This window comes from Gobius niger, assembly GCF_951799975.1.
Source record: "Gobius niger genome assembly, chromosome: 1".
NCBI classification, from domain to species: Eukaryota; Metazoa; Chordata; class Actinopteri; order Gobiiformes; family Gobiidae; genus Gobius; species Gobius niger.
The window spans coordinates 39,248,426-39,392,604 of NC_136852.1; the positions used below are offsets into that span (position 1 = coordinate 39,248,426).

The 144,179-nt window shown below is 44.3% G+C and overlaps 6 protein-coding genes and 1 pseudogene across 8 annotated transcripts in view; 2 read left to right on the forward strand and 5 right to left on the reverse strand.

Annotated features, from left to right (window-relative positions):
• Window positions 1-2,975, reverse strand: part of LOC306971638 (tetratricopeptide repeat protein 16-like) — a 76,097-nt gene extending 73,122 nt beyond the window's left edge. For both annotated transcript variants that reach the window (XM_079567976.1, XM_079567975.1), the window contains exons 1-3: window positions 2,782-2,975; window positions 1,691-1,875; window positions 1,439-1,529 (exon numbers count right to left, since the gene is read on the reverse strand). In XM_079567976.1, the coding sequence (XP_079424102.1) occupies window positions 1,439-1,529; window positions 1,691-1,875; window positions 2,782-2,814 (309 nt within the window). In that variant the 5' untranslated portion in view covers window positions 2,815-2,975. The remainder of the gene's footprint in view (window positions 1-1,438; window positions 1,530-1,690; window positions 1,876-2,781) is intronic.
• A 442-nt stretch (window positions 2,976-3,417) lies between these two features.
• On the forward strand, window positions 3,418-11,372 carry ptrh1 (peptidyl-tRNA hydrolase 1 homolog). Its single transcript, XM_079568856.1, has 5 exons — window positions 3,418-3,794; window positions 4,741-4,960; window positions 7,024-7,123; window positions 7,230-7,275; window positions 10,937-11,372. Exons 1-5 carry the CDS (start codon window positions 3,612-3,614, stop codon window positions 11,168-11,170), a joined length of 783 nt encoding a protein of 260 aa, XP_079424982.1. The 5' UTR covers window positions 3,418-3,611; the 3' UTR covers window positions 11,171-11,372.
• A 7,710-nt stretch (window positions 11,373-19,082) lies between these two features.
• tor2a (torsin family 2, member A) lies at window positions 19,083-25,988 on the reverse strand. The gene is made up of 5 exons (XM_079568640.1): window positions 25,792-25,988; window positions 24,286-24,551; window positions 22,177-22,352; window positions 20,515-20,645; window positions 19,083-19,355 (listed from the first exon to the last, which is right to left on the reverse strand). Exons 1-5 carry the CDS (start codon window positions 25,910-25,912, stop codon window positions 19,111-19,113), a joined length of 939 nt encoding a protein of 312 aa, XP_079424766.1. The 5' UTR covers window positions 25,913-25,988; the 3' UTR covers window positions 19,083-19,110.
• Window positions 25,989-43,200: 17,212 nt separating this feature from the next.
• On the forward strand, window positions 43,201-74,080 carry LOC306969950 (uncharacterized protein; the record flags this gene model as incomplete). Its single annotated transcript, XM_079565745.1, has 8 exons — window positions 43,201-43,278; window positions 51,346-51,541; window positions 54,734-55,000; window positions 67,822-67,855; window positions 69,765-69,866; window positions 72,001-72,038; window positions 73,935-73,991; window positions 74,056-74,080. Exons 1-8 carry the CDS (start codon window positions 43,260-43,262, stop codon window positions 74,078-74,080), a joined length of 738 nt encoding a protein of 245 aa, XP_079421871.1. The 5' UTR covers window positions 43,201-43,259.
• A 21,598-nt stretch (window positions 74,081-95,678) lies between these two features.
• LOC306970038 (UDP-glucuronosyltransferase 2A3-like) lies at window positions 95,679-97,244 on the reverse strand (the record flags this gene model as incomplete). Its single annotated transcript, XM_079565861.1, has 1 exon — window positions 95,679-97,244. One exon carries the CDS (start codon window positions 97,242-97,244, stop codon window positions 95,679-95,681), a length of 1,566 nt encoding a protein of 521 aa, XP_079421987.1.
• Window positions 97,245-111,591: 14,347 nt separating this feature from the next.
• LOC306970123 lies at window positions 111,592-127,688 on the reverse strand (annotated as a pseudogene). The gene is made up of 3 exons: window positions 126,178-127,688; window positions 126,031-126,067; window positions 111,592-113,164 (listed from the first exon to the last, which is right to left on the reverse strand). The product of its transcript is annotated as an uncharacterized misc_RNA (transcript).
• A 14,322-nt stretch (window positions 127,689-142,010) lies between these two features.
• LOC306970220 (UDP-glucuronosyltransferase 2B31-like) lies at window positions 142,011-143,576 on the reverse strand (the record flags this gene model as incomplete). Its single annotated transcript, XM_079566099.1, has 1 exon — window positions 142,011-143,576. The coding sequence occupies one exon, from the start codon at window positions 143,574-143,576 to the stop codon at window positions 142,011-142,013; it is 1,566 nt and encodes a 521-aa protein (XP_079422225.1).
• Between the last annotated feature and the right edge of the window lie 603 nt (window positions 143,577-144,179).

Consider the following 144,179-nt stretch of genomic DNA (forward strand, 5'->3'; position numbering starts at 1 on the left):
GAAGGAAGGAAGGAAGGAAGGAAGGAAGGAAGGATGGAAGGAAGTATGGAAGGAAGGAAGGAAGGAAGGATGGATGGAAGGAAGTATGGAAGGACGTATGGAAGGAAGGAAGGAAGGAAGGAAGGATGGAAGGATGGATGGAAGGAAGTATGGAAGGAAGGAAGGAAGGAAGGAAGGAAGGATGGATGGAAGGAAGTATGGAAGGAAGGAAGGAAGGAAGGAAGGAAGGAAGGAAGGAAGAATCTAAGGAAGGAAGGAAGGAAGGAAGGATGGAAGAATGTATGGAAGGATGGAAGGAAGGAAGGACGGATGTATGGAAGGATGGAAGGAAGGAAGGAAGGAAGGAAGGAAGAATCTAAGGAAGGAAGGAAGGAAGGAAGGATGGAAGAATGTTTGGAAGGATGGAAGGAAGGAAGGACGGATGTATGGAAGGATGGAAGGAAGGAAGGAAGGAAGGAAGGATGTATGGAAGGATGGAAGGAAGGAAGGAAGGAAGGAAGGATGGAAGGACGGATGGATGGAAGGATGTATGGAAGGAAGTATGGAAGGAAGGAAGGAAGGAAGGAAGGAAGGAAGGATGGAAGGATGTATGGAAGGAAGGAAGGAAGGAAGGATGGAAGAATGTATGGAAGGAAGGAAGGAAGGAAGGAAGGATGGAAGGAAGGAAGGATGGATGGAAGAAAGAAAGAAAGAAAGAAAGAAAGAAAGAAAGAAAGAAAGAAACAATGAAAGGATGGGTGGATGGACTCCTAAATGTTTTTCACTGTGGATATTGGTGTGTCCCGTGCAGACGTGGGTCGAGTAGCCAAAATATTTACCATACTCCAGTAACCGTGACCTTACTTTGAAATCATTTCGAGCACAAGTAAAAGGCAATGATCCAAACAAATACTTGAGTCAAAGTAAAGAAAAAGTACTTGGAGGAAATGTTCCTTGAGTACTGTGAGTAACTGTTTGAGCGAAAAAGTCTGAAGTGGCACAAGTAACTTTAATAGTCTTTTTGAGACAGGCCTAAAGATATATAAAAAGATTTAATATTTCTATTAAAAACAATTTACTATATTCCAAAATATAGTTGAGTGTGAGCCTTTGTCTGCACATGCGTCTTTAGCCGCTGCTGTCTCCCACAAAGGAAATGACCATATTTGGGTTACAGCGTCATCTCGGTCACAGCCTTTCGTGCTACACGTGGATACCAAACTGTCAGTATTTGTGAATGAATAAGTGTGGGGGGGGGGGGGGGGGCAATTTTGTGGTGACTTCCTGGAAATCTCTGGTTCACAAGCGACAAAACATGATAAAATAAGCATCGTAAAGGGTTTGGTATCGTCGTTTTTTACAACTGTGACATTAAAACTAAGATGTTAAGGGAGGAAAACGTGAAAACTTGTTTCTCCGGACTGCGAAAAAACTCCCTGGTGAGCGCTGGAGGCTGTACCTGATCTGGCTGCAGGTGAATGGCTTTGGAGAAACAGGTCACGGCGCGCTCATACCCACACTTCTCCATCGCCTCTTTGCCCTCCCTGCAGCTGAAAGGCGAACAAACACAACACACTGTTCATTGAGGATACTTCTCATTTATCCCTCGCTGTTTCACTCTGACATGACGTGTTTCATCCCTGGAGAAGGAAACGGCTGGAGAAGTTAACTCGCTCAACCCCCCCCGTGTGACTCTCGTTCACGTCCTTACTGCTCGTGTGCCTTGCTCTGGATGATGGCTGCAGCCTGTAGCTCTGGTCGAGGCTCTGAGCTCTTCTCTCCAAACGTCAGGAACACTTTACTGGAACCGAACAGGCGCTTCAGGGTCAGCTGCCTGCGGGCCTCCTCCTGCTCCTCCTCCTCCTGCTGCTCCTCTGGGACCTCCTCTGGCTCCTCCTGCCCGGCAACACACCCACATTTACGAACATTAATGACCCGCAGACTATTAGGCTTAAGGAATCACTAACTCTTCTTTTTTTCATTCTTTCCTCATTTAATCTGAACCGAGTGCGGCTTTAACCAAAGAGGTAACGGTTTCTTGAAATAGGTTGAATAGAGTTCGGGAAATTCCACAGTTACCATGGAGATTGGCCATCTTTGCAGCTGTTAGCATACATTTCCATTGACGAACATTAGCTAAAAACGGTATGAAACGTGGAGAAAAAGCCGTGGAACAACTCCGTTAGCTGCTGAGTTACTGCTGGTAAATACATCTAGATCACCATGGTGTCCAAGTGTTGTAATGTGAACAATAACTCCAGTATTTTAACTTTTAAAATCTCCATTAGTTTACAATTGCTGCTAATCCCATAATGCTTAGCGATATGACATTCCCGAACTTTATGGGTACCCCTTACATTTTGCTGAATGGCCACTATGTCTAGTCTTTTTCAATTGGCCACAATCTCATTAAAATAAAAGCCTACCTTAAGTAATATCTATGTATAGATAGATATAATAATAATAACATGATAGAGTGTGGGAATGTGATGTCATATCGCTAAGCATTATGGGATTAGCAGCAATTGTAAACTAATGGAGATTTTAAAAGTTAAAATACTGGAGTTATTGTTCACATTAAAACACTTATATGTATTTACCAGCAGTAACTCAGCAGCTCACGGAGTTGTTCCACTGCTATTTTCCCCACTATTTATACTGTTCTTAGCTAATGTTAGTCAATGGAAATGTATGCTAACAGCTGCAAATATGGCGGATCTCCATGGTAACTGTGGAATTGAGTCGAATGTCAGAGATTTGTCGTCGTGTTTGCCCAAGTTTTCAAAGTTGTACTAAACTTACCGTTTGTTCATGTCGTTCCCCTGTTTCTTCCATGTCTGCTAAACTTTCTCTAATAACTGTAGGTTGACATTTCCTGCTCCAAAAAGCGTGATTCTGAGGAAAAAGAAGAAAGTTTGTGCGTCTGCTTCTGTCTCCTCCGACCTGTTGCTATGGAGACGGTCTCCAGAGCGCGAAAAAGGTTCAGGGGAGCTCAGCGCGTGCGCAGACTGCAGGCCAAATGAAGTTTATCAAGGTTTTTATTTTTAAAATACACCATACACGATATCCCTGGATTATCTGGAATTTCTTCGGTCACAAATAAAGGCTTTAGTCCTGTTTAGGGTTTTCCACAGTTACTTTTCATTCTTCCAAACACTAGATGGCGGTGTAGGTTGGTGTCGGTGTTTCTGACCCAACATGGCGACGACAACATGACATTTACAGCTGCGGACGCGAACTTTAGAGGATAAAACCTATTTAAAAGCGTGTATTTGTAGAATAATGTGGATTTTTAAACAAACGCTAACCTGGCAGGACTGCGCTGAAGCTTTCGGTAGCATTTGTGTCAGGAATGGCATTTATCATCAACCAATGGTCAATCTTTAAAATTATTTGACATATGAGAATTATACCATTCTCATCTAAAACATTTAAAACCACAGTATATTTAATTGATTCGGTTGTATTACTAAAGATTATACAGGCATGTTGTGCAATTTGAAGCAACTCGCGATGACTAACCTATTGCATTACAATAGATTGCATCAGTAAATTGTGGCACTAAAGTCTTAATCTTATCCTAACGAAGTTGACAAAAAGTTATTTTCCTAAGCCGAAAAACTAATTAATACATGTTAAGTCGTGTCTGCCGCCGTTTATCGCAGTGGTTGAAGAATCTCGTGAAATCTGCGGTGACTTTCGGGAAAATGCGCCGAGTTTTGAGCAGGGTTCTGAGCAGATTTCTGCTGAGTCCGCCATTCACCACAGCGATGGAAACAGAAGCACAAGTCCACACGGAGACACGGAGGAAGATTGTGAGTATGATTTACTGTTGGGAAAAACCTACATACAGTTGTATTAAAGAATGACTTGATTTCTGATTAGACTTGGAAAATTTACTTATGCCTAAATTTTATTATTATTCATATTTATTTATTTTTAGCAAAACTGTATGATCTAATTCTTGGGATACGTGTTATTCAAAATGTGTAATTTTCTTCCATTATTGGAAACATTTGGAGATTTTTTTGTTTAAAAACAAGATTAGAATATAAAAATATTTAAAATGTGTTGTGAGTAGTGTTAAATCTATTTTCGATACCGTGACTTTACCTTGTTTTCGATAATACCTTTTTGTTTATATCGCTACACTAACATGTTCCACATAGAACCATAAAACAGAATAAAAATGTTAATTTATTCCTTTACCTTCCATTTAATTTCTTTACAATTGTATCATTTATTTGAGGTGAAACAATCAAGAAACTTCCTTTACTACAACAGGGCACTTTCCACATTTTTCCCCATATTGAACAGGTTTTTCTCCAAATTTTCCACTTTTACACCAAATCTTTTTAAATTTTTTATGACCAACAGGATCAAAACTTGATTTTTTTGTCCATTCCTGCTTTCAATACTTTTTTTCTTTTTTTCGATACCAGTAGAACCTAAACTTATATTTCCAATATCGAACAGGTATTATTGCCCAGTTATATAGCCGTGGTTCTCATGTTGTATGGCTTCGGGACCCAACATTACCCTAGCATGACAAGCTGCGAGTCCTGCGACCCCAATAAAAAATGTGCACAGATTTTTATTGTAGATACGCCTTTAAGATTAAGTTATTAAGTAACATTAATTTGAACAGACTCCGGTAGTGTCTCCATGCCGTCTCAGATGGGAAATAATGATGAAATGAAACACTCTTCACCCAAGCCATGACTAAACCAGTCCATGAAGCGTAACGTCCTGTGATTTCAGGTGGTGGGTCTGGGGAACGCGGGGATGGACGGGACGAGACACAACGTGGGCCGTGCGGTGCTGGACGCTCTGGCGGTGCGTTTGGGGGCCTCCGGGCGTTGGAAAGGAGACCGTCAGCTGTGCTCGGAGCTGGCGGTGTGCGAGCTGGAGGGAGAGAGGCTGATCCTGCTCAAACCCAAACTCCTGATGAACGTGAACGGAGTGGCCGTGGCTAAAGCAGGTCAGAGGAATCGACAAGGAGGTTTACGAAGATGAACAAGTGTTTTACAACAGCCAACACGGCCCTTCTTTTATCTTTATGTTGTTTTGACAGGTCCACATTATTGGCCACTGTTAATTCATTGACTGCCAATAACGTCTATAGATGTCAATTAGGTTTTTCAATGGGAACAGCTGCAGCAAAGCCTTGAGCATGTCTGGTGTTAAAATCATGCCTGATGCTGCCACCTAGTGACTCAATAAAAGAACTACAAGTTATTGTATTGAGTCACTAGGTGGCAGCATTGTTCTTTTGTTTTCTCAGCTTTCTCAGCAGGTTGGTCAGAAAACAGCATTTTGGGTGATTTCACCTATTTTCTAGGGACGATTACTAATGAATGGAAAGAGGTACAAACAAACTTTTTCTTAGATGAAGGAAGGAAGAGAGTCTAATCTTTCTTTTGGTGGGTCTCGTGTTGACATAGACCTAGACCTAAATTTTCTGTGGGTCTGGAAAAAACTGTCAAAATCCTGAAAACCCTCTGGCAGTGGGGAGCTCTCTGATTTGAAAATGCTTGGCAGTCAATGAGTTAGCAACACCATAACTCACTATCAGTGTTGGGAAACGTTACTTTTAAAAGTAACTGGTTAAGTTTAGCTTGTTTCTCCTCTGGAAAAGTAGCTTGTTACGTTGTTGCGTTACTTTATTATGAAGGTAATGCATTAGAGACTCATACGTTACTAATAATACACATCTATTACAGCCTTCATTTGTCCATCCTTTTGTCCGAAGCGAAATGCTCCATTTCACAAACTGAAATAAAGAAGCTAACTCGCGCAAACAGCCCGATACCAGTGAATGTATTCAATAATCACACATTAAAATTGCTTCTGAGCTTCATTTTGTATGTGACAAATGACAGCACTAGGCAACAATAATGAGCATGAACTACAGGCCAATAGTCGACTTATAAAAGCTTAGCCTCGGTCTCTTTATGTAAACAGCTTGGACCCGTCAGAAACTGTTAATCGTCATCCTTGATTAAAAATTGGACATCGGCTACTTGAGTTTGCAATGCTGTTTTTTGATTTATGATGATTTTCCTCAACATCTACACCTCTGAGACTACTTCTGGTGTGCGTTGCTTCTATTTTCTCACTCTCTGTCAGAAACTACGCCCGTTTTTCAACAAAAAGAACGTCTGTAAAGGAGCTCTGTTTTTCCATACTGAAATATGTTCTTGCTTGAGCTTAGACGAGTTGATGCGTAACTGTCTGGTCTTTGCGTGTGCCCTCAGTCGCGCAAAAAGACCTCTCCCAGTGTATTCCTATAGCTCCAAACAGGGGTGAAGTTAGAAGCCACCATGCTCTTCTACACGCACAAAGACCAGACAGGTACGCATCAACTCGTCTAAGCTCAGGTCAGAACATATCTCAGTGTGGATAAACGGGGGCCTGTTCCTTTAATGTGAAGTTTTGGAGGACACAGTCTGCACACGCACACGAGCACCGTCAGTCTGAGTCTGAGCAGAAGAAGAACGAGACGAGGGAGATCAGGAACAAGCTAACCACGTTACTGATTTGAAAAAGAAACTAGTGCTAGATTACCTGCAAATGCAAAACGGACTGGTCCTTCACCCCTTAACTCCCACCTCCAGCTTTACCCCAATCAAAAAGCTTCCGGAAAAAAGGTGTGAAAATAGCAACAAAACCGAGACGAAAACAATGATGAAAATGTGAAAAAATTGACGAAAAATTGACGAAAAAAAAGACAAAAAAATGACAAAAAATGCCAAAAAATTGGACAAAAAAGTGAGAAAAATTTGACGAAAAAATTGACAAAAAAGTGACAAAATATGGACAAAAAAGTGACAAAAAAGTGACCAAAAAAAATCTGATGATGTGAGGAAAAAGATCAATTTGGTTTTGTAGGTCTTAGCTTTCAAATGAGGTCTCACATTGGCCTACAGGATTTGGGTAAAGCTGAACTGGAGAAACTGCTCTCGGTTCAGGCGGGAGTTAACACTGCTTATATTTGATCTCTATAAACACAAGCCTGACGTGTGTGTTTGTGATGTTTTTCAGCGACTAAGTTTGGCGTGAGGCCCGAGGACGTCCTGCTGGTTCACGACGAGCTGGACAAACCCCTGGGGAAGATCGCGGTCAAACTCGGAGGAAGCGCCAGGTGCAAGAAAAAACACAACTTTATAATTTAAAAAAACTCAGTCATGAATCCCGTACCCTCTGAATGAACAACTTAGTGTGTGTGTGTGTTTGTGTGTCGTTCACAGAGGCCACAACGGAGTGCGCTCCTGTGCGGACTGCCTCAACACCCACGTAAGACCATATTCACCTCTTAATTTAAAGGGATACTTCAGGATTTTTGACATAGGGCCTCATTTCCTAGTTATCCAGAGTGTTGCTGATTTCTGGAGATATTTTTTTGGTAATTCATGCAGTTCTTATATTTGAAGAGTTTCGTGGCGCTAGGCTAACGCAAGGCTAGCACATTTCTACGGTATCAGCTAGGGATGGGCAATACCACATTTTTTGGAATTGATACGATACCGATACTTTTGGGGTCTTTTTTGTCGATACCGATACCGATGCTGGTCATTTCATATGGGTGAATGTATTTCAATCAATATACATTTCTAAAACTGGTTATTTTATATAATTAATTGGTCCATTAAAATTATATCACTTTAACTGGTTAATTAAACAATGTTAATGTGAAATTAAATACATAAACAACATTTAAAATTGATAATAAATGACAAACAGAACCTAAACCAAAATGATATGACTGAATCCTTTGCTGTTGTGACTGTTTTGGCTCAGAACAAAGAAATAAATCATACTTTTGTGTTGATAATTGCTGCCCCGCCTTCCTCTTACATATGCAAATTAGTATCGATACTTTTTGCCCAATATTGATACTTAAAAAGTAGCCGTTTGGTATCGATATATCGATACTTTGGTATCGATCCGCCCATCCCTAGTATCAGCTAGCCTGCATTAAAAACAGTGTGACCCGCTCCACAGAGCACCTGAGGCAAATCACTTATAACACCAGACTAACCATATAAATGTCTGTGTCCATAGAATAATTTGAACCATTTTGCATTTAAAGCAGTACTAAGTAACTCTTCCCCCTAGAGGCCATATGCGCAACTGCAGGTGTAGTAGCAAGTTACGATTTTTTAACGTATTAATTGTCTTGGAGAGTAAATACTACGCTGACAGGAAAGGCGAAGGGAGAGAGGGATATTGTACATCCAATTATACAACGGAAATATTTTTTTTCACTCAAACTTGGCTGTAAATACTGTTTAAAGTGACGCTAGCCCGCAGTTAGCTTTGCCCGTTAGCATGTTAGCTTCTTCTTCGTGATTCCATTGGTGTGTATTGCTTTCTCCGGACCGGTGGCAGCCAAGTTGCAAACATGGTTTTCTGTCCAGAGACACCAGGGGGAGATGAAAGACCCTCCAATCATCCCATAAACACTTGTATTACCCCCACAGGGACTACGGAAAGGATTAAATTAAGGTAAACACGTTACTTAGTACTGCCTTAAATAACTTAACTTATATTTGAGCAGCATCAGCTTCGTGGTTGTATAAGCTACGCGGCGGCGGAGTGATCTGCTAGAAAATAGTCCCTCAAAATGCGATCATTCATGTCATGCAGGACAGTTATATTCCAAAAAATACTCTATGGACACAGACATTTCTATGGTTAGTCTGGCGTTATAAGTGATTTGCCTCAGGTGCTCTGTGGAGCGGGTCACACTGTTTTTAATGCAGGCTAGCTGATACCATAGAAAAACACTAGCCTTGCATTAGCCTAGCGCCACGAAACTCTTCAAATACAAGAACTGCATGAAAAACAAACAAAAAAATCTAACTAGGAAATGAGGCCCTATGTCAAAAATCTTGAAATATCCCTTTAACCTGAGCGCATGTTCTGCAGTTTTTGTGTGGTTGTTTTTTGTCACTTTCTTGTTGCAGTTTTATCACGTTTTTGTCACAGGTTTGTTGCTTTTTTTGTAGTTCTTTTGTCATTTTGGCTGTTTATAGTCACTTTTTTGTTGTACTTTTATAGCTTTTTAGTCACTTTTTTTGTCGCTGTTTTTAATATTTCTTAAAGCTTTGAGAGCTCTGAATCCTCTGATAGCTGCTAAAGGATTCATTTTCACAGTCAAAGCGCAGGTTGACGTGAGCGCTTTACGATACTGAGCTGCCGCCTCAGCAGGTTAACTCTGGTTTTATCTTATCTGTGAGTGACTGAACATACAGTCCAGATCTGTGGAGTCTTTCCTGCCTGGTTGATTGATGAGTGTAATCTCTTACCCCCCACCCTCACAGAGCGCATTTTCTCCAGTTCCGCTTTACCCGAATTCAAACCTCATTTGAAAGCTACAAAATGGATCTAAAGTTTACATCGCAGCTGTTGCGGACCCTTTTTTCTGGAGGTCCTGCCTTCAGGCCTCACTGTGAGGTCAGTACCACCGCAGGCTCCACTCTCAAGCCTCCTCCAGAGTCAGGACGGGAAATGCACGGGACCATCGACTCCATGATTAGTCAGATTCATCCTAACGCCTGAAAGACACCTTTTGTAAACTCCACTATCCTTAAGGTTAAGGTTATGGCAAGAGAAGGATTGGTTTGTCAAACTCCACTATCCTTAAAGGGGCTCGATGCAAGTTAGCCGTTTTATACTCACTACTGCCACCTCAGGTCTTACGCGTAACTGCAGCTTCTATATAAAGCTCGTGCATGACGGCACTTTGGACCCGAAGTAACACCTTTCTGAGTGACAGCGCAGGATTTTAGAGGCAGTTGTGGTGAACAGGTCTGAGCTCATTCTACACATTAGGACATGGACGAACATGTAGTGGAAGGAAGATACTTATTTTTTTACATTGTTAAACTCCTAGTCCCTTTAAGGTTAGGATTAGGGTCAGGTATACGGTCTTTTACTCATATTTTTATTGTTTATATGGATGTACTTTTTTCTTTTTCGAATGCAAGCTTATTAAGGCATGCATACGATGTCTGTTTGTGTTAATAAATGCTTCTACTAGAAATAAAATAAAAAAACTCTCTAATTACCTCTTAACACCCAAAGAGGGGGTATTCTGCTTTTTTCAATCCCATAGCTCCAGTCTATATCACACTACAATGATGACAAACCTTCTGTTGGTCTGTAAATGCAGGAAATTAGAATAACTGCCTTGTATAAAATGTCTCTCTCAAAATGGCTGTAGTGAATGTCTTGAAATAGGCCTCTGTCTCTTTAAGAACCTCTGACTCTTTCCGACACGCCCCCTCCACACGCTGTCTGTGGCATCAGTGGGGAGGGGGTTATGCTGAGGAGCAGTGGTTGGTTACTCGGCTGGTGACGGAAGCTCGGAGGCGTCTCCAGGAGGTGGGGGCGTTCCTAGGAGGACTCAGGCAAACCTACCCCTAAAATGGCCGCCATCAGAGTTTTTACAGATTACTCAAAAATACGTGAATGTGCCAAGGCAACACTTCAGGCATGTTTTTAATGAGGGAATGACATAAGAACATGATGTAAAGCTTGAAAAGGTCGATTTTGCATAATACCCCCCCTTTAACACCCACCTGATTAGTTTAAACTAGTGTTGTTTTGTTGTGGTGACGTCATGGTTGGAGCCCACCCAAAAAAAGTCTGCACTTCCCGTCCTGACAGGGGAGCCTGCAGGCAGGAGCTTCTCACTTTTTTGTCTTTTTTCATCATCATTGTGTTTTCCTCACATTCTTCTCTCTCTTTTGTCACTTTTTTATCGCTTTTTTGTCTAACTTTTGTCTTGTTTTGATGCTTTTAGATTTGAGTAAATACGAAAAAACGTGCTCGGTCAAGGCGGGGGTTGAGAGTTTAATTTTAGCTGGATAATCAAACTAAAACGACGATGAAACACACGGTGAAACACGTCATTGTGGATCAGTCATGGAAGTGCGCTGCTGTGTTGAAGGTGATGCGGCGGCTGCGCGTGGGCATCGGCCGCCCCCCCGGAAACACCGCCGTGGAGCGACACGTCCTGGGCCGCTTCAGCCCGGACGAGAGGAAAGTCCTGGACACGGTTCTGCTCCAGAGCGTGGACCTGCTGCTGAGCCTGCTGCGTCCACCGGGGGGCGCCGCCGCCGACGGGACACGAGCCCGACAAACGCAGGAGGAGAAACCAGACGCCGCGGCGCCGGATACGTGACAAAACCTGGAACAAGTTTGGCTATTTATGTTGACATTTTAAGATTCTCTACACCAAAGGACTGTGCAAATACAGACTGAGCGCAAACAAAGCGGTTTAGTTTGTGAGAATGAGTTGCACTTCTGTTTGTACAAGTAAGAAATATGTGAGAAAATAAAGCACCAAATAATAGTTCTCTGAAATATGTTTGCCACGTGAAAATATCTTTTTGAGGCGACATGCAGCAGGTGAATAAAGAAGAAGAAGAAGAAGAAGAAATATAAAGAAGAAGAAGAAGAAACATAAATGTGAAACTTTTATTATAGATAACATTGTTAAAATTCATTAATATGAGCAAAAATGTGCTGCAAATGTTCTGTCATTTTATGTTGATGCAAGAATTGAGGCAGAATCTGAAATCAGACATCCATTTTTCTGTGTCAGCTCAGGTTTTTGTGTTAAGTGGGTTTAAAAAATACATTTATTTTCTACAAATGTTTCTTTGCTTTTTTCTCTGAACCAGGAAAGTGAGATTAGAAGTCCTGGAGAGGAACGTAAGAGTGTTGTTTGTCCTACCTTAAAAATTCTGCCAATATTTTCACAACGCGGTCAACTGAACTCAGATTATCCAGAATTTAGAAGAGTATTGTTTTCAAAATGAAGCTAAAATAGGTGTGTTCCCTAATTTGAAGATCTGACTGAAAACATCACTTTCCCTTTAAGTTTATTTAGAATTTTTCCTCCGTTTCACCTTTTCTGTAACCTCTTAACTCCCGCCTGAACCGAGAGGGTCTTTTTCCTCACGTCATCAGATTTTTTTCCATCATTTTTTTGTTGGGTATTCAACTCATTTTTGTAACTTTTGTAGCTTTTTTGTCATTTTTTCGTCATTATTTTGTCACATTTTTGTCATGTTTTCGTCAATTTTTTGTCAATTTCTTGTGACATTTTTGTGACATTTTTGCCACTTTTTCATCCATTTTTCGTCACTTTTTTGTCAATGTTTTCTCACTTTTTTGTCACATTTCCATCATTGTTTTCGTCAGTTTTGTTGCCATTTTCACAGCTTTTTTCCAGAAGCTTTTGGACTGGGGTAAAGCCAAACTGGAGAAAATGTGCTCGGTTCAGGTGGGAGTTAAGGGGTTAACCAGTAATACCATACCTCTGGTTGGGAAATACTGGGCTAAATGTACAGGCGCCATCTGGTGGTAAAAAAAACATTAGACCAGTGAGTATGAAAAAAGTGAACTCAACACTGACTGAGTCCAGAAATATGAACCAAATCGTCAGGATTGAGCAGTTTAACAGCTAAGGGGTTCATTTAAAAAGAGGGAAACTGCTCTGAATGATGAAGAGAAATTAATGAGAAGTATCAGTGCTTGGGACAACAATAGAACTCTGGGCCCATTTTGTTTTTTGTTCACCAGTGCCCCATGTACAATAGGCCAGGATGAATAATGTGTGTGTGAATAAATGATGGTCAGAGGGACCGCAGATGCACTTCTGTCAGTCTGCCCCAGGGGAACCTGTGGCTACATACGGAGCTTACCACCACCATGTGTGGAGTCAATGGTAAAGGAACAGGCCGCCGTTTTTCCATACTGAGATATGTTCTTATGTTAGCATCTGGCCTCTCCCGACATATTCCTATGGCTCCAAACGGGGGTGAAGTTGGAAGTTCCCACGTTCTTCCACAGGGCGCGCACAAAGACCAGACAGGTGCGCATCAACTCGTCTAAGCTCAGGTAAGAACATGTCTCAGTGTGGAAAAACGGTGGCCTGTTCCTTTTAACCCCTTAACTCCCACCTGAACCGAGCACATTTTCTCCAGTTTGGCTTTACCCCAATCCAAAAGCTTCTGGGAAAAAAGCTGTGAAAATAGCAACAAAACTGAGACGAAAACAATGATGGAAATGTGACCAAAAAGTGATGAAAAAGTGGCAAATATGTCACAAGAAATTGACAAAAATTTACGAAAGAAAATGACAAAAATGTGACAAAAAAATGACAAAAATGTGAAAAAAAATTACGAAAAAATGACAAAAATGTGACGAAATAAATGACAGAAATGTGACAAGAAATGTGATAAAAATTTGACCAAAAAATAACAAATTTGACAAAAATGTGAAAAAAAAATGTGATAAAAATTTGACAAAAAAGTGACAAAAATGTAACACAAATTTGACAAAATGTGACAAAAAATAACAAAAATGTGATAAAAAAAATTGACAAAAATGTGACAAAATGTGACAAAAAACGACAAAAATGTGACAAAAATGTGACAAAAAACGACCAAAATGTGATAAAAAAAATTGACCAAAATGTGACAAAAAACGACAAAAATGTGATAAAAAAAATTGACAAAAATGTGACAAAAAATTACAATAACATGACAAAAAAGTTAAAAAATAATTAAATGAGTTGAATACCCAACAACAAAATGATGGAAAAAAAATCTGATGATGTGGGGAAAAAGATCCTCTCGGTTCAGGTGGGAGTTAAGAGGTTAAAAAGTGGAATGAAAACGGCCCTTAATTTTAGTCACTTTGTCTACACATGCTGTCGTGTTGTCGAGGGGATTAATCTTTTTTTTTAATATGAGGATGTCCTGAACTGAGGCTCTGAGGAGACTCACCAAAATAAAACGCACATTGCAGGTTTAGTGATTCTTTTGATGCTTTTATTGTGAAAAAAGTTGCACATTTCACAACGCAGCGGACTGAGGCTTCCAGGCAGCATAAACACTTTAAAACAATACAAATAAATAAATCACGGTTCGCTGCAGCAGTTTGAAGCGTCCCTTCTGCGTCCTGCCTCTCAGATAAAGTGCATTCATCAGAAAATTGTTAAAATAAAAACAATTATAATTTAAAACGCAGGGAATCGAGTCTGCTCTGACCCCTGCTGGACAAACGAGGAAATGGTTTAGTGACAGAGAATGAAATGAATTTTTAAAAATAAAACCGTGAAATCAATGAAAAGGGTGGGTACTGTTAAAAAAGGCACCACGGCGACACCAATGGAAGTCAGGGCACAACTACATAAAGATGAAAAGTATAGGAACACTGTTACTAGGTTGTTGTTGTTTTTTCGCCTTAGGGCAGGATCTCCAACCAGAAGCTCAGGAGCTCCCGGAAGCTCGCCGGCCCTGTTCCAAGTAGCTCCCCAAAGGCTTTCTACTTGTAAGTCCAACTTTAGATGCATTTTCTCTTTGTTTTTGACATGTAGAACACATTCTCCAAACATTCAGGTCATTACTAGCCTGGTCTTACTATACCCTCGTACTCATCTCATACAAAGGGTCTGGATCATCACGATTGAGCTCGGTCTTCAGGTGGGAGGGATTTTAAAGTTTGAAACGATTGGATCTGATTTTACTCAATCACTAGCGTTTGGTCGTGAAGCGAGCTACAAAACGCCTTGACGTCACCTACAAGCCCCGCCTCCCGCGCTCGCTGAATGGTAGCGCGGCCACTGAGATCAGACCCAGACGTGCATTTACGGATTTACGGATGGCTAAGGCTAGGCTAGGTGAGATATGTCCGCCACCTAGAAGTCAGAAATAGGCTAAAAGAAGAAAATAAAATTCAAGCCGACACTGCTCCAATCAGAAGTTGGTGCTGCTGTGAGAGGGCGGGCCTTGAGCACTCTGGGCTAAAAACATTTACCTTCGAAGCTAAAACGTGCGCACCGCGATGTCAGGATGGACTCACTGTTTGTTTAAAAGCTCATAGCAACAGGTGCCCCGTTTGCCCCGCCCACTGCCTCAGCTGAGTGGGGACACAGCCCTATTTCTATTAGCTTTAAAGCAGTACTAAGTAACTCTTCCCCCTAGAGGCCATAAGCTCAACTGCAGGTGTAGTTGCAAGTTCCGATTTTTTAACTTATTAATTGTCTTGGAGAGTAAATACTACTAAGGCAAAGGGAGAGAGGGATATTGTGCATCCAATTATACAATGAAAAGTACTTTGTTCACTCAAACTTGGCTCTAAATACTGTCTAAAGTGACGTTAGCCCACAGCTAGCTTTGCCCGTTAGCCTGTTAGCTTCTTCTTCGTGATTACATTAGTGTGTATTGGTGGCTCCGGTCCGGTGGCAGCCAAGTTGCAAACATGGTTTTCTGTCCAGAGACACCAGGGGGAGATGAAAGACCCTCCAATCATCCCATAAACACTTGTATCACCCCCACAGGGACTACGGAAAGGATTTATTAAGGTAAACACGTTACTTAGTACTGCTTTAAGCGACTATTTTATTCCCCATAACCCCTTTTTTCCAAACTGCAGTAAAAACAAAGAAAAGCGGAGTGAACAGATTTGACAACGTGGCTCGTAGACTTGCGTTATTTCATGTAAACAAACAACTCCCCGTGCGTCTCCAGTCGGCCGCGGCTTGGTTTGTTTGTGCAAGTGTGAGCGCGGGTCAGACCTTTTCCCTCGAACGAGCTGGAGAACGGCACGGATGTCAAGAGTGAGTGCGCCTTTAGTTGCGAAACTAAACGCGTGGCTTGAAATAGCTGTTATTTCAAATAGCGTAGCATATTTTAAAGCAGTACTAAGCAACGTGTTTACCTTAATAAATCCTCTCCGTAGTCCCTGTGGGGGTGATACAAGTGTTTATGGGATGATTGGAGGGTCTTTCATCTCCCCCTGGTGTCTCTGGACAGAAAATCATGTTTGCAACCTGACCGCCACCGGTCCGGAGAAAGCAATACACACTAATAGAATCACGAAGAAGAAGCTAACGGGCTAACTGTGGGCTAGCGTGACTTTAAACAGTATTTACAGCCAAGTTTGAGTGAAAAAAAATATTTCCATTGTATAATTGGATGCACAGTAACCCTCTCCCCCTTCGCCTTTCCTGTCAGCGTAGTATTTACTCTCCAAGACAATTAATAAGTTAAAAAATCGTAACTTGCTACGACACCTGCAGTTGTATGTATGGCCTCTAGGGGGAAGAGTTACTTAGTACTGCTTTAAACTATGCGGTTAACCGGTGGTCGGGTCAAGAACATTTTTAGTTTTCGCCATCCGTCTTAAGTTCTGTTGCCACAGGAGGAGCAAATTAGAGAAACAGTGGCTGCATCGATGTAATGAATATCAGCAGCGATATTAGTTGACAGAAAATGTCAGATGGAAATGTTTTGCTTTACCCCCTGCTATAGTAAAATAAACAGAAGAAAACAACTTCAATCATGCATTTCTTGGCAGCTGATGTAACAAAAAAGGCTCATCTCATCTTGAATCATCAGAAAGCCGGATGTACACTGCGCCATTTTGGCCATTCGCGCTGAACAATCACTCGTCAGGAGAAACATCTTTGGTCGTAGCTGAAGGTCGCAGGTGAGACAGGGATCTTTTGGAACCTCCTCTCGCTGTTAAGTGTCTCTCGCCAATAAAACACAACATCCGCACCACCGGAGTGAAAAATAACACAGGCGAGACGTGAACGTGTCCGACTCCCCATTCATCTGTGGGAATAAACGGCGCTCGCATGCGGCGCTCGCCTCCGTTAAACACACACTGTCTGGAGCCTGAAAGTCGCTACGATCCACTTTGGTCGTGGCTTTGATTCTCTATCGCACAGTGGAGACGAGAGTAGGGATGGGACGATAATGAAATTTAGGGTCACGATTGTCTTGGCCATAATAATTGCGATAAACGATATTAACACGATACTTGCCTGTGGTTTAAAACAATAACTAAAACTGCAGAAATGATGGGGTAATGAAATATCCCTCTTCATTGTCTGCTATAAATGTCACATTGAGTGAGACCTAATTATAAGTATATTTAATTAAAACAAATTCATCAAATTTGCGATAGATTATAAGTATAGAACAAAAAGAAGCTGATCTTTTCAGAGCCACATTGGAGAGAAAGTCATTGTTGCTGTTTTTTATAAGGCCGCCCTTTATGAAGCAGAAGAACCACAGAACATTAAAACATCAAGGTTGAGGTCCTGTCAGCAGCACCTTTATATTATTTCAGAAAAGCAACACAGCAGAGCCATGTGGTGCTACTGTAACATCTTAGTAATCGACTTTATAGCCTGGTAAAGATGACACACTGTGAAAAAGCTTCTGACTGAAGCCTGTTACGTTACATAAGTTTGTCTGTCTGTACCACCCAAGTAAGTTTGTAGCGTTAGCTCTCAGGGCAGACTCTTTTCTTCCACATGTTCCTCATGTCGGAGTTTACTCTTAGTTTTCTTTTACTTCAATCCCAAAAAAATCCCACAGCTCAGACTTTGGGGTAAAGTGTGGACTTATTCAGATCCACCTGGTCACCTGTTGCCATGACAGCGGGGGCAGCGTTTCTCGCTCATTCTGCCAAAAGCTTACAATGTTTAGGGGAGCGAGGCCCCCTTGTGGCGTAACAGCAGAAGTCACAGAGGTACATTACAGGGTTTTCTGCTTTATTTAATGATTATCTTCTAGAACAGGGGCGGCCAACGAGTCAGAGACCATGAGCCGAACTTTTCAACCTTGATCCTGTGAAGAGCCGCCGACCATTCGCAAGATCCAGGGGCGGTTTATTGTGATTAAATATAATGTGACCGTTTTATTTAATCACAATAAACTGTAACTTTATGCCGGGCCTTTTGCTTTTCTTTTCAATAATTGTGTTAGATTTAATCATTTTACTCCTCACCAAGACTGAAATAAATTTATATTAACAAACTGACATTTTGTGACTGAGTCGGAATTAGATTTTTTTTTTTTTTTTTAATGCTGGAGTGTGTTTGTGTGGGGGGCCCTGCCCACTGAGCCCCCTCCTCTGAGTCGCCCCTGGCCGGAGGACGCCTGAGATTCTGTTTTACATTGCATTTGTTACAGTCACGTGTGGAAGAAAAGTCAATGACTGCGTTACAATGTCGCGCTTCGCATCATGTTCTTCATTAGAGCTCCGCTGTGTATATGAGGCCAACTTTCATCAAATAAAGAGCAGCTGATCAGAAACCTGAAAAGCACAGAAGCTGATCCCAGTCACGATCTGCCTTCCTGTTGTTTAACCTACATCCCGCTGTGAGTGAGGCTGCACGGGCACCTTTTACACGCCGCCTCGAAAATGAGGGAGACGCAGACTCTCATTCATGCGTGGAGAGTTGGAAACAGGGTCTGTCGGACTGTGGTTGGAGTTTTGGTCAAGATTCTTAAAGACTGTTACATATTATGGTAAATATGAACCAATTCTATGAACCACATTGTATTAAACATATCCAATCATGCAAAGAGCCGCACTGATTGGCCAAGAGCCGCATGTTCGCCACCCCTGTTCTAGCGTGATGAGCACGATTATTAAAAAAAGGGGCGACCAATTAATTGCTGCATTTTTTTTCTCAGTTAACGATATTATTGTTTATCGTCTCATTCCTAGACAAGAGCAGGCTCCCGATTTTACAATCTCCACGTCTGGCAATGTGACGTCTAAAAATCTTACAAGATAAAACAAAATGGCACAGTGTACACCAGGCGTAAAACTAATAGTTACCCGGTTTTCTTTTGAAGAACTGCTCTCTGTCATTGTTGTCGCATAAAATGAGTTCCTCGGCTACAACGGTTGGAGACCCCATCCCTGGGATGGACGGCTCCCAGTCGACGCCACAGCAGCTGAGAACCACAGCAGCTGAGAACCACAGCAGCTGAGAACCACAGCAGCTGAGAACCACAGCAGCTGAGAACCACAGCTAAAACCCTTGAGTCACAACAGAAAGTATCACTAAAACAATCTGAGGCCACTTTGTCTCTGAGATCAACACTTTTGTATTTCCTCCCGTCACTCTCTGCCATCGACAGCCACTGAAAATCTTTGAGAGAGAGTTTGTAAAAATATCACTCCATCCTTTGTAAAAGTCTGAGACGGTCAAATGTGCAATAACACTACAACGCCGTGGAATTATCAGTTTCTTCAAATCAAACTTTCCGCCAGGCCGTTGCCGTGGCAGCGGGTGGGCGGGGGTCATAGGAACAGGACGATCTTGGCGGGCACGGCCTTGCAGCCCGTGGTGGAGAAGTAGTGTCCGGCGGCCGGGGCGTAGCTCATGGCGTCCCCCACGGCCCGCACCACGTCGCCGCGCTCCCCGAGGCCGCGCTGCCGGAGCTGGGCGTGCACGCAGCGCTCCACGTGCGCGCGCGTCAGGGGCAGGAAGGGCACGAAGCGGGTCACCAGCTTCTGGGACGCCACGCGGGACTGAGAGAAGCCGCCTGTGGAAACAACACACAGGACGCCCTTCAGATGGATTTACGTTTGGAGACGCACGGATACTTTTACTTAGGTACGAGTATCTCGCAGTATCCGATACGACTGATGCCACGAGACTAGTTGTTACATATCAATACATGTTCTATTAATAAACTGTAAAGGAAGATCATTAAACAAGGATCACTTTTCTTCACTACATATCCTCGGCTACAGGACACATACATTAGGGCTGAAAGATATATCGTTATCGTATCGATATCAAGATACGAACATTCGAGATATTAATATCGAACAAGCAATGACATATCATTATCGTATTGGTGTCGAGATATGAAAAATGCAAGATATAAACGATAAAGATTTTCATCAATAAAACTGTACTCTTTAATATTATGTTTTTATTTTTCTGAAAAACCCATAGTTCTATCGTATCGAGATATCTGGCATGAATATCGAGATATGAAATCCATCCATCCATCCATCTATCCATTATGTGTGTGGAAACTGGGATCATTTCTCGTTTTTGGGATAAAATACACCAAGTCAGTGATCAGAACCACAGTCCATTCCTTTCGATGGACTGGTGGTCTGATCTTTACAACCTGTGCATTACAAATATATTAAAACAGTGACTCTCTACTGGTGGGTCGGGACCAAAAAGTGGGTGGAGGAACCCTTTTTAGTGGGTTGAAAACTTTTCATTCAATATTTATCACTGAAAGAGCCATTTAAGAGACATTAAACATTAGACATAAAATGACTATTATTTGATTTATGATTCCAGCTTTGTGGGCTTATTACCAGCTTGTTCAGCAATAGTTTATAAGGAAAATACAGTATTTTAAATCATGTCTAACAAAATCAATCTGTTGTGGGTGGCCCGTCATGGTGATGGCGGGTCCTGACACCATACCAGTTGAAAACCACTCCATTGAAAGCCTCGCGAGCAATGTGATAGTAGTAGTAGTAGTAGTAGTAGTAGTAGTAGTAGTAGTAGTAGTAGTAGTAGTAATAGTAGTAGTAGTAGTAGTAGTAATAGTAGTAGTAGTAGTAGTAGTAGTAATAGTAGTAGTAGTAGTAGTAGTAGTAGTAATAGTAGTAGTAGTAGTAGTAGTAGTAGTAGTAGTAGTAGTAGTAGTAGTAGTAGTAGTAGTGACCCACTGTGGTTGGCGTTGAAAGCCTCCAGAGCGATGGCGTCCTCCAGGTCAGAGCTTAACTTGATCTCATCTCGGTCCCGTCCCGAGCTGCGAGCGTCCAGCGCCGCGCCACGGATCACCTCCTCCCCCACAGTACTGCAGTACAAATACAAATACTATGGCAGCGTAGAGTCTTATGGAGCTACTAAAGTGGAGATGTTGTTAAAGAGTGGAATGAAAACGGCCCTTTGATTCAATCATAGGCTGTATCCGAATGTCCACACTAGTCCCTAACCCCTCATTCACTACATAGGCCCGCACTATATAGTCACTATATAGTCACTGATTCTGTTGGCGATTCAGACACAAGACACTACTTTCTCCGCACTGCGTGACGTCACGCGCGCTGCGGCTGCAGATAGGTTTTTTTTTGTTTTGTTTTTTTTAATCTGAATATTTATTGTTACAAACGTTTATTTTATGAAACAGAACGACTGTTTTGGCACTTTTACAGGCGTTTTATTTGTCATTTAAATTTAAATTAAAACTATCATCACAAAAGAAAAAAAAAAAGCGTTAGCTCAAAGACGTGCCCGAGTCAGAGCCCGGTGTCCGAAGCGCCAGCAGATTGAGTGACTACACCAGCTAAAATTTCGCTAAACTCCGGGAATAAAGTATTTCTGTGATAAAGACCAACCAGACTCAGAGACAGTGGAATATTTATGGATTAATACGAGTCAGATACGTTATATTTCACATGGATTTTACATGAATGGCTTGGATTATTCGAGAGGAAGCTGTCGGTCATTTAACAGCTCAAGCTAAAGGTAAGCAGCTAACGTTAGCATCTTTTCACCGTACCGGTTATATTTTGGCCGTTTATTCATGACAAATACAAACACACGACTGAAACAGCTGATTTACTTCAGTCGTGTTGTTTAGTTCAAAGACCTGTCGCTGTCAGGCTCTTCTCCGACTCTCGCAATGCATTGTGGTCTATATTGGCCCATTTAGTGACCATCGATGCTCACTACTTTTCCAGATGCATTGTGGGAAATTTCGAGTGCACTACTTTTTTCTCTCTGGACATTCGGACACCCCTACAAAATGGCGGGACCACTATATAGTCACTATATAGGGAATAGTGTGGACATTCGGATACAGCCATAGTTTCTGTCCCAGCTTTGGTTATGCTGTTAGCATTAGCATAATGTTGCTAGTCGCGGCATTTTACGCAGTGATCAGAAATACAATTGTGGAGGATAAAACCAACTCAGCGATTGAATTCTCCAGGTTATGTGCTTCAAAATGACGTGCAACATGTCCATATTCACTGAGGTTTAGTGAAACTTCATCGCAATGTTTCCTCTGTTCCCCTGAGGCCTAGGAAGTTGTGTATTTTTTGTTGTTTAGGTGTGGAGTTGTGGAGAACTCGTTTTAAAGCCCTGACTTCACTCTGTAGTACAAAAAAACAGATGTCTCTGTCATTTTTACTTCTGGCGATATCGGCTTTTCTCGACGCTGAAGCACTTTTCCAGACAGTTGACGCTTGAGTCATGTGACCAGCTGTTACTGAAACAGGCTAAGACGCAGTGCTTCGAAGCAGAACTGGGAAAGCCTTTAGACGCCAGTAGGACATCATGAGAAGAAGTGAGTGTTTCTGCAGCGGCTGTGAAGATGATGTTACCTGATGAAGACGTAGATGGCTTTGCGGTAGTTGGTGCTGTAAACCACGTGGAAAGGCCCGAGGAACGGCTCCAGGACGTCCAGGAGTCCCGGCGGCATCTTCTCCATCTCGTCAAATATGAAGACGGAGCGAGCGCAGGCCGTGAGGTTCCCCTGCACCCAGTCCTTCAGCGCCCTCTGCAGGACACACGCGGGATCAGTACATGGTGTTCAAGACTAAACAGAAAAATGCTCTCAACTCAGTCACTTGAAAAAAACACACTCGCAAAATAAGTCAGCGTTTGACTTGGGACTCTCGTTTCACACACGTATCTTTTCACAAATACTGATACCGATGTTGTTGTATTGTTGACTAAAATTAAAAGTAAATCAAAAGTTGTTTATAAGACTAAAACTATGACTAAATGAGAGCTAAATGACGGTAAATGACCAAAAACACAGTTTGGTGATTCATAATCCTATTAGAATATTAACTCTTAACCACTAATATTAATTGGGCTCGTGCTTCACAGCTAGAAGGTCCCGGGTTCGATTCCCACCTGGACGGGGCCTTTCCGTGTGGGGTTTGCATGCTCTCCCCGTGTCTACGTAGGTTTCCTCCAGGCACTCCAGTTTCCCCTACCACTAAAAACATGTACAATAGGCCAGGATGAACGAGCGTGCGTTTGAGATTGTGAGTGTGGGACAATGGCTGCAATCCGGCGTGGTGAGTTCATTAACATGCACTGTCCCCACCAAATAAATCAATAAATAAATAAGTAACACCGCTGTTTGCCCTTCGCTGTTTGGTTTGCTCTGATTTGCTTGCGTATGTTCCGCTGTGGGACTGTAGTTCAGGGTTCGTACAGTTATGGGAATCCTGGAAAAATCATGCTAGTCCTCTTTCTACGCTCTTGCATGCAAGTGTTTAAATTAGATAACATTAGATAATGAGGAAATTGAAGAAATAAATTATATAGTATACCGTAAATTCTCTAATACTGGCCTGTATTCCATTAGCGGCCGGGTCTCTAACAGAGGCCGGGTCTCCGACAGAGGCCGGGTTCGCGGCTGGCGGAGGCAAATTAAAGCCGGTCTCTAAAACAGGCCGGGGCTTTTATTAGAAACTATAGCGGTAGAAATATTCCCCATGTTAGGAATTTGTCTCATACTGGTGTAAATGAAAACTCATGTGCAGGAAGTAACAAACGGGAACCCGGGCCGAGGGGGACGCTGCGGAGCTGATCCAAGCGTAACTTTGACACAGATTTAGCCACTTTTCAAACCTCCTGTGACTATATTTGGAAACAGGGGGAGAGTTGTGTGACCCTCCAGGGTTTTAATAAAGTCTCCATCGCGTCTTCAAAGCACGTCCAGCTGCTCCGTGTGCAGGTCAGTCCCACGCCTCAAAATAACTCCTCCCATCAGCGCGAGCGTCTCGTCTTCTCTCGGGTCAGTCTCATGATCGATCACAAACACAAACGCTCCGTCTAAACTCGCCTTTTACACAAGATAACAACAAATAATCCGGTCCGCGGTAAAAACGAAACAGAAACCTGCAGTGACATTGATGTCAAAGTTCCGCTAACAGCAACGAAACACTTCCTGTTGTCCCGACAAAATAAAATGCGTCAATGTTCCAGCCGCTGGGAGAGGGTTTGAAATGTTAATTAATAAATGAACCTAATATTTTAGGTGCAAATGGACACAAATCTCGTTTTTCTTCATTTTCCTGGTCGTCCGTTTTGCTCAAATAGAAATAAAGGCCTGTCTCTAATTGTGGCCTGGTTCTAATAAAGGCCTGGTCCTAGATGCCCTTGAGTAAATAAAGGCCCCGGCCTATATTAGAGCATTTACGGTATTAAATAAAGCAATAAAGGAACAACAGGAGTTGGGTGCACAGTGCATTGAGCCTTGGAAATTTTGTTAAGGGTCATGGAGAGGTCATGGAAAAACCTCAAGGGAAAATCTGTATGAACCCTGGTGGTGATCCCGAGTCTAACCAGACTCACTCGCTGGAACAGCCTCATTTGATGCGAGTTCAGTCACTGTGATTAAACCTTGTGTTGGCAAAGCTCACCTCAGCATCATTTAAACACAAGCACAAATCTATGATCGATCGGTGACTGACCCTGTAGTGCTCCAGCCTCCGGGCGTCGGGGAAGTGCAGCGTGGGGACGAACTGGTGCACGTACGGGCTGCTCATGCCTGACCCGTACAGGTATGTGCCCAACATGGAGCTGACCAGAGTCTTCCCCGTCCCCGAGCCGCCGTGGAACGACAGCACCAGCGGCCGCTCCGGGCTTTTATTCTGAAGGAACTGCGCCACTTCCTGCGCCACCGCGTCCTGCGCCAAGTGCTGCCCGAACACATTCTTGTACAGGTCCCACTCCAGGCCTGGGACAATGAAAGAAAACAATATTATTTCATTTATAGCAATTTGCACGATCAATGGTAATAACAAATATTATGGGACAGAGACTTTTTAGTTTGAGTGCTGTTCATTATTTCACTGTCACTCAAAAAGGTGTTACTCGTGTCCGAAGTGCCGTCATGCACGAGCTTAAAGTGATAGTCTGTAAGTTTGCAAACTGAGGAGAGAAATTTAAACAATCAAATCTCTCGTCTCTTTAACCAGAAAGCCCTTCTTAATTCAAAATGAGGAGCAGGAACAGGATTTTCAAAAGTAAAGGATCAAGCTCCTCCCCCTCCCTCCTGATTGGACCTGACAGGCTGGAAAAGCTCGTCTCATTGGTCAACGTGAGAGGATAGTAGACTCTTATTATTTGCTGAGGAAGGAGGGACTCTACAAAAAATAATATATTACTTATTTTGCATTATGCAAAAATGCGAGACCATGTGGTTGATTTCGCACATTTTATAATATTTGTAAAACCTTTAAACTTCCAGACTATCGCTTTAACATAGAGCCTGCAGTTACGCTTAAGATCTGAGGTGGCAGTAGTGAGTATAAAAAACAACTTGCATCTAGTCCCTTTAAATATACAAAAAAATTGAGAAATGCTGAGATATAGTATCCTAAATAAGTTGTTATTGTTAACATCTGTTGATATTTCAGCAGGAGATTTAGATAAAGTTACGTTTTTGCTTCTTGGACCCGGAAGGAGCTTATTCTTGTGTGTGACGTCACACTTAATTCAATCATTACTGTCAACAAGCTGTAAAAATTAATCATTTGGGTGATTCAGGTCTACTAAATCATTTGGAAACTTATCTGGAAACTTATACCACTCACAAATCCATTATTGTACGTGCACTGTGACCACGACTTACAAATAAATTTAAACTAAACTTTTTCATCAACATTTGATTGTTTGTATATTATTGACAGTAAGACGTGTCAGAAGTTTATCCAGCTGTTAGCAACAACAACTAGACTTCCGGGGTGATAGCAAAACATCCACACGTTTCAACCTTAAATGAGACTCTAAAGACAAATCTATAATATAATAATAATAGTCTAATAACATCCAAACCTAAGCTGACTGTGAAACGCATTAGGCTGCGGTATTTTGTTCTTTTGCCCCTTGTTGTCTGTTAGCATAGTTCGCGCTAGCACGTCCTTAGCGACATACAATCTTATCTAAATGGAAATAAAAACGTGTAAAAGCCTGACCTCGGAGGTTGGGTCTGAAGTCGCACTCGCAGCTGTCGGACAGGGAGCAGTAAAGCTTCTGAAACACCGCCTGGACCGAGGCGAACAGCGGGAAGAGGAGCCACAGACCGCGGGGGAACATCTTCAGCGCGGAACCATCGAGGACCGACCTCACAGCACGGACCGCAGACGGAGAGACACTGGGCTGTAGTTTTTTAAGAGAGGCGTAGATTGGCAGCAAGCGGTGTAAAGGACTACATTTCCCATGAGGCGTCAGTGACAGAGGCCGGTGTGGTGCGTTCCAGGCAACTAGTAACTGGTAAATTCACCACTTGAAAGTTACGACTTCAGCGCGTTCCAGGTGATTGAAGTCGTATGTAAACAAAACTGCTAATGCTACAACAGTTAGCTCAGACGATGCTAACGTTATATGAACGTTTCTTCAAACCAGATCTAATTACAAACATGCGACATAACGTTATGGTGAAAGCTGTGACCAAAAGTAACGTTCACGTCACTGATGTAGTGATTTTGTTACAGTGTTTTCATTAGCAGCGCTGCTCCACTGGGGGGCGCCATTACTGTCTTCATCTCGTATTCACCTTATTCCGCCACGCCCACTTTTGCCACTTTTTGCGTTGTCTCGGCACTTCCGTTGTACAGACACTTCCGGTCGAGCGCGAAGCCCGTTCATTTAAACTGAGAACGAGGGAAAATATTCTCCGCTCAAATCTGATGTTTAGTCGATTGATTTGTGTAAAATGGCCAATGTTCATTTGTTTGTTCAAACGGCTTTGTTTTCGTGTAGTGACGGATTTTATGTGGACTTCTGTTAACACATAGGAGAAAAGGGGCGGGCACAATTAAAGGCGGCGCCCACGCGAACCTCCGGAATAAGGTGAATACGAACTCGTAGCAGTCTTCAGGTTTCCGAGTTTACAAGTTGTAACTACCGGTTCGAGCGGCGTTCCAAGGCATTTTTCCAAGTGGGAAGTGGTAAATTTACCAGTTACCAGTTGCCTGGAACGCACCATTAGCCGCTCACAGCAAAGGCTCATGTTTGTTGACTTATTTTTCAAAGTCATAAAATAAATGCTTGTATTTCAATGTTATTTGTTAAAATTCTACGCAGTGTGGCTTTAAATTCGCCTGTCTCTCGCACTGATCATGACAAACAGACAGTGACCAATACTGTACAAAGAGACTGTGAGTCTACGGACTGACAACGGGGAAGGGAATCTTATTTGTATATCGCTTTTCATATGACACAAGCATTGACAGTGGATTCTAAATATACTGTCAATGGACACAAGTCACACCCAAAGCGCTTTCACTCCATGCTGATGGTGGTAAGCTACATAAATCAACGGCTCTCAATGATCCATAAATCCCATAACTATTGTACAGAAGGGAGTTAAGAGGTTAGGCGTGTAAAATTAGATGATTAATACTATTTTACTTGAAATGGGAGATTTTTTTTTTTTTTTTGATCCATTGGCAATTATTTTTTAACTCAAACCAAGGAAAAAATCACCTGGTTGCCTGATGAAATGAAATAATATGTCTTGTGGGGCAGAGTCTAGTTTGCCTGGCTACACCTGACAGCAACACCTGTCCTGAATTCTGATTGGGCCTAAGGTGGAGCTTCAACTCCTTCCTGGTGGCAAAAATATTTTTCCTCGGATAGTTGGTACACGGTATACATTCATCATCCAACGTGAGATGTATAAATACTAGGCACCAGTCCACCGTCCTTAAGGTTAGTGTCTAGGGCAGGCTCAGGGTTAAGCTGGTTGGTTGATATATGTATGATGTTTCACTCTCTGGTTGATGTGCCAACTATCCTGGGAAAAATACTTTCGCTTCCTGGTGCAATTGTTACATAAGTCCTTCGGAAGATCCTCCAGGGAACACTACTTTTTCAAACATTTTTTTGTTTTATGCATTGTTCGGCATGAAAGTCGTCACTGTGGTATTTTGTATGGGGATATTTATAACAAACACAAGTGGATGTGAGTGGCAGTGGTGTTTTTAATGTTTGTTTTTCAAATGAAATGCGTAAACAGACTGCTAAGAAAGAAGGTTATATTCTGTATTTTACTAACAACAAAATTAACATATCTATCTCATTTACTAAATATATTCTACAACTAACTCATATAATGAATGGAGGCGTTGCAGTGGCTGCCTCAGTGTAAGCTGTAAAACCTGTTGAGGCGAGACGCTGCAGGTGAATAGGGAAACTTTTTTTAAATGTTGAGATATTAGTTTGAAACTACTGCTGTAGGTTATTATGAGATAAAAACGTGTTGTACATTTTCTACCATTTTATGTTTTCATTTGAATACAGTGGGAGGAAACAGTGAGTACGCCGTTTGGATTTTCTCACATTTCTGCATAGATTGCTCATAAAATGTGGTCTGGTCTTTTTTTAAAATCATTAATCATTAATTATGAGTAAACAGTGTCTGCTTAAACTAATACCAGCCATTTACATTTTATCATATTTTTATTGGCCATCACATGTCAACATTGAACAGGGAGGAAAATGTAAGCGAACCTCCTGGCTGAAGATTCTCCTAGAGCTGATAAGACACATTTCTGCAGACGTTTAGAGTCTGTATCAGAATTAACCCTTGTTGAGAGGCATTGTCTGATGTGCACCATGCCTCACCCAAAATGTTTTGGTCATAGGTCCTCAGACAGCTGAGTCAAAAGAGCTGTCTGAGGATGTCTACTATCAAGAATTGTTGATTTGTATAAAGGTGAAAAAGGCTACAGAACCATCTCTAAAAGTCTTGAATTTGTCCTTTACATTAGTTTGGCTTCACTGTTGCTTCACTTCCAAGTGGTGGCCGTCTGTAAAGATGACTCCAGAGCACAGCGCAGAATACTCAATGAGGTAGAAAAGAACCCTAGAGTGCTTGTCATTACCCGTTTCAAGGACATACCTGCATGCCATCATACTCTCCACCCTGTCCTATTGTCTCCCAGTTTGGACACTCACTACTAAGGAAATACTGGAGCCTGTGGCTAGACTCTCCCTCGTTGGACTCACCATTGCATGGCTTTATCACAGTCTGGGGCTTTGACTTTCCAGAGCCATGGGATCAAGCTCTCTTTCCAGCTGCTCAACAACTGCCCAACGGCCTCACTGTCTGCTCGGGTCCCAAGACCCAGCTCTCAATCCGCACGTTCAACCAGATCCACCACAAACCAAATCTTACCCACACCTCACCACAGGAAGCCACTGCTGTCAAAAAAAGAAAACATGTCGGCACGTTTGAAGTTTCTGAAAGAGCAATTGGATGCTCCACAGCTGCCAAAACTGCCAAAATATTCTGTGGATAGTTTGGGAGGAACACATAAGATCATGTGTGGAGGAAAAATTGTACAGCACCAACATCAAAACCCTATCTCCACTGTGGAGTCTGGAGCAGGAGCATCATGGTGTGGGGCTGTTTTGTTGCCTCTGCTATCATCAATGGAAAAATGAATTCACAAGTTTATGAAGATATTTTGCAGAAAAGCTTGAGGCTGTCTGTCCAACAGCTGAGACTCAACAGAGGATGGAGCTGCAACAAGACAAAAGCAAATCCACTTCAGAATGTTTTCAGAAGAATAAAATACACGTTCTGACCTAAACCTAAATGAGATGCTGTGACATGACCTCAAGAAAACCATTCACACCAGGCAGCCCAGGAGTCTGCCGAACAGTTTTGTAAAGAGGAATAGGTAGGTAGGTAGGTTAATTTATTTATACCCGTGGGTAAATTCGTCTTGCAATTCTGAGAACTAGTCGACACATTAAAACACATTATACATACATAAAACATCACACATATTTAAATATAAAGCTTGTAAGTGCTCCACATACTAACAGGATGTGCCTTTGGTACAGAAACAACTGAAGTTTAAGCCACTTGACAGTAACAAAGATAAAAAACCCGTGTCAGGGGCGATTTGATCCCGACTTGTTCATAAAGGAAAGGGCAGCGGGAACAAAGCTTTTCTTAAAACGGTTTGTGTGGCTCATTGGCATCAAAAACCGACGCCCAGACGGAAGCATCGAAACCCTGAGTGCAAAGGATGCTCTGTGTCTTTTACGATGCTTCGTGCCGTCCTCTCTAACTGTCTGTCATGCAGAAAGTCCAAACTGGTCTGAGGCCGAGGACTTTACTTGACCACTTGACCAGCTGATTCAAGGCGTTTTTGTTTCTAACAGAAGAGCTCCCGTACCAGGCGACCAGGCAAAAAGCTCGGGTCGCTTCCATGAACGCCCGATAAAAAAGTGTAATCACAGTTTTATCTACATGAAAGAAGGAACGTTTCCGAAGACAATACAGTCGCTGGTGACCCTTTTTTACAAACAGCAGCACAGATTTCATTAAAATTCAGTTTGCAATCTATAATTGTTCCAAGATACTTGTAGGACTCCACACACTCCACTGGTTGTCCCTTTATATATGTTACAACATGTGGGAGAGCGCTCTTCCTAAAGACCAAGATTCATCCCGATCGTTGTGAGCGTCTAATCTGCAACTACAGAAAACATCTGGATGAAGTTATTGCTGCAAAAGGAGAGCACTGAATCTAAGGGTTCACTTACTTATCCCTCCCTGTCCGGTAAATGTTTGTATGTTATGGCCAATGATCAATGTTCTTTCTTGTGATACTTGTGATGTTAATAAAGATTAGACCACATTTCATGACCAATTTAGGCAGAAATCTAAGCAATTGGAAAGGGTGCACTGTGTTAGGCCTTTTATGCCTAAAATGCTTTCTCATTTGGTAACAAAATCTAAATAATGGATGGAGCCAGGTTTAAACTAATATTTTTTATTGTGTTCACTTCTTCAGATGGATTTTAGAACTTAAAAGCAAAACGTAAAATAATAATATTGTTAGAAAAATGTGTAAATAATTATATTTCACCTTGTTTTTTTGAAATTCAAAACTCAATAAATCAGTCTTGAAATTAGATATATAAAAAAAAACTTCAAAAGATTGTTCAGTCCAAGGTTGGAAAGTGTGGAGTCTGCAGATGTTGTCTCACCAATGAGATTTTTGAGAAAATGGCTCTTGAGATCACAATTTCCCAAATAAATCTATGGGGAAACATTAGATCACATTACATGTTTTTGTGAAGATTAGGGATTTTGATTCAAGGTTAAGAGACCAAAAGTTGTTTATGAAAGTACAACTGTGACTAAAATGTCCCGATATCCATATACATGTCCCGTCGACTCAAATCTGACTAAATAAAAATGAAACAAGACTAAAATCATCCGAACTTCCAGTGACAGTCTGAAAGAGCCTCAGATCATTTATCAAAAGAACAGCTCTGAGCTTTGTTCATGTGGGAGAAGAAATATGAAGCAGAGATCATGATTAAATGTGATTATAATGAGTATCATAAATGCAAAGTTGACTAAATTAACCTTTAGTCAACTAAATGTAAGTGCAATTTTGTCAATTGTTGATAAGCAATATATGTCCTGTTTTAACCCTCTCTTCCATCTGTTTGTTTTTGCAGTTGTCCACTCTCTGACGATGTTAGAGGTGTTTTTAGCTGGTGTCCCGACCTTCCCGGAGTTTACTGCCATTACTTTGGTGGATGGTGTTCAGATAAGTCGCTGTGACAGTTCTACAAAGAGAGCAGAGCCAACACAGCGCTGGATGACAGGAATGACAGCTGATGACCCTGAGTACTGGGAGAGAGAGACTCAACGGTGCCTTCAAAATGACCTGACAGCCTACATGGAAACTGACACTCTACTACGGCGGTTCAATGAAATCAGAGGTTTGTGTCATTTATCTGGAAAACACAGAATTAGTTTGTGTGGTGAGAAGCGCTGAAGGCTCAGGCCGAGGTGAAGGTAAAAAAACATTTCTTTTGCCGACAGTGTTTGTACCATTTGGTCATGTCATGGATTATGGAACGTTATTTATTTCCCTTCTGTTGGACATTATTTTAACAAATAAATCATATTTGTGCCCCGATTTGCCTAATCCAGAGGTCCGCAACCTTTTCCAAGAGACAAATTGTTATATATGGGAGCAAATTGAAACGTTTAGTCTTGGTTTAATCCTAGTTTACACTAGGGCTGTGCAATTAATCGAAATTCGATTATTTTTTTAAACTTTTTTTTATTTTATTTTTTTATTTATTTTTGCAAAGCAGACTTATTTCATTGCGCTGGGATTTTTTTCCCTTCGCATTTCACGTGCCATGGCTCATGTAAACAGCGCTGTGTGATCATGTCATCAGTTTGCTTGTGCAGGTGTGAGGGCTGGCCAGCAGGGGGCAGGTGTGAAACAGAGACCTCTCCTTAATCGAGGCAAACTTGTACTTTTATGACTGTTCAGAAAACAGAAAATACTCAGCATCGTTTTTTTATTAATAAATATATAAATAAAATAAAGACTTTTTTGTAAAGGCAACAAATAATCGTGTGAATAATCGTGATTTCAATTATGACAAAAATAATCGTGATTATTATTTTTTCAACAATAATAAAATAAACTTAAGATTGTCAAATGTCTTCATTTAAAAGCATATTCAAGAACAGGCAACAGTTGAATATTTTTGACTAAATTCTGCAGTAAAAAAAAAAGTCAAACATTGTGGTTATTTTGAATGTCTTTTACAGCTTTTCCGTGCCTCACTGAAACACTGTTATGAACCTAAAAAGCTGCATTTCTGTACTTTTTTACTTTCGCAATCCAGAGAAAATGGTCCCGCGACCCACTTTTGGGTCTCCATCCCCAAGTTGAGAACCACTGACCTCTGCTGTAACAGATGTTTCAGTGTTTAACTATCAAATTATTGTCATACTGCATAAATTCTCATGGGAAATTGAAAACTCCCTGAATTTGGCTGTCAGCACCAGATATACATTCTCTAAATACATGGAACACTGTTCTGTCCTCAAATAAATAACTCTTCCACTTGACAGTGAAAATGACCTTTTACTCTTAGAGAAATTGTGTTGAGCTGTCAGGTGCAAAAGCAACTAAATTAATTTAATTAATTAATTAAATAAATAATTAATAAGCACGCTCCACTCATCTTCCCTGGATTAACTCAGAACTGAGTTCTCTGTTTAAGCAAAGAGATGCTGCTTAGGCTAAATTCCGCCTCACTAGAAGCCAAAGCGATTGGGAAATATACAGACAATTACGTAATAGTGGTAAAAGAAAAACAAGGAATGCAAAGTCAGAATATTTTAAAAACAGCTTAAATAGAGAGTTTAAGAATCCAAGACAATTCTGGAATAAACTTAACACTTTACTTAACCGTAACAAAAAAGGGCAGATTAATCAATTGAACATTAATATTGAAGCTACACAGGACCCCACAATAATATCACAAACTCTTAATGAACATTTTGCTGCAGTTTCTCAAGCTAATGTGACCCCATATTCATATGCAACTTTCAAAAAACCCCTACCCCAAAATCTTTTCTCTTTTAAACCGATTTCTCCAAGAGATGTTTTTATCTAACCACAGGAAAATTAAAGTCGAGTACTAGTGCCGGACCTGATGGAATGGAATCCAAGTTTATAAAATATGCATCACATATCCTTATGTTCCCCCTGACAGAATTATATAATTTATCTATAAATACAAACAAACTTCCACCTATTTGGAAGCTGGCAAGGGTGACGCCTGATTTCAAGGGTGGAAAATCACATGACTTAAATAACTACAGACCTATTTCTATTATATGTACAGTTCAAAAAATATTTGAGAAATTAATCTTTACACAATTATGCAAATTTATTGAAGAACGTGGTATCTTAACATCAGCACAATCTGGATTCCGACCTAATCATTCTACGACTACAGCTCTTCTCAACTTCACAAATGATGTATATACAGCATTTGATGAAGAAAAGTATACTGGAGCCATATTTATAGATTTCTCGAAAGCATTCGACACAGTCGATCATTATTTATTGCTAGATAAACTGTATTCAATGGTTTAACGCATATCTGCATGGTAGGCGACAATTCGTTGCATCTCAAAATACATGCTCCACTAGCACAATTATAGGGAAAGGTCTGCCCCAAGGCTCTGCACTAGGGCCACTGCTTTTTTCTATTTATATTAATGATTTGCCCCGCATTTGCTCATCATGTAATGTCCATCTCTATGCTTACGATACAGTCCTATATGCATCGCATACCCACAAGGACCAGGTACAAAATGCATTACAATCAGATTTCACCATTGTTCAGAAATGGCTCAGAGAGCACAATCTTATTCTTAATGAGAAAAAAACATGTACAATGTTGTTTAAGCTGAGACTATCTAAAGTTAATACTAGTGAAATACACATTTCTATGAATGATGGAAGATCTCTTGTAAATGTAAATACATTTAAGTACATGGGCCTGTGGTTAGATACTGAGCTATCATTCAATGCCCATATTGAAGCCACAGTCAAGAAAGTTAAACAATGTTTGTGTCAGTTATACCGTTCAATTGACTGCTTCACATTTGATACAAGAAAGCGTATTCCACAGCAACTCCTCTTACCACTTATTGATTATTCTGATATTGTTTACCACACTTCCAGTATTACTTCTCTCAAAGCTCTAGATCTCTCACTGAATTCCATATGTAGATTTGTTTTAAGGTATCCATTTATCACTGCACGCTCTATGAAAAATTGGACTGGCTTCAACCTAGAGAAAGAAGATTGTATCACTGGTATATGTGTATTTTTAATTGTATTAATTATACCAACAAATGTCCCCCATATCTCCAACAACACTTTGTCAGACACACATCAGCCTGTCCCATACCACACTTGTTACATCCATTTTTTGACACACCAAGAACTCATCGGGAAACTGGGCGTAGAGCATTTTGTCATAAAGCACCCACGGACTGGAATAACCTCCCACTGTCACTGAAATCTATCACATCTATACATTTCTTTAGACGGGCACTATTTTTATATTTAAAGACACCATGTACCTGTTTCTAGAGGACTTCTCTTCACTTCTCTGATTGTAATGATGTAAATTATAGGCCCATTAGAATTAGAATTAGATTTCTTTATTTTTGTCAATGTAATCCATGTAATCCATGTAATGCATATTTTGGGGAGGCGGTGGGTCTTATGGGGGAGCATACTTGTTGTCTTGTTGAGTTTGGTCTTGTTTTTGTATTATCTTTCTTTTTACATGTGTTGTGTTGTCATGTGTTGTCATGTGTTGTCGTGTGCTGTCATGCCCTGTGCATGTGTGGCTTTAATTATTTTCAATCAGTGATTGAAAGGATCCCCTCGAAAATGAGATGGCACATCTCAAGGGGCTATCCAAAATAAAAGAATAAAGTATAAAGAATTCCAGTGTGACGCCCTCTATGGTCTAGGGAACAAAGGACGGAACCCAGTCGATTGAAAACTAAAACTGCGGATTTTATTCTTACAAAAACAAAGGAAAAAGGGAACAAAAGGAGGCTCAACGGGTAAAACAAAAATAACACTAACGAAAACCAAAAGATGAAAACGAACAAAATAAGAACTACTTAGAAAATTTAGCCCACAAAGATTCAAACAAATATTCAAATTAGTTCCTAAAACAAACAACACAACTTAAGGAACTAATACTAAACGAAGCGTCTGAACTGAAACAAACAAGTCACTAACAAATTTCGGCTAGCCATAGTGACAGAACATAACAACGCTAAGGCGAACTGGGTTGCTCAACTCCCAGCCGCCTCGAACAAGGCGAAAGTCCATTGCTTTATCGGGAGTGGCCTTCCAGGTGCTGATTCCGATTGGCAAGCCGGTTGACGAGCCTGGTCTGTGGATTGGTCCGCCGTGGTGTCGGTTGTCCAATCCGTGACGAGCCGGCGGAACAGGAGCGGACCAATCATACGGCGGGCCTCGCCAAGCGGTTTTGCATATATTAAAACAAAACAGATATGCTGAACAGAAATAAAGGGAGTGCCACGGGGCTGAAAATCCCCATCCGTAACATCCAATGTGAGTCACTCCATAACATAACAAAGATGAATATCACCTGTGGTGCCACAAGCTTTTACATGATCTGGAGCAGTGATTGTTGAAATAGTTCCGACACCCAGAGTGAGCCCAGGGCAGTTTTCTGTCTGTGACAGTTTCAATGAGCTCAGTTCAAATGAATAACACGAATGTGGTTTCTCCTCAGGTATCCACACTAATCAGAAAAGGTACGGCTGTGAATGGGACGATGAGACTGATGAGAAACATGGATTTGCTGAGTTTGGGTTCGATGGAAACGACTTGATATTTCTGGACCTAAGCACAGACACATGGGTCGCGGTTCAAACGGAGGCCCTTCCCATAAAACGTCTTTGGGATAAACAAAGAGCTGCAGAACGTTATAAACACTTCCTTACCCATGTGTGTCCTGAAACTCTGAAGAAAATCTTACGCTTTGGACAAAGCTCTCTGAAGGAAGGTAAGGATCTTATCATTAAGTTTCTCTTTTTAGGAATAAGAACTGTGCACTCCTGGGTCCTGGGTTCGATTCCTGGCCTAGGTGGAACTTATCTGTGAAAAATAATTTATGCTCAGTGGGACAATCCTGGTTGAGCTTCGAGCGCTCACCGTTACGCCACAGTGCCCTCCAACAACCTAAGACCGTTTGTACGAGTATTATCATCTGTTTATCTCCTGTCCAGTTCTCCCTGAGGTGTCTCTGCTGCAGAAGTCGCCCTCGTCCCCAGTGACCTGCCACGCCACAGGCTTCTACCCCGACAGAGCCATGCTGTTCTGGACTAAAGACGGAGAGGAGCTGGAGGACATCGGGGAGATCCTGCCTAACGGAGACGGCACCTTCCAGAGCTTTGTGGACCTGGACCTGTCCTCTGCCCCCGCTGAGGACTGGGACAAGTTCAGCTGTGTGTTCCAACTGTCCGGAGTGAAGGGCGACCTCATCACCAAACTGCAGCGGGACAAGATCAGCACCAACGGTGAGAGAGAAACACTTACAGTACAGTGCCTCTCGAAGTATTCATACACCTTGAACTTTTGCACATTTTGTCATGTTTACATCCCTAAACATAAAGATTTTATTTAGATTTTTTTACTGAACGTTCACACACAAGTAACTGATTCTGTTATTTTTCAAAAAATAGAAAAGTGAAAAGTGGGGCTTGCATAAGTATTCATACAGCATTTTCTGAGTGCATTAAATTGCCTTTATAACATTCCTAATGACTCCAGAATGTTCACACCTCACCCTAACGGTTAAATAGAGGCACCTGTGTGTAATCTACTTTCAGTATAATTTCAGCTGTTCTTTTAGGCCCTCAGAGCTGTGGTCGGAGTGTATTGGTCACTAAAGGTCAAGGAGCACCAGAGAGGTCAGGGATAAAGCTGTGGAGAAGTTTAAAGCAGCCTTAAGTTATACAAAGATTTCCCAAGATTTAAACATCTCCTGGAGCAACTGTTCAATCCATCATTCAGAAATGGAAAGAGTAAAGCACCACTGCCAACTTACCAAGGTGTGGTCGTTCACCTAAAATATCAGACCGAACAAGGAGGACACTGGTAAGATATACAACCAAGTGCCCCAAGATAACTCTGGAGGAGCTGTGAAGTGCTGCTGCTGAGCTGGGGGAATCTGTACATGGGACAACTATAAGTCGTATCTACACAAATCTGGCCTTCATGGACGAGTGGAAGAAGAAAGCCATTATTGAAAGGAGGCCATAAGAAATCCTGTTTGAAGTTTGCTGAAGTTATATGGAGGACACAGCTCCATGTGGAAGAAGGAGCTTTGGTCAGATGAGAGAAAAATTGAACTTTTTGGCCCAAATGCAAAACGTTATGTATGGAGCAAACCTGACACTGCTCATCGTCCTGAGTGCACCATCCCCAGTGTCAGATATACGGGGGGGAGCATCATGCTGTGGGGCTGCTTTTCCGCAGCGGGGACTGGGGAGACTGTAAGAATAGTTGTGAAGACGGATGGAGCCAAATACAGAGACATTTTGGAGGAAAACCTGCTGGAGTCAGCAGGAGAACTGAGGCTGGGGCGGAGATTCACCTTCAGCAGGACAATGACCCTAAACACAAAGATAAATCTACAATGGAATGGTTCAATAAAAACATATTAATGTGTTAGAATGGCCCAGTCAAAGTCCTGACCTAAATCCTATTGAAAATCTGTGGAAAGACCTGAAAGCTGCTGTTCACAAACGTTCTCCTTCTAATGTGACAGAGCTTGAGTTGTTTTTTAAAGATGAATGGGCTAAAATGTCAGTCTCTACATGTGCAAATCTTGTAGAGTCAAACCCCAAAAGACTTTCTGCTGTTATTACAGTAAAAGGGGGTTCCACAAAGTATTCATGCATGCTGTATGAATACTTATGCAAGCCCCACTTTTCACTTTTCTATTTTTTGAAAAATAACAGAATCATGTATCATTTAGCTTTCACTTCACAGCTGTCTGTTACTTGTGTGTGAACGTTCAGTAAAAAAATCTAAATAAAATCTTTATGTTTAGGGTTGTAAACATGACAAAATGTGCAAAAGTTCAAGGTGTATGAATACTTACGAGAGGCACTGTATATCGTTTATTGGGCCTTTGCTTCATAAAACGTTTCATCGTGCAATTTTGTCTTTATTCAACAGTGAGAACGCACATCCCCATCATTGTCCCTGTCCTCGTCCTTTGGGCTGCAGTCTTTGTTGTTGTGATTTGTTCGTGCAAAAGAAGACACAGAAGACGCATGTTTAACCGCATACAGTATCCAGCCTAATAATAATAATAATAATAATGCATTGGTTTTATATAGCGCTTTTCTGGACACTCAAAGACGCTTTACATTGCACTATTCGTTCACTCCATACTCGGTGGTGGTAAGCTACTATTGTAGCCACAGCTGCCCTGGGGTAGACTGACGGAAGCGAGGCAACCAGTCTGCGCCATCGGCCCCTCCGACCACCACCAACACTCACCCACTCACTCCATTCGCTAGGCTTCCTGGTGTTACCAAACGGTCTCCCATCCAAGCACCGACCAGGCCTTCCCTGCTTAGATTCCAAGGTCTGACGGGATTGGGCATCGCAAAGGCGGTATGACCACCAGCCTAAGGAAAAACATGAATTCAAGCCTCTGGTTGTTTGATGATGGATGTTTTCATGGGTGGACATACCTCGCCTCTCCTCAGACCTGAAACAAAATGAACTAAGATGTGTTTAAAGTGCATATAACAGGTTTTAATGCTATTAAAATATGATTTATTTAGAAGGATGACATCAGTTGCAAGTTCATCCGTTGCATGTTATAATTTTGTTTCAGTGAAGCAGCAATTTTAATGAAGAAATGTGATTTGAATTTTTAAGCTGCTGACAGGAAGTGACAAAGAAGAAGGTGACACTCCATAGCAGTTTGACTCACTCATTTCCCTTTGACTTAGCATGGTTGGCACGGCAACAGTTTAAAATTGTTTACCTTCTTCTTTGTCACTTTGTCACGTCGGTGTTCAATAAGGAAGTGAAACTATAGATACAGACAGCATCTCTGGAGTCGCCCATATATGGTCATGTTTGAAAACGGTTAAGGGGGAAAACAAATGAGAAAAATCTCTAATTATTCCAAAACTACTTCAACAATTGCTGAATTATGAATGTAGTTTTCTACTAAATAAAGATACAAAGACATGGGGGGGAGCAAAGTGGTTCAACAGCCCATAAATACAGAAAGCTACAGCTAAAAAGAGTGGAAAATTGTGTTTCTCTAAAGATTCTATTTTCCCCCTCGGCGAAGCCACGCCCCCTTCTATGATGAGATGCCGTCTGTATCTATTGCGTCATTAAAGGATTAGCACGATGCTAACATGTAGCATCATGCTAACATGATGCTACATGTTAGAATCGTGCTAATGCTAAGGCTAGCTGGCGCTAACGACGACTGCCGTTTTTTTCACTTCTACAGAACAATCTGTTGTGAATAAATATCCGTATTGAGCCGATTTACACTTGACTTTATTTGTATGTAATAAGTAGGTTCATATTTCATCAGAAAATGGCTAAAAAGTGTGAAAAACTGTGTTTCCCAGAAGATTCTATTTTATCCCTCGGCGAAGCCACGCCCCCTTCTATGACGCAATGCCATCTGTATCTATAAACATCATACTGTCAGGATCCACATCTTGACTCTCCCCCTCCCTTCTGTGTGTGTGTGTTTGTTTCCTCCTACCTGGGCGTGGCTTTCCCTTGTTTGGCTGCTGGCAGACCTGATACTCATCCATCCTCATCAACCTGCAGTATAAGAAGCCTGGTTCTTCAGCCACTCCTCGCCAGTTCGTTGTCTATACTATCCAGTTAGTACGCTTGGCTCCTTCTTTGTGAAATCTGTATCTTTTGTAACTTATTTTTTGTGCTCAGGTGCCAGCAGCCAACTAACCTGCCTGCCTGCCATCTTATCCATATACCTACATGCCTGGTTCCTCCTGCTCCACCTGTAAAGTTACCAAAATAAATCTGTTAAATACTTACCTGCTTCGTCGTCCTTCTGGGTTAGAGTGAGCCGTGACACATACAACTAAAGAAAACTGGGTACCATCTTTAGCAAAATCTTAAATATAATTGTCTTAACTATGTTTTAGCAAAAAAAGGTGTTAAACATAGAGGGAAAAATCACATCATATAATCATTTTGCTTTCACTTCACAGTTGTCTGTTGCGTTCAGTAAAAAAATCATAATAGTATCTTTATGTTTATGGTTGTAAACATGATGTGCAAAAGTTCACGGTGTACTAGTACTTTCGAGAGGTACTGTATAACAACACATTTATATAAATGAGTCAGCTTCATTTCATCAGTATGTGTTTTGTGCTCCCTGTTTCCAGTCCCAGTCTCCATAATTTGATAAATCCGTCCCAGCTAGTTATTCTAGTTATTTCAGAGTAAAAAAAAAAAGACCAAACTATCCCTTTACCAAACACTGACTGAAACCTGGCTCTGTCCATTATTCTGTCCGTCTCTATGCAGAAAAGGCCTTATTTTTATATGAAAACAGAACAGATATCACTAATGTATAGCGAAAGTTTCACAGACATATCTACTTTTTCCTGCCTTAAAGACATAAGTAGCATAAAAAGTATAAAATATTTCCTCCAAAGGTCATGTTCTTAATAATATCCAACTGTGACGTTTTGAAAGTCAAATCAAAGTATATTTGTATATTGAAAAACTCTCCTCTGCCGCTGTTAGTTTGTTCATGTGTTTACAGTTTGTTCATGTGTTTACAGTATGTTCACGTGTTTCCAGTATGTTTATGTGTTTACAGTATGTTCACGTGTTTCCAGTATGTTTATGTGTTTACAGTATGTTCATGTGTTTACAGTATGTTCACGTGTTTCCAGTATGTTTATGTGTTTACAGTTTGTTCACGTGTTTCCAGTTTGTTCATGTGTTTACAGTATGTTTATGTGTTTACAGTTTGTTCACGTGTTTACAGTATGTTTATGTGTTTACAGTTTGTTCACGTGTTTACAGTTTGTTCATGTGTTTACAGTTTATTCATGTGTTTACAGTTTATTCATGTGTTTACAGTATGTTCATGTGTTTACAGTTTGTTCATGTGTTTACAGTATGTTCATGTGTTTACAGTTTGTTCATGTGTTTCCAGTATGTTCATGTGTTTACAGTTTGTTCATGTGTTTCCAGTATGTTCATGTGTTTACAGTTTGTTCATGTGTTTACAGTATGTTCATGTGTTTACAGTTTGTTCATGTGTTTACAGTATGTTCATGTGTTTACAGTTTGTTCATGTGTTTCCAGTATGTTCATGTGTTTACAGTTTGTTCATGTGTTTCCAGTATGTTCATGTGTTTACAGTTTGTTCATGTGTTTACAGTATGATGTATTTACGACACAGAGCCTGATCTGCTGCGTGAGGCTGTTCTCTCAGAGACACACCCAGAGAAAGAGAAATGAAACAGGAAGTTTCCCAATCATGTCCCAAAATCAATCCAACTTTCTCACACGCCAGCTCTGTTTCAGAAAAGGCGGTTCAGCGGGAACAGGGTTTCTGTTCCAAATTCTATAGACCAGAGTTGTGTGTCGTTTTTCATGAACTGGTGGAAAGTTACAAAGTCTAAGAAAAAGCTATATCCTGTGGTATCGCAGAAAAACTGTTTAACATGAAATAAAAACTGCACTGCTACATCTTGTATATTATCTATTATGATCAAAGAATTGAAAGAGTGATTTTTTCTAAAAGACAGAGTGAAAGTTAACGTTCATTTCCATCCATTCAAACACTGATTTAAGAAACAAATAGTATGTACTTTTTGTGAATGTACTTTTTAAATAAAATGTATAATAGCACTGTCTGTAAATATTATGAACTGTGTTGTTTATTCTATTTGTCCAGTGTTTTGTAATTGTCTGTCTGCAGATGGAAGTCTGGCACAAAATAACTTTTCATTATGTCACATGGTCTTGCTCAATTAAAATGAATAAACTAAACTGCACAAATAGAAACATGCAGAATGTGCAAACACATGTGGTGCATGAAGTCCATGACCTGTTTGCTGAGCAGAGACATCCTGTGTGTCTTTAGGTTTCTACCACATTATTCTCCTGCTCAAACCTCATCACGGAAACATTTTAAACATGCATAAAATTACATAAGCAGTGGTACAAACTTTATGTACATTTTATGCCAAATAAGCAGCATGAAATGCTAAAATGCATTTTTTTTTTAATGTCCCCGAACCCTAACCCTAACCTAAACCCAATTCTAACCCTAACCCTAAAACTACTTCTTGATCCTCAAACGGTCCTTCAAAATGTCCTCACTTTACAAAAATGTCCTCACTCTGTTGGTGAAAAACGCAAACTGGTCCTCACAAAGTACAAGAACACACACACACACACAAAAAATCTGTTCCATTTCGTCTCGCCAACTCGTCTAAGCTAAGGTCAGAACATATCTCAGTAAGAACGCTGGCCTTTTCCTTTAAATTGGTTTTAAGTCTCACTTTATTTGACACTAGCCTTGAAGCATTACCGCCCAAATTTAGTACAATGTAACGTGTTGGTACAATCTGTAATCACAAGACTTTTTAAGACCTCCTTTAATAACGTTAAAGCCTCACGGCATCTTCGAGCGGCGTCAACAAAGGTTTAAAATTCATCTGCTTCAAACCAGGAACCGGCAAACTCCCACTTTCCCTATTTTGACCGACTTGTTTCATGGTAGTTTCACAGAATGATGGTCAGCAGACACTTTTAAAGATACTTTTACTGAAGTACGTTTCCTTCGATAGAATCTCGTACCACCACACACACATTCAGGTTTGAGAAATACATAGTTTTGATGCAACATCCCTTTTGCATGTCACAAACGGTGAGGAAGTACTTTCACAGAAACCGACAGGAAACTACTCCCAGTACTGCGGTGTATGTGTGCAAGTGAGGTGAGACTTTCCAGTACTGCGTTCTATAAAGTAAACTGCTGCTCGGACATGAAGAAACGCAAACTGAGTGAGTACTTTGTGTGATTTGATGTATTTACATTCTGTATACTCACAGGCGAGGACTGGCAGGAGCAGTATAGCGGTAAAAGTTGAATTACTTTTCATATTGGGCTATCTTTTTATTTATATCCTTTTATTACTATTACTACTAATACTACTTTTAATCACTTCAGTTTGTCAAATACAGAATGGCGACCTCCTGCTATTACTGCTCCTTTTATTTTACTAGGGTTAAAGGGACTATATGGAGTTTAAAAATGTTTTGACACAGGGCCTCATTTCCTAGTTATCCAGAGTGTTGCTGATTTCTGGAGATATTATTTTTGTAATTCATGCAGTTCTTATATTTGAAGAGTTTTGCGGCGCTAGGCTAGTGCATTTCTATGGTATCAGCTAGCCTGCATTAAAAACAGTCTGACCCGCTCCACAGAGCACCTGAGGCAAATCACTTATAACACCAGACTAACCATATATAACTGACCTGCATCACATGAATGATCGCATTTTGAGGGACTATTTTCTAGCAGATCCCTCCGCCGCTGCGTAGCTTATACAACCACGAAGCTGATGCTGCTCAAATATAAGGTCTTTTAAATGCAAAATGGTTCAAATTATTCTATGGACACAGACATTTATATGGTTAGTCTGGTGTTATAAGTGATTTGCCTCAGGTGCTCTGTGGAGCGGGTCAGACTGTTTTTAATGCAGGCTAGCTGATACCATAGAAATGCACTAGCCTTGCACTAGCCTAGCACCACGAAACTCTTCAAATATAAGAACTGCATGAATTACAAAAAAAAATATCTACAGAAATCAGCAACACTCTGGATAACTAGGAAATGAGTAGCCTGGCATCCAGACTAATCTCCGATGTTTATTAATTAATAAACAGGAGACTAGTCTGGCGACCCTGTCGTAGAAAAGCTACTGCTGGAGGCGGGACTAATGTGGGACAACCGAAGCGCAGAGCAGCCAATGAGAACATAGCGGATGTGACGACAGAAACAGTGACAAGAAAGTTGTTGTCATTGGGACATTAACAATGGCGCTCCTGCCACACGGAGTTCAGGAAATGACTTCTGTTGTTTATGTCAGAAAAACGTAAGAATACAAGCATACGGGAGCATTACGGGAAGTGGTTTGTGTTGAAAAACTACAAAACAAAGGCGCAACAACGCGACGTCCGTTCAGGGAGCTGCTCTGATTGGTCGGTATAGGCTCCATATCGCTGCGTCACTTCCTTTGAAAGCGCGCAGTGGAGTGTTGCCAGACCCTTTTCTGTAAAGAAGCGGAGTCTGGTTGGCGAGACTAGGAAATGAGGCCCTATGTCAAAAAATCCTGAAATATCCCTTTAATATAGAGACTGCAGTTACACGTGTGACCTGAGGTGGCAGTAGTCAGCATGAAATAACCAACTTGCATCTAGTCTCTTTGACAATCTGCTTCTGTCACAACACATGACATTATTACGATTCCAAATCATAAATTGTGGCAGTTTACCCTGAATAAATTGAAAAAAGCAAATAAACAATCAAAAGTGATAAACCAAATGCTGTTGGGACATTTGGTGGAATGCAGTGCTGCCGCCTGCTGGCCTGGCAGAGCTCAACACCACTTTTGACAATGTAAAAAATACAAAAATGAGTTCCCTTTATTTCACTTGAGTACTAGCCAGTGATGTAGAATCTGGTCATAATGCTTTTTAGATCCCTGCAACACAATAGCAGGTGAGGACCTTGTAACACTTCAAGGCTTTTCTGGCTGGTAAGGTTGGACGTCTCAGAGCGGTTTCATTCTCTTTGCACACTGACCTCTTGTGGACAAACTTTATTATTGGTTTCATGTCAGACAGTGAGAAAAAAAAATGCAAATGTGTGTTTTGAACGCCGCTGACTTCCCTTTGCTGCTTCCTGTTTGCTTGCGTATGTTGCGCTGTAGAAATCAAGCTGATGTGGAGTCTTACTTTCCAGGCTTGGAGACAGCAGCGGCTAAAGACTAACCTTTAGGAACGTTGTTTTTTCTTTGAACGTCTTTGCTGTGTTTTTGGGAAGTTCAGTGGATTTTTACTGCAGAGAGTCTATTGTTAAGTGGTGACGTCACAGCTCTACTTCCAGGTTCGCATAGACCGGCAGATAAGAGAAAACCTCTTTAATACCACAATCAATATTTGTGAAACTCAACAGAGAGTTACTGAACATACTTATTTATCAGGCCCATCAGCCAAAAATGCTGAACCTACTGCTATAAAAGTAATATTTACCAGAATCACAACATCCGGGTTAGCAGAGATAAATGCTAACAGCGCAGCAGCTACGCTAACCCTGGAAGTAGTGACTTTATATGACCTTTTTAGCCGTAGGTTCAGCATTTTTGGCTAATGGGCCTGATAAATAAGTATGTTCAGTAACTCTCTGTTGAGTTTCACAATTATTGATGGTTGTTTTTAAAGGGGGGGGGTATTATGCAAAATCGACTTTTTCAAGCTTTCCATCATGTTATTATGTCATTCCCTCATTAAAAACATGCCTGAACTGTTGCCTTGGCACATTCACGTATTTTTGAGTAATCTGTAAAAACTCTGATGGCGGCCATTTTAGGGATAGCTTTGCCTGAGTCCTCCTAGGAACGCCCCCACCTCCTGGAGACGCCTCCGAGCTTTCGTCACCAGCCGAGTAACCAACCACTGCTCCTCAGCAGAACCCCCTCCCCACTGATGCCACAGACAGCGTGTGGAGGGGGCGTGTCGGAAAGGCTCAGAGGTTCTTAAAGAGACAGAGGCCTATTTCAAGACATTCACTACAGCCATTTTGAGAGAGCAATTTTATACAAGGCAGTTATTCTAATTTACTGCATTTACAGACCAACAGAAGGTTTGGTCATCATTGTAGTGTGATATAGACTGGTGCTATGGGACTGAAAAAAGCATAATACCCCCTCTTTAAGAGTTTTTTCTCGCATATTTGCCGGTCTGCTAGGACCCGGAAGCGTAAGCCGTGATGGCACACTTAAAGGAACAGGCCACCGTGTTTCCATACTGAGATATGTTCTTAACTGAGCTTAGATGAGTTGATACGTACCTGTCTGGTCTATGTGCATGTCCTCAGTCACGCAAAACGAGCAAAGATGTTGTTGGCATTTGGCCTCTCCCAGTGTATTCCTATAGCTCCAAACGGGGGGGAAGTTGGAAGCGACCAAGCTCTTCCACGGGCACAAAGACCAGACAGGTACGTATCAACTCGTCTGAGCTCAGATAAGAACATGTCTCAGTAGGTAAAAACGGTGGACTGTTCCTTTAACAAACTTATACTCGCCATGAAGGAAACAGTTTTTTCAAAGTACAAAAAAACAGCAGCGTATGAGCTAAAGACATTGGAGACCTCCACATTTCTTCTTCTGAAACACTGAAGAGGCACCACGAGCCAACACACCTGCAGCACCGTGGAGGCGTCCCAAGAGGAGCTGCAGGAAAGAAGGAATTAGGGACAAACAAGGAGGTATCCGGGCAAGACTCTATCGCTACTATTGTTCTGGCTAATGTCCGTTCACTGGAGAATAAGACGGATTGTATCGGTCCGCTCCGCTCTTCAGAAGATGGTGAAAGACTGTTGTGGAGCGGAGGGAGAGCCGACCAGTGCAGGACACCACGCTCCGAAACAGGGACAAACCCGGGAAGCGCTGCGCCGTTTCAGAGGAGTTTCCCCGGCCTACATAAACATGCTGCTCAGGTCGGCCCACTGCGGCTCAGTTGGACCAACCCAACCACCTGGAAGCACCTGAAGCACCTGAAGCACCTGCAGCACCTGCAGCACCTGAAGCACCTGAAGCACCTGAAGCACCTGCAGCACCTGAAGCACCTGAAGCACGTACAATTCTACAGTGACAAATAAAGCACTGACTCACTTAAAGGAACAGGCCACCATTTTTCCACACTGAGATACGTTCTCACCTGAGCTTAGACGAGTTGATGCGTACCTGTCTGGTCTTTGTGCCCGTGGAAGAGCTTGGTCGCTTCCAACTTCACCCTGTTTGGAGCCATAGGAATACATTGGGAGCAGGGGTGGACTGGCCATACAGTATGTCCATTCTGGAAGAGCACAGAAGGGCCACTGGCTCGAGGGCCACCAGTCCCGCCTCAACCGAGCTTTACCCAAATCTAAAAGCTAAAAAGAAAAGCATCAAAATAGCGAGAAAAAGAGGATGAAAACATGAGAAAAACACGGACACAAAAACACAACAAAAAATGATGACGAAAAGTTTCCATCACTTTTGTAGGTCTTAGCTTTCAAATGAGGCGTTACATTGTTGATCTCCAGTCGAGAAGCTTTTAGATTTGGGTAAAGCCCTGTATAAAAAAACATGAATCTAAAAGGAATTCCGTGGAGTATGGTGTGCCACAAGGTTCAATTTTGGGACCGCTATTATTTATTATTTATATTAATGATTTTGCTTCTGTTTCTGCGACCGCCTTTCCAGTTCTTTTTGCTGATGATACCAATAAAAAAAATAATAATAAAAAGTCAACCTGGGGAAAATGCACTCGTTAATGTTAAGGCGGGGGGTAAGAGGTTAAAATATGTATTTGTGGAAGTCACAATTACGCTAATTTGGGCCAGGCTGGTCAGAGTCCAGGGCTGTTTTTAAGTCCCAGTCCGCCCCTGATTGGGAGAGGCCAAATGCTAACAACATCTTTAGTCATTTTGTGTGACTGAGGGCACACACAAAGACCAGACAGGTACGTATCAACTCGTCTAAGCTCAGGTAAGAACAATATCTGAGTATGTAAAAACGGTGGCCTGTTCCTTTAATGATTCCAATCCAACATATTTGTTCCACTCAAGATCCAAAATCCCATCTTTAAAAACAACATCTTTTATACCATATCAACAACAGTTTTTATAGATAGATACAGACGGCAACGTGTCATTCAAGGGGGCGTGGCCTCACCGAGGGGGAAGGAAGTATGTTTTGGGAAACTATATAGAGAAATGTGTTTTTGGGTCATATTTGTGTCAGTCATCTACAGCAGTCATTTAAAACCGACTCCTCTACATTGAATAGTTTCTCCTTATTCACCAGCAGCGTCTCTCGCGTTCACGTTTACTCTCTCATCACATCCGTCCCTCGGTTGTAAATACTGCAGTACTTTGATCAGGCCCGTGAAGTTGCCATAAAGCGTACAGAGAGTGGGCGGCTCTTGCATCAGTGACAAACGGTGACAAAGAAGTTAACTGACAGGAAACGGCTCCCTCTGCGAACGAGTAACACGTATACCACTACTACTACTACTACTACTACTACTGCTACTACTGTGTTGTGTGAAGTAAAGCGCAGCTCGGACATGAAGAAGCGTAAACTGAGTGAGTACTTTCAGGGGAGTCCACACACCGCAGAGAGACAGAGGTGAAGCTTGAGTTTGTAATATGTTAGACGTGATGTACGGGGAAGAGAGAGAACATTTAAATAGATCAATTACCTGTAGATAACTCACATAAATATGGGGGGGGTAAGATAAAATTACCCCCCAAAAGAATGTTTTTGACAGTGAAATTTACAATGACTGAATGATGTTTATTACAGATTCCCTCAGAGGGGATTTCGGAGCTTGTTATAAGTGGGGAAAACCTGTGAAAATGTGTTTCATGGGTTCAAAATGATAAATTAACCTTCTAAATTTGGCCCCAGGTTTGTAAATGTAAATCTGCAAAGAGGCGGAACATTCCCCAAAAAACGTCCTGAGATTTAAATGGGAACTTTAGCTCATACATATGGACAAAATACTTAAGTAAACAGGACAGACGTGACCAATAGGAGGAGTGGGCGGGGCCTGTGTCTGACATAGAGCTGCATTAGACTTAACAGATTTAAGAGGAAAAACACGTCGACAGCTCTAAATCAAACAAACAGCGCTGTGAAAAAAAACTTGGATCTGAACTGTGACGCTCACCCCTCACATGGCGAGCAGACTCTACAGACTGACACAGACTCTACAAACAATACAACATCGTAATCCTGCACACACTTACACTGCACACAATCCAGATGGATCCAAACATGGAATGAGTCTGTTCGTTTTCTAAAGCTCGACCAGCCACAACCTCAAACCCTGTTGTCAGACGGTGAAGATGAGACTTTTCTGTTTGTGCCAATGATTGACTCAGACAGTGTTAATTTTGACGACATATTTTAATTTAGTTTTAGTCTTAGTCTTTTGATAAAAATGTAATTCGATTTTAGTCTAGTTTTAGTCGACAAAAATTGCAAGTAAATTTAGTCGACTAAATTTAAGACGAATTTAGTCGACTTTGCCTTGATAATATTCATTATAATCATATTTAATGTTGTTCCTCTGCTTCATGGAGCTGCTCCACATGAACAAAGCTCAGCTGATCCTTTGGCAGAGAATTTACATGATCTGAGGCTCTTTCAGACGCTCAATAGAAGTTTGGATGATTTTAGTCTCTCCATTTCATTTTCATTTAGTCATATTTTAGTCGACTAAAATATCTGGACATTTTAGTCACAGTTTTGGTCTCATGAGAAACTTTTAATCTAGTTTTAGTCCAATTTTAGTCGTAAAAAACAAACACTTTGACTAAAATTAAGACTAAATATTTTAGTCGACGAAATTAACACTGGACTCAGACGCTTATGCTGCAGTTGTTTGTTTGGGACAGTGCATTTTAATGAACACACATGAGACTCATGCTGGCCTCGCCCCAATTTAGCCATGGGCGAATATCCATCCGTCGTATCACACCCGCTCTCTCTCAATCATCCTGGCCTATTGTACATGTTTTTAGTGTTGGGGAAACCGGAGTACCCGGAGGAAACCTACACAGACACGTCTCATGGAAAATTTCCAACGTCGAAAGTTCCCTGAATTTTTAAACCAGATTAAGACGGAACAAATCCCGACAGTGGAATATTTCACATGTAAAACAGAACAACACTCAAGCCTTTATTTAATTATATTAGTGTAGTCCTGATCCAGTTGAAAAATGGCATGGTTGGATCCTAACAAGGTTCAAAGTAGAACTTCAATATGCAACAGCAAGAAATGGGAGTGAGACCAAAAAAAAAAGTCGAGCTTTTATTGAAATCAACAAAAAAACTGAAAAGGTCTGTTTTTGCCACATGACTTTAAAAGGCCAAATCTGTGCCAAAAATGTGTATTCAGTGTCATTTCCTGTCAGGGTTTCACAGTGTCATGATTTTGTCCTGATGGCAAAGACAAAAACAAGTCCTGTGTAGACGTGCTTGAGTTGTTGAGCTGTAATATCAGTAACATCCTCTTGTGGGACGCAGTAAAACAGTCATTTTGAACTTCTGAAAAGATCCTGAGGGTTACGGAACAGAAAAGTCAGGTGGAAGACCCCCAAAAATGTCCCCAGCTCTGAGCCGGAGGGAACGACCAAGCCGCCCTCCTCCTCCTCCTCCTCCGATTGGACCTGACGGGCCGGTTCACAGGAAAGCTCGTCTCATTGGTCAGAGTGAGGGCCCTGGGGATTTTGTTTAGTGAAATCATCAAAGGGAGCGGCTTAGGGAAAAATATTATTCTGCAATATTAGGGTTAGGGTTAACATCAAATGTCAGACCCAGCCATATGTAATCTATTAATTTACAAACTATCACTTTAACTCTTAATATGTACCGTAATCCCGGGCGGCTCATGTGCTCCTCTCTCAGAGGCACAACCTCGACACCTCTTCTCAACTCAACTCAGGCCCTGTCTGACACCCTCGGCCCTTTCATTCCCATTCCCCAGATTAATGCTGTTGTCCAAAATGTTAAAACATGAATCCAAAACTAGCAATCAAGAAAATTCCGAAAGAAAAGTAGAACCACATCAGCCTCAAGGACCCACCCGAATCTTTGGGCACCGGCCGAATCTGCTCTCAAAATGATTCAACAGATATAACCTGAACGCCCCTGGAATGAAGAGATTTAATATGTACAAATATATGAGTCCGAGTGTTGGGTTCCATCAGGAGCGGATCAGGAACACAACTAGAGACGTAGGATTCGCTTCTCAGAGAAGAACACATTTGTGAGTAAGAACGTGTTTGCCTCACAGGTCTGAAGTGGTTCGGGAGTGTGTCCAACCTCTCCAAAGACCGACGTGCCACTGTGACTGATGGGAGGGAGGCGGAGGGGGCGTGGCTTCAGGCGGAGGCGGACCAGCCCCGCCCTGGTTACGCTCGGTCGGCGGAAATGTACACACACGTGGGCACGGTGCCCCGAGACCTCAGCGACCGACGCAGGAGAGACAGGTACAGCCGCCCTACACCGGCTCCTACACCCGCTCCTACACCCGCCCTACACCGGCTCCTACACCCGCTCCTACACCCGCCCTACACCGGCTCCTACAGCCGCCCTACACCGGCTCCTACACCGGCTCCTACACCGGCTCCTACACCCGCCCTACACCGGCTCCTACACCCGCCCTACACCCGCCCTACACCGGCTCCTACACCCGCCCTACACCGGCTCCTACACCGGCTCCTACACCGGCTCCTACACCGGCTCCTACACCGGCTCCTACACCCGCCCTACACCCGCTCCTACACCGGCTCCTACACCGGCTCTTACACCGGCTCCTACACCCGCTCCTACACCCGCTCCTACACCCGCTCCTATACCAGCTCCTACACCGGCTCCTACACCGGCTCCTACACCCGCCCTACACTCGCCCTACACCGGCCCTACACCGGCTCCTACACCGGCTCCTACACCAGCTCCTACACCCGCCCTACACCGGCTCCTACACCGGCTCCTACACCGGCTCCTACACTGGCTCCTACACCGGCTGCTACACCGGCTCCTACACCCGCCCTACACCCGCTCCTACACCCGCTCCTACACCTGCCCTTCACCCACTCCTACACCGGCTCCTACACCGGCTCCTACAGCCGCTCCTACACTGGCTCCTACACCGGCTCCTACACCGGCTCCTACACCCGCCCTACACCCGCTCCTACACCCGCCCTACACCGGCTCCTACACCGGCTCCTACACCTGCCCTACACCGGCTCCTACACCGGCTCCTACAGCCGCTCCTACACTGGCTCCTACACCGGCTCCTACAGCCGCTCCTACACCCGCCCTACACCGGCTCCTACACCCGCCCTACACTGGCTCCTACACCGGCTCCTACAGTCGCTCCTACACCCGCCCTACACCGGCTCCTACACCGGCTCCTACACCTGCCCTACACCGGCTCCTACACCGGCTCCTACAGCCGCTCCTACACTGGCTCCTACACCGGCTCCTACAGCCGCTCCTACACCCGCCCTACACCGGCTCCTACACCGGCTCCTACAGCCGCTCCTACACTGGCTCCTACACCGGCTCCTACAGCCGCTCCTACACCCGCCCTACACCGGCTCCTACACCCGCCCTACACTGGCTCCTACACCGGCTCCTACAGTCGCTCCTACACCCGCCCTACACCGGCTCCTACACCCGCCCTACACCGGCTCCTACACCCGCCCTACACTGGCTCCTACACCGGCTCCTACACCCGCTCCTACACCGGCTGCTACACCGGCTCCTACACCCGCCCTACACCCGCCCTACACCCGCTCCTATACCTGCCCTTCACCCACTCCTACACCGGCTCCTACACCGGCTCCTACAGCCGCTCCTACACTGGCTCCTACACCGGCTCCTACACCGGCTCCTACACCCGCTCCTACACCTGCCCTTCACCCACTCCTACACCGGCTCCTACACCGGCTCCTACAGCCGCTCCTACACTGGCTCCTACACCGGCTCCTACACCGCTCCTACACCCGCCCTACACTGGCTCCTACACCGGCTCCTACACCGGCTCCTACAGTCGCTCCTACACCCGCCCTACACCGGCTCCTACACCCGCCCTACACCGGCTCCTACAGCCGCTCCTACACCCGCTCCTACACCCGCTCCTACACCCGCCCTACACTGGCTCCTACACTGGCTCCTACACCGGCTCCTACACCCGCCCTACACCGGCTCCTACACCCGCCCTACACCGGCTCCTACACCCGCCCTACACCGGCTCCTACACCCGCCCTACACCGGCTCCTACACCCGCTCCTACACCGGCTCCTACACCCGCCCTACACCGGCTCCTACACCCGCTCCTACACCGGCTCCTACACCGGCTCCTACACCGGCTCCTACACCGGCTCCTACAGCCGCTCCTACACCCGCTCCTACACCGGCTCCTACACCGGCTCCTACACCCGCCCTACACCGGCTCCTACACCCGCTCCTACACCGGCTCCTACACCCGCTCCTACACCGGCTGCTACACCGGCTCCTACACCGGCTCCTACACCCGCCCTACACCGGCTCCTACACCCGCTCCTACACCGGCTCCTACACCCGCCCTACACCGGCTCCTACACCCGCTCCTACACCGGCTCCTACACCCGCCCTACACCCGCCCTACACCCGCTCCTACACCCGCCCTACACCGGCTGCTACACCGGCTCCTACACCCGCTCCTACACCCGCCCTACACCGGCTGCTACACCGGCTGCTACACCGGCTCCTACACCCGCTCCTACACCGGCTCCTACACCGGCTCCTACACCCGCTCCTACACTGGCTCCTACACCGGCTCCTACACCCGCTCCTACACCCGCTCCTACACCGGCTCCTACACCCGCCCTACACCCGCCCTACACCCGCTCCTACACCCGCTCCTACACCCGCCCTACACCCGCCCTACACCGGCTCCTACACCCGCCCTACACCGGCTGCTACACCGGCTCCTACACCGGCTCCTACACCGGCTCCTACACCCGCTCCTACACCCGCTCCTACACCCGCCCTACACCCGCCCTACACCCGCTCCTACACCCGCCCTACACCGGCTGCTACACCGGCTCCTACACCGGCTCCTACACCGGCTCCTACACCGGCTCCTACACCCGCTCCTACACCGGCTCCTACACCGGCTCCTACACCCGCTCCTACACCGGCTCCTACACTGGCTCCTACACCGGCTCCTACACCCGCTCCTACACCCGCTCCTACACCCGCTCCTACACCGGCTCCTACACCGGCTCCTACACCCGCTCCTACACCGGCTCCTACACTGGCTCCTACACCGGCTCCTACACCCGCTCCTACACCCGCTCCTACACCCGCTCCTACACCGGCTCCTGCACCCGCTCCTACCCCCGCCCTACACCCGCCCTACACCCGCCCTACACCCGCTCCTACACCCGCTCCTACACCCGCTCCTACACCCGCTCCTACACCGGCTCCTACAACGGCTCCTACACCCGCCCTACACCAGCTCCTACACCGGCTCCTACACCGGCTCCTACACCAGCTGCTACACCGGCTCCTACACCCGCTCCTACACCCGCCCTACACCCGCTGCTACACCCGCTCCTACACCCGCTCCTACACCCGCTCCTACAGCGCCACCGTCTGGGCACCGAGAGTAACACGTGACTGTATTCCAGGTGGAAGTCGTCTCTGGAGAACGCGGCAGACTCTCCTCTGCTCGGGGCTCTGCGCAAGCTGGCCCCGCCCCCCTCACCTGTAGCCCCGCCCCCTCCGCCCCCAGGTGAGGCAGAAGCCCGGCTGAAGGAGGAGATGAAGTTGAAGGAGGAGCTGAAGGAGGAGCTGAAGGAGGAGCTGAGGGACTCTTCTGAAGGCGTGTACGTGCTGATGTGTCCCATCCGCCTGGACACGCCGCAGACACCACAGGAACCCGCCCAGACCTCCAGGTGAGCTCAGGACGGACAGAATGAATTAAGAGTGTGAGTGACTGGTTGGTAATGGCAGGAGGGGCCGATAGCACAGATTAGCAGCCTCACTTCCATCAGTCTGCCCCACAACAGCCCCAGCACAGAGTATTGGTGAATAAGTTATGACTACAATGTGGCACTTTGAGAGACTTGGTAACACAGGGTTGAAAAGTGCAACACAAGTTTAAACCATTATTATTATTATTTTATCAAGAGTGGAGTGAAAACCTCACTTGGAGAAAAAACAGCCTTAAAGTTTAGTCTTTTTGTCTGCACATGTGCCCTGTGTATATTTCTCCCGTCTTTAGCCGCTGCTGTCTCCCACAAAGGAAATGACCATATTTGGATTACAGCGTCATCTCGGTCACAGCCTTTCATGCTACACGTGGATACCAAACATGTCAGTATTTGTGAATGAATAAGCGTGGGAAAGACCAGGGAGCGACACAGCCACAACTTTTCCCAAATTTTCAAAAATGTTAAAAAAATATTTGCAAATGTTCCAAAATGTTGAATTAAAAAAAAGTTTCAACATTTTCAAAACTTGAAAAAAATCCAAACGTTTCCAAACTTTTTGAAAATTTTCCAAAAATGTAAATTTTATATTTTTATTATCATAATTATTTTTGTAAATGTTCAAAACTTCTCCCAAATTTTTAAAACTTTTCCAAACTTTTTCAAGAAATGTAAAACTTTTCCAAACTGCTCCAAAGAAAAACTGTCTCCCACAAAGGAAATGACCATATTTGGATTACCGCGTCTTCTCGGTCACAGCCTTTCGTGCTACACGTGGATACCAAACCTGTCAGTATTTGGGAATGAATAAGCGAGTGACACAGACATGTTGGAGTCAATTTCCAATGTTTTCCCAAATTTTCAAAAATGTTTGAAATATTCCAAAATGTTGAATGAAAAAAAAAAAAAGTTTCAACATTTCAAAACTTAAAAGGAATAAATCCAAAGGTTTCCAAACTTTTTTCAAGTTTAAAAAAATATATATTATGTATTTTTTTTTTTTTTTTTTTTTTTTTTAAATGTTCAAAACTTCTCCCAAATTTTTAAAACTGCTCCAAAGAAAAACTGTCTCCCACAAAGGAAATGACCATATTTGGGTTACAGCGTCTTCTCGGTCACAGCCTTTCGTGCTACACGTGGATACCAAACCTGTCAGTATTTGTGAATGAATCAGCGTGGGAAAGACCAGGGAGCGACACAGCCACGTTGGAGCCACTACAAATCAGCCCTAAGAAACACCGCAAAGGGAGAGACGTTCTACAAAGGGTCAGATGGTGCAGAGGCGTCCCCGTAGGGCTCATGAATAGCCCTGAAAATGCATTGGAGTAACCTGGGGGAGGTCTGTGGGGAGGTGCCGGGGGGTGTTGGAAGGGTTTGTGAGTTGGGGGTGGTTGTCCATGTTGGGGGTAGTTGTCAGGTGTTTTTGTTTACAAATATGGCTGTAATCAAGCAGATCTTTATAAACACAGATTATAAAATACACACACACACACACATCCCCCAAACACACCCACACCCCGCCCCGCCCCGGGCTAGAATATCACACACATACAGTGGGGAAAAAAATATTTAGTCAGTTCCCCATAGACTTTCTATTGGATTTTTGCCAAATTTTTCCTTATTTCTCATATTTCTCCCCTGTTTTTTCACCCGTTCTTTCCTGAATTTTCTTTTCTAATATGTGTCTTATTTTCTACCAATTTTTGAACCCATACTTTTCAGAATTTTGGCTGCATTTTTCCCCATTTTCTGCACAAATTTTCCTTATTTTTGGCACAATTTCCCCTCATTTCGAATGATTCCCCATTTTTCCACACGTTTCTTGACATTGGAGATGATATTATAGATTTGCAGATCTACCACTGGTTCTGGATTTATTTTAGTATAAGAAAACCAGATTCAGATTCTTTCACTGGTGATCAATGAGTCAGATTTGCTTGGCATTTGCAGCTGCTTTGGGGATTTTTAGTGCGTTTCTTGAATTCCCTTGATAATCTCCTTAGACTTTTCCCAAAAAAATCAAATGAAATGCCTTCAGTGGTGACTGTGTGGCTGTTACGTTTGTGATGAGCCTTGTGATGTTAATGATGTGTTGTGGGGTCAGTGCAGAGCCTGGAGGTCACGGAGGAGGATGTCGTTAAAGGGCAGCAGCCTCAGAGCCGGCCCATAAACCGGGCTCAGGACTCGGAGCTTCAGGCCCGCGGCGTTTCCTGCTCCGGAACCAGCTTTAGTTTGACGGCTCACATCTGTCGTAAGAAATAATCGGCGTTTGGTTTTAACCTCTTAAAGGGACTATGCGGAGTTTAAAAACGTTAAAACGAAGTGTTTTCCTCCCGCTAATGTGTAGAATGAGCTCAGACCTGCCTCTAAAATCCTGCACTGTCACTCAAAAAAGGTGCTACTTACGGGTCTGAAGTGCCGTCATGCACAAGCTTAACCTCTTAACTCCCGCCTGAACCGAGAGGATCTTTTTCCTCACGTCATCAGATTTTTTTGTTGGGTGTTCAACTCATTCTTGTCACATTTTTGTAATTTTTTTGTCACATTTTTGTCATTTTATCATCCATTTTTTATCAAATTTGTGTCATTCTTTGCCACATTTTGTCACATTTTTGTCATTTTTTTGTCATTTTTATGTCACATTTTTGTCATTTTTTTGTCCATGTTTTATCAAATTTGTGTCATTCTTTGCCACATTTTGTCACATTTTTGTCATTTTTATGTCACATTTTCGTCATTTTTTGGTCCTTTTTTGTCATTTTTATGTCACATTTTTGTCATTTTTTTGTCAAATTTTTATCAAATTTGTGTCATTCTTTGCCACATTTTGTCACATTTTTGTCACATGTTTGTCATTTTTTTGTCATTTTTATGTCACATTTTTGTCATTTTTTTGGTCAAATTTTTATCACATTCTTGTCACATTTTTGTAATTTTTTTTGTCACATTTTTGTCATTTTATCATCCATTTGTTATCAAATTTGTGTCATTCTTTGCCACATTTTGTCAAATTTTTGTTATTTTTTTGTCATTTTTATGTCACATTTTTGTCATTTTTTAGTCACATTTTTGTCAAATTTTTATCACATTTTTGTCACATTTTTGTAATTTTTTTGTAATTTTTTCTTCAATTTTTTGTCAATTTCTTGTGACATTTTTGCCACTTTTTCATCAGTTTTTTGTCACTTTTTTGTCAATGTTTTCTCACTTTTTTGTCACATTTCCATCATTGTTTTCGTCTCAGTTTTGTTGCTATTTTCACAGCTTTTTTCCCAGAAGCTTTTGGACTGGGGTAAAGCCAAACTGGAGACAATGTGCTCGGTTCAGGTGGGAGTTAAGGGGTTAATATAGAGATTGCAGTTACATGTTAGACCTGAGGTGGCAGTAGTGAGGAAAAAAAATGACCAACTTGTATCCAGCCTCTTTAACCTCCACCTGAACCGAGCACCTTTTCTCCAGTTTGGCTTTAGCCGAATCTTAAAAGCTTCTAGAAAGAAGGGGTTAAATTAGTTGACAAAAAAGTTGAGAAGCTTTTAGATTTGGGTAAAGCCGAACTGTAAACAATGGTTCAGGAGGGGGCTGGGGACAGGGCTGGACTGGCCATCGGGACATTCGGGAGTTTTCCCGGTGGGCCGACGTACTTTTGGGCCGATTGGGCCAGTCAGATCGAGATTAGGCCCGTGATTTCCTGTCACCGGCCCACAATTAGCTGGAAGAGCCATCAGAATCTCTATCATTACTCCATAATTTCTCCACTAGAGGGATGTGACGCGTTTTATATCGCTTTGTGGGATGCTTTTTTGAGTTATGGTTCACAGATAATCTTGTATAATGAGCGATGGGCCTCTGGGACATAACACTCATGCCCCTCACATTGTGAATATAAGAGGAAATAGTTTATTGTAACTCCCTCCAGGACCCACAGAACCTCAGACCTCTATTTTTTATACATTTTAGACAAATGTTAGCAAAGAAGTGCATGCTGGGAGTTGTCAGGTGACTCCGTCTTGCCCCTCGTCGTCAGTGCAGTTTGGAAATCTTCTAGTTTCCATTGAAAGGATTTACAATGTTTGGCCTTTTTGGGATTTCTGTTCTCACTCCACAGCTCTGTAACTCTGTGGTGAGTTTTACCGTTTCATCTTCATCTACAGTGCGATCATGTGGTTGGTTTTGAGAAGTTTATTTGTGTTGCAGTCGCGAGAGAAACTTCATTAACGGAACGCACATTTTAAGATTGTTAAGTAATTTTACAAAAGTTCCTTCAAGGTATAAATGACAAGATTTAAGTGTTGAGTCTCTGAGGTGTTAGCTTGAATTCGGCAGAAACAACATGCAGCTATTGTCCTCGATTCGTAGTTTATACTGTTTTAGTTCAAGCCAAGGGCTTATTGTTTTGCTCATCACCTCGACTATTGCATTGAATATGACAGTTTTTTTTAGAGGGCCGGTCTTGACCCAAAAGTCCCGGGCCGATTTTTTCTGCCAGTCCGGCCCTGGCTGGGGAGGTTAAAGCCAATAAAAATAAAAAAAATGTCTGGCAAGTTCAAATCATGTAAAGATTAAATGCATAATCTTACATAAAAATAAATAATCCCCCACTACAATATACAGACAGGACAAAACAAACTCACTCCATGGTCCCTCCAAACCCCTCCAAGACACTCAGACAGAAATATAGTCAAAAGGAAACAAAAATGACCAAAACAGAACTATACAGTCATCCAAAAGATGAAGGAATTTCCTCACTTTGAATGCACATTTTGATTCCATCAGACTTGTGCTTCTTATATCCTGCAAATACCATAAAACCACATTTTTTTAATATTGAGAGATAACTTATTGGCTTGAAACCATGCAGATAAATCTACATGTCTTTGTGGGAAATGATTACACTGTTGTCGACTGCAAATAAAAGAGGAACAGTAGATTTTGCAACATTGGCAAGATCATTTATGTGCACCGGAAAACAATAGAGGCCCTAATATGGATCCTTGAGGAAGTCCATATTGTGTCATTTTTTTTCTTAGAATCGTAGCCATTCATAGATGTTGACGTATTGCGTTTTTTGGTTCCTTTTTAATCCCTTTTGTCCCTCTTTTTGTTACTTTGTCACTTTTTAGCTGCGTTTTCATCCTCATTGACCTCTCATTTTTGTCTCTATTTTGTCACTTTTCTCTAGAAGCTTTTAGATGTGGTTAAAGTCGAACTGGAGAAAATGTGCTCGGTTAAGGCGGGGGTTAAGAGGTTAAAGTGAGAATGGATCAAAGGTAAACTGTTCGGACTGAAAAACTCTTTCATATGAAAAAATGTTGAAGATATTGGACTGGATTTCACAACTACACTAAAAATATACCAAAAAAAGTGGCATTTTTCTCGTGATTAAATCATGAAATCATCTTGGGACACATGCCCGGGGCCTCGTGACCCCCGGAGGGTCCTGAACTCCACTTTGTGAACCCCTCAGAGACATGTCCCCGTGTCTCTGTGAGGCATTCTTGTAAAGTTGTGCAGAAAATGTGATCTTTCCAGAGTGTGTGTGTGTTGCTGGAGGACGCTGAACCGTGTGAGGCTGTGGTGAAAGTATGTGACCGGCTTACGTAACGCTGGTGCGCAGCGTGAGAGAAACACAAGAGTCCGGACAGAGCGCGGACTTCAGGGACCGAAACCGGACAGAAACTGGACCATGTCCACTGCAGATTCCAGAGTGGGGCGTCAGAATGTTCAGAAAGGCTTTAGTTCTGTCATGTCATTGATACATCCAAGTGCAGCACAGTGTAAAATACACAAACGACTGGAGGAGCAGCGGTGGAGGGCAGTGAGGTCTGCACTAGGGCAGCTCCACATCGAAAAACTTACAGGTATTGCAGTATTTCCCACAGTTTCCCTCAGTATTTCTCTCAGTTTGTTCCATGGATGCATTGATCAGGCTTATTTGCTTCCAATACTGATACTGGAGGTTTGAGTTCCATCCATCCATCCATCATCCATCATCCATCCACTTTCTTCCACTTGTCCGTTGCCGGGTCGTGGGGGTGTTGGAGCTGCCCAAATCACATGGCACCAGCCCCTTGTGGCTCCTCCTGCAGGTGGTGGGGCCACAGAAGGACGGCCCCACGATTCAACCCGGGCCTGTTGGTCTCTCATGAGGGGCTTCTGAACCGCTCTTTGTCTGACCCGTCACCTCGGACCTGTTTGCCCTGGGAGACCCGACCAGGGGCACGAAGCCCCCGACAACAGAGCTCCCAGGATCCTTCGGGTGCTCAAACTCCTCCACCACGTTAAGGTGATGGTTCCAGGAGGGGGAGTTATACCAATCCAGGTATTTGTGATGTAGCCCCTTAGCTGTTTGAGCGGTTAAGCAGCAAACATAAACGCTGATGATGCGCGAGTCAGGGTTGCCAGACGTACGATACGAACTATCGTATTTGTATGACAATTTTGACCCCTGTACTGTAAAGTCTGTTGAATGCACTGTCCCCTCAGCAGACGATCGCGTGACATTTTGCGCTCAGTAGGAGCACTTTGTGATCTTGCCACTCCAGGCTTAGCGCATTTAAGTGGGTGGAGACACACATTTTCCTCCAACCAGATCGACTCCGGGTCCAGGAGAGCGGTTGTGTGGGAGTGGGGGGTGAACATGTGCTTTTGTTTTGCTTCGCGTTCACGCCAAGCGCGGGCCGATCCGCGCCACAGCGGACGCTGTAGCTCTTTTTCTCTGGAGACGTGAACATTGTTTAGCTCACGATGGGTAAATAAAGTTTTTAGTTAGACCTGTGAGAGCCTAAGGCTTAAGAAAGAACGCAAGACAGCGCAATGTAAACGAGGAAGTGAATGTCAGCCGTGTTTCCATCAGTGCAGTCGCCTCCTCTTGTGACGCCCCCTCACAGGTGGCGGAGGCCAATGGCACATACAGCTCCGCCACTCGGGAAATAATTCGCCAAGAGCCTGCGCCGCCCCGTGCGCCGCCACAAGATCTGTCCCTGAGTCTCCGTATTCAGGTAGGTGTAATATCTGCTGCAAGAAGGAGAGACTGTCCCTGGATCAGTCTAACAGTTAAAATATTATATTATATTTATATTATATTATAGATATTAATATTATAAATATTAAAATCTCAACTGTTTCGATCCTTCCATGAGAAGCCGCTGTGCTTTGTCAAACGCCTCCAGAGAGCGAGAGGTGTCGAGTTTACAGCTGTTTGCTACACAACACCACATCCCCTCAGACAAAAAAAAAGAAAAGAAAAGAAACCATATTATATATAAAATGTCCAGATATTGACCTTTACCAAGTTTTTGATCGTCATTTATTTCACTTCTGTTCATCAAAACGATGCAAAAACGACTTTTTCCGTTTTTGGCACTCAATGTGTTAACGTAGTAACGCTGTAATGACGCCATTTTGAGGTCGTTGTTGAGCTGTGTGTTAAAAAAGCAAACTCGCTAACGTACGCTGTCTTCTCCTTTTTAGTTTTAGTTGTATAATGCATTAAATATTTGCTACTGCGAACTGCAGTATTTTAAGCGGCGATCGAAAGCGCGTTTTCGGAGGATACAACTATCAAAATGCTTCAAAATGAGGTGCAGCATGTCCATATTCAGTCAGATTCAGTTGCTGAAAGTTCAAATGTTGAGAGCTGAAACAGGAATCAGTTCAGTATCCCGTATTTAGATTTAGAATCCATTCCAGATACTAGGTTTTTTCCAGGATCGGCTCCGATATATCGGATCATCACTAGCTCATTAGCAAACTGTGTCAAAACGAGACAAAAACCGCACTAAATCAGCTCCAAAGCGAGGCCAAAATGCAGCTAAATGAGGAGAATCAGATCTTAAACAAATCTATTATATGTTCCATGTGTGTCTTGTTTGAGGCTGAGTTTGTAAAAACCTTGTGTGGATCTCGGTCGGATGAAGTCAGTGCAGAAACACCAGATTAGCAGCAGATTACACTGGAGCTCTGGACAAATCTCATGTAACCGATAATCTCCATGAAACCAACTCATCTGGATTTGAACCGAAGACGCTCAGACCCTTCACTAATGTGAAATTCATTTATGTTTTTGATTCTTTTTATTGATAGTACTGAATGTGTACCTTTCTCTCAGTATGATAAAGCGTTACTTTATTATGAAAGTAAAGTCTCATGCTCTTCATTTGTCCATCATTTCTTTCTGATGTGGAATGCTCCATTTCACAAACTGAGCCGCCCCTAAAACCAGGTGCCAGCAAATGTTTTTCACCTCTTAACCCCTGCTGTGACCAAAAAAGTGACAAAAATGTAACTAAAAAGCAGGAAACAGAAAAGTGATGACATCGCGGCGACAACGCGAGGAACAACCTTAGATCAGTTTTGTAGGTCTGAGCTTTCAAATGAGGCGTCACACTGGCCTATAGGCTGTAAACTCCAGTCGAGAAGCTTTTAGATTTGGGTAAAGCTGAACTGGAGAAAATGTGCTTGGTTAAGGCGGGGTTTAGAGGTTAATAAGCACAATTAATGGGCTTATTCACTTTGCGGCATGAGTAACTGTATGTGATGATTGAGCTGCTCCTATGTGTGTACCTGGAGTAGCCCCACCCTACCTGGCCCAGAGGATACATGGAGGAGTAGCCCCGCCCTACCTGGCCCAGAGGGATACATGGAGGAGTAGCCCCGCCCTACCTGGCCCAGAGGATACATGGAGGAGTAGCCCCGCCCTACCTGGCCCAGAGGGAAACATGGAGGAGTAGCCCCGCCCTACCTGGCCCAGAGGATACATGGAGGAGTAGCCCCGCCCTACCTGGCCCAGGGAAACATGGAGGAGTAGCCCCGCCCTACCTGGCCCAGAGGATACATGGAGGAGTAGCCCCGCCCTACCTGGCCCAGAGGGAAACATGGAGGAGTAGCCCCGCCCTACCTGGCCCAGAGGATACATGGAGGAGTAGCCCCGCCCTACCTGGCCCGGAGGATACATGGAGGAGTAGCCCCGCCCTACCTGGCCCAGAGGATACATGGAGGAGTAGCCCCGCCCTACCTGGCCCAGAGGATACATGGAGGAGTAGCCCCGCCCTACCTGGCCCAGGGAAACATGGAGGAGTAGCCCCGCCCTACCTGGCCCAGAGGATACATGGAGGAGTAGCCCTGCCCTACCTGGCGCAGAGGATACATGGAGGAGTAGCCCTGCCCTACCTGGCCCAGAGGATACATTGAGGAGTAGCCCTGCCCTACCTGGCGCAGAGGATACATGGAGGAGTAGCCCTGCCCTACCTGGCCCAGAGGATACATTGAGGAGTAGCCCCGCAATACCTGGCCCAGAGGATACATGGAGGAGTAGCCCCGCCCTACCTGGCCCAGAGGATACATGGAGGAGTAGCCCCGCCCTACCTGGCCCAGAGGATACATGGAGGAGTAGCCCTGCCCTACCTGGCGCAGAGGATACATGGAGGAGTAGCCCCGCCCTACCTGGCCCAGGGAAACATGGAGGAGTAGCCCCGCCCTACCTGGCCCAGAGGATACATGGAGGAGTAGCCCCGCCCTACCTGGCCCAGAGGATACATGGAGGAGTAGCCCCGCCCTACCTGGCCCGGAGGATACATGGAGGAGTAGCCCCGCCCTACCTGGCCCAGAGGATACTTGGAGGAGTAGCCCCGCCCTACCTGGCCCAGAGGATACATGGAGGAGTAGCCCCGCCCTACCTGGCCCAGGGAAACATGGAGGAGTAGCCCCGCCCTACCTGGCCCAGAGGATACATGGAGGAGTAGCCCTGCCCTACCTGGCGCAGAGGATACATGGAGGAGTAGCCCTGCCCTACCTGGCCCAGAGGATACATTGAGGAGTAGCCCCGCCCTACCTGGCCCAGAGGATGCATGGAGGAGTAGCCCCGCCCTACCTGGCCCAGAGGATACATGGAGGAGTAGCCCCGCCCTACCTGGCCCAGAGGATACATGGAGGAGTAGCCCCGCCCTACCTGGCCCAGAGGATACATGGAGGAGTAGCCCCGCCCTACCTGGCCCAGAGGGAAACATGGAGGAGTAGCCCCGCCCTACCTGGCCCAGAGGGAAACATGGAGGAGTAGCCCCGCCCTACCTGGCCCAGGGAAACATGGAGGAGTAGCCCCGCCCTACCTGGCCCAGAGGATACATGGAGGAGTAGCAGGGTTAGGGTTAGGGTTAGCGTTAGGTTAGCTGAGGGAGGGATGGGGCCTACAATTCTGTTTACGCCCCAGGGCCTATGGGAACATGAAGGTGGGTGGTAACGCGAATCGTCTCGTGATGGGAAGGTCAGGGGTTTGAATCCCAGCTCCTGCGGGTGCACGCTGTCGTTGTGTCACCCTCCTCGCCTGCATACATTGGTGTATGAGAGAGAGAGTGGGTGGCTGGTTCTTTGATATAAAGCGCTTTGAGTGCCTCATCTACAGTAGGTGGAACCATTTACCATTTAAAGGCGCTCTTACTTACACTTTACAAAGTGCTCTGAATTGCTATTAATAAACACACAACACACACCTGATTTAGTGCAGGTTTCCTTAACCACACAAAGCTACAAGTTTGTTGATGACGTTGGAAAGAGCGATGCTGCCAAAGCTCAGTGTTGTTGTTGTTGTTTGGGGTGAGCTTCATCGTGGTTTTCCTCTTTAGCTCAGATACCAGCTTCGTCTGTATTGTCCTTTTAGCCAGTAAGTTCAAAATAATGTGAGTACTTTAACGATGAAGATTCTGCCATGTTCCTGACTTGATGTAAAGTCGGTGAGTGTGAGTCGGAGCAGAAGAAGAATGAGTCGAGGGAGATCAGGACCAAACTAGCCACGCTACTGATTTAACCCCTTAACTCCCACCTGAACCGAGCACATTTTCTCCAGTTTGGCTTTACCCCAGTCCAAAAGCTTCTGGAAAAAAGCTGAGGCGAAAACAATGATGGACATGGGACAAAAAAGTGAGAAAACATTGGCAAAAAGTGACAAAAAATGGACGAAAAAATGACAAAAATGTGACCAAAAAAATGACAAAAATGTGACAAAATGTTACAAAAAACATTACAAAAATGTGATAAAAATTTGATGAAAAATTTACAAAATGTGACAAAAAATGACCAAAAAAATGACAAAAATGTGACAAAAAATGACAAAAATGTGACAAAAAATGACAAAAATGTGACAAAAATGTGATAAAAATTCGACAAAAAATGACAAAAATGTGACAAAAAAATTACAAAAATGTGACAAAAAAATGACAAAAATGTGACAAAAAATGACAAAAATGAGTTGAAACCCAACAAAAAAATGATGGAAAAAAAATGTGATGACGTGAGGAAAAAGATCCTCTCGCTTCAGAGGTTAACAAAGAAACTACTGGATTACCTGCAAATGCAAAAATAACGAGTAATTTTACTGGTTACTTTGAAAAATGTAATCTGAGTACTGTGCCGTGCGCTGAGGGACTGAGAGAGTGTCCTCTGTTTTCAAAGACATTATTATGGTCCCTCTCGGCCTTCGTAAGTGAGAGACACATCTCTGTCTCTCTGTGGCCAGTGGTTCAGCCGTCTCCATTGTACCGCCACCTTTGACCAAGGCAGAGGACAGAGGGGACACTCAGAGTGGACAGAGGGCGCTCCATGTGAGGCCCGAGTGTCTGAGCAGCTGCGCTCGTGTGGTCGTCCAGTTTACGGAGTTTACACCGTCTGACCTGTTCAAACCGGCATTAAATGTCAATGTTTTGGAAAATGATGACGTCGCTCAACAATCTTCACTTGAAAAAAACAAAACGATCGTCTAAAACAGTGGTTCCCGACCCGTTCTGTCCCGCGTACCCCTTGGGTCGTTCATTTACACTCCGAGTACCCCTAACCTCGAGGAGCTCGCCGATATTATTACAAAGTCGCAACCGTTTACTGAAAAACATCATTAAAACTGACTTTACTTCGAAACAAATCAAAAAAATATACTCAGAAGTAATTGTACTTCTTCGAGTAGTTTTACCACATGGTACTTTTTACTTCTATGCTGTCATACTGTAAAGAATACCTCTGCATCACTGGCTGCTATGGGCATAAAAGGAGAGAAACTACTATTATTATCATTATTTATTGAAACAGGGACAATGTACAGAACCATTAGTCTTTACAACCAAATAACTCATGATGTGGACCCCCTCCTCCCCTGACTTCAACCCTATTGAGAACCTTTGGAGCCTAAAGCAAAACATCCATGAGGGTGGGAGGCAGTTTTTATCCAAACAGCAGCTCTGGGAGGCTATTCTAACATCCTGCAAACAAATCCAAGCAGAAACTCTCCAAAAACTCACAAGTTTAGTGGATTTAAGAATTTTGAAGCTGCTCTCACACATGGGCTCCTATGGTAAAATATAACTTGACCTGTTAAGATGTTTTTGATTGAAATAGCTTTTGATTTCAGTAAATATGACCTCCTAATGCCGCAAATTCAACAAATGACCATTTTCAGTCCTTTACAACTTTCTGTGCAATTAAATTTTGAGTTGTTTATTATCACTGGGAGGTTTTTTCAACCACATTCAAATGATCCTGTATCAGTGACTGAGGGGTTAGGGACTCGGGTGGACACTCGGACACAGCCTGAAGAAGGGCTTTCTGGTTAAAGAGGGGAGGAATTGGATTGTTTGCTTTCAAATTTCACTCAGGCTCTCCTCACTTTGCAAGCTTACAGAGTATCACTTTAACGGATAAAAGGAGAAGTGTTGGAAATGACCGTAAAGCTGGGTGTGGTGCTCGATTGCAACATGATGCACAAAGTCATTCACTGCCTCATCCCGTGACCTGTGTGTGTGTTTCAGGGCGCGGGACGACGACCCCGGAGACGAGCTGGAGGTGAGCGTTTCATGGAGCCTCCTTAACTTAGCGTTACACCTATTGTGCATGTTTTCCGTTGGACAGGGCCGTGTAAATATCCCCCTTGTGTTTGTGGGAGCGAGTGACAGTGCGTGTGACAGATAAACGCTCTCTCGGAATTCTCTTCTGTTTTGTGGCCGGTTTCCGCGGCGACCGCTTACAGTCGGGTGACCCCGGCGCTAACGAGGCGCCGCTTTTGTTCGGCCTCGTTCGCGCGCCGCCGCTACCACGGCAACGGCAGCGCAGGGAAGTGTCCAAGTGTGGTTTTTCAGACGTACAGCACACTGGCTTAGATTCTTAGTAAAGTATATTTGAAACATATTTGTGACTGTAGATCACTGTTGATGTAAATATAAGGTGCTTTATGGGTAAAACTGTTAAATACTTTCTCTAAAGGAGGTTTTCATTCCACTCTTTAACCTCTTAACCCCCGCCTTAACTTTTAATTCCTGACAGATTTTTTTGAGCTTTGTAACAGTCTGGTATTGGGGAAAGTTTAGTTTAGGTACTGTCAGTAAGTGTCGAAAGCAGGAACTGAAAAAAATCTCTCTTTAGATCCAAGTTTTGATGCTGTTGGTGCAGAGAGTCGGTACTTCCGGGGTTAGCGTAGCTGCTCCGCCGTTAGCATTTATCTCCGCTAAACCGGAAGTGCCGATTTTAGTAAATAATACTTTTTTTAGCAGTAGGTGCGGCATTTTTGTTGTATTAAAGAGTTTTTTTGTAGTTTCTCACACATCTAAGACCCCGGAAGTAGAGCTGTGACGTCACCACTTAACAAACATATACAGCAACTATTTTTTATTTATTTAGTGGTTCAGCAAAGACCGCGAGTTCTTTTTCTCTTCCCAGTAACACTGTGTCCCCGTTTCTTACAGAATTCTTTTAAAACATCGATTTTCAACGCTCAATATATTCAATGTCTGTGTCACACTCGGTCATGTTAACAGTTTGGGATACGACCTGGGTAGGCCTGACCTTTAACCTGGACCAGCATGCTTTGCGCTCGGTGAGATGCCGTATCCGCTTATTATGAATATAGTTTTCTTCTAAATGAAGATTCAAAGACATGGGGAGGAGCAAAGTGGTTCAACAGCAACAATAACGGAGAATGCTAACATGATTCTACATGTTAGCATCGGGCTAATGCTAACGCTAGCTAGCACTAGCGGCGACTACTTCTACTTAACATCTGCTGTGAAAAAATAACCATATGGACCCGATTTAGGCATGACTTTATTTGTATGCGATAAATGAGTTTATTTAAGTTTAAAACGGCTAAAAAGATTCTGTTTTCCCCCTCGGCGAGGCCACGCCCCCTTCTATGACGCGATGCCGTCTGTATCTACAAGCGAGCTGTTTGTTTACTAAAAAAAAAAAGCTGGGTCCTTCATGGCTAGTACGGACTCTCTGCAGTAAAAAAAAATCCACTGAACCTCCACAAAACACAGTAACAAAAGTATCTACAGTAAAACAATGTGGAACACGCTGCTGTACCAAGACAGAGGGAGGTTGCTGCTTGTTTACCATGCTCGATTTGACCATGTTGTGACTCCGATAAAAGAGACTTTGCAGGCAGAAACACGTGTATCTGTCAGCGTGTGTGAGTGTATGAACCCGGTCAGGGGTTTGTAGAGTGAGTCGTTACATAAGCTCCAGCCAGGCTTTCCCACAGTGTGTTTGTGTTGGTCCACTCTCCTCCTCCTCCTCCTCCTCCTCCTCCTCCTCGTCTCTGTGGACAGTCCGCCGTTTGTCACTCCGCTGTGAGGGCGCTTAAGAGACGGGGCCCCTCTCTCTCTCTCGGCGTGTGAGGCTGAACAACAGCCACGGAGACGCCGAGCTTCGGAGCAAAAGGAGGTTGTTTTTTATCCAGCCGTTGTTATCGTTGCAGTTTTGGACGGAGGAGCTCGGTGTGGGGTCAGATCTCGGCTCAGGTGACGGTGCGATGGAGCTGCGGAGGCTGGACACTTCACACGGGCCGCTCCCTCCACAGGTGCGCACACAAACATGCAGTGGTCAATGTTTTCTCCTTAAAGTGACAGTCTGGAAGTCTAAACGTTTTACAAATTGTTTAAAATGTGCAAAATCGACAACCTGGTCTTGCATTTTGATGTAAAATGTTTAAATGTATAAATATTCTTTTTTGTAAAGTACCTCCTTCCCTGGATCTCAGCAACTAATCAGAGTCTAGCATCCTCCCTTGTTGACCAATGAGATGAGCTTTTCCTGTGAACCGGACATCAGGTCCACTCAGAAGGGAGCTCGGTCGTTTACTTTTGATAATTCTGTTCCTGCTTTCCTCATTGTGCAAACTAAGATGGGCTTTCGGGTTAAAGAGGAGGAATTTGATAGTTTACTTCCAAATGTACAAATTTACAGACTATCACTTTAACTTTTTAGTTTTAACGTCGGAGTAGTAAAAAAAAAAGACCAAACTCTCTCTTTATGATGTTTATTTGATGACGTTTCAGTAACTCTAGCATCCCTGCTCTTTCCCACGCTTATTCATTCATAAAAAGACATCTTGTACAGTCCCAGTGTCTCAGCAGTGGTGTTGGCGTTCCGCAAGGTTCCGTACTCGGGCCTCTACTATTCTCGTTATACATCAACGACTTGCCAGACGTCTGCCCTGAGCTTGATATGTTAATGTGTGCTGATGACGCTGTGCTCTTCACTTATGGGGCCAATGTTCAGTTAATCGCTGCCAAACTCACCGAGGGCTTAAACAAAGTGCATGACTGGCTTAAACAAAGTTGTCTCAAGCTCAACTCAAAAAAGACATGATGTTTAGCAAAACTACCTTGAAACAAGAGAGATCGTCTGTGTTTTTGGATGGAGAGGAGCTGGAGTCAGTGACCCACTTTAAATATCTTGGAGTAATCTTGGATCCCAACCTCACATTCAAAAAGCACATTAAAAAGGTCACAAACACCATCAAATTCAATTAAAAAAACTATAAACAAATTCGACCCTTTATTACAACAGAGGCAGCAAAGTCATACCTCCACTGTATGATATTCTCCCATATTGAATATTGTTTCACGGCCTGGTCCTTTGCTGGTGCCACTGTGCTTAAAACCATTCAGGAGTTGTACAAAGCAGCTATTAAGGTACTTGATCAAAAACCACAGTCTTTTCACATAAAAATGTTTGATTTTCATTTAAGAGACAACTGAAAGAACGGCTTTTCTGCCAACAAAGGTGTGACCATTAAAAGGCATTAGACAGGAACATATTTTTAAATACTTGCAGGTACAGGTGTGTGAGTGGGAGGGACGAGGGGAGTGGCCTATGAAAGAGATGCACTTTATGTATTGTGTAGTTGTTGTCCTTGCCTGTTTTGTCTGTAATGTACTGCTTGTGTATTGTGGCTTATATGTTTTGTATTTTGTATGTTCTTGTCTTGTTTTTTATGGGACTGCGGATGGAAATTAGCCTTGAGCTAAATCCGGCATATTTACAGCACTAGTTGTCTGTTCATTAATATGCACTGTCCCATTCAAATAAATTAATAAATGAAATGAATGAAAATGTTTGGTATCCACGTGTAGCACGGAAGGCTGTGACCGAGATGATGTTTGTAATCCAAACATGGCCATTTCCTTTGTGGGAGACAGTTTTAACATTTTTATGAACATTTTGGAAAAGTTTTGACATTCTGTGAAACAGTTTGGGAACAGCTGGAAATGTTTGGAACAGTTTTGAAAAGTTTTGAAATATTTGAACAAATTTGAGAAAGTTTGAAAAAAAAAAAATAGGAACATTTTTGGAAAAAGTTCGGAACAGTTTGGAAAAGTTTTGTCATTTTTGGAAAAGTTTTAAAAATTTGGGAAAATTCCTTCCAACGTGGCTGTGGCGCTCCCTGCTCTTTCCCACGCCTCTTCATTCACAAATACTGACAGGTTTGGTATCCACGTGTAGCACGAAAAGGCTGTCACTGAGATGATGCTGTGATCCAAATATGGTCATTTCCTGCAGCAAAGACTCCAAGTTGCTATAGTTCCATATGGAGTCTCGCCATGTTTGCTGTAATTCCTGAAGTTTCCCACTAGGGGGAGAGCGTTCTGCAGTTACTGAGATTTAGTGTGAAATATTTCTACTAAATCTGGTCTTTGTTTTGTGTCCAGAGCCGAGAGGAGCCGAGGACGGACCGTGACAGACTGAGGTGCAGTATGTTCTCACAGTCATCCACAACACTTTATTATACTGCACATTTTAGAGACGAGGGCTGTAACGACTCATTACAAACTCATTCAGTCAATCTGCTCGTTACAAAGACCTAAAGAACTGCTCTGTCCAGATGTGCACTGACACATAAACACCTGCAGTTCTGATCTAAACTGTGACTCTTCTTCTCCTCTTTCTTCCTTCTCTTCCTTCTTCCTCTCCTATTCCTCCTTCTCCTCTTTCTTCTTCTCCTACTTCTTTCCTTCTCCTCTTTCTTCTTCTTCTCCTACTTCTTTTCCTCCTCCACCTTCTCCTCTTTCTTCTTCTTTTCCTTCTCCTCCTTCTTTCTTCTTCAACTTTTCCTTCTCCTCTTTCTTCTTCTCCTACTTCTTTTCCTCCTCTTCCTTCTCCTCCTTCTTTCTTCTTCTACTTTTCCTTCTTCTCCTCTTTCGTCTTCTCCTACTTCTTTTCCTTCTCCACGTTCTCCTCTTTCTTCCTCTTCATCTTCTCCTACTTCTTTTCCTTTTTCTCTTCCTCCTTCTCTCTCTTCTTCTTCTTCTCCTACTTCTTTTCCTTCTCCACCTTCTCCTCTTTCTGGTTCTTTTCCTACTCCTTCTTTCTTCTTCTACTTTTCCTTCTCCTCTTTCTTCTTCTCCTCCTACTTCTTTTCCTCCTCTTCCTTCTCCTCCTTCTTTCTTCTTCTCCTACTTCTTTTCCTTCTCCACCTTCTTCTCCTCTTTATTCTTTCTTCTTCTCCTACTTCTTTTCCTTCTCCTCCTTCTTTCTTCTTCTTCCTCTCCTACTTCTTTTCCTTCTCCTCTTTCTTCTTCTTCTTCTCCTACTTCTTTTCCTTCTCCACCTTCTCCTCTTTCTTCTTCTTTTCCTTCTCCTTTCTTCTTCTACTTTTCCTTCTCCTCTTTCTTCTTCTCCTCCTACTTCTTTTCCTCCTCTTCCTTCTCCTCCTTCTTTCTTCTTCTCCTACTTCTTTTCCTTCTCCACCTTCTCCTCCTTCTTCTCCTCTTTCTTCTTCTCCTACTTCTTTTCCTTCTCCTCCTTCTTTCTTCTTCTTCCTCTCCTACTTCTTTTCCTTCTCCTCTTTCTTCTTCTTCTCCTACTTCTTTTCCTTCTCCGCCTTCTCCTCTTTCTTCTTCTTTTCCTTCTCCTCCTTCTTCTCCTCTTTCTTCTTTCTTCTTCTCCTACTTCTTTTCCTCCTCTTCCTTCTCCTCCTTTCTTCTTCTACTTTTCTTTCTTCTCCTCTTTCGTCTTCTCCTACTTCTTTTCCTTCTCCACGTTCTCCTCTTTCTTCCTCTTCATCTTCTCCTACTTCTTTTCCTTTTTCTCCTCTTCCTTCTCTCTCTTCTTCTCCTCCTACTTCTTTTCCTTCTCCTCTTTCTTCTTCTTCTCCTACTTCTTTTCCTTCTCCACCTTCTCCTCTTTCTTGTTCTTTTCCTTCTCCTTCTTTCTTCTTCTACTTTTCCTTCTCCTCTTTCTTCTTCTCCTACTTCTTTTCCTCCTCTTCCTTCTCCTCCTTCTTTCTTCTTCTCCTACTTCTTTTCCTTCTCCACCTTCTCCTCTTTCTTCTTCTTTTCCTTCTCCTCCTTCTTCTCCTCTTCATCTTCTCCTACTTCTTTTCCTTTTTCTCCTCCTCCTTCTCTCTCTTCTTCTTCTCCTACTTCTTTTCCTTCTCCTCTTTCTTCTTCTTCTACTTTTTTCCCTTCTCCTCGTTCGCCTCCTCCTTCTCCTTCCTCTAATTATTTTCTTTCTTCTTCTCCTTTTTTCCTCTTTAACTTCTGACACTCATCCTTCTTCTCCTTCTTCTACCGTTCTCCTTCTGCCTCTTCTTCTCATTTTCTTCTTGTTCTTCTCCTCCTCCTCCTCCTTCTTCTCTCTTCAGCGCGGAGAATCTTCTTTCAGAAACAGAAGAATCCACCGAGCCTTCCGTCTGCAGCGAGTCTTCAACTGACCACGCCAACCAACGGCTAACGTCGACAAAGGACAGTCCCACCTCCGTGCAGAGACAGGAACTGGACCAGGAACTAAGGCCTGACTTCATAACTCCACCAACGTCCACAAAGAAAGACCTGACTCCGAGAACAAATCCCCCACAGAACCAAGAACCAAACCAGGGACTAAACCAGGAACCAAACCTGGGACTAAACCAGGAACCAAACCAGGGACTAAACCAGGAACCAAACCTGGGTCTAAACCAAGAACCAAACCAGGGACTCAACCAGGAACCAAACCAGGGACTAAACCAGGAACCAAACCTGGGACTCAACCAGGGACTGAACCAAGAACCAAACCAGGGACTAAACCAGGAACCAAACCTGGGACTCAACCAGGGACTGAACCAAGAACCAAACCAGGGACTAAACCAGGAACCAAACCTGGGACTCAACCAGGGACTGAACCAAGAACCAAACCAGGGACTTAACCAAGGACCAAACCAGGGACTAAACCAGGGACTAAACCACGACTTGGACAGGCCCCGAGACCTGGATCTAAACCTGGACTCGAAAAGGTACAGTGAACTTTGTGTGTCACCAGATTGTGGTTCATGAAAAGCCTTTTAGACAAAGTGATTGGAGAGTTACAACTCAGTTCCGTTCAAGCCTAACAATGCACAGTCTATGAGGACTTTTGGGTCCGATACCGATACGAAGGGGGTTTGCCGACCACATTTCCTCCAGTTTGGCATTACCCAAATCTAAAAGGTTCTTGAAATAAGCATCAAAAGCACAACAAAAAAGCGATGGAAAATTTGATGAAAATGCAACAAAAGGGCCACAAAAAAGTCACAAAAGACCAACAAAAACATGACAAAGGTGGGGGGTAAGAGGTTAATTTGAAGTATTTTCTTTTAATCTCTGAAATAGCCTAAACAACATAAAACATTTATTATCATAGTAAAGGTTTCAATCATAGAAATATATCTAATAGGGGGCGACCGATGTGGGTTTTTCTCAAACCGATGTTGAGTTTTTCTCAGACTGATTTTTTGAGAAAATGTCTGGTCTATAATCCCTTGTATGAAGTTTCTAAATGTGTCAGTGTTGAACGGTGACAGCAGGGGGCGCTGTATGACAGGCTGATTTATTCAGGACATTCATGTTTAGTCAGTTCTTCAGAGGGAGCTTTCAGTAGATTCCAAAACCAAAGCAGTAAGTCACTGGGCCAGGTCTTGGCACATTTAGATTTTCTGACTGACTTTGCGAATGCGCCGTCGCCGGCTCTCCCAGGTCAAACTAAAAAACTTTATTAACCCCATCGTGAGCTAAACAGTGTTCGTGTCTTTACAGAAAGAGCCTACAGCCGGTCCCGCTGGGGCGTGGACCGGCCCTTGATTGGCAGCAAACGCGAAACAAAACAAATGCACATGTTCACTCCCAACTCCCAAAAACAATGAACACATATTTTCCTCATTTTTGCCACAATTTCTCCCGATTTTTCACACATTCCTTGACATTGGAGATGAACCCGATATTGTAAATCTGCAGATCTTCCACACGTTATTGTTCTGGTTCTAGATGACAAATATTGAAAAACATTGAAAACATTGATAAAAGTATTGTTCGGGTATTGGTATCGAACACCAATTATCGTTAAAGCAGTACTAAGCAACTCTTGCTCCCCTAAACGCAACTGCAGGTGTAGCAGCAAGTTACGATTTTTTACTCATAAATTGTCTTGGCGAGTAAATACTACACTGACAGAAAAGACAAAGGGAGAGAGGGATATTGTACATCCAATTATACAATGGAAATAATTTTTTTCACTCAAACTTGGCTGTAAATACTGTTTAAAGTGACGTTAGCCCGCAGTTAGCTTTGCCCGTTAGCATGTTAGATTCTTCTTCGTGATTCCATTAGTGTGTATTGGTGGCTCCGGACCGGTGGCAGTCAAGTTGCAAACATGGTTTTCTGGCCAGAGACACCAGGGGGCGATGAAAAACCCTCCAATCATCCCATAAACACTTGTATTACCCCCACAGGGACTACGGAAAGGATTTATTAAGGTAAACACGTTACTTAGTATTGCTTTAAAGTACCGGTATCAAAAAACAATGTAACAGTGCCCAGCAGCAACAGTGTTTTCATAAGGTTCACAGACGTTTAAAACTCACCAAAGTCTTCCATAAACAGCGACTCAGAACGGGAGGAGGACGAGGATTTGGACGGCGACTCGAGTGGCTACACGGAGCTGTTCCCGCAGAGCTACGTGGACCGGCTGAACGCAGAGAAGCTAGCGGCTAAAGACGCTGACGAGGTCGCTCCCTGCCCGGGCCCGAGGGCGGAGCTGACGTCCTGTTTCTGCCCGCACTCGTACCGCTCAGCGCTGGTGTCCGCGGAGAACCGGCCGCTGGAGGTGGCGGCGCTGCGCAGGGTGAAGGAGCTGCTGGCTCAGCTCCACCCCAAGATGGCCGCCCTGCACATCACCAGGGCCGACTGCGAGGTGAGCCACTCTGCACACCTGCAAAAACACAGGGTCTGCTCCTATAGAGTGGGCGGAGTCAGTGACAGGTCTTTGAACTACAGTAATGCTGCGTTCCAGGCGACTGGGATTTTTCCCACTTGAATATTACGTCTTCTCACCTCAGAGTGTTCCGCTGAATAAAGCTGTACGTAAACACCAGTGTTGGTCAACGTTACTTTTAAAAGTAACTGCTCAAGTTAGCTCGTTTCTCCTCTGGAACAGTAGCTTGTTATGTCACTTAATTATGAAAGTAAAGCGTTAGAGACTCATACGTTACTAATAATAAACATCGACTACAGTCAGGTCCAAAAATATTGGGACATCAATCTCATCTTCGTGGCTTTATAAACCACCACAAAAGATTTGAACTGAAGCAACAAACACAAAGCTAGCTCACGCAAACAGCCCGATACCTGAGCTTTACTTTGTATGTGACAAATGACAGCACCAGTCAACAACAATGAGCATGAACTACAGGCCAATAGTCGACGTATAAAAGCTTAGCCTCGGTCTCTTTATGTTAACACTTTTTCAACAAAAAGAACATCTGTAAAGGAGCTCTGACGCTTTACAAAGAGGAATTGTACAGCTTTCCTCAGCCACATGAAGCCACACGTTTTCTTGATATCGGAAGGACTGATACTGCCAAAAGCTAAGTGTTGTTGTTTCAGGTGAAAACTCTGTTGGAGTTTTGGAGGGAACAGTCTGCACATCCACACAAAAAAAAAAAACTAGTACTAGATTACCTGCAAATGCAAAACGGACTCGTTACTTTACTCGTGACTCTGAAAACGTAATCAGAGTACTCTAACAACTTGTAAACCAACACTGGTAAACACAACGGCTAATGCTACAACAGTTAGCTCATGAGATGCTAACATTATGAATGTTTCTGAGCACTAGGTATAATTCAAAACATGCTACATGGCGTTTTACTGAAGGCTTGACCAGAAGTCCCCTTGACATCACAGTTACCAGGCGCCTGGAATCAGAGAAATAAAAAGGAGGCTAACAAATGTGCACATTTGTAGGAACAGGCTCAGAGCTAAAGGCATTTCTAGGTTTCTATACCTGGAATGCACCACAATGCTGTGTTCCAGACGACTGGGAACCCGTCAGTTTCCGACCTCCGACTGGGAAAAATGCCTTGGAGCCACTCAAAGTAATTCCAACATGTAAACTCAGAGATGACCAGAGAGGTCCGAGTTCAGACACAGATGAAGACAGCAATGGCGTCCCCCAGTGGAGAAGTGCAGTTAATGCTAAAACTTGAACAAAACTACTTCACCAGTGACGTTCCTTTCAGGGCTGGGTACTGTTCAACCTGGTTCAAATCCAGTGCACACATGGTTCTGGTGAAAAGTGTAACTTATAGTAGATGTAGTGACTGATTCTGTTGGAGATTCACAGCTCACTCTCTCTACGCCACGTGACGACCCAAATGTGAGTCGTCCAAATCTCCAATAGAATGAGTGACTGTGGACACGCGGCCCTGGGTGTGACGCTCTTTTCTGCCCCCTGTTGGCAGGTGGGGCGTATCACTGCGGTGAGTGCGCTGCAGCAGAGGATGATGGGAGTGAGCTCTGGAGTGGAGCTGCTGACTCTGCCTCACGGACAGCAGCTGAGACTGGACCTGATGGAGAGGTCAGTCGCTTTAACACTCGTGGTTTCAGCCTCCCCGAGTCGTGACTAGTTCAGTGTAGTCGCGGCGGCTCGGGACTTGTAGTGTGTGGGAGATTTACTGACCCAAGTATGAATACACGGAGTCCGGCGGCCAGTAACAGCGGCACAAAGACCACAGAGCGCAGCACCAAAAGGCCAGTGGAATGTCCATTCACCACTCCATCCTTTTCTTCTTATTCAACCCATTGAAAATACTGTATGTTACGGAAGCAACATTAGACAAAAAAAATTTGGGGGTAAAAAAAAGAAGAAAAAAAAAGAAAACGGAAGAAATATAAAAATGTATTAAAAAAAATATATATATATAGGCCAATATTTTTTTACACCACAAATTATCTCGGGGTGCAAAAAAAAAATTTTTTTTGTTTCTTCAAAGAATGTATTTATTTGTTTTCAAAAATGTTTTTACCCTGAGATAGTTTGTTGTGTAAATTTTTTTTTCTTAAAGGGGCTAGATGCAAGTTCGCTATTTTATACTCACTACTGCCACCTCAGGTCTTATGTGTAACTGCAGCTTCTATATTCAGCTCGTGCATGACGGCAATTCGGACCTGAATGAACACCTTTCTGAGTGACAGTGCAGGATTTTAGAGGCAGTTGTGGTGAACAGGTCTGAGCTCATTCTACACATTAGGACATGGAGGAACATGTAGGGGGAGGATAATGCAGATTTTCTTTCTGTATAGTCCCTTTAAAATAAAATAAAAATTGAAGAAATATAAAAATCTATAAAAGAAATATTGTTTGTTTGTTTTACAACACAAATTATCACACTGGAACGCGATTATTATCTCAGGGTAAGAAAAAAAAGTTTTCTTTTTCTTTTTAAGAAATATAAAAAATCATTATTATTATTATTTATTTATTTTACCCCGAGATAATTATCTCGTTCCCCTGAGACAATTATCTTGTTCCCTTGAGACAATTATCTTGTTCCTCCGAGACAATTATCTTGTTCCCCTGAGATAATTATCTCGTTCCCCTGAGACAATTATCTTGTTCCCTTGAGACAATTATCTTGTTCCTCCGAGACAATTATCTTGTTCCCCTGAGATAATTATCTCGTTCCCCTGAGACAATTATCTTGTTCCCTTGAGACAATTATCTTGTTCCTCCGAGACAATTATCTTGTTCCCCTGAGATAATTATCTCGTTCCCCTGAGACAATTATCTCATTCCCCTGAGACAATTATCTTGTTCCCCTGAGACAATTATCTTGTTCCCCTGAGATAATTATCTCGTTCCCCTGAGACAATTATCTTGTTCCCTTGAGACAATTATCTTGTTCCTCCGAGACAATTATCTTGTTCCCCTGAGATAATTATCTCGTTCCCCTGAGACAATTATCTTGTTCCCTTGAGACAATTATCTTGTTCCTCCGAGACAATTATCTTGTTCCCCTGAGATAATTATCTCGTTCCCCTGAGACAATTATCTCATTCCCCTGAGACAATTATCTTGTTCCTCCGAGACAATTATCTTGTTCCCCTGAGATAATTATCTCGTTCCCCTGAGACAATTATCTCATTCCCCTGAGACAATTATCTTGTTCCCCTGAGACAATTATCTTGTTCCCCTGAGATAATTATCTCGTTCCCCTGAGACAATTATCTTGTTCCCTTGAGACAATTATCTTGTTCCTCCGAGACAATTATCTTGTTCCCCTGAGATAATTATCTCGTTCCCCTGAGACAATTATCTTGTTCCCTTGAGACAATTATCTTGTTCCTCCGAGACAATTATCTTGTTCCCCTGAGATAATTATCTCGTTCCCCTGAGACAATTATCTCATTCCCCTGAGACAATTATCTTGTTCCCCTGAGACAATTATCTCGTTCCTCTGAGACAATTATCTTGTTCCCCTGAGACAATTATCTCGTTCCCCTGAGACAATTATCTCGTTCCCCTGAGACAATTATCTCGTTCCTCTGAGACAATTATCTTGTTCCTCTGAGACAATTATCTTGTTCCCTTGAGACAATTATCTCGTTCCCCCGAGACAATTACCTTGTTCCCCTGAGACAATTACCTTGTTCCCCTGAGACAATTACCTTGTTCCCTTGAGACAATTATCTTGTTCCTCCGAGACAATTATCTTGTTCCCCTGAGATAATTATCTCGTTCCCCTGAGACAATTATCTTGTTCCCTTGAGACAATTATCTTGTTCCTCCGAGACAATTATCTTGTTCCCCTGAGATAATTATCTCGTTCCCCTGAGACAATTATCTCATTCCCCTGAGACAATTATCTTGTTCCCCTGAGACAATTATCTTGTTCCCCTGAGACAATTATCTTGTTCCCCTGAGACAATTATCTCGTTCCCCTGAGACAATTATCTCGTTCCCCTGAGACAATTATCTCGTTCCTCTGAGACAATTATCTTGTTCCTCTGAGACAATTATCTTGTTCCCTTGAGACAATTATCTCGTTCCCCTGAGACAATTATCTCGTTCCCCTGAGACAATTATCTTGTTCCCCTGAGACAATTATCTCGTTCCCCTGAGACAATTATCTCGTTCCCCTGAGACAATTATCTCGTTCCCCTGAGACAATTATCTTGTTCCTCTGAGACAATTATCTTGTTCCTCTGAGACAATTATCTTGTTCCCTTGAGACAATTATCTTGTTCCCCTGAGACAATTATCTCGTTCCCCTGAGACAATTATCTCGTTCCCCTGAGACAATTATCTTGTTCCCCTGAGACAATTATCTTGTTCCCCTGAGACAATTATCTCGTTCCCCTGAGACAATTATCTTGTTCCTCTGAGACAATTATCTTGTTCCCTTGAGACAATTATCTTGTTCCCCTGAGACAATTATCTCGTTCCCCTGAGACAATTATCTCGTTCCCCTGAGACAATTACCTCGTTCCTCCGAGACAATTATCTTGTTCCCCTGAGACAATTATCTTGTTCCCCTGAGACAATTATCTTGTTCCCTTGAGACAATTATCTCGTTCCCCTGAGACAATTATCTCGTTCCCCTGAGACAATTATCTTGTTCCCCTGAGACAATTATCTCGTTCCCCTGAGACAATTATCTTGTTCCCCTGAGACAATTATCTCGTTCCCCTGAGACAATTATCTTGTTCCCTTGAGACAATTATCTCGTTCCTCCGAGACAATTATTTTGTTCCTCTGAGACAATTATCTTGTTCCCTTGAGACAATTATCTCGTTCCCCTGAGACAATTATCTCGTTCCCCTGAGACAATTATCTTGTTCCCCTGAGACAATTATCTCGTTCCCCTGAGACAATTATCTCGTTCCCCTGAGACAATTATCTCGTTCCTCCGAGACAATTATCTTGTTCCCCTGAGACAATTATCTTGTTCCCCTGAGACAATTATCTTGTTCCCCTGAGACAATTATCTTGTTCCCCTGAGACAATTATCTTGTTCCCCTGAGACAATTATCTCGTTCCCCTGAGATAATTATCTCGTTCCCCTGAGACAATTATCTCATTCCCCGAGACAATTATCTCATTCCCCGAGACAATTATCTTGTTCCCCTGAGACAATTATCTTGTTCCCCCGAGACAATTATCTCATTCCCCCGAGACAATTACCTTGTTCCCCTGAGACAATTACCTTGTTCCCCTGAGACAATTACCTTGTTCCCCTGAGACAATTACCTTGTTCCCCTGAGACAATTACCTTGTTCCCCTGAGACAATTACCTTGTTCCCCTGAGACAATTATCTCGTTCCCCTAAGACAATTATCTCATTCCCCTGAGACAATTATCTTGTTCCCCTGAGACAATTATCTTGTTCCCCCGAGACAATTATCTTGTTCCCCTGAGACAATTACCTTGTTCCCCTGAGACAATTATCTCGTTCCCCTAAGACAATTATCTCATTCCCCTGAGACAATTATCTCATTCCCCTGAGACAATTATCTTGTTCCCCTGAGACAATTATCTTGTTCCCCCGAGACAATTATCTCATTCCCCCCGAGACAATTATCTTGTTCCCCTGAGACAATTATCTTGTTCCCCCGAGACAATTATCTCATTCCCCCAAGACAATTATCTTGTTCCCCTGAGACAATTATCTTGTTCCCCCGAGACAATTATCTCATTCCCCCGAGACAATTATCTCGTTCCCCTGAGACAATTATCTCGTTCCCCTGAGACAATTATCCCGTTCCCCCGAGACAATTATCTCCCCAAATTTTTTTGTCTAACGTCACTTCCAGGGCTCCGTAGTACGTCCCGCTTCTTCTCCTCCATTCATTCCCATTTGACAGAGCTATAAACAAGCTCAGTACATCGAGCGTCATGAACAGTAGGAGCTGTGATCACGTGACGCTGTCAACCAATCCGGAGACACGTGTTCCCGAAGAGAGAAATGAAGACTATGCAGCAGGCAGACTTGTGATGTGTAGATGGGAGCAACATCTGATGGAAAAGCAACAAAAACACAACAGAAAAGATGGTGCTAATTCAGTGGTGCAGTTTGGACAAAATCTCTTTAGACTGACCCGGGCGTGCCTGAGAACACCTGCGCTCTTCTGCCTGCAGGTTTGAGACCATGGCGCTGGCCTTGGCGGTGCAGCTCCTGGGCTGCACTGGGACGGCGGAGGAGCGGGCGGCGCTGCTCCACAGACTCATCCTGGTCTGCTCCGAACTGAAGACCTCCCTGGGGAACATGTTCGGGTTCGGGGCCGTGATGCGAGCGCTGCAGCTGCCGCAGGTTCAGACTCACTCACTCACTCACTCACTCACTCACTCACTCACTCACTCACCATAAAACCCTAAACCTAATCTAAACCCAAGTCTAACCCTAGCCCTAAAACCACATCTTAACCCTCAAACAGTCCTTCAAATAAGTGATGACCACTCAAAATGTCCTCACTTTACAAAATGTCCTCACTATGTTGGTTAAAACACAAACTGGTCCTCACAAAGTTGTAAGTACAAGTACACACACACACATACACACCGCGCTCCTGCTCTGGTTTTTCAGAATAAAGGTCATGGATTTAAGGGATGCTGCAGGTGAGCAGGGGAAAGAATCAAATGTAGAGATGTCCGTTTTAAAATTGACCTCATATTTTCTATCACTTTATGGTTTTATATATTTAAAAACATCTGGATAATGGACAGAGCCAGGTTTAAATGTGTGGTTTTATTGTGTGACAAATTGGTTTCCAAGATTTGATAAGAGGGATTTTGGATTTATTAGTGGACCAAAAGAAAAATCAACAATTATGATTCTCCTGTTCCTGTTCATTGCATAGATTTTGTCACTGACGGTGTTTAAAAAAGTTTGATGATTATGTATTTTCCTCCCCCTCCACATAAGGACATGAGCCATGTCCTAATGTGTAGAATGAGCTCAGACCTGTTCACCACAACTGCCTCTAAAACCCTGCCCTGTCACTCAGAAAGGTGTTACTTCGGGTCTGAAGTGCTGTCATGTACAAGCTTAATATAGAAGGTGCAGTTACACGTATGACCTGAGGTGGCAGTAGTGAGTATAAAATGACAACTTCCATCTACTGTAGTCCCGTTAATCTTTCTTGTCCCTCATGGGGACATTTTTATGGGCACATAGTGCAGATGCAGCTCATGTCAGACAGAGACGGACAAAGACAACAATTAGTGCAAATTATTACAAAATTGGTGTTAAAAATAAGAGCAGACTTGTACATGGCATAAATATAAACATTTAAAGAACAAAAAAACTCAATTATCCAACCGACCATAAGCAGAGATGTATTACATGTTAATGAAGCCCAGATGAAATATTAGAGATATTTCATTGTAATGATCCCAAGTGGTCTGTGAAATGAACACAGCTGCCTCTGTGAGTGGTTGGTGGTGGTCGACCAGATGTGAGCAGCCTCGCTTCTGTCAGTCTGCCCCATGGGAAACTGTGGCTCCAAATGTAGCTCACCTCCATCAGCATGGAGTGAATGACCCCCTCCCTTTCATGTGTGAAGAGCTGTGGGTGTGACTTGTGTCATATGAAAAGTGCTCTACAAATAAGATTCCCTTCCCCTACTTTCACCTGCAGGTGGAAGGATTGATTTTTGAGCTAGTTTCCTTCCATAACATCTTAGTTTTCACGAGTGTAAAAATGAGAAGTTTACCCTGTACGAGGCTTATTTTATGACGTTTTGTTGCCAGCGAGGCGGCGATGGCTTCAGAAAGCCGGGTTTCCCACAGGTTTCATTCACAAATACTGACAGATTTTACATCCACGTGCCCTGAAGGGCGCCCGTGATGACGCTTTAACCACAATTTTGTATTTTTTCTTCTTCTGCGAGACACGCTCGGTACGGAAGAGCCGAGAAATGAGCCGCACTTGATTCTAAACTTTAGGGCTGGTTTTCTCTAAATTAGGTTTTGTTCCACTGTAGTCGCTCCTTCAGACTCCAGACTGCCCAGTCCTGGACTTAACAAGAGTTGTAAGATTTATCAGAGGGATTTTTTAATATCTATTTCCCAGCCTGATTTATTCAGCTTTGAAATTTTGAAAAAAAACTGATTTGTATAGATTTTTTAAATTATTTATGATTAGTTTATTCAAAAAATAAACAAGATCCATTATCCTCTCTGAAAAAAATAGCTTTGTTGCTAGTATGTCAATAAAATAAAACCTTAGATGTTAATAATGCATAGCTAACAGCTGCATTTACTTTGGCTTTAGTCTGGATTGAGCCTAGAGGCCGGTCAGAGATGGAAGGGCTATCTATTTTATTCACAACATTTACATTTATTATTTTCCCAGTGATCATTTCATGAATGTAAAAAGTACAATATAGACTCATCACATCATACATAATGTCCTGGGCCACTCCCATAACGACCCAGACTTTCCCCTCGGCTCTGAACATGCAGCACATTTCCCCTCCCGTTCATGCCAGCGATGTTAGAGTTAATGTTTTTGCGCAGGTGTCTCGGCTGGAGCAGACCTGGGCGATGTTACGGCAGCGGCACACAGAGGGCGCTGTCCTCTACGAGAAAACCCTCCGGCCGTTCATGAAGAGCCTGAACGAGGGACGAGGTGAGGACAGGAGGCCAAAAAGAGAAACAGTGTCGGCTTCACATAAGGCAGTTTACAGATCTGAACATGTTTAATCGCTGCTCTGTCGGGTTCAACAGTCTCACCACACGGTCACGCGGAGTCAGGGGCGGACTGGCCATGTGTCCATTCTGGAAGAGCACAGAAGGGCCACTGGCTCTAGGGCCACCGGTCTGGCCTCTCACTTTACCTTACCCTTACCCCCGGGCGTAACCGAGCTTTACCCAAATCTAAAAGCTTAAAAGAAAAGCATCCAAAAACAAAAATGTGCTGGAAAAGCAACAAAAACATGAACCCCCCCCCCCCCCCCCCCCCCGAAAAACAAGTGACGAAAACACAACGAAAAAGTGACAAAAAAGTGACGAAAACAGGCCAAAAAGCCACAAAAGAAGTAATGAGTAATGAAAAAGCAACAAAAACATCCAGCAAAAAATGACAAAAATCCAGCAAAAAAATGACAAAAATCCAACAAAAAAAGAGACAAAAATCCAACAAAAAAAGTGACAAAAATCCAACAAAAAAAGACAAAAATCCAGCAAAAAAAATGACAACAATCCAGCAAAAAAATGACGAAAATCCAGCAAAAAAATGATAAAAATCCAGCAAAAAAGTGACAAAAATCCAGCAAAAAAAAGTGACAAAAATGCAGCAAAAAATGACAAAAATGCAGCAAAAAAATGACGAAAATCCAGCAAAAAAAGTGACAAAAATGCAGCGACAACGTGACAAAAAGTTACCATCACTTTTCTAGACTTTAGCTTTCAAATGAGGCGTTACAGTGTTGCTCTCCAGTCAAGAAGCTTTTAGATTTGGGCAAAGCCGAACTGGAGAAAATGCTCTCGGTTAAGGCGGGGGGTAAGAGGTTAACATATGTATTTGTGGAAGTGTCACATTTACGCTAATTTGGGCCAGGCTGGCCAGAGTCCAGGGCTGTTCTTCAGTCCCAGTCCGGCCCCTGCCTGGAGTAGAAAATATCCCCATCTAATGTTGGTATTTGGTTTTCCGATATTTGACCTTTCAATATGAAGCTAAATTTTGATGCCTTTGATCAAACACAATTCATAGCAATTCAGTGTCATGTTTTTCCACTCGGCGTCACATATAAAAGACAAACCGATGCATTTTCGCGTTCAAAGCTGTGGCAGCTGGTCCGAGCGCAGATGACTTTCTCACTGTCGGTCATGATGAAGAGGACAAGTGGTTCTTGTCATGGCTATAAGTCTAGCTGAGTATGACACTTGCTTCCTTTGTAAGAACATCAGCCGGACGAGTAAAGCAGCTCCGGGAAACTCTGCTTTTCTTTGCCCTCGTGACCACAACACTTTCAACACTTTCAACACTTTCAACACTTTCAACACTTTAAACACTTTCAACACTTTCAACACTTTCAACACTTTCAACACTTTAAACACTTTCAACACTTAAAACACTTAAAACACTTTAAAAGCCTTTATTCTTTTACTTCTCCTGGGCTACACGTGGTTTTCAACTGTTAAGCTTTTTTTTGAATGTATGTATTATTCATTTTGACCTGGAGGAGAGCCAGTTGCAAAACATAAATACATAAATACACATGTCCAGCACTGGTTTAGCTTAATGGACCTGGACAGGACACAGTACCCGAGGCCAACTCAGCTTGAAGAGTGAAAGTTGCAGGTTGGAGTGAGTTGAGGGAACTAAACTAGTCAAGTGCTCATCCAACAGATCGTCATAGCATTACAGAACACAAAAGAGTGAATAAAATGGTGCAGCCTCTCATCAACAGTGTCCCTGAGCTCCTCCATTGCTTTGCATTGCAGCTGGCCCATTTAGCCTCAACTTATGCTTGGGCTCCATCTAGTGTCAGTTTAGGGAAGTGCAACTGGCCTGAGGTACATTGAGGTAAATGCAGTGTTGGGAAAGTTCATTTCCTACATGAACTAGTTCAAAGTTCAGTTCACAAATTTCAAAATGTACTAGTTCGTTCATAGTTTTTTTTTTTTTTTTGCTGCGAGGTATTATTCAGGCATGAAAAAGGTGAGAAGTACAGTATATTCCTCTCTCAGGGAAATATTTTTAAATTCCATATCTTAAAGCAACAATCTGATGGATTTTGAGATGCATTATTGCCAACCTTGGGAGAGCTGGAGAAAGTTGACTTCAGCCACGAGTCAAAAATATCTTCACTTAGTGTTATGCAGCTCTTTCATGTCAGCCCGTCACTGTTTTATGAGTGCATTTTGGATATCTTTGCTAATCATGTTTTATTTTGTTTTTATTTTTTTTAAGTTTAATTGGTAAATTCTTAGTGGAAAATGAAGCTACAAATATTCTATTGCATTTGTGTTAATTTGTTAATTTATCATGTGAAAAAAAATGTTTTAGGAGCTAATTTGTAGTTAAAAAACTCCACATTGTGTCTTTATGCAAATGAGCGCACGCGGAGCAGAGGAGTTTGGAGAGACAGACGTTACACAAGGGAAACTCGCTTCGTAACCTCACCCTGTGGCTGCTGCGGCACCGTGCGGACCCGCTGGTTACCGGTGTGCAGGGCCTGTGCCAGGGCCATAAATAACCATTGATATAAGAAATCTGGCACCATAATGAACAAACGTAAATAGAACGGGAATGCCGTTCACAGACACCAGAATGAACGCGTTTCGTTCATCAGACAGTAATCCAGTGCGTTCAGTTCACGTTCGCCCAAAATATGAACGCGTTCATGAACTTTCGTTCAATGAACGCGTTCAGGTACATCACTGGGTAAATGTACACTAAGGTAAAGGTACATTAACCTCTTAACTCCCACCTGAACGTGTTTTCTCCTGTTCTCCAAATCTAAAAGCTTCTTTAAAACAGTGATAAAAAAAGAAAATGAGGATGTAAACACAACAAAAAAGCGCTAAAATGTGACAAAAGAACAGCAAAAAAATGACAGAAATCCAGCAAAAAAAAAAAGACAGGAATCTAGCAAAAAAGTGACAAAAAAACAGCAAAAAAAAATAAAAAATCCAGCAAGAAAATGACAAAAATCCAGCAAAAAAGTGACAAAAGAACAGCAAAATTATATTATATTATATTTTTTGACACCAGATTGTCATCGTTTAACAGTACCAACCCCTGCCCCCCCCCCCCATACCACTGCACATGCAAACAGGAGATGAGGCGACGTTCATGTGTGTGCCTGACCCACCATAAGCCCCTGGTTCTGATGGCGTCTCTCCTCCTCCTCCCACAGAGAGCCTGCCCCTGTCCAGCACCTCCTTCCCCCACGTGCTGCCCCTGCTGGGCCTGATGGAGAGAGGAGCCCCGGGGGGAGGCGTGGGGGACGAGCCCCAGCCGTGGGACTCAGACCTGGGGGTGGACGTGCTCATGTTCCACCTGTCCGCCGCCAGGACCATGGCTCAGCTCGGCGGCGTGTACCGGAGCAACGCCATCGGCAAACTCTGCGGTCAGTGCCACACTTCCATTGGAATCACTTAGACCTGGTTTAGACCTGGTTTATACCAGTGTTAATTTCGTCGACTAAAATATTTAGTCTTAATTTTAGTCAGTGATATTTTTGACGACTAAAATTGGACTAAAACTTAATTAAAAGTTGTTCATGAGACTAAAACTATGACTAAAATGTCCAGATATTTTAGTCGACTAAAATAAGACAAAATAAAAATGAAAAGGAGAGACTAAAATCATCCAAACTTCTATTGTCCGTCTGAAAGAGCCTCAGATCATTTACAATCACTGCCAAAGGATCAGCTCTGAGCTTTGTTCATGTGGAGCAGCTCCATGAAGCAGAGGAACAACATTAAATATGATTATAATGAATATTATCAATGCAAAGTCGACTAAATTAGTCTTAAATTTATCCATCCATCCATTTTCTTCCACTTGTCCGTTGCCGGGTCGTGGGGGCAGCTGTTGGAGCTGCCCAAATCACATTGTACCAGCCCCTTATGGCTCCTCCTGCAGGTGGTGGGTCCACGGGAGGACGACCTCATGATTACCCGGGCCTGTTGGTCTCTCATAAAGGGCTTCTGAACCGCTCTTTGTCTGACCCGTCACCTAGGACCTGTTTGCCCTGGAAGACCCTACCAGGGGCACGAAGCCCCCGACAACAGAGCTCCCAGGATTAGGGATGGGCGGATCGATACCACAGTATCGATATATCGATACCAAACGGCTATATTTAAAGTATCGATGTTGGGCAAAAAGTATCGATACTAATTTGCATATGTAAAAAATAGGCGTGGCAGCAATTTTAAACATAAAAGGCCAATTTACATCTTTGTTCTGAGCCAAAACAGTCCACAGGAGCAGGGGATTGAATTAAGCCAGCCATTACATTCTGGTTTAGATTCTTTTTGTCATTAAAGTATTACTTTTAAACTTTGTTTATGTATTTACTTTCACATTAACATTGTATAATTAACCAGTTAAAGTAATATCATTTTAATGTACCTATTAAATATATAAAATAACCAGTTTTAGAAATGTATGTTGATTGAAATACATTCACCCGTATAAAAATGACCAGTATCGGTATCGGTATTGGTATCGAGAAAATAGCCCCAAAAGTATCGGTATCGTATCGATTCCAAAAAATGTGGTATCGCCCATCCCTACCCAGGATCAATTGGGCGCTCAAACCCCTCCACCACGTTAAGGTGGCGGCTCCAGGAGGGGAGTCTTAAATTAAAATAAATAAAAAAAATAAAAAAATGTAGTCTTAAATTTAGTCGACTAAATTGACTTGCAATTTTAGTCGACTAAAACTAGACTAAAATTGAAGCGATTTTTTGGACTAAATCTCGACTAAAATGTATCTACATTTTAGTCAAAAGACTAAGACTAAAACTAAATTGAAATATGTTGTCAAAATTAACACTGGTTTATACCTGGTTTATACCTGGTTCAGACCTGGTTCAGACCTGCTCTCTCTGCTCAGGAAACAACGGTGTTATTTGCCGTTAATGACCACGCTGCATTAAACAATTAGGGTCTTTTCAGTTTTCACATTTTAGCAAACCTTATTTCAGTCGTTCCTCCGCTGTTTTGGAAAATAAAAGGGGAAGAGAGAGAGAGAGAGAGGAGTGATCAGAGAAGAGAGAGAGGACGGATAAGAAAGAGAGGGGGTGGAAAGGGGAGGGAGAGAGGAGAGAAAGGGGGAGAGAGAGAGAAGAGTGAAGCGAGAGAGAGGAGGGAGGAGAGCAGAGAGAAAGAGGGGAAGGAGAGGAGGGAGAGAGGGAGGGACGGAGCAGATAAGAAAGGAGAGGGGGGGAAGAGAAGGGGAAAGAGAGGAGGGCAGAGAGCAGAGAGAGATAAGAGGGAGAGAGGAGTGAGCAGAGAAGAAGAGAGATGGGAGGAAGAGAGAGGGGGTAGAAAGAGGAGAGAGAGAGAAAGAGTAGAGAGGGGAGTGAGAGAGAAAGGGCAGAGGACTGAGTGAAGAGAGAGGGAGAGAAGAGAGAGGAGGAGAGAGGAGTGAGCAGAGAAAGAGGGGGTAGAAAAAGGAGAGAGAGAGAGAAGAGAGTAAGAGGAGAGAGAGGAGGGAGCAGATAAGAGAGGAAAGAGAGAGGGAGAGAGAGACAGACAGACAGACAGACAGACAGACACCACCCGGGCGCTGGACTGAGGGCTTTTACAGTCTGGTCCAAAGTTTGGGTCTGGTCGGGTTGGTCTGCAAACCCATGGCCTCTGTCCTCTTCCCTCACATATAATATAGAATATGTCATTTTGATTACAATGAAATCTAATCGCATTCAGGTGTAAAGTTTTGAAAATGGGTCACATGATTTTTCCTCATAAAAATCTCACAAATACACGTCATCCACAAAAGCGTTGGTAAAGTCCAGGAACAAGAGAGTGTTTGCTGTTGCAGATCTGGAGGACGACCCCGACGTTTCGGAGATCTTCAACACGGACTTTCAGCTGCGCCTGCTCTGGGGGAACAGAGGAGCCTCGGAGCCACAGCAGCTGAGATATGAGAAGTTCCACCAAGTCCTGACGGCGCTGTCCCACAGACTGGAGCCTCCCGGGACCAAAGGGGACCAGGACTAAGCAGGGACTGAACCGGGACTAAGCAGGGACTGAACCAGGACTAAGCAGGGACTGAACCGGGACTAAGCAGGGACTGAACCGGGACTAAACCGGGGCTGTGACCGAGACAAAACTGGGACTAAATGTGAAGCAGTGTTGTTGAGAAAAGTGCTATGCAAATAGTTTATTATTGTCACATGACCCGGGACTGAACTGGGACTACACCAGGACTAAAACTGTACTAAACCAGTACGAAGCCGGGACTAAAACAGACTAAATCAGGACTAAACCAGGGATAATGATCATTGTAGTTTATTTATTCAAATTGCACAGTACAGTTTTGATAGAGACATAGAGACATTCTCAAAGACATTTTCAAGGCACTTGTTTGTCATAATGGTGACGGTCAAATGTAAATACGACTGAAACGCTGGAGGTCCCGCTGATCAGACAGCACCTTGGTTCTCCTTATTTTAAAGAGAACATTTGTTTTTAATTTATTCATTTCCATTCGTAATGTTTTCTATTTTAGCCGTTCTCGTGTCCAGTGATTTTGTATGTGTAAAGCGCTGTAGAAATAAACTAAAAAAGGATTCTATGTTTTTATTTCTTATTCCAGTTTAAATGTTCTGAATGTTCAAGGGTCACAAATGTTTTTCTCACGTAGTTTTTCCAACTATGTGAACAAGAACTGGCCGTCACTTTTGAAGCATCTCTACATATGAACGGGCGTTCAGTTCTTTCAGTTCAGTTTATCTCCGTTAACAGCCATCCATCCACTATTTTCTTCCGCTTTATCCGGGGCCGGGTCACGGGGGCAGCAGTCTCAGCAGAGATGCCCAAACTTCCCGATCCACACACACCTCCTCCAGCTGTTCTGGGGGGACCCCGAGGCGACACCAGGCCAGCTCGGAGACATAGTCCCACCACCGTGTGCTGGGTCTTCCACGAGGCCTTGTCCCACTAGGACATGCCTGGAACACCTCCCGCGGGAGGCGACCAGGAGGCATCCGGAACAGATGCCCGAGCCACCTCAGCTGCTCCTTTCGACGTGAAGGAGCAGCGACTCTACTCCGAGCTCCTCCCGGGTAACTGAGCTCCTCACCCGATCTCGAAGAGTGCGCCCAGCCTCCCTGCGAAGGAAACTCATTTCGGCCGCTTGTATTCGCAATCTTGTCCTTTCGGTCATGACCCAAATCTCATGACCATAGGTGAGGGTGGGAACGTAGATCGATCGGTAAATCGAGAGCTTTGCCCCGACTCAGCTCCCTCTTCACCACGACAGACCGATACAGCGACCGCATCACTGCTGACGCCGCACCGATCCGTCTGTCCATCTCACGCTCCATCCGTCCCTCACTCGTGAACAAGACCCCGAGATACTTGAACTCCTCCACTTGAGGCAAGGACTCCCCACCGACCTGAAGAGGGGAAGCCACCTTTTTCCGGTGGAGAACCATGGCCTCAGATTTGGAGGTGCTGATCCTCATCCCGGCCGCTACACACTCGGCTGCAAACCGCCCCAGAGCAGCTGAAGGTCCTGGTTCGTTGAAGCCAACAGAACAACATCGTCTGCAAACAGCAGAGATGAGACTCTGAGGCTCCCAAACCGGACACCCTCCGGCCCCTGGCTGCGCCTAGAAATTCTGTCCATAAAAGTAATGAACAGAACCGGTGACAAAGGGCAGCCCTGGCGGAGACCAACACGCACCGGGAACAGGTCTGACTTACTGCCGGCAATGCGAACCAAGCTCCTGCTGCGTCATACAGGGAACGGACAGCCCTTAGCAGAGGGCCCCGGACCCCATACTCCCGGAGCACCCCCCACAGGGCACCACGAGGGCCCCGGACCCCATACTCCCGGAGCACCCCCCACATGGCACCACGAGGGACACGGTCGAACGCTTTCTCCAGATCCACAAAACACATGTGGACTGGTTGGGCGAACTCCCACGAACCCTCGAGCACCCGACGGACGGTATAGAGCTGGTCCAGTGTGCCACGACCAGCATCGTGGGTAGACCTTACCGGGGAGGCTGAGGAGGGTGATTCCTCTGTAATTGGAACCCTACGATCCCCCTTCTTAAAGAGAGGGACCACCACCCCGGTCTGCCGATCCAGGGGCACTGTCCCCGACCGCCACGCGATGTTGCAGAGACGTGTCAGCCAAGACAGTCCTACAACATCCAGAGAACATCCGTTCGCAGCCCTGGTGTAAAAATAGACTTTAATTGAATAGGCCACCGTTTTTACTGAGATATGTTCTTACCTTAGCTTTGACGAGTTCTTTAGGACCTGTCTGATCTTCACCCGTGCCTTCAGTCACGTAAACACAGCGCAGACGGCGTTAGCATTTAGCCTCTCCCCCTCTCCTCTATAGCTCCAAAACAGGTCAAGATAGAAGCTACCAAGCTCTTCCTTGTTTTCCCTAAGTATAATTACACAAAATTAAACAATGTGGATTTTCTAAGCGGATAAAAGGGGGAACTACATTGTAAGGCGTAATAATACCAGGAGTAGTTTGGCATCCGCACAGTAAAGTGAAGATTACTGCGCGTATTTCGAACTACTCCTGGTATTATTACGTCTTACAATATAGTTCCCCCTTTTATCCGCTTAGAAAATCCACATTGTTTAATTTTGTGTAATTATACTTTGTAGTGTAACACTTCACGTAACCATGTTTAAATAGGGAAAACGTGGAAGAGCTTGGTAGCTTCTATCTTGACCTGTTTTGGAGCTATAGAGGAGAGAGGGAGAGGCTAAATGCTAACGCCGTCTGCGCTGTGTTTACGTGACTGAAGGCACGGGGGAAGATCAAACAGGTCCTAAAGAACTCGTCAAAGCTCAGGTAAGAACATATCTCAGTATGTAAAAACGGTGGCCTATTCCTTTAAGCCAATATCGTAACAAGCTCCACGGCGACGACAAAAACGCTTTAAATCATCAACTTTCCAGCGGTTAAAACGGTCTAAATCAGAGCTTTCTACGTTGCTTTACGCAAACTATCAATACTGTTTGGTCGTCAAAAGAAATTCCATTACCCATAATGCAACGGGCGACCCAAGATGGGCATTCAGCTTATTATATGTGAAACTGTCATTGGTGTGACGAGGGCTGAATACTGTTGCACTTTTTCCGATGCCAAACCGATACCTGAATGATGATATACTGTATATACTAAAATGTTTGCTGTCTAGAACCAGACAACAGAAAAATGATTTTCTGGAAGATCTGCACATTTACAATATTGGGGGGAAAAAAAGATGGGGACAAAAATGAGTCATGTTTTCAAGCAGTACAAAGTAACTTGTTAACCTTAATAAATCCTTTCCGTCGTCCCTGTGGGGGTAATACAAGTGTTAATGGGATGATTGTCTTTCATCTCCCCCTGGTGTCTCTAGCCAAAGAACCACAATTGCAACTTCGCTGCCACCGGGTCGGTATCATCAGTACAAACAAATAGAATCACGAAAAAGAAGCTAACAGGCTAACGGGCAGAGCTAACTGCGGGCTAGCGTCACTTTAACAGTATTTACAGCCAAGTTTGAGTGACAAAAAGGATCTCAATGGTGTACAATATCCCTCTCCACCAATTGTCTTTTCTGTCAGCGTAGTATTACTCTCACAGATAGATGATGGGTAAAAAACACAACATGCAGTGACGCTTATGGCCTGTAGGGGCATGAGTTACTTTGTACTGCTTTTATGCTGTCCCTGGACCAACTGCATCAAAACTTGGATCGAAAGATATATGATTGTTTTGTTGGGACCTGCTTTTGATGCTTTCATTTTTTCGGTACGGGTAGAACTTGTGAAACCCTCAGTTCTAAAGGGACCGTCAGTGCCTGGGACTCGCTCCAGAGTCATGGGCAAAGGATATCATTCATGATGTGTGTCCTTAAAGTGCACTCCTTACCGTTGTTAAAGAGGCCGATTGGTCGGCAAATGCACCAGACTCAAAAATCTGAAAACTCAGTGAGCTGAGAGCCAGCTTGACTTGAGGCTTTGACGTGAATGTGGTCAATGTTTGGAAGCACCGACACTGGTGACACATGAACTGCAATGTTTGATGCTGAAGGAAAACAGACCAGAGTAGTTTTAATGCGTTTACGATAATATTACAAGAATGACCATCACAGCTCATTCCCAAGTCAAAAAATGAAAATGATGTCCCTCAAATCATGCAAAAAGAACGGATAGGAGTTCTTTTAAAGAGTACACCTTAACCTTCAGTGGCTTTTTGTTATTTACAGACAATAACATTTAAAAGGCACAGCTTTAAGTGAAGGTGAACACAAAAGGCTCATTCATACTTCATAAGATTCAAGAACTTTGTTCTTACACCGAGAGCTGCAACGAAAAAATTAAGTCATTTTTACCTTGTAGCCATGGAAATCTTATGAATTATGAATGAGCCTGAAGCCTTATGTGGAAAGTTTATTCCTGTTTGGTTTTGAGGCGTGAGGACAGGGCTGTCCACAGGACTGTGAGTGTCTTCATGAACATGAACAGACTCAGTGCAGCTAACGTGAGCAGAAACACCACCATGTCAATGCAGTAATACTGAATCTTGGACAGTTTGTAGGACTCTGTTATCAGATGTTTGGCTCCTCTGTGTCTCATGACGAACTCTATCCAGAACATGGCTTTGTCCATGGGCTTCATGGGCTGGTCTCTGTGCAGCTCTGACAGACGCTTCATATTCTCTCTATGTTTGGGCTGGTGCAGCAGCTCCTGCAGCGCCTGGAGAAACACCTCTCTGTTCACTGTGGAGATGTCCAGCACTTTGGCCACTCCACGCAACTCCATCCGAAAGAAGTTATCCAGTTGGTCAAACATCAGCGGCAAACCCAACAGAGGAACGCCGTGGTAAATGGCTTCCTGAAGCCCGTTGGTTCCTCCGTGAGCTACAAAAAGCTTGGTTTGTGGATGTCCCAGAAGGTCGTTCTGAGGGAGCCAGTCCACCAGCAGAGTGTTGTTGCCTAAAGTGGAGGGCTGTTTGCCCGAGTGTCTCCAGATGACTTTCTGAGGGACTTGTGCAAAAGCAGCAGCGATCTCCTCAGTGATGTCTTCAGGCAGTTGGGCCACCAGTGTCCCTAAAGTCATGACGATAACCCCATGCTCCCCTGAACTCTGCACAAACTGCTCCAGCTCTTTGGACAGAGGTCTGGAGGGTTTGCACTGGAAGCCTGACATGTAAACCACGTTTGGCATCGTGGGCCGCGGGAATTCAAACGTGAAGTCGTTTCTCATCAGCCAAATGTCGGCCGCCTGGAACAGCTCCATGTAGTGCACGTCAGGACCAAAGTATTTGTGAACAAACGGTTTGTAGTTTCGGTCTGTCACAAACCAGAGCTGAATACGCGTAAAGAAGTAAATCACCATGTTCTTGACTCGCTGCATGAAGCTCATTTTATCTGTGAGTTCACTCATGGGGATTGGGACGTACGATAAAGGAGTTGGAGCAATCACTAAATGTCCGTCTCCCATAATTGTCCATCTGACGTTCAACACCAGAGGGAGCTTTAACATGTGAGCAAGAAGAACGCCAGCGCCCATCGCAGGATCTGTCAAAACCAGGTCATATTTTGCGTCCATCAAATCCTGCATTAATGTCTTATTCTCAAACATTTGTCCAGTCATTTCAACAACTTTTTTAAACGACTCATAAAATGCTGTAACAATTTCGTATTCCAGAGAAATCTGTCTCCAAACCGAGGCCCCTTCGCGCCGCAGTCGAAGCATCTTCATCGCGAACGATCCAAACTGTTTCTCGCTGAATCCTGCTGTGGAGTTGAGTGTGATGGATTTGTAGAAGGGAGACTGGGCCTTGATGTACCAGGTGTCTTTGGGCCGCAGCACAGTGACCTCATGACCCCGAGAGTGCAGCTCCTCGACCAGAACCTGCATGTTCACCCAGTGGGACCCGTCCACAGGAAACACCAGCACCTTCCCCCCGAACACAGGGGCGCAGCAGAACAGAGCCACCAGCAGCAGATGCATCCTGAACCTGAGAGAGAGAAACTGGTCAGAAACAGCCGAGAGGCCAGTGCATTCCCCCACACACCTACACCCGCCCCAGGACAGTGTCTCCCTCCATGAGCTTCATAACTCCACTTCATCACATTGCTTCAATCATAAACCCCAAAAGAAATCACAGGGAAGTAAAGACTGTACACAGACCTATTTGTAAATTTCAATGTGAACTATAAAACCCCCAAATGTTCCATCCTTTGAACAGAAGAAACCACAAATAATCGAGAACTGATGAAGACGGCACAACACCATGAGCCACGTGACTAAACGGAGCTAAAGAAGAGCACGCCCCTTTGACAGCAATGCAAAAAGACTCCACTTTGAGGCTTGGTAGTTTATATATTTAGCACTTTATACGACTAAAAATAGAAAAGACATGGCGTCCTACCTCCAGAAACAGATAGCGAGCAGCTACTCTGGGAAACTTTGAGAATTCTGCATTTTGGTTAGATTTTTATTCCTTCGTCCGTTAACATTTAGCCTCAAGCATCTCAATTTATGAACAATACAGGTATTTTCAGCTGTTGTCGACCCATCGACCTCATTCTGCTTGTTGTGGGTACGGCCACCAAACATCATCTAGTAATCTTCTGAAACTTCTGAAATTATACAGTAGCCTATAAATGCCATGAAATGTCACGCCACAGGCACTGGCTTCACCATTCCAGATCCTATGGGGAGGAAAAGCTCTTATTACAGGTCAGTGAAGTCGTTTACATCGCATTTGTAGGAACAGGGTCAGAATCTAACATAGTTTAAAAAAAAGTGCAAAAGGGGCAAAGGCTCAAGCCACCTCCTTTCCAATGACTTTGTGCAGAGTTAAAGGGACTATACGGAGTAGATTAGCCATGTCCTAATGTGTAGAATGAGCTCAGACCTGTTCACCACAACTGCCTCTAAAATCCTGCACTGTCACTCAAAAAGGTGTTACTTTGGGTCCGAAGTGCCGTCTTGCACGAGCTTAAAGGAATAGGCCACCGTTTTTACATACTGAGATATGTTCTTACCTGAGCTTTGACGAGTTCTTTAGGACCTGTCTGATCTTCACCCGTGCCTTCAATCACGTAAACACAGCGCAGACGGCGTTAGCATTTAGCCTCTCCCTCTCTCCTCTATACCAGGAGTAGTTCGAAATCCGCGCAGTAATCTTCACTTTACTGTGCGGATGCCAAATTACTCCTGATATTATTACGCCTTACAATATAGTTCCCCCTTTTATCCGCTTAGAAAATCCACATTGTTTAATTTTGTGTAATTATACTTTGTAGTGTAACACTTCACGTAACCATATTTAAATAGGGAAAACGTGGAAGAGCTTGGTAGCTTCTATCTTGACCTGTTTTGGAGCTATAGAGGAGAGAGGGAGAGGCTAAATGCTAACGCCGTCTGCGCTGTGTTTACGTGACTGAAGGCACGGGGGAAGATCAGACAGGTCCTAAAGAACTCGTCAAAGCTAAGGTCAGAACATATCTCAGTATGTAAAAACGGTGGCCTGTTCCTTTAATATAGAGACTGCAGTTACACGTATAACCTGAGGTGGCAGTAATGAGTATAAAATGGCCAACTTGCATCTTGCCCCTTTAAGGCCACCATTTTGAGCGCGAACATAGAATTATGCTGTACTACCACATGTGACACTGGCCTTCATTTATCAACATTGCGTACAAAAACGGTGTACGTGTAGGTGTATTTGCGATATACGCCAGAGTGCGCGTGGCATTTATGAACCCGTGCTTTACGCTCAGATCTCTCCGTACGCAAAAGCAGCTGATGGTAAATGCCACGGAGGAATCCCAGCGTCATTTGAATGAAACGCCCAAAAATATTCATAATCAGGAGGCCTCACCCACGGGTTTTACGGCACGCACGCACGAAACACGGCAAAAAGGGAACATTTCTCCAACCAGGAAATGATAAAGAATTGTTTTTAACACAACAAACATGATATATTTGCGCATGAGAAAAATTAAAGAATCTATTAGAAACCCACAATAACCTTATAGCCAATCCCCTGCAAACACGTACAGTTGGGGCCCATATGGGCCTCACTTGGGCTAGTTGGGCTTTGGATGGGCATGGGCTTAGAGTGGGCTTCGTTGTTGGGCCCCACATGGGCAGAAGGTGGGCAGTAGATGGGCTAAACAAAGCGTGGGCAGCAAGTGGGCTCCAGCTGGGCTCCACCCCGAAAATTCAAAATGACGTCAGACATGGATGCATTTTAACGAATGTAAGGGCAATTTGCTAGTTAGAAATGCAGCCGTAGCTATTTTTATTCTTCTTCAAAATTAAATAAGATTTTTTTTTTTTTATGTTAGCAAGCAAAATGTAATGGACCATTTTACATGAGTTTGATAACGCCAAGCTCAATATTCACACCACGAAGAAAACAGCATTCCACTAGAAAAAGCTATGGGAAAACTCCACCCACTCCCCGAGGAAAAGAAAAAGTCTGCAACATTTTGCCGCCGGCGCCTTCACCGTTCGCTGCTGGTGATCGGGGTACGCACTCTTCAGGTAAGAATCAATAATGACAAGAATTATAAGCCTCTATCACTGTGGTAATAATTAGGAGATTTATTTACCGCATGATGTTAACCAAAAGCTTTTTTTTTTGTGGAGCGGACAAGTTCTAGCCAGCTTTTAACGAATGTAAACCAGTGAGCTAACGCTAGTGCTACCAGCGAGCTAACGCTAGTGCTACCAGTGAGCTAACGCTAGTGCTAGCTGTGAGCTAACGCTAGTGCTAGCTGTGGTAAAAACCTTGATGTTGAACACAGCAGTCTCATCTTTAAGTTAATATCAAGCATCAGTTTATTTTGAGTCGTTGACATACATATATAAGCATTTGCTTGAGCAAGGCAGTCAAACTGGCTTAGATTAATAAACTATAAAGGCGCGTTGAGTTGCCTTGTGTACGAAATGCGCGGTATAAATAAAGTTGCCTTGCCTTGCCATGGCATAGCTCATAGTTCGCATAGTTAAACTTTTTGTTCTTGACGCTGCCATATGCATTTTCAGACTTCTTTAGACAAATAAAATAGATGTATTTTGGCTGTGTCTGACACGCTGCTGTTCGGGGTTGCGTGTGCGAGGGGAGAAGGCAGCAGACTCGATTAGCGCGAACCTGGCCCCCCATCATACTCAAATTTAAATGAAAAATATGTCACTCGTTTGTGCTACGTTTGTGCTGTTTTATGGTGTAAAAATCTTCGTTTGTGCTGTTACGGTTTTTGAGAGATTAATGGTTGTTTTATTGGTCAGATCTGAGGTCACCCTGCTCGTTATAAAGCTCCAAAACGGGTAAAAATGGTGTCACCGCTTCCTCTACGTCTGTGCTGGTTTGCGCTGTAAAGATTTCCGTTTGTGCTGGTTCGGTTTTAAACTATTACAAACTTTAGAGCCTTGTGAAATGCCAGGTTGTGATAGTGACTGTGATTTGAATGGAGATGAATTTTCTGACTTGAATCATGATGCTGATTCATGTGGGCTTGCAGAGTGGGCTGCAGAATTCAACATACCACAAACAGCACTGTCTGCACTTCTTAAAATCCTAAGGAAGAGGGCCCTTGAGATCCCATTGGATGCCAGAACTCTTATGTCTACTGACAGATCTTGCAATGTGATCAATGTTGCTGGGGGATCTTACTACCATTTTGGAATAAAAAATGCTCTCATAGCTGAACTAACATCTTTAGGACATTTGGAAAATGTAACTGATACCCTCACACTTCGAATTAACATCGATGGACTGCCGTTATTCCGTAGCTCTAGTATGAGTCTGTGGCCTATACCGGGTCGGATTAAGGAAATTCCAGGGTGTAGTGTGTTTGTAATTGGAGTGTACTCCGGTGCATCAAAACCTGCAAATGTGCAAGAATATTTACAAGAATTCATTGTAGATTTAAAAGCAGTTTCTCAGAGTGGTATTGTATACAATGGTTTGCATTTCAAGGTAGCATTACCCAATGCTTTTATTTGTGTTGCACCTGCGCGTGCCTTTATTAAATGCACCAAAGGTCATACAGGCTATTATGGATGTGAGAGATGCACTCAAAAAGGTCAGCACATGAATGGGAAGATGTCTTTTCCTGAAATATCAGCAGAGCTCAGGACCGATGAGCAGTTTGATAGGCAAGGCTATCAAGAGCACCAACTGTCAGCCTCCCCAGAGCTTAGACAATTTTTACTTTACACTGGCCCTGTTGTTCTTCTCAATAATATACCCAGTAGAATGTACTTCTATCTGCATCTGTGAGAATTCTCCTTAGTCCTGCCTTATGTTGTCCTGACAATTGTGACTATGCTGAGGAGATTTTGAAACTCTTTGTAACTGATTTTGCTTCAATTTATGGCACTGAATTTGTCAGTTATAACATACATTCGTTGATCCACCTAGCTCAAGATGCACGAAAATTTGGCCCTTTGGATAATGTGTCAGCGTTTCCCTTTGAGACATTTTTAGGTAAATTGAAAAAACTTGTCCGTCGGCCTCAAAACCCTGTCCAACATAGTATCATCACTTTTTTGTAAAATAGCATTTTTATACCTATTTTAAAGTTTTCTCAGCAGAAAATAACCCATGTCCCTGGTGCAGTCGTCCTGTTTAATGTGATGCTAATAATCATTATGCTCTACCTAAAACCAGCCATTTCAATTGGCCCAATGAAAGTAGAATATTCCACCCAAATCTAAATATCTATGTCACTACAGGATTAAAGGTTATTCAATTTCTGTAACTGAAGCCAAATCAGATGCAATTTCAAGTCAAACATTGACTTGAAGCAAACAAACAAACAAACAATAAAACAAACCATGACCTCAGTACCCATTGGATTGGATATGTGTTTGTATATGAAGCACTTTTTTGGCCAACCTATTTTTCCCCTTAGTTAAGGTATATATAATATATAATAAAGTTATAATAGAATATAAATGAACTGCACTGTCAAACCACTAAACCACTGTTATGTGGTCAAAGAACATAGAATATGAAATGTGAATTTTAAATGGGGTGGGGGGGTCCACCAAGATAGTTTGTACCCAGGGCCCAGAATTTGGCGCTACGCCCCTGGTAGCAGTAGTAGTAGTAGTAGTAGTAGTAGTAGCAGTAGTAGTAGTAGCAGTAGCAGTAGTAGCAGTAGCAGTAGTAGCAGTAGCAGTAGTAGTAGTAGCAGTAGTAGTAGTAGTAGTAGTAGCAGTAGCAGTAGTAGCAGTAGTAGCAGTAGTAGTAGTAGCAGTAGTAGTAGTAGCAGTAGTAGCAGTAGTAGCAGTAATAGTAGCAGTAGTAGCAGTAGTAGTAGTAGCAGTAGTAGTAGTAGCAGTAGTAGCAGTAGTAGTAGTAGCAGTAGTAGTAGTAGCAGTAGCAGCAGTAGTAGCAGTAGTAGCAGTAGCAGTAGTAGTAGTAGCAGTAGTAGTAGCAGTAGTAGTAGTAGCAGTAGTAGCAGCAGTAGCAGTAGTAGCAGTAGTAGTAGTAGTAGTAGTAGTAGCAGTAGTAGCAGTAGCAGTAGTAGTAGTAGCAGTAGTAGTAGCAGTAGTAGCAGTAGTAGTAGTAGCAGTAGTAGTAGTAGTAGTAGTAGCAGTAGTAGTAGTAGCAGTAGTAGTAGCAGTAGTAGCAGTAGTAGTAGTAGCAGTAGTAGTAGTAGCAGTAGCAGCAGTAGTAGCAGTAGTAGCAGTAGCAGTAGTAGTAGTAGCAGTAGTAGTAGCAGTAGTAGTAGTAGCAGTAGTAGCAGCAGTAGCAGTAGTAGCAGTAGTAGTAGTAGTAGTAGTAGTAGCAGTAGTAGCAGTAGCAGTAGTAGTAGTAGCAGTAGTAGTAGCAGTAGTAGTAGTAGCAGTAGTAGCAGCAGTAGCAGTAGTAGCAGTAGTAGTAGTAGTAGTAGTAGTAGCAGTAGTAGCAGTAGCAGTAGTAGCAGCTAGAATCCGCTGCCCAGGTTCTAGTGTCTCTGGTCGGGCTGAGCCTGAGCTCGACCCGTGGCGTGGAGGAGCATGTCGATGCAGCGCAACATTGAATCAAATCAGCCCATAAACATTAACGCTGTAGCCTTGTTTCATGTTTAAATCATCAATGTGGATTATATGCGGTGTGGCAATGCTATTCATGCTGCTAAAAACTGTTTTCCAGCACTGTTTAGTGTTTAGTTAAAGGGGGGGTATTATGCAAAATCGACTTTTTCAAGCTTTACATCATGTTATTAAGTCATTCCCTCATTAAAACCATGCCTGAAGTGTTGCCTTGGCACATTCACGTATTTTCGAGTAATCTGTAAAAACTCTGATGGCGGCCATTTTAGGGATAAAACGCCTGATTCCTTCAGGGAACGCCTCGACCTCTAGGATACGCCTCCGACCTTTCGTCACCAGCCGAGTAACCAACCACTGCTCCTCAGCAGAACCCCCTCCCCGCAGTGTCTAGCCCTAAGATGAAAACAGAGTCATCATGGAGGATTAGCTTCATGTGTTGTGAACCTGAGCCACAGCAGACTTTTACAAAGACACACATCAGTGTTTCTGTTACCGAAACACCCAGGATTAAAACCGGTGACAAGAACACTTATTTCAGTGTCTGGTTCTGCGCTGGGCCTTGATGATGCACAGAGCCTCCGGAGAAAGCTAATGCTAAGCTAAACCTCGAGTCATCACGTGAAAACGAGAAATATGCACAATTAAAGTCAATAAAACCACCACACACATAAAGAACCGTTTAACAATGATCACACACAGAGCCTGGCTTGTTGATTTGGAAGTTTATTGCTCACATTTCATCTACAATGGGTCATAGCCGAGTGGCTTTCTCCCGGAGCTAACAAGCTAGCCGCGACAAGCTAACGGGAAAATTCACTGAATACAAGCAGCATATTATGCATTGAAAACGTCACTAAAACAGGCAACTGCTTGAAGCAGCCTTTATGATGATCACACACGGAGCCTGGCTTGTTGATTTCGTAGTTTATTGCTCACATTTCATCTACAGTGAGTCGTAGCCGAGTGGTTTCTCCCGGAGCTAAGGCACTATTAGCCGCGACAAGCTAACAACCTTCACCTTCACAACATTCTTTGAAAACAGGCAGCATATTATGCACAAATAACGTCAATAAAGCAGGCAACTACTTGAAGCAGCCTTTACGATGATCACACAATGAGCCTGGCTTTACACATGTGTGGTTTATTACAGACTTTTCATCAACAATGAGCTGTAGTCGATTATAACAAGCTAACGGTGTAACCTCGAAAAACCATTGTCCACCTGCACAGATAATGTCAGTCTTTGAACCGTATGGGCTCCTGCAGATCCTGGTGTCGTCCATGGGGGTATAGTTAGAGATCCATAGGGCATGGCAGATGCAAAGAGATAGCCTCCAAACAGCAGTTATTTTTCAGGCAAGAGCCCCTTCCAAGCGTCCGGTGTGGAAGGTTCGTCTCCAAATAATATCCTGTGTGGCCATTGTTCACAAAGTGATAAACAGTAGCTCCTTTCCAACAATAAAAATTAAAATGCACCGATTGTAGTTTCAATACTGTTGAGTCAACGAGCGTAGTGTTGTGATGCCACAGACAGCGTGTGGAGGGGGCGTGTCGGAAAGGGTCAGAGGTTCTTAAAGAGACAGAGGCCTATTTCAAGTCATTTGCTACGGCCATTTTGAAAGAGTAATTTTATACAAGGCAGTTATTTTAATTTACTACATTGACAGACCAACAGAAGGTTTCGTCATCATTGTAGTTTGATATAGACTGGGGCTATGTGGCTGAAAAAAGAATAATACCCCCTCTTTAAAACTGGTGTATCATGTGCAATCCGACTTGGTGTAGGATTTACGCCAGGTGTACGGTGCGCTCAACACGGTAACACTTTATTTTACAGTACCTTGATACATTGTACCTGACTAAATGTAGTACAATGCAATGTGCTCTGTAAGAATGTGTAGTAACTTGTACCTATGGCTTAGATTCACAATGGTATAACATGTATTTGTATTTTGGAGGTACATAATGTATTAAGACATAACTCTAGCCTTAAGCCCTAACCCGAGGGTCTCATGTCCTGTTACATAACGTACCTACAAATACAAATACAAGTTATTCCATTATGTATCTAACCCATAGGTACAGGTTATTACACATTGTTACAGAGCACATTACATTGTACTAAATTAAGTTAGGTACGATGTATCAAGGTGCTGTAAAATAAAGTGATATTGTACGATCTTTCACAAAGACTTGACTCAGATGTGGCACTAAAGTGTCCCCACCAATAGCACCACCAGACCTACGCCCTTGAGTCGACCCAAGGGCAGTGGGTGCAGCCGTGCACCCCCTGAAGTTTCAGGTGACGAGTCACGTACCCCCTACTTTGACATGATGAATATCACAAAATAAAATCTATTTAACATCTATTTCATCCATTATTACTGTGAAGCAGGTTTTCCAAACAGTTTTACTCGCCTGAGTGAGAGGCTAAGAATGTATTGTCCTGAATAAATACTAAAATATTAAATGAAAATGTCCGTGTTTAATAGTTTTGAAAGCGAGGCTGCGAGTGTGAATGGGTAAAGCTGAGTGTTTTGCTTTGGCTCATTCTGAACATCAGACTCTGGTTTGGACGCTGCGCTCTGGCCCCGCCCCCTCTGCGACGCCCCCACTGTCAAACCACTGGTACAAAGGTGAATGCGCTGGTTTAACCCTCGTGTGGCCTTCGCGGGTCTTTTTGACCCGCTGTCATGTTGACCCGCTGTCATGTTCCGGGCATTTGGATGCAGGGTGACACAAGGGGGCGCCCTTTCAACCTTCTCAGTGTAAATGTGAGTTGACTTTCTTCAGAGTGAGACTTTAGGTCAGACACCATGAGTGACAGTAACATGACACTAAATACAGTCAGCTCTTCGTTTCCAGTAAAAAGTCTGAGGCCTCATTGCTCTTCAGTCACAGACTGAGAAGTGAAGAAGGAAGTCATGGAGCTTCTGCTTTAGACAGAACTTCAGACTTCTGCTGCATGTAGGTGTCATATTACATCATATCAAATGTTGTAATCTGTAAAGCACTTTGTGATACCTTTTTAATTTACTCTCAGTCTAAAAAAGAAAACCCAAACAAACCCAAGTCATTTGTATCTGCTGTAGGTCATGTTTGTCCCAGTTCCTCTGAGTCATGGTGGGTCATGGTGGACCGTGACAGATGTGGACAGGACTGTGGTAGATGTACTTTTACTTTGGAGAAAATAGTTATTATAGTAACTGTTGAAGAAATGAACCTCACGAGCTTCTTCTGTAACATCTGTCCACATCAGTCCTGCTGCACCACGACTCAGAGGAACTGGGTCAAACATGACCTACAGCAGATACAAATAACCTGGGTTTGTTTGTTTTTTGTTTTAGTTTTTTAGAATGAGAGTAAATAAAAAAACGAATGTTTTGATTAGATACTAATTTCCATATATTATGTTTTACTACATAGTTTCAGAATAAACTCCAATATACTCAACATGAGGCAGATAGTCTGAAGTTCTGTCTAAAGCAGAAGCTCCATGACTTCCTTCTTCACTTCTCAGTCTGTGACTGAAGAGCAATGAGGCCTCAGCCTTTTTACTGGAAACGAAGAGCTCACTGTATTTAGCCTCATGTTACTGTCACTCATGGTGTCTGACCTAAAGTCTCACTCTGAAGAAAGTCAGCTCACATTTACACTGAGAAGGTTGGAAGGGCGCCCCCTTGTGTCACCCTGCATCTAAATGCCCGGAACATGACAGCGGGTCAAAAAGATCCGCGAAGGCAACAGGACAATCTTTGCATGAGACAGAAACAAAGTGAGTAGCAGAGGAGGAGGCAATGATGAGGCACAGACGCTTCTCCTCTCGCTCCTCAGATCAGAATGAGAGGAAAACTCCTGTTAGAAATGAAGTCACCGTCAGTCTGAGGCGCACTGGCTCCTCTCTCTTTATGACAGAGAGTAAAGAAATTGCATCTCAGTCAAACTTTGGCGCGGTTCATGCTAAAGGCGCTGCTGTTGTAGTGAGGCTGACGCAGCCGCGGCCCCGCCTCCGCCCAGTTTTACGCACTCGTGTCAAAAGCAGCTCATGAGGTCCGGTTTCAGAGTGGACACATTTAGGTTCATAACAAGCTCATCCACGTCTGAACTAGAGGCTCTTCCGCCTGTTGAAGCGCCTGTTTACTACATTCATGTGCGCAGTAAAGGATTCAATGTGTAAAAAAAAAAAAAGAAAAATTAAAAAAAAAAGCTACAATGAGATACGGCCATGCGTGGAGCCATTATATAATCTGCTCTAATGTGCTGGACGGTGGGCAAGTCGTTTGCCAGGATGACCACCGCAGACAGCTACGCGCACGGAGGGTGGCTCGTCACGCAGCAGTTCAGCGGGGATATGCGAGGATTCTTTGCATTATGTTCCTACTATGCGGAGATGTCCATGCAAATCCCGGCCCTATGGTCTCACAACAACTTAAACAGCTTAATACACCCTGGGCAACACCAGTGACCTCCATGCTACAAGGTAACATCTTAGCATGCTGTGCGTCCAAAACTACAGACCATGTTACCTCCAAACAACAAAACACTAAACTTTTTCAAACCGTTAATCATGCGTCAGTACTATGGCACCCCAAAAACAAAACCGAAAGGAATATTCGGCGGACATATGAACATACGCAGTGTGATTTCAAAAACGGAACAGTTGGAACATTTACTTTTGGATTAAAATCTTGATTACCTGTGTCCTACAGAGACTTGGTTAACATCCACGACTCCTCTATCCGTGTTTGCAATTCCAGGATACAATGTTTACAGACGGGACAGAGGGAGGGGGGAAGTTGCTAGGGAGGAGAGAGAGGAGAGAGAGAGGAGAGAGAGAGGAGAGAGAGGAGAGGGGAGAGAGAGAGGAGAGAGAGGCGAGAGAGGGGAGAGAGAGGGGAGAGAGAGAGAGGAGAGAGAAAGAGGGGAGGGAGTGAGAGAGGAGAGAGAGTTGGGAGAGGAGAGAGAGAGAGGAGAGAGAGAGAGGAGAGACAGGAGAGAGAGGGGAGAGAGGAGAGAGAGAGAGGAGTGAGCAGAGAAGAGAAGAGAGGGGGGAGAAGACAGAGGGGGAGGAGAGAGAGCAGTGGGAGAGAAAGTGGAGAGAGGACTGAGTGAAGAGTGAGGGAGAGAGAGAGAAGAGTGAAGAGAGAGAGAGTGAGGGAGGAGAGAGAAAGCGGGGAAAGAGAGGACGGAGGGAGACAGAGGGGCGATAAGACAAGAGAGAGCAGATAAGAGAGGAAAGAGAGAGGGAGAGAGAGACAGACAGACAGACAGACAGACAGACAGACAGACAGACAGACAGACACCACCCAGGCGCTGGACTGAGTGCATTTACAGTCTGGTCCAAAGTTTGGGTCTGGTCGGGTTGGTCTGCAAACCCATGACCTCTGTCCTCTTCCCTCACATATAATATAGAATATGGCATTTTGACTACAATGAAATCAAATCGCATTCAGGTGTAAAGTTTTGAAAATGGGTCACATGATTTTTCCTCATAAAAATCTCACAAATATACATCATCCACAAAAGCGTTGATAAAGTCCAGGAACAAGAGAGTGTTTGCTGTTGCAGATCTGGAGGACGACCCCGACGTTTCGGAGATCTTCAACACGGACTTTCAGCTGCGCCTGCTCTGGGGGAACAGAGGAGCCTCGGAGCCACAGCAGCTGAGATATGAGAAGTTCCACCAAGTCCTGACGGCGCTGTCCCACAGACTGGAGCCTCCCGGGACCAAAGGGGACCAGGACTAAGCAGGGACTGAACCAGGACTAAGCAGGGACTGAACCTGGACTAAACCGGGGCTGTGACCGAGACTGAACTGGGACTAAATGTGAAGCAGTGTTGTTGAGAAAAGTGCTATGCAAATAGTTTATTATTGTCACATGACCCGGGACTGAACTGGGACTACACCAGGACTAAAACTGTACTAAACCAGTACGAAGCCGGGACTAAAACAGACTAAATCAGGACTAAACCAGGGATAATGATCATTGTAGTTTATTTATTCAAATTGCACAGTACAGTTTTTGATAGAGACATAGAGACATTCTCAAAGACATTTTCAAGGCACTTGTTTGTCATAATGGTGACGGTCAAATGTAAATACGACTGAAACGCTGGAGGTCCCGCTGATCAGACAGCACCTTGGTTCTCCTTATTTCAAAGAGAACATTTGTTTTTAATTTATTCATTTCCATTCGTAATGTTTTCTATTTTAGCCGTTTTCTTGTCCAGTATTTTGTATGTGTAAAGCGCTGTAGAAATAAACTAAAAAAGGATTCTATGCTTTTATTTCTCATTCCAGTTTAAATGTTCTGAATGTTCAAGGGTCAGAAATGTTTTTCTCACATAGTTTTTCCAACTATGTGAACAAGAACTGGCCGTCACTTTTGAAGCATCTGTACTTTCAATTTCTGTCTATCTCCGTTAACAGCCATCCATCCATCCATCCATTTTCTTCCGCTTTATCCGGGGCCGGGTCGCAGGGGCAGCAGTCTCAGCAGAGATGCCCACACTTCCCGATCCACACACACCTCCTCCAGCTGTTCTGGGGGGACCCCGAGGCGACACCAGGCCAGCTCGGAGACATAGTCCCACCACTGTGTGCTGGGTCTTCCACGAGGCCTTGTCCCACTAGGACATGCCTGGAACACCTCCCGAGGGAGGCGACCAGGAGGCATCCGGAACAGATGCCCGAGCCACCTCAGCTGCTCCTTTCGACGTGAAGGAGAAGCGACTCTACTCCGAGCTCCTCCCGGGTAACTGAGCTCCTCACCCGACCTCGGAGGGTGCGCCCAGCCACCCTGCGAAGGAAACTCATTTCGGCCGCTTGTATTCGCGATCTTGTCCTTTCGGTCATGACCCAAATCTCATGACCATAGGTGAGGGTGGGAACGTAGATCGATCGGTAAATCGAGAGCTTTGCCCCGACTCAGCTCCCTCTTCACCACGACAGACCGATACAGCGACCGCATCACTGCTGACGCCGCACCGATCCGTCTGTCGATCTCACGCTCCATCCGTCCCTCACTCGTGAACAAGACCCCGAGATACTTGAACTCCTCCACTTGAGGTAAGGACTCCCCACCAACCTGTAGAGGGGAAGCCACCTTTATCCGGTGGAGAACCATGGCCTCAGATTTGGAGGTGCTGATCCTCATCCCGGCCGCTACACACTCGGCTGCAAACCGCCCCAGAGCAGCTGAAGGTCCTGGTTCGTTGAAGCCATCAGAACAACATCATCCGCAAACAGCAGAGATGAGACTCTGAGGCTCCCAAACCGGACACCCTCCGGCCCCTGGCTGCGCCTAGAAATTCTGTCCATAAAAATAATGAACAGAACCGGTGACAAAGGGCAGCCCTGGCGGAGACCAACACGCACCGGGAACAGGTCTGACTTACTGCTGGCAATGCAAACCAAGCTCCTGCTGCGTCATACAGGGAACGGACAGCCCTTAGCAGAGGGCCCCGGACCCCATACTCCCGGAGCACCCCCCACAGGGCACCACGAGGGACACGGTCGAACGCTTTCTCCAGATCCACAAAACACATGTGGACTGGTTGGGCGAACTCCCACGAACCCTCGAACACCCGACGGAGGGTATAGAGTTGGTCCAGTGTGCCACGACCAGGACGAAAACCGCATTGTTCCTCCTGGATCCAAGGTTCAACTATCGGCCGGATCCTCCTCTCCAGCACCCCGGAGTAGACCTTACCGGGGAGGCTGAGGAGGGTGATCCCTCTGTAATTGGAACACACCCTCCGATCCCCCTTCTTAAAGAGAGGGACCACCACCCCGATCTGCCAATCCAGGGGCACTGTCCCCGACCGCCACGCGATGTTGCAGAGACGTGTCAGCCACGACAGTCCTACAACATCCAGAGAACATCCGTTCGCAGCCCTGGTGTAAAAATAGACTTTAAAGGAATAGGCCACCGTTTTTACTGAGATATGTTCTTACCTTAGCTTTGACGAGTTCTTTAGGACCTGTCTTCCCCCGTGCCTTCAGTCACGTAAACACAGCGCAGACGGCGTTAAAATTTAGCCTCTCCCCCTCTCCTCTATAGCTCCAAAACAGGTCAAGATAGAAGCTACCAAGCTCTTCCACGTTTTCCCTATTTAAACATGGTTACGTGAAGTGTTACACTACAAAGTATAATTACACAAAATTAAACAATGTGGATTTTCTAAGCGGATAAAAGGGGGAACTATATTGTAAGGCGTAATAATACCAGGAGTAGTTTGGCATCTGCACAGTAAAGTGAAGATTACTGCGCGTATTTCGCCTTATGTGGAAAGTTTATTCCTGTTTGGTTTTGAGGCGTGAGGACAGGGCTGTCCACAGGACTGTGAGTGTCTTCATGAACATGAACAGACTCAGTGCAGCTAACGTGAGCAGAAACACCACCACGTCAATGCAGTAATACTGAATCTTGGACAGTTTGTAGGACTCTGTTATCAGATGTTTGGCTCCTCTGTGTCTCATGACGAACTCTATCCAGAACATGGCTTTGTCCATGGGCTTCATGGGCTGGTCTCTGTGCAGCTCTGACAGACGCTTCATATTCTCTCTATGTTTGGGCTGGTGCAGCAGCTCCTGCAGCGCCTGGAGAAACACCTCTCTGTTCACTGTGGAGATGTCCAGCACTTTGGCCACTCCACGCACCTCCATCCGAAAGAAGTTAGACTGTTGGTCAAACATCAGCGGCAAACCCAACAGAGGAACGCCGTGGTAAATGGCTTCCTGAAGCCCGTTGGTTCCTCCGTGAGCTACAAAAAGCTTGGTTTGTGGATGTCCCAGAAGGTCGTTCTGAGGGAGCCAGTCCACCAGCAGAGTGTTGTTGCCTAAAGTGGAGGGCTGTTTGCCCGAGTGTCTCCAGATGACTTTCTGAGGGACTTGTGCAAAAGCAGCAGCGATCTCCTCAGTGATGTCTTCAGGCAGTTGGGCCACCAGTGTCCCTAAAGTCATGACGATAACCCCATGCTCCCCTGAACTCTGCACAAACTGCTCCAGCTCTTTGGACAGAGGTCTGGAGGGTTTGCACTGGAAGCCTGACATGTAAACCACGTTTGGCATCGTGGGCCGCGGGAATTCAAACGTGAAGTCGTTTCTCATCAGCCAAATGTCGGCCGCCTGGAACAGCTCCATGTAGTGCACGTCAGGACCAAAGTATTTGTGAACAAACGGTTTGTAGTTTCGGTCTGTCACATACCAGAGCTGAATACGCGTAAAGAAGTAAATCAACATGTTCTTGACTCGCTGCATGAAGCTCATTTTATCTGTGAATTCACTCATGCTGATTGGGACGTACGATAAAGGAAATGGAGAAATCACTAAATGTCCGTCTCCCAGAATTGTCCATCTGACGTTCAACACCAGAGGAAGCTTTAACATGTGAGCAAGAAGAACGCCAGCACCCATACCAGGATCTGTCAAAACCAGGTCATATTTTGCGTCCATCAAATCCTGCATTAATGTCTTATTCTCAAACATTTGTCCAGTCATTTCAACAACTTTTTTATACGACTCATAAAATGCTGTAACAATTTCGTATTCCAGAGAAATCTGTCTCCAAACCGAGGCCCCTTCGCGCCGCAGTCGAAGCATCTTCATCGCGAACGATCCAAACTGTTTCTTGCTGAATCCTCTTGTAGAGTTGAGTGTGATGGATTTGTAGAAGGGAGACTGGGCCTTGATGTACCAGGTGTCTTTGGGCCGCAGCACAGTGACCTCATGACCCCGAGAGTGCAGCTCCTCGACCAGAACCTGCATGTTCACCCAGTGGGACCCGTCCACAGGAAACACCAGCACCTTCCCCCCGAACACAGGGGCACAGCAGAACAGAGCCACCAGCAGCAGATGCATCCTGAACCTGAGAGAGAGAAACTGGTCAGAAACAGCAGAGAGGCCAGTGCATTCCCCCACACACCTACACCCGCCCCAGGACAGTGTCTCCCTCCATGAGCCTCATAACTCCACTTCATCACATTGCTTCAGTCATAAACCCCAAAAGAAATCACCGGGAAGTAAAGACTGTACACAGACCTATTTTTAAATTTCAATGTGAACTATCATCCTTTGAACAGAAGAAACCACAAATAATCGAGAACTGATGAAGACGGCACAACACCATGAGCCACGTGACTAAACGGAGCTAAAGAAGAGCACGCCCCTTTGACAGCAATGCAAAAAGACTCCACTTTGAGGCTTGGTAGTTTATATATTTAGCACTTTATACGACTAAAAATAGAAAAGACATGGCGTCCTACCTCCAGAAACAGATAGCGAGCAGCTACTCTGGGAAACTTTGAGAATTCTGCATTTTGGTCAGATTTTTATTCCTTCGTCCGTTAACATTTAGCCTCAAGCATCTCAAATTATGAACAATACAGATATTTTCAGCTATTGTCGACCCATCGACCTCATTCAGCTTGTTGTGGGTACGGCCACCAAACATCATCTAGTAATTTTCTGAAACTTCTGAAATTATACAGTAGCCTATAAATGCCATGAAATGTCACGCCACAGGCACTGGCTTCACCATTCCAGATCCTATGGGGAGGAAAAGCTCTTATTACAGGTCAGTGAAGTCGTTTACATCGCATTTGTAGGAACAGGGTCAGAATCTAACATAGTTTAAAAAAAAGTGCAAAAGGGGCAAAGGCTCAAGCCACCTCCTTTCCAATGACTTTGTGCATAGTTAAAGGGACTATACGGAGTAGATTAGCCATGTCCTAATGTGTAGAATGAGCCCAGACCTGTTCACCACAACTGCTTCTAAAATCCTGCACTGTCACTCAAAAAGGTGTTACTTCGGGTCTGAAGTGCCGTCTTGCACGAGCTTAATATAGAGACTGCAGTTACACGTATAACCTGAGGTGGCAGTAATGAGCGTAAAATGGACAACTTGCATCTTGCCCCTTTAAGGCCACCATTTTGAGCACAAACATAGAATTATGCTGTACTACCACATGTGACAATATCTCTACTCGGGATGAAAATGAAAGACAACCGACTGACAGTGGTATTTTTATAATTGTAATCGTTGCTGTAGGGTATGAGGTTTCATTAATCAATTAATTTGTTTATTAATTAATTAATAGGTTGTAGATTAGCCTTAAAAATTTAATGGGGCACCAGTTCGAGAAAGCGAACAAAATAAAAGTAAGAATAGGAGGCTAAACTACAGATTTATCTGAAGGAAGCAAGTTCTTGAAGGCTTGCAGGATGAATAATCAGATAAAATGTTCTAAAAGAGTATCTGAAAGTCAGTAAGGTGGTCTGCGTAGCAGTTATGTGAGTCTTATTGAGCCAGGTCTGTGAGATACGCTTACGACCAGAAGCAGGGCTAAGATGGCGGCGGCAGGTAGCAGCAGCAGCTTGGCAGGCGCTGATGCTTTACCTCAGAGCCGGTGCTGGCCCTTCTGGGGCCCTAAGCAAAAATCCACATGGGGGCCCTACAGTGCGCATCCCATAGTTATTCGGCAAAGGGCGGACCTATTTACGGTCAAAAACAGTTCCACTGTGCAGTAAAGCAGGGCAGAAGTGGAAAATAATTACCTCAATTCAGGCCCTGCACCTCTGTGTGAGAACCACTAACCATTAATGGTCTTGGTCCTTCTTACCTTTCAGAACTGCTTTTACCTTACGAACCTTCACGGCCCCTTCGCTCCTCCGGCAGGGGTCTCCTAGTTATTCCTAAAGTCAACAGGAAAACTCACGGTGAGGCGTCTTTCCAGTGTTACGGCCCTCGCCTCCGGAACGACCTGCCGGAGGAGCTCAGGGCCGTAGAGAACGTTCAAGTTTTTAAGAGCAGGCTCAAGACCCACCTTTTTAGCTTAGCTTTTAACTGATATTTATTTTTGCTAGGCCTATTTATTATTATTTATCAGCACCTTACAATTAATTAAATTGACATTTAATAGTTATTAATATTTATTTTGTATTTATGTATTTTACCTCTCTTTTTTTATTTTATTTTATTTTATTTTTTTATTATCCTATTATTCAATTTTACTTACGTACTTTTATTTATTTTAACAATTTTTATGCTCTCCCAGTTTCCTCTGGAGGAGCCCTCTGCCTCGGGAGTGGTGATTGGCTGTGGCTGCTGGGGTGCTGTCTTGTGGGTTTCTGGATGGTGTCCGGGCACCCTGTGTTGGTCCCTGTGGCTGCAGCCGAGGCGCTGCGCCCGATGCAGACGGCTCCTTGGATGGTGTTCCCTTACCTGGTTTATCTGCACCCAGCCTTATCTTAGCCTTTTGTCCATAATCTCCACTGTTTTACCTTGAGTGTGTATTGTGTGCTTGTGTGGTGTGTCTCTGGGGAGGTGGGTGGGGGGAGTGTGAATGCGACAATGTGTCTGTATTTTTGGAAGGAGGTGGGTGTGAGAGAATGTTTTTAAATCTGTAAAGCACTTTGTGTTACATGACATGTATGAAAAGCACTATACAAATAAAATTGTTTTGATTTGATTTGAACATGTATTTGTATTTTGGAGGTACATAATGTATTAAGACATAACTCTAGCCTTAAGCCCTAACCCGAGGGTCTCATGTCCTGTTACATAACGTACCTACAAATACAAATACAAGTTATTCCATTATGTATCTAACCCATAGGTACAGGTTATTACACATTGTTACAGAGCACATTACATTGTACTAAATTAAGTTAGGTACAATGTATCAAGGTACTGTAAAATAAAGTGATATTGTACGATCTTTCACAAAGACTTGACTCAGATGTGGCACTAAAGTGTCCCCACCAATAGCACCACCAGACCTACGCCCTTGAGTCGACCCAAGGGCAGTGGGTGCAGCCGTGCACCCCCTGAAGTTTTAGGTGACGAGTCACGTACCCCCTACTTTGACATGATGAATATCACAAAATAAAATCTATTTAACATCTATTTCATCCATTAATACTGTGAAGCAGGTTTTCCAAACATTTTTACTATCTACTACTACTAAAATATTAAATGAAAATGTCCGTGTTTAATAGTTTTGAAAGCGAGGCTGCGAGTGTGAATGGGTAAAGCTGAGTGTTTTGCTTTGGCTCATTCTGAACATGAGACTCTGGTTTGGACTCTGCGCTCTGGCCCCGCCCCCTCTGCGACGCCCCCACTGTCAAACCACTGGTACAAAGGTGAATGCGCTGGTTTAAAGGTGAATGGCCTTCGCGGGTCATTTTGACCCGCTGTCATCATGTTCCGGGCATTTGGATGCAAGGTGACACAAGATAAGATAAGATAAGATGGTACTTTATTGATTACACAGATGGAAAAATTGCATTCGATGAGAGAGCATACGGCAGCAGCACCATTCAGTGCGCACCACTCTTTTTTTTTTTACTTTTGTGAAAGATCGTTGTATCGCGGCCGCCATCTTCACTGTTTTGGTCACAGGAGGAGCACTGGTTGATGGGAAATCCGTAGACGATGACCACGGCGGTGGAGCTCTTGCGCTTGGCCACGATGTTCTTGGCCACACAGGTGTAGTTGGCCGTGTGGGACAGACGCGCCTGCTTGATGATCAGGTCCACGGTGATGTAGAAGTTCCTGTCCTCGGCCGGGTCCATGATCTCGTTGTCCTTCAGCCACTCCACCCGCATGACCTTGGAGGATGGAGAAACTGTAGCTGCCTCTGTCTCCTCTGATCATCTGAAACGGTGCACCGCCTCCTGGGCTTGTCCCCGTCTCAGAGCGTGGTGTCCTGCACTGGTCAGCTCCACCTCGTCCTTCCTCTTCCTCCTGCACAGCTCCCTCCACAGTCTATCACCATCTCCTCGTTGGTCCCTTTTGTTGTTTCCTGTAGCTCCTCTTGTGACGCCTCCTCCGTGCTGCAGGTGTGGGGGCTCTTGGTGCCTCTTCACTGTTCAGTGTCTCAGAAGAAGATGTTTGTAGATCTCAAATGGGTTTAGCTGATAAGCTAGCAGTTTGTTTACCGTCAAAAAGCTGCTTTCTTCAGGACCATTTTGGACTCTCAAAGTAAACAAATCCACCAAACCTCCACAAAAACACGGTAAAGACGTACAAAAGTATCCAGAAAAACAACGTGGTTCGCTGAAAAAGGCAAACAATTCAGCTGCACCAGGAGAGAGGGAGGTCACTTCCTGTCTTCACGTCGCCAAGGGGGCGCCCTTCCAACCTTCTCAGTGTAAATGTGAGTTGACTTTCTTCACAGTGAGACTTTCGGTCAGACACCATGAGTGACAGTAACATGACGCTAAATACAGTGAGCTCTTTGTTTCCTTAGAAAAGTCAGAGGCCTCATTGCTCTTCAGTCACAGACTGAGAAGTGAAGAAGGAACTCACCGAGATTTTGCTTTACACAGAACTTTAGACTTCTGCTAAATGCCCGGAACATGACAGCGGGTCAACATGACCCGCGAAGGCAACAGGACAATCTTTGCATGAGACAGAAACAAAGTGAGTAGCAGAGGAGGAGGCAATGATGAGGCACAGACGCTTCTCCTGCCTCCGCCGAGTTTTAGGCACTCGGGTCCAAAGCAGTTCAGAACAAGTTCATCCATGTCTGAACTAGAGGCTCTTCCGCCTGTAGAAGCGCGTGTTTACAACATTCATGTGCGCAGTAAAGGATTCAATGTGTAAAAAACAGAACAAAAAAAAAGCTACAATTTTACCGAGGTCCGGACCTCGGTGACCTCAATGGTAGATACGGCCATGTGTGGAGCCATTACATAATCTGCTCTAATGTGCTGGACGGTGGGCAAGTCGTTTGCCAGGATGACCACCGCAGACAGCTACCTGCACGGAGGGTGGCTCGTCACGCAGCAGTTCAGCGGGGATATGCGAGGATTCTTTGCATTATGTTCCTACTATGCGGAGATGTCCATGCAAATCCCGGCCCTATGGTCTCACAACAACTTAAACAGCTTAATACACCCTGGGCAACACCAGTGACCTCCATGCTACAAGGTAACATCTTAGCATGCTGTGCGTTCTGAGACAAAAACAAAACCGAAAGGAATATTCGGCGGACATATGAATATACGCAGTGTGATTTAAAAAACGGAACAGTTGGAACTAGAGGTGGGCCGTTAATCTATTCTCAAAGCTGGGTTGGGAGCTGGGTCTATACTCTGCAAGCTATGATGACATTCACCGTGATATTTTATGCAGGGCTTAAAGTATTCCGGCCTGAGGCCTCTGGCGCAAGCAAAGTGTATCAGACTGCAAATTATTTGTCCGGTTTTTCTGTGCATTTGTGAAAAACTCGCCTTTCCCGCACTTCTTACGGTCCATGAATGCATCTCACGCGCAGCTTCGCTGTTACGTGATTCCTCTGAAACCAAAACAACTGCCACGCGGAGGCTGGAGCTACTTTTGTTATGGATTAAGTTTTGCCAAATGGACGCTATGACCAGACGAGTGAGAATCGGATAAAGAGGCGAAGAGCAGCAGGTTCTACGACTGATCCACAATGAGTTTATTTACTGTTTCTGTGAGAACAGTCGGGCTAACGGGGTCGCATCACCCGCGCTAAAAATAATAAAATAAGCACTAAAAGCCCCGCACAAGAGCGCGGTGTCGGACCTGCCCCGCTCCGTGCCTCCTTCTGCAGCCGTGCGCGCGGTGAGACAGGTAGCGCGCGGTGAGACAGGTGTGCACGGTGAGACAGGTGCGCGCGGTGAGACAGGTGCGCGGTGAGACAGGTGCGCGGTGAGACAGGTGCGCGCGGGCGGTGAGACAGGTGCGCACGGTGAGACAGGTGCGCGCGGTGAGACAGGTGTGCACGGTGAGACAGGTGCGCACGGTGAGACAGGTGTGCACGGTGAGACAGGTGCGCACGGTGAGACAGGTGTGCACGGTGAGACAGGTGCGCGCGGTGAGACAGGTGCGCGGTGAGACAGGTGCGCGCGGGCGGTGAGACAGGTGCGCGGTGAGACAGGTGCGCGCGGGCGGTGAGACAGGCGCGCGCGGTGAGACAGGTGCGCGGTGAGACAGGTGCGCACGGTGAGACAGGTGTGCGCGGTGAGACAGGTGTGCGTGGTGAGACAGGTGCGCACGGTGAGACAGGTGCGCGCGGTGAGACAGGTGCGCGCGGTGAGACAGGTGCGTGGTGGTGAGACAGGTGCGCGCGGTGAGACAGGTGCGCGGTGAGACAGGTGCGCGCGGTGAGACAGGTGCGCGCGGTGAGACAGGTGCGCGGTGAGACAGGTGCGCGCGGTGAGACAGGTGCGCACGGTGAGACAGGTGCGCACGGTGAGACAGGTGCGCACGGTGAGACAGGTGTGCACGGTGAGACAGGCGCGCGCGGTGAGACAGGTGCGCGGTGAGACAGGTGCGCGCGGTGAGACAGGTGTGCACGGTGAGACAGGTGCGCACGGTGAGACAGGTGTGCACGGGAACGACACACTGCGACACCCCCCGAGCTGCTGCCGCTGACCCGCTGTTAAAAGCGAAACGTAACACCTTCATACTAAACAGAGCCTCGCACTGTCACAAATACCCGATTCGAGTGGAGTCTATGTTCCGCAAACGCGCACACAGTGGCGTGAACGCGCACACGTGTCAGCTCCAGCCGAATCTAACCAACAGCCTGATTAACAAACTATGACTCTTAATCCTTTACTTACTAGATTATTTTGAAAAATATTGAACTTTACATTTTGGTCTATACTTGTATTTTACCTCCCATATATTAAGTGTTGGGAATACATTAGGTCCAAGTGCAGAGTAAATGTGTAATAAAAAAGTTTAAGGCTACATTGCCTATATACAGTAGCCTCTAATGTTTTTCTTTTTTCTTTTAAAGTATCGATAAGAGCACCATTAAAGTCCCGGATCTTTTTTCTGTAGCAGGTCATAGTAAAAGGAGATTCAGTTTGTCACCAGAAAATTGATTGGCACAAAGCTACTGACTGTAAACCGTTCATCAGGACCTCTAATGTCGACCTACAGTTCAAAATTAATGTTTAACTGAATAAACAGTTAGTAAACACAAGTGCATCTTATTGAACATGAATTATTTTCATCACCATTTATCATAGTAGAACGTTCTCAAGCAGTTTGTGATGCATTTTGGAAACAGGAGATGAGCCCCTGGTCTAACCTGAGAAACTCGTTCTCAAAGACTTACTTTTAGTCATTATTTGGGCAGCACACATATTCTGAATGGCTTTGCAGAATTCAAGCAAGACATTTTAATCTAGATTAATCTAGATTAATTTCAAAATTAATCTAGATTAATCTAGATTTAAAAAAATAATCTATGCCCACCTCTAAATGCAAAATTTACTTTTGGATTAAAATCTTGATTACCTGTGTCCTACAGAGACTTGGTTAACATCCACGACTCCGTGTTTGCAATGCCAGGATACTATGTTTACAGACGGGACAGAGGGAAGGGGGCGGAGTCTTAATCTACGTCAATGACTGCTTCACTAGTCATCAAATTGACGTTCCAGTGAAAACTTTGGAGTGCGTCGGTGTTACTATACCCCTTTCAGCACAAATGTCATTCATTTTACTTGCTAGAGGAGAGAGAGGAGAGAGAGACGAGAGAGAGAGGAGAGAGAGGAGAGAGAGAGGAGAGAGAGAGGAGAGAGAGGGGAGAGAGAGGAGAGAGAGGAGAGAGAGGGAGAGAGAGGAGAGAGAGGAGAGAGAGAGGGGAGAGAGAGGAGAGAGAGGAGAGAGAGAGGAGAGAGAGGGGAGAGAGAGGAGAGAGGGGAGAGAGAGGAGAGAGAGAGGAGAGAGAGGAGAGAGGAGAGAGAGAGAGGGGAGAGAGAGAGGAGAGAGGGGAGGAGAGGAGAGAGAGAGGAGGAGAGAGGAGAGAGAGGAGAGAGAGAGGAGAGAGAGGGGAGAGAGAGAGGAGAGAGGGGAGAGAGAGGAGAGAGAGGGGAGAGAGAGAGGAGAGAGAGGAGAGAGAGAGAGGAGAGAGAGGGGAGAGAGAGGGGAGAGAGAGGAGAGAGAGAGGGGAGAGAGGGGAGAGAGAGGAGAGAGAGGGAGAGAGAGGAGAGAGAGAGGAGAGAGAGAGGGAGAGAGAGGGAGAGAGAGGAGAGAGAGAGAGAGAGAGAGGAGAGAGAGGAGAGAGAGAGAGGAGAGAGAGGGGAGAGAGAGGGGAGAGAGAGGAGAGAGAGAGGGGAGAGAGGGGAGAGAGGGGAGAGAGAGAGGGGAGAGAGAGGAGAGAGAGGAGAGAGAGGGGAGAGAGAGGTGAGAGAGAGAGGGGAGAGAGAGGAGAGAGAGGGGAGAGAGAGGAGGGAGAGGAGAAAGGGGAGAGAGAGTTGGGAGAGATAGGAGAGAGAGACGAGAGAGAGGGGAGAGAGGGGAGAGAGAGGAGAGAGGGAGGAGAGAGAGGAGAGAGAGGGGAGAGAGGGGAAGAGAGGAGAGAGGGAGGAGAGATAGGAGAGAGAGACGAGAGAGAGAGAGAGAGAGGAGGGAGAGGGGAGAGATAGGAGAGAGAGGGAGAGAGAGGAGAGAGGGAGGAGAGAGAGGAGAGAGAGACGAGAGAGGAGAGAGAGGGATGAGAGGGAGAGAGAGGAGAGAGAGAGGAGGTAGAAGAGAGAGGGGGTTAGAAAGAGGAGAGAGAGAGGAGAGTAGAGGAGAGAGAGCAGTGAGAGAGAAAGTGGAGAGAGAGAAAGACTGAGTGAGAGTGAAGAGAGAGAGAGGAGGGAGGAGAGAGACTGGAGCCTCCCCGGGACCAAAGGGGACTGAACCGGGACTAAGCAGGGACTGAACCTGGACTAAACCGGGGCTGTGACCGAGACTGAACTGGGACTAAATGTGAAGCAGTGTTGTTGAGAAAAGTGCTATGCTAATAGTTTATTATTGTCACATGACCCGGGACTGAACTGGGACTACACCAGGACTAAAACTGTACTAAACCAGTACGAAGCCGGGACTAAAACATACTAAATCAGGACTAAACCAGGGATAATGATCATTGTAGTTTATTTATTCAAATTGCACAGTACAGTTTTGATAGAGACATAGAGACATTCTCAAAGACATTTTCCAGGCACTTGTTTGTCATGATGGTGACGGTCAAATGTAAATACGACTGAAACGCTGGAGGTCCCGCTGATCAGACAGCACCTTGGTTCTCCTTATTTCAAAGAGAACATTTGTTTTTAATGTATTCATTTCCATTCGTAATGTTTTCTATTTTAGCCGTTCTCTTGTCCAGTGATTTTGTATGTGTAAAGCGCTGTAGAAATAAACTAAAAAAGGATTCTATGTTTTTATTTCTCATTCCAGTTTAAATGTTCTGAATGTTCAAGGGTCAGAAATGTTTTTCTCACGTAGTTTTTCCAACTATGTGAACAAGAACTGGCCGTCACTTTTGAAGCATCTGTACTTTCAATTTCTGTCTATCTCCGTTAACATCCATCCATCCATTTTCTTCCGCTTTATCCGGGGCCGGGTCGCGGGGGCAGCAGTCTCAGCAGAGATGCCCAAACTTCCCGATCCACACACACCTCCTCCAGCTGCTCTGGGGGGACCCCGAGGCGACACCAGGCCAGCTCGGAGACATAGTCCCACCACTGTGTGCTGGGTCTTCCACGAGGCCTTGTCCCACTAGGACATGCCTGGAACACCTCCCGAGGGAGGCGACCAGGAGGCATCCGGAACAGATGCCCGAGCCACCTCAGCTGCTCCTTTCGACGTGAAGGAGCAGCGACTCTATTCCGAGCTCCTCCCGGGTAACAGAGCTCCTCACACGATCTTGGAGGGTGCGCCCAGCCACCCTGCGAAGGAAACTCATTTCGGCCGCTTGTATTCGCGATCTTGTCCTTTCGGTCATTACCCAAATCTCATGACCATAGGTGAGGGTGGGAACGTAGATCGATCGGTAAATCGAGAGCTTTGCCCCGACTCAGCTCCCTCTTCACCACGACAGACCGATACAGCGACCGCATCACTGCTGACGCCGCACCGATCCGTCTGTCCATCTCACGCTCCATCCGTCCCTCACTGAGAACAAGACCCCGAGATACTTGAACTCCTCACCAACCTGTAGAGGGTGGAGAACCATGGCGTCAGATTTGGAGGTGCTGATTCTCATCCCGGCCGCTACACACTCGGCTGCAAACCGCCCCAGAGCAGCTGAAGGTCCAACAGAACAACATCATCCGCAAACAGCAGAGATGAGACTCTGAGGCTCCCAAACCGGACACCCTCCGGCCCCTGGCTGCGCCTAGAAATTCTGTCCATAAAAGTAATGAACAGAACCGGTGACAAAGGGCAGCCCTGGCGGAGACCAACACGCACCGGGAACAGGTCTGACTTACTGCCGGCAATGCGAACCAAGCTCCTGCTGCGTCATACAGGGAACGGACAGCCCTTAGCAGAGGGCCCCGGACCCCATACTCCCGGAGCACCCCCCACAGGGCACCACGAGGGACACGGTCGAACGCTTTCTCCAGATCCACAAAACACATGTGGACTGGTTGGGCGAACTCCCACGAACCCTCGAGCACCCGACGGAGGGTATAGAGCTGGTCCAGTGTGCCACGACCAGCATCATGGGTAGACCTTACCGGGGAGGCTGAGGAGGGTGATCCCTCTGTAATTGGAACACACCCTCCGATCCCCCTTCTTAAAGAGAGGGACCACCACCCCAGTCTGCCAATCCAGGGGCACTGTCCCCGACCGCCACGCGATGTTGCAGAGACGTGTCAGCCACGACAGTCCTACAACATCCAGAGAACATCCGTTCGCAGCCCTGGTGTAAAAATAGACTTTAATTGAATAAGCCACCGTTTTTACTGAGATATGTTCTTACCTTAGCTTTGACGAGTTCTTTAGGACCTGTCTGATCTTCCCCCGTGCCTTCAGTCACGTAAACACAGCGCAGACGGCGTTAGCATTTAGCCTCTCCCCCTCTCCTCTATAGCTCCAAAACAGGTCAAGATAGAAGCTACCAAGCTCTTCCTTGTTTTCCCTAAGTATAATTACAGAAAATTAAACAATGTGGATTTTCTAAGCGGATAAAAGGGGGAACTATATTGTAAGGCGTAATAATACCAGGAGTAGTTTGGCATCCGCACAGTAAAGTGAAGATTACTGCGCGTATTTCGAACTACTCCTGGTATTATTACGCCTTACAATATAGTCCCCCCTTTTATCCGCTTAGAAAATCCACATTGTTTAATTTTGTGTAATTATACTTTGTAGTGGAACACTTCACGTAACCATATTTAAACAGGGAAAACGTGGAAGAGCTTGGTAGCTTCTATCTTGACCTGTTTTGGAGCTATAGTGGAGAGAGGGAGAGGCTAAATGCTAACGCCGTCTGCGCTGTGTTTACGTGACTGAAGATCAGACAGGTCCTAAAGAACTCGTCAAAGCTAAGGTAAGAACATATCTCAGTATGTAAAAACGGTGGCCTATTCCTTTAAGCTAATATCGTAACAAGCTCCACGGCGGTCCAAATCAGAGCTTTCTACGTTGCTTTACGCTAACTATCAATACTGTTTGGTCGTCAAAAGAAATTCCATTACCCATAATGCAACGGGCGACCCAAGATGGGCATTCAGCTTATTATATGTGAAACTGTCATTGGTGTGACGAGGGCTGGGTACTGTGGCACTTTTTCCGATGCCAAACCGATACCTGAATGATGATATACTGTATATACTAAAATATTTGCTGTCTAGAACCAGACAACAGAAAAATGATTTTCTGGAAGATCTGCACATTTACAATATTGGGGGGGAAAAAAAGATGGGGACAAAAATGAGTCATGTTTTCAAGCAGTACAAAGTAACTTGTTAACCTTAATAAATCCTTTCCGTCGTCCCTGTGGGGGTAATACAAGTGTTAATGGGATGATTGTCTTTCTTCTCCCCCGGTGTCTCTAGCCAAAGAACCACAATTGCAACTTCGCTGCCACCGGGTCGGTATCATCAGTACAAACTAATAGAATCACGAAAAAGAAGCTAACAGGCTAACGGGCAGAGCTAACTGCGGGCTAGCGTCACTTTAACAGTATTTACAGCCAAGTTTGAGTGACAAAAAGGATCTCCATGGTGTACAATATCCCTCTCCACCAATTGTCTTTTCTGTCAGCGTAGTATTACTCTCACAGATAGATGATGGGTAAAAAACACAACATGCAGTGACGCTTATGGCCTGTAGGGGCATGAGTTACTTTGTACTGCTTTTATGCTGTCCCTGGACCAACTGCATCAAAACTTGGATCGAAAGATATATGATTGTTTTGTTGGGACCTGCTTTTGATGCTTTCATTTTTTCGGTACGGGTAGAACTTGTGAAACCCTCAGTTCTAAAGGGATTGTCAGTGCCTGGGACTCGCTCCAGAGTCATGGGCAAAGGATATAATTCATGACGTGTGTCCTTAAAGTGCACTCCTTACCGTTGTTAAAGAGGCCGATTGGTCGGCAAATGCACCAGACTCAAAAATCTGAAAACTCAGTGAGCTGAGAGCCAGCTTGACTTGAGGCTTTGACGTGAATGTGGTCAACGCTTGGCAGCACCGACACTGGTGACACATGAACTGCAATGTTTGATGCTGAAGGAAAACAGACCAGAGTAGTTTTAATGCGTTTACGATAATATTACAAGAATGACCATCACAGCTCATTCCCAAGTCAAAAAATGAAAATGATGTCCCTCAAATCATGCAAAAAGAACGGATAGGAGTTCTTTTAAAGAGTACACCTTAACCTTCAGTGGCTTTTTCTTATTTACAGACAACAACATTTAAAAGGCACAGCTTTAAGTGAAGGTGAACACAAAAGGCTCATTCATACTTCATAAGATTCAAGAACTTTGTTCTTACACCGAGAGCTGCAACGAAAAAATTAAGTCATTTTTACCTTGTAACCATGGAAATCTTATGAATTATGAATGAGCCTGAAGCCTTATGTGGAAAGTTTATTCCTGTTTGGTTTTGAGGCGTGAGGACAGGGCTGTCCACAGGACTGTGAGTGTCTTCATGAACATGAACAGACTCAGTGCAGCTAACGTGAGCAGAAACACCACCACGTCAATGCAGTAATACTGAATCTTGGACAGTTTGTAGGACTCTGTTATCAGATGTTTGGCTCCTCTGTGTCTCATGACGAACTCTATCCAGAACATGGCTTTGTCCATGGGCTTCATGGGCTGGTCTCTGTGCAGCTCTGACAGACGCTTCATATTCTCTCTATGTTTGGGCTGGTGCAGCAGCTCCTGCAGCGCCTGGAGAAACACCTCTCTGTTCACTGTGGAGATGTCCAGCACTTTGGCCACTCCACGCACCTCCATCCGAAAGAAGTTGTCCATTTGGTCGAACATCAGCGGCAAACCCAACAGAGGAACGCCGTGGTTAATGGCTTCCTGAAGCCCGTTGGTTCCTCCGTGAGCTACAAAAAGCTTGGTTTGTGGATGTCCCAGAAGGTCGTTCTGAGGGAGCCAGTCCACCAGCAGAGTGTTGTTGCCTAAAGTGGAGGGCTGTTTGCCCGAGTGTCTCCAGATGACTTTCTGAGGGACTTGTGCAAAAGCAGCAGCGATCTCCTCAGTGATGTCTTCAGGCAGTTGGGCCACCAGTGTCCCTAAAGTCATGACGATAACCCCATGCTCCCCTGAACTCTGCACAAACTGCTCCAGCTCTTTGGACAGAGGTCTGGAGGGTTTGCACTGGAAGCCTGACATGTAAACCACGTTTGGCATCGTGGGCCGCGGGAATTCAAACGTGAAGTCGTTTCTCATCAGCCAAATGTCGGCCGCCTGGAACAGCTCCATGTAGTGCACGTCAGGACCAAAGTATTTGTGAACAAACGGTTTGTAGTTTAAAGAAGTAAATCAACATGTTCTTGACTCGCTGCATGAAGCTCATTTTATCTGTGAGTTCACTCATGGGGATTGGGACGTACGATAAAGGAGTTGGAGCAATCACTAAATGTCCGTCTCCCATAATTGTCCATCTGACGTTCAACACCAGAGGGAGCTTTAACATGTGAGCAAGAAGAACGCCAGCGCCCATCGCAGGATCTGTCAAAACCAGGTCATATTTTGCGTCCCTCAAATCCTGCATTAATGTCTTATTCTCAAACATTTGTCCAGTCATTTCAACAACTTTTTTAAACGACTCATAAAATGCTGTAACAATTTCGTATTCCAGAGAAATCTGTCTCCAAACCGAGGCCCCTTCGCGCCGCAGTCGAAGCATCTTCATCGCGAACGATCCAAACTGTTTCTCGCTGAATCCTGCTGTGGAGTTGAGTGTGATGGATTTGTAGAAGGGAGACTGGGCCTTGATGTACCAGGTGTCTTTGGGCCGCAGCACAGTGACCTCATGACCCCGAGAGTGCAGCTCCTCGACCAGAACCTGCATGTTCACCCAGTGGGACCCGTCCACAGGAAACACCAGCACCTTCCCCCCGAACACAGGGGCGCAGCAGAGCAGAGCCACCAGCAGCAGATGCATCCTAAACCTGAGAGAGAGAAACTGGTCAGAAACAGCAGAGGCCAGTGCATTCCCCCACACACCTACACCCGCCCCAGGACAGTGTCTCCCTCCATGAGCTTCATAACTCCACTTCATCACATTGCTTCAGTCATAAACCCCAAAAGAAATCACAGGGAAGTAAAGACTGTACACAGACCGATTTGTAAATTTCAATGTGAACTATAAAACCCCCAAATGTTACATCCTTTGAACAGAAGAAACCACAAATAATCGAGAACTGATGAAGACGGCACAACACCATGAGCCACGTGACTAAACGGAGCTAAAGAAGAGCACGCCCCTTTGACAGCAATGCAAAAAGACTCCACTTTGAGGCTTGGTAGTTTATATATTTAGCACTTTATACGACTAAAAATAGAAAAGACATGGCGTTCTACCTCCAGAAACAGATAGCGAGCAGCTACTCTGGGAAACTTTGAGAATTCTGCATTTTGGTCAGATTTTTATTCCTTCGTCCGTTAACATTTAGCCTCAAGCATCTCAATTTATGAACAATACAGATATTTTCAGCTGTTGTCGACCCATCGACCTCATTCTGCTTGTTGTGGGTAGGACCACCAAACATCATCTAGTAATCTTCTGAAACTTCTGAAATTATACAGTAGCCTATAAATGCCATGAAATGTCACGCCACAGGCACTGGCTTCACCATTCCAGATCCTATGGGGAGGAAAAGCTCTTATTACAGGTCAGTGAAGTCGTTTACATCGCATTTGTAGGAACAGGGTCAGAATCTAACATAGTTTAAAAAAAAGTGCAAAAGGGGCAAAGGCTCAAGCCACCTCCTTTCCAATGACTTTGTGCAGAGTTAAAGGGACTATACGGAGTAGATTAGCCATGTCCTAATGTGTAGAATGAGCTCAGACCTGTTCACCACAACTGCCTCTAAAATCCTGCACTGTCACTCAAAAAGGTGTTACTTTGGGTCCGAAGTGCCGTCTTGCACGAGCTTAAAGGAATAGGCCACCGTTTTTACATACTGAGATATGTTCTTACCTGAGCTTTGACGAGTTCTTTAGGACCTGTCTGATCTTCACCCGTGCCTTCAATCACGTAAACACAGCGCAGACGGCGTTAGCATTTAGCCTCTCCCTCTCTCCTCTATACCAGGAGTAGTTCGAAATCCGCGCAGTAATCTTCACTTTACTGTGCGGATGCCAAATTACTCCTGATATTATTACGCCTTACAATATAGTTCCCCCTTTTATCCGCTTAGAAAATCCACATTGTTTAATTTTGTGTAATTATACTTTGTAGTGTAACACTTCACGTAACCATATTTAAATAGGGAAAACGTGGAAGAGCTTGGTAGCTTCTATCTTGACCTGTTTTGGAGCTATAGAGGAGAGAGGGAGAGGCTAAATGCTAACGCCGTCTGCGCTGTGTTTACGTGACTGAAGGCACGGGGGAAGATCAGACAGGTCCTAAAGAACTCGTCAAAGCTAAGGTCAGAACATATCTCAGTATGTAAAAACGGTGGCCTGTTCCTTTAATATAGAGACTGCAGTTACACGTATAACCTGAGGTGGCAGTAATGAGTATAAAATGGCCAACTTGCATCTTGCCCCTTTAAGGCCACCATTTTGAGCGCGAACATAGAATTATGCTGTACTACCACATGTGACACTGGCCTTCATTTATCAACATTGCGTACAAAAACGGTGTACGTGTAGGTGTATTTGCGATATACGCCAGAGTGCGCGTGGCATTTATGAACCCGTGCTTTACGCTCAGATCTCTCCGTACGCAAAAGCAGCTGATGGTAAATGCCACGGAGGAATCCCAGCGTCATTTGAATGAAACGCCCAAAAATATTCATAATCAGGAGGCCTCACCCACGGGTTTTACGGCACGCACGCACGAAACACGGCAAAAAGGGAACATTTCTCCAACCAGGAAATGATAAAGAATTGTTTTTAACACAACAAACATGATATATTTGCGCATGAGAAAAATTAAAGAATCTATTAGAAACCCACAATAACCTTATAGCCAATCCCCTGCAAACACGTACAGTTGGGGCCCATATGGGCCTCACTTGGGCTAGTTGGGCTTTGGATGGGCATGGGCTTAGAGTGGGCTTCGTTGTTGGGCCCCACATGGGCAGAAGGTGGGCAGTAGATGGGCTAAACAAAGCGTGGGCAGCAAGTGGGCTCCAGCTGGGCTCCACCCCGAAAATTCAAAATGACGTCAGACATGGATGCATTTTAACGAATGTAAGGGCAATTTGCTAGTTAGAAATGCAGCCGTAGCTATTTTTATTCTTCTTCAAAATTAAATAAGATTTTTTTTTTTTTATGTTAGCAAGCAAAATGTAATGGACCATTTTACATGAGTTTGATAACGCCAAGCTCAATATTCACACCACGAAGAAAACAGCATTCCACTAGAAAAAGCTATGGGAAAACTCCACCCACTCCCCGAGGAAAAGAAAAAGTCTGCAACATTTTGCCGCCGGCGCCTTCACCGTTCGCTGCTGGTGATCGGGGTACGCACTCTTCAGGTAAGAATCAATAATGACAAGAATTATAAGCCTCTATCACTGTGGTAATAATTAGGAGATTTATTTACCGCATGATGTTAACCAAAAGCTTTTTTTTTTGTGGAGCGGACAAGTTCTAGCCAGCTTTTAACGAATGTAAACCAGTGAGCTAACGCTAGTGCTACCAGCGAGCTAACGCTAGTGCTACCAGTGAGCTAACGCTAGTGCTAGCTGTGAGCTAACGCTAGTGCTAGCTGTGGTAAAAACCTTGATGTTGAACACAGCAGTCTCATCTTTAAGTTAATATCAAGCATCAGTTTATTTTGAGTCGTTGACATACATATATAAGCATTTGCTTGAGCAAGGCAGTCAAACTGGCTTAGATTAATAAACTATAAAGGCGCGTTGAGTTGCCTTGTGTACGAAATGCGCGGTATAAATAAAGTTGCCTTGCCTTGCCATGGCATAGCTCATAGTTCGCATAGTTAAACTTTTTGTTCTTGACGCTGCCATATGCATTTTCAGACTTCTTTAGACAAATAAAATAGATGTATTTTGGCTGTGTCTGACACGCTGCTTTTCGGGGTTGCGTGTGCGAGGGGAGAAGGCAGCAGACTCGATTAGCGCGAACCTGGCCCCCCATCATACTCAAATTTAAATGAAAAATATGTCACTCGTTTGTGCTACGTTTGTGCTGTTTTATGGTGTAAAAATCTTCGTTTGTGCTGTTACGGTTTTTGAGAGATTAATGGTTGTTTTATTGGTCAGATCTGAGGTCACCCTGCTCGTTATAAAGCTCCAAAACGGGTAAAAATGGTGTCACCGCTTCCTCTACGTCTGTGCTGGTTTGTGCTGTAAAGATTTCCGTTTGTGCTGGTTCGGTTTTAAACTATTACAAACTTTAGAGCCTTGTGAAATGCCAGGTTGTGATAGTGACTGTGATTTGAATGGAGATGAATTTTCTGACTTGAATCATGATGCTGATTCATGTGGGCTTGCAGAGTGGGCTGCAGAATTCAACATACCACAAACAGCACTGTCTGCACTTCTTAAAATCCTAAGGAAGAGGGCCCTTGAGATCCCATTGGATGCCAGAACTCTTATGTCTACTGACAGATCTTGCAATGTGATCAATGTTGCTGGGGGATCTTACTACCATTTTGGAATAAAAAATGCTCTCATAGCTGAACTAACATCTTTAGGACATTTGGAAAATGTAACTGATACCCTCACACTTCGAATTAACATCGATGGACTGCCGTTATTCCGTAGCTCTAGTATGAGTCTGTGGCCTATACCGGGTCGGATTAAGGAAATTCCAGGGTGTAGTGTGTTTGTAATTGGAGTGTACTCCGGTGCATCAAAACCTGCAAATGTGCAAGAATATTTACAAGAATTCATTGTAGATTTAAAAGCAGTTTCTCAGAGTGGTATTGTATACAATGGTTTGCATTTCAAGGTAGCATTACCCAATGCTTTTATTTGTGTTGCACCTGCGCGTGCCTTTATTAAATGCACCAAAGGTCATACAGGCTATTATGGATGTGAGAGATGCACTCAAAAAGGTCAGCACATGAATGGGAAGATGTCTTTTCCTGAAATATCAGCAGAGCTCAGGACCGATGAGCAGTTTGATAGGCAAGGCTATCAAGAGCACCAACTGTCAGCCTCCCCAGAGCTTAGACAATTTTTACTTTACACTGGCCCTGTTGTTCTTCTCAATAATATACCCAGTAGAATGTACTTCTATCTGCATCTGTGAGAATTCTCCTTAGTCCTGCCTTATGTTGTCCTGACAATTGTGACTATGCTGAGGAGATTTTGAAACTCTTTGTAACTGATTTTGCTTCAATTTATGGCACTGAATTTGTCAGTTATAACATACATTCGTTGATCCACCTAGCTCAAGATGCACGAAAATTTGGCCCTTTGGATAATGTGTCAGCGTTTCCCTTTGAGACATTTTTAGGTAAATTGAAAAAACTTGTCCGTCGGCCTCAAAACCCTGTCCAACATAGTATCATCACTTTTTTGTAAAATAGCATTTTTATACCTATTTTAAAGTTTTCTCAGCAGAAAATAACCCATGTCCCTGGTGCAGTCGTCCTGTTTAATGTGATGCTAATAATCATTATGCTCTACCTAAAACCAGCCATTTCAATTGGCCCAATGAAAGTAGAATATTCCACCCAAATCTAAATATCTATGTCACTACAGGATTAAAGGTTATTCAATTTCTGTAACTGAAGCCAAATCAGATGCAATTTCAAGTCAAACATTGACTTGAAGCAAACAAACAAACAAACAATAAAACAAACCATGACCTCAGTACCCATTGGATTGGATATGTGTTTGTATATGAAGCACTTTTTTGGCCAACCTATTTTTCCCCTTAGTTAAGGTATATATAATATATAATAAAGTTATAATAGAATATAAATGAACTGCACTGTCAAACCACTAAACCACTGTTATGTGGTCAAAGAACATAGAATATGAAATGTGAATTTTAAATGGGGTGGGGGGGTCCACCAAGATAGTTTGTACCCAGGGCCCAGAATTTGGCGCTACGCCCCTGGTAGCAGTAGTAGTAGTAGTAGTAGTAGTAGTAGCAGTAGTAGTAGTAGCAGTAGCAGTAGTAGCAGTAGCAGTAGTAGCAGTAGCAGTAGTAGTAGTAGCAGTAGTAGTAGTAGTAGTAGCAGTAGCAGTAGTAGCAGTAGTAGCAGTAGTAGTAGTAGCAGTAGTAGTAGTAGCAGTAGTAGCAGTAGTAGCAGTAATAGTAGCAGTAGTAGCAGTAGTAGTAGTAGCAGTAGTAGTAGTAGCAGTAGTAGCAGTAGTAGTAGTAGCAGTAGTAGTAGTAGCAGTAGCAGCAGTAGTAGCAGTAGTAGCAGTAGCAGTAGTAGTAGTAGCAGTAGTAGTAGCAGTAGTAGTAGTAGCAGTAGTAGCAGCAGTAGCAGTAGTAGCAGTAGTAGTAGTAGTAGTAGTAGTAGCAGTAGTAGCAGTAGCAGTAGTAGTAGTAGCAGTAGTAGTAGCAGTAGTAGCAGTAGTAGTAGTAGCAGTAGTAGTAGTAGTAGTAGTAGTAGCAGTAGTAGTAGTAGCAGTAGTAGTAGCAGTAGTAGCAGTAGTAGTAGTAGCAGTAGTAGTAGTAGCAGTAGCAGCAGTAGTAGCAGTAGTAGCAGTAGCAGTAGTAGTAGTAGCAGTAGTAGTAGCAGTAGTAGTAGTAGCAGTAGTAGCAGCAGTAGCAGTAGTAGCAGTAGTAGTAGTAGTAGTAGTAGTAGCAGTAGTAGCAGTAGCAGTAGTAGTAGTAGCAGTAGTAGTAGCAGTAGTAGTAGTAGCAGTAGTAGCAGCAGTAGCAGTAGTAGTAGTAGTAGTAGTAGTAGCAGTAGTAGCAGTAGCAGTAGTAGCAGCTAGAATCCGCTGCCCAGGTTCTAGTGTCTCTGGTCGGGCTGAGCCTGAGCTCGTCCCGTGGCGTGGAGGAGCATGTCGATGCAGCGCAACATTGAATCAAATCAGCCCATAAACATTAACGCTGTAGCCTTGTTTCATGTTTAAATCATCAATGTGGATTATATGCGGTGTGGCAATGCTATTCATGCTGCTAAAAACTGTTTTCCAGCACTGTTTAGTGTTTAGTTAAAGGGGGGGTATTATGCAAAATCGACTTTTTCAAGCTTTACATCATGTTATTAAGTCATTCCCTCATTAAAACCATGCCTGAAGTGTTGCCTTGGCACATTCACGTATTTTCGAGTAATCTGTAAAAACTCTGATGGCGGCCATTTTAGGGATAAAACGCCTGATTCCTTCAGGGAACGCCTCGACCTCTAGGATACGCCTCCGACCTTTCGTCACCAGCCGAGTAACCAACCACTGCTCCTCAGCAGAACCCCCTCCCCGCAGTGTCTAGCCCTAAGATGTAAACAGAGTCATCATGGAGGATTAGCTTCATGTGTTGTGAACCTGAGCCACAGCAGACTTTTACAAAGACACACATCAGTGTTTCTGTTACCGAAACACCCAGGATTAAAACCGGTGACAAGAACACTTATTTCAGTGTCTGGTTCTGCGCTGGGCCTTGATGATGCACAGAGCCTCCGGAGAAAGCTAATGCTAAGCTAAACCTCGAGTCATCACGTGAAAACGAGAAATATGCACAATTAAAGTCAATAAAACCACCACACACATAAAGAACCGTTTAACAATGATCACACACAGAGCCTGGCTTGTTGATTTGGAAGTTTATTGCTCACATTTCATCTACAATGGGTCATAGCCGAGTGGCTTTCTCCCGGAGCTAACAAGCTAGCCGCGACAAGCTAACGGGAAAATTCACTGAATACAAGCAGCATATTATGCATTGAAAACGTCACTAAAACAGGCAACTGCTTGAAGCAGCCTTTATGATGATCACACAATGAGCCGGGCTTGTTGATTTCGTAGTTTATTGCTCACATTTCATCTACAGTGAGTCGTAGCCGAGTGGTTTCTCCCGGAGCTAAGGCACTATTAGCCGCGACAAGCTAACAACCTTCACCTTCACAACATTCTTTGAAAACAGGCAGCATATTATGCACAAATAACGTCAATAAAGCAGGCAACTACTTGAAGCAGCCTTTACGATGATCACACAATGAGCCTGGCTTTACACATGTGTGGTTTATTACAGACTTTTCATCAACAATGAGCTGTAGTCGATTATAACAAGCTAACGGTGTAACCTCGAAAAACCATTGTCCACCTGCACAGATAATGTCAGTCTTTGAACCGTATGGGCTCCTGCAGATCCTGGTGTCGTCCATGGGGGTATAGTTAGAGATCCATAGGGCATGGCAGATGCAAAGAGATAGCCTCCAAACAGCAGTTATTTTTCAGGCAAGAGCCCCTTCCAAGCGTCCGGTGTGGAAGGTTCGTCTCCAAATAATATCCTGTGTGGCCATTGTTCACAAAGTGATAAACAGTAGCTCCTTTCCAACAATAAAAATTAAAATGCACCGATTGTAGTTTCAATACTGTTGAGTCAACGAGCGTAGTGTTGTGATGCCACAGACAGCGTGTGGAGGGGGCGTGTCGGAAAGGGTCAGAGGTTCTTAAAGAGACAGAGGCCTATTTCAAGTCATTTGCTACGGCCATTTTGAAAGAGTAATTTTATACAAGGCAGTTATTTTAATTTACTACATTGACAGACCAACAGAAGGTTTCGTCATCATTGTAGTTTGATATAGACTGGGGCTATGTGGCTGAAAAAAGAATAATACCCCCTCTTTAAAACTGGTGTATCATGTGCAATCCGACTTGGTGTAGGATTTACGCCAGGTGTACGGTGCGCTCAACACGGTAACACTTTATTTTACAGTACCTTGATACATTGTACCTGACTAAATGTAGTACAATGCAATGTGCTCTGTAAGAATGTGTAGTAACTTGTACCTATGGCTTAGATTCACAATGGTATAACATGTATTTGTATTTTGGAGGTACATAATGTATTAAGACATAACTCTAGCCTTAAGCCCTAACCCGAGGGTCTCATGTCCTGTTACATAACGTACCTACAAATACAAATACAAGTTATTCCATTATGTATCTAACCCATAGGTACAGGTTATTACACATTGTTACAGAGCACATTACATTGTACTAAATTAAGTTAGGTACGATGTATCAAGGTGCTGTAAAATAAAGTGATATTGTACGATCTTTCACAAAGACTTGACTCAGATGTGGCACTAAAGTGTCCCCACCAATAGCACCACCAGACCTACGCCCTTGAGTCGACCCAAGGGCAGTGGGTGCAGCCGTGCACCCCCTGAAGTTTCAGGTGACGAGTCACGTACCCCCTACTTTGACATGATGAATATCACAAAATAAAATCTATTTAACATCTATTTCATCCATTATTACTGTGAAGCAGGTTTTCCAAACAGTTTTACTCGCCTGAGTGAGAGGCTAAGAATGTATTGTCCTGAATAAATACTAAAATATTAAATGAAAATGTCCGTGTTTAATAGTTTTGAAAGCGAGGCTGCGAGTGTGAATGGGTAAAGCTGAGTGTTTTGCTTTGGCTCATTCTGAACATCAGACTCTGGTTTGGACGCTGCGCTCTGGCCCCGCCCCCTCTGCGACGCCCCCACTGTCAAACCACTGGTACAAAGGTGAATGCGCTGGTTTAACCCTCGTGTGGCCTTCGCGGGTCTTTTTGACCCGCTGTCATGTTGACCCGCTGTCATGTTCCGGGCATTTGGATGCAGGGTGACACAAGGGGGCGCCCTTTCAACCTTCTCAGTGTAAATGTGAGTTGACTTTCTTCAGAGTGAGACTTTAGGTCAGACACCATGAGTGACAGTAACATGACACTAAATACAGTCAGCTCTTCGTTTCCAGTAAAAAGTCTGAGGCCTCATTGCTCTTCAGTCACAGACTGAGAAGTGAAGAAGGAAGTCATGGAGCTTCTGCTTTAGACAGAACTTCAGACTTCTGCTGCATGTAGGTGTCATATTACATCATATCAAATGTTGTAATCTGTAAAGCACTTTGTGATACCTTTTTAATTTACTCTCAGTCTAAAAAAGAAAACCCAAACAAACCCAAGTCATTTGTATCTGCTGTAGGTCATGTTTGTCCCAGTTCCTCTGAGTCATGGTGGGTCATGGTGGACCGTGACAGATGTGGACAGGACTGTGGTAGATGTACTTTTACTTTGGAGAAAATAGTTATTATAGTAACTGTTGAAGAAATGAACCTCACGAGCTTCTTCTGTAACATCTGTCCACATCAGTCCTGCTGCACCACGACTCAGAGGAACTGGGTCAAACATGACCTACAGCAGATACAAATAACCTGGGTTTGTTTGTTTTTTGTTTTAGTTTTTTAGAATGAGAGTAAATAAAAAAACGAATGTTTTGATTAGATACTAATTTCCATATATTATGTTTTACTACATAGTTTCAGAATAAACTCCAATATACTCAACATGAGGCAGATAGTCTGAAGTTCTGTCTAAAGCAGAAGCTCCATGACTTCCCTCTTCACTTCTCAGTCTGTGACTGAAGAGCAATGAGGCCTCAGCCTTTTTACTGGAAACGAAGAGCTCACTGTATTTAGCCTCATGTTACTGTCACTCATGGTGTCTGACCTAAAGTCTCACTCTGAAGAAAGTCAGCTCACATTTACACTGAGAAGGTTGGAAGGGCGCCCCCTTGTGTCACCCTGCATCTAAATGCCCGGAACATGACAGCGGGTCAAAAAGATCCGCGAAGGCAACAGGACAATCTTTGCATGAGACAGAAACAAAGTGAGTAGGCAGAGGAGGAGGCAATGATGAGGCACAGACGCTTCTCCTCTCGCTCCTCAGATCAGAATGAGAGGAAAACTCCTGTTAGAAATGAAGTCACCGTCAGTCTGAGGCGCACTGGCTCCTCTCTCTTTATGACAGAGAGTAAAGAAATTGCATCTCAGTCAAACTTTGGCGCGGTTCATGCTAAAGGCGCTGCTGTTGTAGTGAGGCTGACGCAGCCGCGGCCCCGCCTCCGCCCAGTTTTACGCACTCGTGTCAAAAGCAGCTCATGAGGTCCGGTTTCAGAGTGGACACATTTAGGTTTCATAACAAGCTCATCCACGTCTGAACTAGAGGCTCTTCCGCCTGTTGAAGCGCCTGTTTACTACATTCATGTGCGCAGTAAAGGATTCAATGTGTAAAAAAAAAAAAAGAGAAAAATTAAAAAAAAAGCTACAATGAGATACGGCCATGCGTGGAGCCATTATATAATCTGCTCTAATGTGCTGGACGGTGGGCAAGTCGTTTGCCAGGATGACCACCGCAGACAGCTACGCGCACGGAGGGTGGCTCGTCACGCAGCAGTTCAGCGGGGATATGCGAGGATTCTTTGCATTATGTTCCTACTATGCGGAGATGTCCTTGCAAATCCCGGCCCTATGGTCTCACAACAACTTAAACAGCTTACATACACCCTGGGCAACAACCAGTGGACCTCCATGCTACAAGGTAAACATCTTAGCATGCTGTGCGTCCAAAACTACAGACCATGGTTACCTCCAAAGCAACAAAAACACTAAACTTTTTCAAACCGTTAATCATGCGTCAGTACTATGGCACCCCAAAACAAAACCGAAAGAGAATATTCGGCGGACATATGAACATACGCAGTGTGATTTCAAAACGGAACAGTTGGAACATTTACTTTTGGATTAAAATCTTGATTACCTGTGTCCTACAGAGACTTGGTTAACATCCACGACTCCTATATCCGTGTTTGCAATTCCAGGATACAATGTTTACAGACGGGACAGAGGGAGGGGGAAGTTGCTAGGGAGGAGAGAGAGGAGAGAGAGAGGAGAGAGAGAGGAGAGGAGAGGGAGAGAGGAGAGGAGAGAGAGCGAGAGAGGGGAGAGAGGGGGAGAGAGAGAGAGAGAGAGAAAGAGGAGGAGTGAGAGAGGAGAGAGTTGGGAGAGGGAGAGAGAGAGAGAGAGAGAGAGAGAGGAGAGACAGGAGAGAGAGGGGAGAGAGCGGAGAGAGAGAGAGGGAGTGTGCAGAGAAGAGAAGAGAGGGGGAGAAGAGAGAGAGGGGAGGAGAGAGAGCAGTGGGAGAGAAAGTGGAGAGAGGACTGAGTGAAGAGTGAGGGAGAGAGTAGAGAAGAGTGAGAGAGAGAGAGTGAGGGAGGAGAGAGAGAACGCGGGGAAAGAGAGGACGGAGGAGACAGAGGGGCGATAAGACAAGAGAGAGCAGATAAGAGGAAGAGAGAGAGGGAGAGAGAGACAGACAGACTACAGACAGACAGACAGACAGACAGACAGACCCCACCCAGGCGCTGGACTGAGTGCATTTACAGTCTGGTCCAAAGTTGGGTCTGGTCGGGTTGGTCTGCAAACCCATGACCTCTGTCCTCTTCCCTCACATATAATATAGAATATGGCATTTTGACTACAATGAAATCAAATCGCATTCAGGGTGTAAAGTTTGAAAATGGGTCACATGATTTTTCCTCATAAAAATCTCACAAATATACATCATCCACAAAAGCGTTGATAAGTCCAGGAACAAGAGAGTGTTTGCTGTTGCAGATCTGGAGACGACCCCGACGTTTCGGAGATCTTCAACACGGACTTTCAGCTGCGCCTGCTCTGGGGGAACAGAGGAGCCTCGGAGCCACAGCAGCTGAGATATGAGAAGTTCCACCAAGTCCTGACGGCGCTGTCCCACAGACTGGAGCCTCCCGGGACCAAAGGGGACCAGGACTAAGCAGGGACTGAACCAGGACTAAGCAGGGACTGAACCTGGACTAAACCGGGGCTGTGACCGAGACTGAACTGGGACTAAATGTGAAGCAGTGTTGTTGAGAAAAGTGCTATGCAAATAGTTTATTATTGTCACATGACCCGGGACTGAACTGGGACTACACCAGGACTAAAACTGTACTAAACCAGTACGAAGCCGGGACTAAAACAGACTAAATCAGGACTAAACCAGGATAATGATCATTGTAGTTTATTTATTCAAATTGCACAGTACAGTTTTTGATAGAGACATAGGAACATTCTCAAAGACATTTTCAAGGCACTTGTTTGTCATAATGGGTGACGGTCAAATGTAAATACGACTGAAACGCTGGAGGTCCCGCTGATCAGACAGCACCTTGGTTTCCTTATTCAAAGAGAACATTTGTTTTTAATTTATTTCATTCCATTCGTAATGTTTTCTATTTTAGCCGTTTTCTTGTCCAGTATTTTGTATGTGTAAAGCGCTGTAGAAATAAACTAAAAAAGGATTCTATGCTTTTATTTCTCATTCCAGTTTAAATGTTCTGAATGTTCAAGGGTCAGAAATGTTTTTCTACATAGTTTTTCCAACTATGTGAACAAGAACTGGCCGTCACTTTTGAAGCATCTGTACTTTCAATTTCTGTCTATCTCCGTTAACAGCCATCCATCCATCCATCCATTTTCTTCCGCTTTATCCGGGGCCGGGTCGCAGGGGCAGCAGTCTCAGCAGAGATGCCCACACTTCCCGATCCACACACACCTCCTCCAGCTGTTCTGGGGGGACCCCGAGGCGACACCAGGCCAGCTCGGAGACATAGTCCCACCACTGTGTGCTGGGTCTTCCACGAGGCCTTGTCCCACTAGGACATGCCTGGAACACCTCCCGAGGGAGGCGACCAGGAGGCATCCGGAACAGATGCCCGAGCCACCTCAGCTGCTCCTTTCGACGTGAAGGAGAAGCGACTCTACTCCGAGCTCCTCCCGGGTAACTGAGCTCCTCACCCGACCTCGGAGGGTGCGCCCAGCCACCCTGCGAAGGAAACTCATTTTGGCGCCTTGTATTCGCGATCTTGTCCTTTCGGTCATGACCCAAATCTCATGACCATAGGTGAGGGTGGGAACGTAGATCGATCGGTAAATCGAGAGCTTTGCCCCGACTCAGCTCCCTCTTCACCACGACAGACCGATACAGCGACCGCATCACTGCTGACGCCGCACCGATCCGTCTGTCGATCTCACGCTCCATCCGTCCCTCACTCGTGAACAAGACCCCGAGATACTTGAACTCCTCCACTTGAGGTAAGGACTCCCCACCAACCTGTAGAGGGGAAGCCACCTTTATCCGGTGGAGAACCATGGCCTCAGATTTGGAGGTGCTGATCCTCATCCCGGCCGCTACACACTCGGCTGCAAACCGCCCCAGAGCAGCTGAAGGTCCTGGTTCGTTGAAGCCATCAGAACAACATCATCCGCAAACAGCAGAGATGAGACTCTGAGGCTCCCAAACCGGACACCCTCCGGCCCCTGGCTGCGCCTAGAAATTCTGTCCATAAAAATAATGAACAGAACCGTGACAAAGGGCAGCCCTGGCGGAGACCAACACGCACCGGGAACAGGTCTGACTTACTGCTGGCAATGCAAACCAAGCTCCTGCTGCGTCATACAGGGAACGGACAGCCCTTAGCAGAGGGCCCCGACCCCATACTCCCGAGCACCCCCCACAGGGCACCACGAGGGACACGGTCGAACGCTTTCTCCAGATCCACAAAACACATGTGGACTGGTTGGGCGAACTCCCACGAACCCTCGAACACCCGACGGAGGGTATAGAGTTGGTCCAGTGTGCCACGACCAGGACGAAAACCGCATTGTTCCTCCTGGATCCAAGGTTCAACTATCGGCCGGATCCTCCTCTCCAGCACCCCGGAGTAGACCTTACCGGGGAGGCTGAGGAGGGTGATCCCTCTGTAATTGGAACACACCCTCCGATCCCCCTTCTTAAAGAGAGGGACCACCACCCCGATCTGCCAATCCAGGGGCACTGTCCCCGACCGCCACGCGATGTTGCAGAGACGTGTCAGCCACGACAGTCCTACAACATCCAGAGAACATCCGTTCGCAGCCCTGGTGTAAAAATAGACTTTAAAGGAATAGGCCACCGTTTTTACTGAGATATGTTCTTACCTTAGCTTTGACGAGTTCTTTAGGACCTGTCTTCCCCCGTGCCTTCAGTCACGTAAACACAGCGCAGACGGCGTTAAAATTTAGCCTCTCCCCCTTTCCTCTATAGCTCCAAAACAGTCAAGATAGAAGCTACCAAGCTCTTCCACGTTTTCCCTATTTAAACATGGTTACGTGAAGTGTTACACTACAAAGTATAATTACACAAAATTAAACAATGTGGATTTTCTAAGCGGATAAAAGGGGGAACTATATTGTAAGGCGTAATAATACCAGGAGTAGTTTGGCATCTGCACAGTAAAGTGAAGATTACTGCGCGTATTTCGCCTTATGTGGAAAGTTTATTCCTGTTTGGTTTTGAGGCGTGAGGACAGGGCTGTCCACAGGACTGTGAGTGTCTTCATGAACATGAACAGACTCAGTGCAGCTAACGTGAGCAGAAACACCACCACGTCAATGCAGTAATACTGAATCTTGGACAGTTTGTAGGACTCTGTTATCAGATGTTTGGCTCCTCTGTGTCTCATGACGAACTCTATCCAGAACATGGCTTTGTCCATGGGCTTCATGGGCTGGTCTCTGTGCAGCTCTGACAGACGCTTCATATTCTCTCTATGTTTGGGCTGGTGCAGCAGCTCCTGCAGCGCCTGGAGAAACACCTCTCTGTTCACTGTGGAGATGTCCAGCACTTTGGCCACTCCACGCACCTCCATCCGAAAGAAGTTAGACTGTTGGTCAAACATCAGCGGCAAACCCAACAGAGGAACGCCGTGGTAAATGGCTTCCTGAAGCCCGTTGGTTCCTCCGTGAGCTACAAAAAGCTTGGTTTGTGGATGTCCCAGAAGGTCGTTCTGAGGGAGCCAGTCCACCAGCAGAGTGTTGTTGCCTAAAGTGGAGGGCTGTTTGCCCGAGTGTCTCCAGATGACTTTCTGAGGGACTTGTGCAAAAGCAGCAGCGATCTCCTCAGTGATGTCTTCAGGCAGTTGGGCCACCAGTGTCCCTAAAGTCATGACGATAACCCCATGCTCCCCTGAACTCTGCACAAACTGCTCCAGCTCTTTGGACAGAGGTCTGGAGGGTTTGCACTGGAAGCCTGACATGTAAACCACGTTTGGCATCGTGGGCCGCGGGAATTCAAACGTGAAGTCGTTTCTCATCAGCCAAATGTCGGCCGCCTGGAACAGCTCCATGTAGTGCACGTCAGGACCAAAGTATTTGTGAACAAACGGTTTGTAGTTTCGGTCTGTCACATACCAGAGCTGAATACGCGTAAAGAAGTAAATCAACATGTTCTTGACTCGCTGCATGAAGCTCATTTTATCTGTGAATTCACTCATGCTGATTGGGACGTACGATAAAGGAAATGGAGAAATCACTAAATGTCCGTCTCCCAGAATTGTCCATCTGACGTTCAACACCAGAGGAAGCTTTAACATGTGAGCAAGAAGAACGCCAGCACCCATACCAGGATCTGTCAAAACCAGGTCATATTTTGCGTCCATCAAATCCTGCATTAATGTCTTATTCTCAAACATTTGTCCAGTCATTTCAACAACTTTTTTATACGACTCATAAAATGCTGTAACAATTTCGTATTCCAGAGAAATCTGTCTCCAAACCGAGGCCCCTTCGCGCCGCAGTCGAAGCATCTTCATCGCGAACGATCCAAACTGTTTCTTGCTGAATCCTCTTGTAGAGTTGAGTGTGATGGATTTGTAGAAGGGAGACTGGGCCTTGATGTACCAGGTGTCTTTGGGCCGCAGCACAGTGACCTCATGACCCCGAGAGTGCAGCTCCTCGACCAGAACCTGCATGTTCACCCAGTGGGACCCGTCCACAGGAAACACCAGCACCTTCCCCCCGAACACAGGGGCACAGCAGAACAGAGCCACCAGCAGCAGATGCATCCTGAACCTGAGAGAGAGAAACTGGTCAGAAACAGCAGAGAGGCCAGTGCATTCCCCCACACACCTACACCCGCCCCAGGACAGTGTCTCCCTCCATGAGCCTCATAACTCCACTTCATCACATTGCTTCAGTCATAAACCCCAAAAGAAATCACCGGGAAGTAAAGACTGTACACAGACCTATTTTTAAATTTCAATGTGAACTATCATCCTTTGAACAGAAGAAACCACAAATAATCGAGAACTGATGAAGACGGCACAACACCATGAGCCACGTGACTAAACGGAGCTAAAGAAGAGCACGCCCCTTTGACAGCAATGCAAAAAGACTCCACTTTGAGGCTTGGTAGTTTATATATTTAGCACTTTATACGACTAAAAATAGAAAAGACATGGCGTCCTACCTCCAGAAACAGATAGCGAGCAGCTACTCTGGGAAACTTTGAGAATTCTGCATTTTGGTCAGATTTTTATTCCTTCGTCCGTTAACATTTAGCCTCAAGCATCTCAAATTATGAACAATACAGATATTTTCAGCTATTGTCGACCCATCGACCTCATTCAGCTTGTTGTGGGTACGGCCACCAAACATCATCTAGTAAT

What these genes read in the sequence shown, in the direction of transcription:
- ptrh1 (XM_079568856.1), top strand. Translation starts at nt 3,612, where the DNA reads ATGTTAAGTCGTGTCTGCCGCCGTTTATCGCAGTGGTTGAAGAATCTC. An exon ending in AGTGGCCGTGGCTAAAGCAG is followed by an intron (nt 4,961 to 7,023) that starts GTCAGAGGAATC and finishes GATGTTTTTCAG; the next exon opens with CGACTAAGTTTGGCGTGAGG. An exon ending in AAACTCGGAGGAAGCGCCAG is followed by an intron (nt 7,124 to 7,229) that starts GTGCAAGAAAAA and finishes TGTCGTTCACAG; the next exon opens with AGGCCACAACGGAGTGCGCT.
- tor2a (XM_079568640.1), bottom strand. Translation starts at nt 25,912, where the DNA reads ATGTTCCCCCGCGGTCTGTGGCTCCTCTTCCCGCTGTTCGCCTCGGTC. An exon ending in CTTCAGACCCAACCTCCGAG is followed by an intron (nt 24,552 to 25,791) that starts GTCAGGCTTTTA and finishes TCATTGTCCCAG; the next exon opens with GCCTGGAGTGGGACCTGTAC. An exon ending in GCCATCTACGTCTTCATCAG is followed by an intron (nt 20,646 to 22,176) that starts GTAACATCATCT and finishes TTTGTACTGCAG; the next exon opens with TACTGTGGGGGAGGAGGTGA.